Source organism: Grammomys surdaster, unplaced genomic scaffold (genome assembly GCF_004785775.1).
Source record: "Grammomys surdaster isolate TR1022 unplaced genomic scaffold, NIH_TR_1.0 126185, whole genome shotgun sequence".
Classification (NCBI taxonomy): Eukaryota; Metazoa; Chordata; class Mammalia; order Rodentia; family Muridae; genus Grammomys; species Grammomys surdaster.
This window is the reverse complement of record NW_021620991.1, coordinates 139,994-282,057: the sequence shown is the minus strand read 5'-3', so window position 1 is coordinate 282,057 and position 142,064 is coordinate 139,994. Positions and strand designations below refer to the sequence as shown.

Sequence of the window (142,064 nt, the reverse complement as noted above, 5' to 3'; positions counted from 1 at the left end):
CTCCACATATTTAGGATAGTCCTAAAAATAAACCACGGTGTCCAAACACACTGGGGCAGGGGGATGCCGAGCTGTCTCTGGATCTGAACTGAATAAGTGGCAGACTGAGACAGCCCACTTTTGAAAAGGCTTTTCTGAACCTTCTCAACACACAAAGCAATGCACACTGAGCCTGCTCCCTGCTTGACCCCTTAGCTGAGAGCTGGGCTCCTGGGGTGCCTGGACCATCTTAGGAAGTATATTTGTGGGAACTATGGCCATAGCACCATTTACCCTGCCAATGAGGGAGGACACAGTATAAGCAAAGGCCCTGTGGCCACAGATAGCAGGAGGAAGTGAACAGGATGATGTAGAACCGTCAGGGTCTAGGAGCACCAAGGGACAAGTTCAAAAATGAAATACTCTGGGTTCTTCAGGTGTCCCCTCAGAAAACAGCCCACTCAGAGGTGTGCCCCTCACCCAGACGGTCTTTGCCCAGTACAACCTCACAACTGATCCAGATCAGCAAAGGAAACAGCCATTCTGTGTTAAGACTCTCAGCAGTTTGAAGCACAACCCCCTGGACAGTTCTCCTGATGGTCAGACCTTGGCTCATTTACGGTGACCAGAACACGATATAGACAGTATCAGAGATCAGACAACATATATGGGAAAACTTCCAAGAACATTCATTGGCCCCACAGCCAACTCTAATGGTTCCTGCATCCTAGCTGGAGGTGTGGACCACTGGGGAACCTACCTGAAGCTCCTGGCATGAACTGTTAGGGGCTCTAGGGAACCTGGATGCTCGGACCTACATGATCTGACAGAGCGAGGAATGACAGGCAGGCAAGCCCAGCAAAGTACTGCAAGGCAGCAGCCTGAGGCTAGGAGCAAAGTCTGGGAGGCAAGAACAGAGCTCACAGCTAACTCCTTACATAATTACTGGTGCCTCTGAACTTTACAAAGACGCGGGAGAAGGAGCCCACTGGAAGCTGATTCAGCTTAGACAAGAAGGAGGTCTCTATGTAGACTTGGCCAAGACACAAAAACAGGTAACATGCAGCAGCCAAGACCCATTCTGTGTTCTGCCAGCAGCTACAAGGGATGGCTGCTTCGTGGGGAGGGCCTGTTGGCTCCTGCAAGCTGTCCACTGACCCTGGGTTTGTCCCACCGGGAAGATCTCAAGACCCAGTACCAGTTCAGGAGACCCTGACTGCACGTCCACTTTCTAAGGGTTCAAGTTAGCTGTGCATTGTAAGCAAGCAGTCTCTCACAAATGGAAAGAGGCCACGACACCTATACATCCCAGAGAAACTATGACACAGCTCATTTCTCCTCCCTAGCAGGCGCTCATGCAAGCAAACACCCCTGCTAGCTGATCCTGCACCCATCCACAGGCCACTTGTCATAATTCAAGGACCCAAAGCAAACAACCCACCCTTGAGACCCATTCTGGCTGCAAACAGCACCCCGTTCCTGGGGGAAGGACACTCTATACCGCACCCCCTTCCCGGGAGGGGGTGTCTTTACCAGCACCTGCACCTTCCAAATAAGGGAGAGCTACCTTTGGGCAACCTGGTTCTCCAGGCTCCAAGGCCCCCCAACAGCTTGGAAGAGGAAGCTGGTAGTTGTTTTTGTTGTTAAAAAAAAAAAAAAAAAAGCCTTGCAAGATGGTCGTCAGAAAAGCATCTCCCGTCCCCATGCATGCCCCTCACCCTCAATCCTGTACAGCCCTCAGACCCTTCTAGATCTACCTCCAACCATGTCAGGACAGAGAACTGGGCGCCAAGGCCGCACTGCCTGCCGACATCCAAGGACCCTGGCGGAGCACGCCGTGCACGTCAGAGCTTTTCGTGCCACCCAGACTCCAACACGAGGCTGTTGCCAGTGCAAAGGCAAGGCTCGGAAAGGCAGGGTAGGCTCGCCCTTGTCAGACTACAAGCCGGAGATGTGCTTGTTTATGGAAACAGGTGCTGGCTGTTTGGAGTGCTGGGCGGGAGCCCTGCCGGACCTCATCGCTGTTCCATTGATCCATCCACTTGCGGCAACGCAGAGTAAAAGAGACAAGCATGTTTGCTCTGACCGAGACACAGACTCACGACTGTAAAAGCCCAGTCACCCGGGTTGCCGAGGCTCCCCGGGGCTAGGCTAAATGAGGAAAGAGACTCACCGGCCTCTGCAGCAGCTCCCCACCCCAGGCCTCCAGCACATCCCCTTCCCTCACATTCGAGTCAGCTGCACAGGCAGCTCAGCATGCTGTGCTATGGCTTATTTTTCTTGAAATCTGTCACCGGGGAAAACAACAGCCTCTCGGTGTGCTCTCCTCCGACATCAATGCGAGATGCTGCGGCAGCATCCCCTGCCCTAGTCGGGTCCGGGCTGGAACATCTGTGTAACACGCAGCCTGTGACAGAGCCAAGATGAGACCCAAAGCACTGACTTGTGCTCTGCACCCTGGGCCGCTGCATTCGAGAGGCCTGCAACACCACCACCTCAGGCCTGGTGGAAAACCCACAGGAGAGTCCTGCCTTACTCACCGGCTTTCTCTGCTGCCTCCTCAGCACAGGATTCTTTATGCTCTACCGAAGGTGGGCGTGCAAGGAGGCATCTTCCGTCCCTTTAAGGAGCCGATGCTGCGTCCCCTGGCCTCCAGACCGACAATGGGCAGGGTGGGTCTCCAGATCGACAATAGGCAGGGTGGGCTACGGGCTGGAGGAGCAGACATCTAATAGAAGGCTGGCTGTCCTGCTCCCCGCCTCTCACATCTCTGCCTCCTCATGTCTCCAGGCCCGGGTGGTACCCGGCTCCCCTGGGAAGCTACAGCCGGCAGCTGAGGCACACGCTAAAACACGGCATGGATACGGAGGAGCTGACGTCACACGAAAACAAGCGTCTCTGTGCTGAGACTGCTGGACAGGATGAGGGCTGGCCAGGGCCCAGCCACGGAGGGCTCATACTCAGCAGTCTTTAAAATACCTCATCTGGGAAACACCCCAGGTGGCTAGGGTCCTTCCCATCAGCCCCAGGCTGGGATTCTGGGTGCAGCAACTCCAGGCATGGCAATAGTCTACGATATGAGCTCCACACAAAAGCACCAAGAGACTGTGAACACTCCAGGGCTAGCCTGTGCCCAGAATGAGAGGATATGGCCCACTCGATGCAGATCAAACCCTGGGTCAAATGGCCTTTGCAAATTTTAAGTGCATCCACTACACAGCCCTCACCTCGTGAAGGGTGACATCGGGTAACGGACAAAGTAAAACCAGGAGGATTTAAGTCCCCAGAGAACTGAGTAACTCTTGCCAGCTTGGTACCACGCATATGCAAGCCAAGGTAGGAGGTGGGCCTTAATATACAATGCTGTGTCTTGCCAGGATGCAGCCCACCTGGTGTCCTAGACAAACTGGGAGATAGTGACTGCTTGATCCTCACACCTCCTCTCACTGGTACATGGTGTGGAGTCCACTGAGGACCTGCTGGCCAAGCCACACTTGCACCACAGTGACATCGACTCAGATCTGTGCTTGTTTGCCTAAGCTCTGGGTTCAAATCACGGCCCCTTCAGTCCAGCGATGAACAGAGGGAAGCCATTTCTCCCAGGACAAAACTTCCCTCTTTTGGTGGCTGATCAGCTCTGTGCACGGCACTTCAGAAAATGGGGAATTTAGACATGGCACTTGGAAAACCCCTCTTTTGCCACCCAGTACTCTAGCCAAGCAAGACTCAAGAATGACTCTTGAGAAGGCGGCAGTGTGGACATGCCTTCAATCAATCCAAGCACTTGGGAGGCAGAGGCAGGAAGATTGCCAGAGGTACAAAGTGAGACCTTGTCTCTAAAAACCAAGGGCCATGGGTATAGTTCAATAGTAGAACACTTGCCTAGTATGTACAAAGCAGTGGATACAATTTCTGGCATTCAAAAAAAATCTTAACACTTTTAACTGCTGAAATGAGATAAAATAATATTTTGAAAAGCATAAACATATCTGAAACACAAATTTCAGTGTATGCAAAAGTTTTATTGGCATCTTCACTGATGTACAGTGCAGTAATAGGAACTGTTGTTTAAGATATACTGTAGTATAGCCCACAAAGCCCAAAAATATTTAGTTCCTGGTCCTATACTAGGAAGTTTGCAAGCCCTTGACTGAGATTATAAAATAATACAATAACTGAACCATGATCTCTGTGACGAACTTCAACAAGAAAATGTGCCCGATGTAAAAATTAGCAGCACACCACAAACACTGTCTGGCCAATTTCTTTCTTCCAGTCCAGCCCAAAATATCCAGTTTTGCAAAACCTCTAGAAAATGTGGACTGAACTGGCTGATTGCTAATTTTGTTAGGAGCCTATTTTAGGTGCAAAAGTAGCTTTCCCAATTTGTTGCAAACAATCTGAGACAAGTCTGAATGAAAGTAGATCTTTAACAAAACAATGGGCCTACCTAGAAATACTAGAGTCTCTCAGGAAGTGGGAAAAGATTCTTCAGTTTGCTCACAGATAATCCACCAAACTCTACCTCAGTCTCCCTGCCAACCACCTGGTGATCCACAACTCCTATTCACCCAAAGCCTGGCTCACTTCCTCCCAATCTCCAGGACAAGGATAGTGTAGCTGGATTTAGCTACTTTGTGGCAGGCCTAGCTACTTCGTGGATTCTTCTTTTCCCCCAACCTTGAACCACCCACCTTTGCCCTGTTTCACCTCCCATCACTGGATAGGAGAGAAAAGAGGAGAGAAGGGAGAGAGATCCTTTAATTTCTTCTTGTTTCTTCTTGAGCACAACTACTAACAAACACAAACAACCCTGCCTCTCGGGGCTCTAGCGTTTATATACCCTCTGAAAAGCTCCCAGAATTCTGAATGTCATGCAACTGCAGAAACTATCTGCAGCTGGCAAAACCATGCTTCTGCTAGAGCATGAGGCAAATAATAGTCGGCTGCTCCCAGTCAGAAGCAACCCCATATTCCCACACCTGGGGTTAAAATGAAAACATGTTCTTACAATATTTCTGGTGGATTTGTTTGTTTGTTTTTTAGAAACCAGAATTCCAGAATTCCAGAGTTACAGGAGAAGATGACCCAAAGCTTTAGAGGCACTTGGTAGGGAAACTCCCATTTGTACCTGATCACCAGCTGGTAAGTACAGGGACTATCAGAGAGTTGGCTTCCCTGCCCAAGTTCCAGTGACCCCTTCTTTGTCTTTATGGCTATTTGTTTTGTTTTTCTGAGTCTCAAGGTGACTAGTCACTGCAGGCCTAACTCATTATGTCATCAAAGATAATACTGAACTTCTGATTCTCCTGTCCTCTACCTCCCAAGTGCTGGAATTTTAGGCATGTACCCTTCTAAACGCCATTAGCCTCATAGTCCTGATTTACAGAGGGAGAAACAGGCATCACACACTTCACCTACCTGCCCAAAGTCATGCTGCAGATATGGTGGCCTATAAGACAGTAGCCACATGGATATTACACTCCATTTTTCCCCCTCTCTCCAAACACTAGGAACAGAAACCAAGCCTTTTGAAGACCAGGCCTCTGCCCTCCTATGAGACACTCCTTCGGCCTTTTCCCAGCACCTTTGGGTTACACACATCCGGTCCCAAGGTACTTCAGACTATTTTCTGAATAGATGATCACCTCAGCTTCCTCTGGTGACCACACCCCTGACAAGGCCTCTTCTGCCCACATCTGGGACACTGTCTGACAGCTCCAGGAAGCTCACAACATCTTTAACAAGAACAACTTGGGTAGCAAGCACATTGGCTTGGCAGGTTGGTAGGGCAGTGGGTGTAAGAAACGAACAGGCCCCCTGAACTGAAACAAGAGACAGACCTGGAAGTCTTTCCTGGCTTGCGTGAATGTGACATATGCTTCAGAATCCCCAGGGACCCAACCCCCACCTGGTGCCCCGCAGCCACCCCAGTCCCACACAGGCCCCAGCACAACAGTATAAGGCTACCCACAAAGTGGTTAGAGGAAGAAGTCAAACCAGATCTACCAATCTACAAGGGACAGAGGGCAAATGAAAGTCAGGGCAGCCACCAACTGAGGGCATCTAAACAGTGATGTCTGTCCACTGAGATGTGCCCACATCTTTTCCCTAAAACCTGCTAGCACGGTGGTGGCACAGATGCCTTTAATTCCTGCACTGGGGAGGCAGAGGCAGGTGGATCTCTATGGTGGTTCAAGGCCAGCCTGGTCTACAAGGGTGAGTTCCAGGACAGCCCTTAAGGCTACACAGAGAGACTCTGTCTTGGAAAAAACAACTAACAACAACACAAAAACAAACAAAACAAAACATCTAATTTGTAGATGTGGCTAAGTCCGGAAGTCCACGATGGATGTCCTTGTATTATCTAAGTGGGCCTTGAATCTCATAACCAGGATCAATGTTCATTAAAAAATTAAAGAGAGAGAGAGAAAAAACAATAAAACACTAGCAAACCAATTTATCAACCTATTAAAAGACATTATACATCATGATCAAGTGGAATTTAATCACAGGATCCAAGGAAAATTCAAAGTAGAAAATTGGTTAGTTTATCCCTGGAGACATGGCTCGGTGGTTAAGAGAACTTTCTGCTCTTCCAGAGGACCCAGGTTTAGTTCCAAGTCACCCACTCATATAAGATGGCTGACAACTTCACTTAACTACAGCTCCAGGGGATCTGATGCCTTCTCTGGCCTCCACAGGTATCAATACTCCTGTCCCCATACTCCCATGTGAATAAAAATAAAGAAAATTGGTCGGTGTAATATACACATTAACAGGAGTTTAAAAAAAAAACAAAACAAAACATGATCATCTCAATAGGCACAGAACAACTCATTGACAAAATCCAATATCTTTCATGATAGGAATGGTCAACCATCTAGGAAGAGAGAGAAGCTGGATCAACATTCTAAAGCCAAAAGTTAAAAAAAAAAAAACAGTTAACACACTTAACAATAAAACAACAACAACAACAACACCATGTTCTTTCCCTTTAAGACCAGGGCAAAGACAGACAGACGCTTGTTACCACCACAATTAAACAGTGAAGTTGTAGCCAGAACAATCAAACGAGACAGCCTCAAGGTCCCCACACTGGAAAGGAACAAGAGTCATTGCTACCTGCAGATGATATGACCTTATGTATATGAACTGCCACCGAAGTTGTCAGAACTGATAACTTCACTATTACTACAATATTACTGAACTAATTTCAGTAAAGTCGAAAGCTATAAAGTGAGCACGCACAAATCACTTGTCTTGGTTTGCTCTCCACTGCTGCCAAAGAGCACCTTGGGAAGGAAAGGGTTTATTTCATTGATAAGTCACAACCTATAAACTAGGGAAACTACGGCAGGAACCTGGAAGCAGAACCACAGAGCACTGCTATGTGTTGGCTTGCTCTCTACTTAGCCCTCCTTATACAACCCAGGACCACCCATCCGTCCAGGGACGGAACTGTCCACAGTGGGCTGGGCCCTGCCACATTGATCACTGGTCAAGAAACAGTTAGTTCACAGACTTGCCTATGGGCCAGTGTGGTGGAGGCATTTTCTCGGTTGAGGTTCCCTCTTCCCAGACGACTATGGCTCTTGAATTGACAGAAACGGACCAGACAAGAATAGACCTGCTGTCCATGACATACTCTGTACTAGCCTCTCACTCTGAATAAAGTTTGCTACTTTGAAACAAAACAAAACACTGTACAATGAACAATCCTAAAAGGAAATGGAAAAAAAAGTTCCATTTATAACATTATCAAAAAGAAGAAACAAAGGTTTAAGAATTAAACAAGGAGGTGAACGGCTTGTATGAAGACACTGCTTGGTAGTTCAAGGGGTTGACCTTCCCCTAGCAAGTTGTCAAGTTTCTGAGTATCATCAGCAAGCAAAGTCTTTTAGTTCTCTGCCAGTTCTGATTGTGGTATCATACACAGGCTGTTTGCCACCAAGAGTTTACTGTGGAAGGCCCTTCGTTCAAATCCCAGCACCATAAAACAAACAAACAAACAAACAAACTGTAACAATCCAAACCAATCCTGTAAAAGGAAAACTGAGAAAAAAAACACTTCTAAAGGAAGTTTTAAAAATACATAAATAGCCAGGTGGTGGTGGCACACGCCTTTAATCCCAGCACTTGGGAGGCACAGGCATGCGGATTTCTGAGTTCGAGGCCAGCCTCGTCTACAGAGTGAGTTCCAGGACAGCCAGGGCTACACAGAGAAACCCTGTCTCAAAAAACCAAAAAAAAAAAAAAAAAAAAAACATAAATAAGTGGAAACCCAGGACTGAGAGACGTGAAGCTCTGTGGTAGGGTACGTGCCTAGAATTCTTTGGAACCTACATTTGTTCCCTAGCACAGAAAAATAGTACATATTTTTTTAAGTTTTTTTTTTTTAAATAGAAATCCCATTCTAAAATTTAAAAAAAAAATAGAATATTAAAGTTCTCAGAATTCAAAACAATTCTGACTAAGCAGAGAGCCTGGGGACTTACTCTGTGTGTGTGTGTGTGTGTGTGTGTGTGTGTGTGTGTGTGTGTCTGTCTGTCTGTCTGTCTGTCTGTCTTGTCTGTTTTACCTGGTGACTGAATTTAGGCCATTATACATCCCAGAGAAGTATTCTACCACCAAACTATATACCCAGCACCCTACACTTCTTGCCTTTAAAACTTACTGAAAATCTAGGCACATACCTATAATCCCAGAGGCAGAAAGATCAGGTTTCAAGGTTATCCTTAGCTACATGGCAAGTTTGAGGCCAGATTGGGGTATATGAGACTTTGTCTCAAAAGAACAAAAAAAACAGCAAAGTTACAATAACTTTGTCAGTCACTTTACGCTCAAACCAATGGAATAATATGGCCATCACTTTCCTGATAAAAAGCCACTAAAGGGAGATGTGCCTTGCCTCACGGTTTGACAAAGCAGAGACCAGTGTGGTAGCGGGGGCGTTTGACAACTTCCTCACATCTTGGAGCAGAGAGCTCACACTAACACTTGTGAGCTATAACCTCTAGCTCCACCATTTAAGCCTTTGAAGTCCAGTGTCCAAAAGTTTCAAACCTCTGAACAGCACCACCAGCTCTGGACCAAATCTACGAACATGTGAGCCTATGGTTGGCATTCATATGCAAACCATGACAAACAGAGAACCTGGAAACAAATCCTTGTATATACATGAACATGGTTAACATGGGTGCCAAGACCCTCATCAGGAAAAGGAGAATCTTTTCAACAAATAGTACAAGAAAAAGTTAGAATTCTTACCAGACATAAAATACAAGAGCTAAACTGGGCAAGTTGGTATAAGCCTTTAATCCCAGCACTCAAGAGGCAGAAGCAGGTGGATCTCTGAGTTCAAGGCCAGCCTAGTCTACAGATCAAGTTCCAGGACAGTCAGGGCTCTGTTACACAGGGAAACCTGTCTCAAGTAAAAAGAGAGAGAGAGAGAGAGAGAAAGAGAGAAAGAGAGAGAGAGAGAGAGAGAGAGAGAGAGAGAGAGGGAGGGAGGGAGGGAGGGAGGGAGGGAGGGAGAGAGGGAGGGAGGGAGGGAGAAAGAAAAGAAAAAAAAAAGAAAAAAAAAAAAGAACAAGACCTAACCTAAAATGGATCAATGACCCAAATATGAAATAGAATCCACAAAACTCTAAGGCTGAGTGTGGCTTGGCAGTAAAGTTCTTACCTATCATGTTATAGGTCCATGATTCCATTGCCGCACAAGACACATGCATACAAAAACACAATTAAGGTTCAAACTATAAAACTGTAGAAGAAAATTCAAGCAAATTCATGGTACTTGGCAACAACCCTTCAGATGTGACATCAAAGACAGAGGCAACAAAAGAGAAAAACAAACAACTTAAACACTTTAACACTATGAATGTCAAAAGGGTCTTTCAACAACAACAACAACAAATCAACACACAGGAAAAGAAAGTATTTGTAACCCATCACTGAGCAGAGACTAAGATGTAGAGTATACAAACAGTCCCTAACTCTCAACAAAAAAAAAACAGCACAATTCAGGGGCTGGAGAGATGGATCAACAGTTAAAACCATTGGCTGTTCTTCGAGAGGACCTGGGTTCTATTCCCACTACCCACATGGCAGCTCCCTAGTGACTGTCCCTAACTCCAGTTCTAGGGGCTCTGACTCCCTCTGACAGAAACAAAACATGCAAAACACCAATGCACATAAAATAAAAATAAATAAAGCCTTAAAACAAAACCAGCTTAATTCAAACACAGGCAGGCAAAGGATGCTGAAGTCCTAGCTATTCCAGGTGCTGGGACAGGAGCACTGCTTGGATCTAAGAGTTCAAGGGCAGCCTGGGTAACACTGAAATCCCCATCTCAAGGGGGAAAAGAAAGGGAAAAAAGAAAATAAGAAAAAGAAAAAATAATTAAAAACTTAATTATGGGGCTGGAGAGATGGCTCAGTGGTTAAGAGCACTAACTGCTCTTCCAAAGGTCCTGAGCTCAGTCTCCAGCAACCACATGGTGGCTCACAAACAGCTGTAATAAGTGCCCTCTTCTGGTGTGTCTGGACACAGCTACAATGTACTTGCATAAATAAAAACTTAATTGTGTATATTCTCCCAGAAATTTAAAAATTAAAAAAAACAAAAGGAGCCAGGCAGTGGTGGTACACGCTTTTAATCCCAGCACTTGAGAGGCAGAGGCAGGCAGATCTCTGAGCTTGAGGTCAGCCTGGTGTACAGAGTGAGTTCCAAGACAGCCAGGGCCACACAGAGAAACCCAAAACAAAACAGAAAAGGAGTGAAGTGCTGATGAGTTATAACACTGAAGAACCTCAGGGTGACACTAAGAAAAACAAGCTGAGCTTAAGGACAGGAAACATATTTCTTCACAAGGGATAGCCAGAACAGACAAACCCCTATATGAAGGTTTGTATATGCTTAGGCCAGGGAGTGGCATTGTTAGGAGGTGTGGCCTTGTTGGAGTAGGTGTGTTACTGTGGGTGTGGGCTTTAATACCCTAGTCCTAGCTACCTGGAAGTGAATATTCTGCTAGCAGCTTTCAGATGTAGAACTCTCAGCTCCTACTGCACCACGCCTGCCTGGAGGGTGCCATGCTCCCACCTTGATGATAATGGACTGAACCTCTGAACCTGTAAACCAGCCCCAATTAAATGTTGTCCTTCATAAGACTTGCATTGGTCATGGTGTCTGTTCACCGCAGTAAAACCCTAACTAAGTAAGACACACCCAGACAGAATGAAGGCAGAAGGGAAGGCCTGGGGGGGTTGGAGGGGGGGTGGGGGACTGCCAAGCTAGGGCACTGGGTGGCTGCTGAAGTATGGGATGGGGTAGAGGTGGTGGCAGCTGAGCAGTGGGTACTGCTCTAATGCTGTATGCTTCCAAGTGGTAAAATTTAACTAAGCACTTTACAATTAAGATAGTTAGCTTAGAAGCAGGTTAGAGTTTTAATAGCACCAGGAGCTCAGAGGGTTGAAAGGTGATGAGCTGAGATACAATGTGACACTCTCAGACACTCCCTTGCTCCATGTCAGCCAGGTCTGGCAAAGTTTGCAAAATTGTATCCACCTTTGTCTATGGTCTACTCATGTGTCCATTGTCTATCTTACCTTGTCCTAGTAAAGCTCAAAGATGTTCACCCTTGTCATTTACATCCCACCAGGCTGACCCTCCTCGCTGACCCTTAGCAAAACTATAAACACAAATATCTTTCAGGCAACAAAGTCACACAGTTCCCCTGGACAACTAGAACAGGGGTTTCCTGCGCCAGAGATGGGTACAAGGATCAAGTGGGAAGTGCAACAGAATGCCAACACGCAAATCCTATGGGACCTTTTGCTAGGGTCACACATTCCAGGCCCCAAAGGAATAGAAGCCTTTCTATACCCTAGTGCAACATCCAGCCAGGGCAGGGTGGTCCATAAGCAAGATCCTGGCCTGTCGATCATCCACTGATCTTCTGTGGTGCTCAGTTTCTGATCTCAGCAAAGGTTCTATGGCACGTTTGGACAAAACTGAGTGTCTATCAGAGACTGATCCCTCCCTCCCCCTAGCAATCTTCCCAAGGGCCTATTCATGTCACCAGCTTAGCCCTTAAGGCTCAGATACAGTCTTGGCATGCCCATGGGGCAGTAGGGACCCACCCTGTCACACCCGACTTCTACTCTTCAACAGAGATCCAAGGCTCTTATACATTTAGTGACAACACTGTATGGCATCAGCTCCACCAACTCAAGGTACCCTCCCTACAGCATGCACACACAAACAGGATGCCAGCAGGCCTATACCCCTGGGGCAGGGCTGAGACACAGCACAAACACCTTGAGCTACCCTTTTGCCCTTCGATCACAGGAGCTTCCTGGAGACTCTCCCAATACGAGGTAGACGAACCCAATCTTGTCACCACAGCCAAAAAAGGCCATCCAGGTGGCAGGCAGACACCAACCGACAAACCCCATCCCGAGACCGGAAGCAGGCCAGGGGCTACCAAGCTAGGGTACTGAACATCGGCGTGAAAGAACCACCTCATCTTCCCTCTTCAACAACTATGTTGTTCTTTTTTTAAACTTTATGATTATTGTGTGAGCATGTATATGTATATATGGTGTGTGTGAGTTCAGGTACATGTGCATATAACCATAGAGCTGGCTGTCTCCCGCTTTTACATGGGTCCCAGGGATTGAACTCACATCATCAGGCAAGAGCTGAGCCATCTTGCCAGCCTCTGCCTTATTTTATTGTTTCACATACTCATAAAAGATGACAGATGCCTGTCCCTCCACAGGACATGGGCACCCCAGAGGAAACATCAGCTTCCACACCACACAGTCTGTCACAGGCCTCTTTGAGGTACACTCCCATATGGGCACAAACACACTGTATTGATATTCTCCCTTGGCCTTCCTACCCTATGACCCTGGGCTGTTCCCCATCCCACTGGAGTCAAAACACATATGCCAACCACCTGCCTTCTTTAGTCACACTAAGTTGTACAACTTCAGGTACTTCTCCTTCACTAATCAGGTAAGCCAAAAGTTGACACCCCCAGGAGCCTTACTACCCCCTAACACCTAAGCATGGCCTCCAGGACACAATCAGAGGCAAAGGCATAGCTCCCCTCAGAACCTATCACTCCTGAGACCTGATTTCCTCCTCTCCTACCAACTGACCCAGAGGGACATTGAATGGATCAACACAAGTCAGGAGGAAAGGCCGGGCCTGGAGTGGCCTACACTGGGGCAGACATAGTACTACAGATGCATAGCTTTTTCCTCCTGGGATAAATAGGACACTCTGTGGATCTTCTACTCTGCCACCTAAGAACCGAGCCAACCACACCTCCTATCCTCACCCCCCCCCCCCCCCGCACCCAAAAGGCCCAGTCAGCCACATCATAGCCACAGAACAATGCAAAAGCTAGGCAGAGTGAAAAGGACTCTTGAGGTTACAGCACTGTTCACGTCAAGGTTAGGAGTCTTCACCGGGTGTAAATGACTCTGGGTCCCAAGGCCCCCTCCTCACACACAGAACCCACTCACTGCCCTGGCATAGTGAACAGCAGTTCTACCTGTAGCACATGGCACATGTTAAGAGGAAATTTAAAACTGGAGCACCCAGGCTAGAAGGACAGCTCAGTGGTTAAGAGCACTGGCTGTTCATGCAGAGTACCTGAGTTTGAATCCCAGTACCCACTTGGCGGCTGATAACGGTAATTCCAGTTTCAGGGGATATGATGCCATCTTCTGGCCTCTGCAGGCACTCATGTGCTCATGGGATACATAGACATACATACAGGCAAAACACCCATATACAAATGGTAAAACAAGTAAGTTTTTAATTGAACACTCACTGTCTTCTCCAGGACAAGGCATGCCCGGCTGTTCTGGGATGCTTGGGAAAACTGGATAAAAAGAAGGGAAATGATAAAATTAGTGGTTGATGTGTCATTAATACCATGTCTCAGGGAAAGTCTGCACTGAGTCAGATCAAATTGTTCCCCCCAGTCAGTCCCTAGGAGGTTCTGTTCTTCTCCTTCTCCCTCTCCTTCTCTCTCTCCCACTCCCTCCCCTTCCTCCTCTTCCTCCTCCTCTTCCTCTTCCTCCTTTTTTCTTTGAGACAGGCTTTCTCTGTGTAACAGCCTTGGTTGGCCTCAAACTCAGAGATTCACCTGCCTCTGACTCCAGAGTTCTGGGATTTTAAAGGCGTGTGGTACCACCACCCAGTTGAGGACCCTGGAAGACATTCCTCAGCAGAAACTCAAAAGCCCAATCATATCTCCGTGTCAAACCCCATGTAGGGATCCAGGGAAAAAGGCTTTTGAAAGCAGAGCTGTGTGTCTATGTGTGTGTGTATGTGTGTGTCTGAGTGTGTGTGTGTGTGTGTGTATGTGTAGAACTCAGGGAGTGGGGGCCCGAAATGGGGGGCAACTTTTAGAATGTAAATAAATACTTTAATAAAGAAAAAAAAGCAGACCTATCAAGGGAAGCTAGCAGTTCTCATTAGTAACATAACTCAGAAATAAGAAAGGACAGCCATTATCTTGAAAATTAAATTTTAAAAAGCAGCACTAAGAATTAAACCCAGGGCCTTAAGAATGCTAGGTAGGCTTTCTTTGGCTGAGCTATAGGACCCATAGCACCCTACTCTTTTTACTCTTTACTTTGAAACAAAGTCTGGACTGGCTTTCACTGATTCTACAGCACGAGTTCTTCTTGAATTTTTCTCAGTCTTCCTATCACCACTTCTCAAGGAACAGGATTTCAGGCCTGTGCCACAAAGCCAGTATGTAAAGGCATCTACCATCAAAGCCTGATGGATGGTGGCATGCGTGCACACATATACACACATACACACATGTGCTTGCATGTGCATGCATACAATAAATAAATAGAACAACACATTTCTAATTAAGTAAATTTACTCTTAAAAATTTTATTTTTACATGTTATGTGTGTGTGTCTCTGATTCAACGTACGTATGTATACCACATGAATGCAGGGGTCTGCAGAGGTCAGAAGAGGCATTGGATCCCCCTGGGACTATAGTTACAGACAGCTGTTAGCCAACTCATGGGTGCTCAGAGCAGATCTCAGGTCCTGTGCAAAAGCAAGTGTTCTTAGCCACTGAGCCATCTCTTCGTTCCCATAAACTTACTTTTACAAGCACATAAGAGCATTATAGGATTTTATACTGCCAGGCTCCATATGGCTTCCAATCATTAGATGTCGGAAGAAGATCCCTGTAGTTGAGGAGAGTCCCTCAGGCTATGTTCTTGTTTGGTGTACACTGGACACAAGCCAGGGTTATCTGAGAAAGGGGAACTTCAATTGAGAAGATGCCTCCATCAGACTGGCCCTTACACAAGTCTATGGGACACTGTCTTCATCAATGACTGCTGTGGAAAGGCCCAGTCCACCCAGGGTGGTGCCACCCCTGGGAAGTGCCACCCCTGGGCAGGTATCTGCTTCAGCTCTTGCCTCCAGATTCCTGCCCTGCTTGAGTTCCTTCCGTGGCTTCCCTCAGTGATGGACTGTGATCAGGATGTATAAGCCAAATAAGACAAGCCTTTTATCTCCACAGACCAAGTGGACAGATGAGGAACCTGCCCCAGATTGCTCACTTACCGTGGATGATGAGCACTTCATCCTTGCCCTGACAGGCCAGGCGGAAGGCCTCCTCCAGCTCCATCTGTGAGGACACAGTACAAGGGTCACCTGGGGGCGGAGGCAAGAGGTACCAATGAGGCCACAGAAGGTGAAGAGGTCTGAGCTACTCAGTACCAGTGCTCAATCAGCAGTACAGACAGAAGTTTGGGTGGGCAAAGTCTCATCGCTCATGATCAGCAGAGATTCCAGAACAGCCATCCAAAGCAATGAGCTGATTTTCCCTCTTGTAAGAACCTGTTGAACCTGGAAAGAAGTCATATCCAATCACAGCCTTGGGAGCTCTGAGAACTTGAGGGGTAGCAATAGGACCTAGAACCTCCTCCAAAGTGGAGGTCTCCCTAGCTTTGATGGACATAGAGCTGCACAAAACCAGCCCCATATGCCAACAGTCCTGCTGAAACAGGAGAAGCCATGTGCTACACGCTCTGCCTGCTACAGTGTTTCTGACTGACAGTTGCAGTCAGTGGTGCAAAAGGAGTCTCTCCCAACTATCCCTCAACCTATCCCAGTTTCTGATGGTTCTAGATGTGGTAAAGAAAGAGGAAGGAGGGAGGGAGGGAGGGAGAAAGAGAAAGTAAGCAAGAGAGATGGGACAGAAAGGAGGGGGAGAAGAGAAAAGAAGGAAGGGAGGAGGGAAAAACAAAGACAGGAGGGAGAAAAGGAAATACAAAGGAGAGAGATAAGAAAGGAGAGAGGAGATAAACCAAAAGGCAGGGAGCAGATGCCTCAGGACTAGACTTAGCTTCCCGGTTCTTCTAGGCAGCTAGTCCTTCTTCTTCTTTTTTTTTTTTGGGGGGGGGGGGGTTTTTTTTTTGAGACAGGGTTTCTCTGTGTAGCTCTGGCTGTCCTGGAACTCATTCTGTAGACCAGGCTGGCATCGAACTCAGAAATCCACCTGCCTCTGCCTCCCAAGTGCTGGGATTAAAGGCGTGCACCACCACTGCCCAGCCAGCTAGTCCTTCCTAAACCCCAGGACACAGGAAAGTCAGGTAAGGAGTCAGGTGGGAGCCAGGAGATACACCAATCTTCTTCCCCCTCAGCTGAGATCATAGGTCCCCATGAAGCAGGAACAACCCCCTTTGCCCAGCTTTTAGTGCTGCCCTGTCTGTACCCTATTTGCCCATTTGCAGCAGCCCCTACTGAGGAACTGTTGGTTCTAACAAGTTCAGCTGTTCAACTCATGGGAGAGGCTGCCTAGCCAAAGCCCAGGAGAGCCAAAGCCCAGCAGAGCTCAGACTGACCGTCCCAAGACTGAGGCTACCTTCACTGTCCACCCACTTGAGGGTAAGTGGGTGCTGCTGGTGCAGGCCACACATGTCTCGCACTTCCTCACAGAGGTCCTTGAATGTTGTCATGGCATCCACGCTGGTAATCAGGATGTCCCTGGGACAAAGAGGACAGGGATATCTGTCACCAGGATAGTATCTGAATGTGACCAAACGTTGCTTGGCCAAGTTGACGATTAGATAAACGAGCTAAAATATATCCCCCACAAAAGACAATGAAAGCCCCCCCAACACAAAATAGAACCATTTACCAGTTTTTAAAATGACCCCGTGACATCAGAGAACTTAGTCAAAGTGACAGAAGGCGCCCCCTAGTGGAGGTCAAACAACTGCACCTACTATGCAGCAAAGGAGAACCTCAGAAAGCAGACACAAACCCATTCATTACCTTCATTTAAGGTAAAACACCAAAGTCTTTTCCCAAAAGGTGAAAACCAGGGTATGTTATCCAGAGAAACCAACAACTAATTAATCAAAGCAGTTCTTGGGCATCCTGATAGAACCTGACCCACCTCTACCCCAGAGTAGCAGTAATAATTCCAAAAGGCCTATTTCTTGGGAAATCAAATCTCAGAATACCACTGCCTCCTATCCTTTCATTCCAGATGTATGTAGTAGGAGATGGTTCACAGACATGCCCTAGAGGAGGAAAATGAGAAGTGGGGGTGTTGCTCCCCTGTATTCCTTATAGGGAAGGGCAGTGGCAACACTTTTCCACAGAAACTAAGCAGGAACCACACCCTCACTGAAGCTGCAGTGAAAAATCAACTCACATCTGACATTCATGGAAATAAAGGCTTAGGAAAAGAAATCTGAAAAAACTCTGAAACAGAAATACAGACTGGGGTTGCTGTTGATCCCCTGGCTTCCCCACTGGGATATCTAAACTGGGTCACGCAAGTGTCTATAAACAAAGACACTGTCTACTGACAAAATTCAGAGCAAAAGGATCCAGAACCTACCCAACCCTCAACGTGCCAGCCAGGACTTCTGGGATCTACTAGCCCATGGATGTCACCTACTCTGTAGAGCCAGGGATAGATGTCCTCAGCTGGCCCCATTCTCTACCAAGCCCAGCCAGCCAGCATCTGCCCAGGCCCCCAACTTGTGACAGAAACAACAGACCCTACTCCTACTCCCATAGAATCATGGCAGTTAACAACTGAGGAAAAGAGATGTCCAAAGGAGGCGCCCATCCCCAAGCCCGTCAACTGGGGTCACCTTGACATAGTGCCCAGGCTGCCCAACATACTCAGCATTGGCTAGCCTTACACCTGGGAACTCTGGAAATCAGGTCTGACATCCTTTTCATGGATCTCTTTTTGAACCCTTAGATACCATCCTCCACTCATGGCCTCCAGTGCCCAGAAGACAGGTGAACCTCAGGAGGTGCCACACAATGCTGCACCCTGGTCACATGTCCCCTCAGTCAAGCAGTCTTTGGAGAGCTCTTCTCCGGCCACAGCTCTAAGGAACGGAGTCTCACAGAAGCCAGACCTGCCTGGATGGACCACTCATCTCTGACTGACTCTTGCATCTTTAAGGGCCAACAGCAGGTCTTCCGTTGTGAAAGTTTGTAACAAGAGCCTCAGCAGGAGGGAAGACCCACCCTCTGTGCTGTCTGAAGAAGTCTCAGAAAAGCAGGCACCTCAGCTTTGAATGTCAAGCTCTCCTGTAATCCCCTGAGAACACAGTGCTGCCTGACACTCCTCAAATATAGGTGACCACTGGTGGCAGCACTCCTCGCTCAAGCCTCAAAGGATCTGAGAAACAACTGGAGGGCAAATGGCCACCACTGTCTAAGGACAGGGCTGTATCTTTGACTCTCAGCTGTGGCTGTCACCTTTCTTAGGGCATGTCTAACCCTGAGGCCCCAAGACACTGCCTTCCTAGACAGAACATCTCCAATCCACAACTTCCACAGGTGAGAGAGTACCCCTACATTTCTCATATCACTAGCTCGGGGCTCAAGCTCTGAAGAGGCACCCAGTTGGCAGATTTCAGAGTAAGTGGGGAGGAAGGCTGTGGAGGAGATTCTTCCAGGGGGAGATGAAAGGAGAGGGGGTACAGAAGGGGTACGGGGGTGTGGAGAAGTGGGGAGAAAGGGAAGAAGGCAGGAAGGGTTGGAGAAAGGGAGAGGGGAGGTAGGGAAGGAAGGGGAAGGGGAAGGGGAAGGGGAAGGGGGCGCCGCTTTTGTCAGTTGAGGAAACTGGAGTCAACAGGTTGAATTACACTGCCAGTAACCAAAGTGCTCCCCGGGGGCAAAAGGGAGGGAGGGGTGGGTAAGATTGACAAGTTCAGGACAGGGGGAACTGTCCAAGGTGAGCCACGGCCCTAAGGTGTTGGCTGAACACGCCCTAAGGGCAGGGTGGATCCTGCAGGGTGGATCAGTTTAAGCTTGGGGGTTCCAGGCAGATGAGCCAGCTTTAACAGGCTCACTACAGAATCTGCAAGCTGGAGGACACAGCATTCCCGTTTGGCAGGGGCCCTTCAGGAAGGAGGCAAGGCTGCAGACCTGAGATCTTTGGGTGGGGCTGGCTGCTACCATAACCCCCACCCCCTAAAATCTTTCTTTCTCTGGTTCTACTAGAAACCTGCCTCCAAATCCAGCACCACCAGAAGTTGGCTATAGTGAGAGGGTTCCCCCGAGGCTGAAAAGAGAGACCTCTACTCAGGCAAGGAACTACCTTCAAAGGACCACAGCCACAGTCTCTGTGGCTGGGACGGGCCACTCTGTAAAACTCCTAGGAATGCCGAGAGCCCAGTTCAGCCACAGGACCAGCATTCCACTCCACTCCCTTTCTCCTTCCCAAGAGCAGCGACCCTCGACCCTTGACCTGGGAGTACCCAGGTTGGTTCTAGGACACACAGCACCTAAGGAAGAAGCCATCAGAGCCTTAGGCTCTACCCTCTTTCTGTCTACACAATCAGAGGCAAGATTATGGGATTCTCCAGCCCAGTCTGGGTGAACCAGCCACCAGAAAACCGACACCACCACTCCGCTGTCATCACTCAATGCTCCTGGGAAACCATACTGACCACTGTTAAGTGCTCAAGCCACTATTCGCCACCCCCCCTCCCCGTCACACACTCCACCCTCTCCCTCCTGGAAAATAAGGTGGAATCCAGGGCTAAGGGCCGAGGCCAGCCCCCAAAATCATCTCCAGGAATGTGACGGAAAAGTCCATCATTCCTGTCCTATAAAACAGGGCAAGACTGTATGTATGTATTCTTTCTGGAGCTCTCCAAAAAGTTCTGTTCCCCAAACCAAAGCTGCGAAAATGTACTCTTAATGTTCCCACAACTTCAAGCATTCTTGTGTGTGCCTTTACCTGGGTCAAAGGTTTTCCTTACATTTAAACCGCGGCCAATTCAAATAACCTTGGGTGTTGTTTTTTTTTTTTTAATGCACTAGAAGTTTTCACAATCTGATGAAAACTTTTAAACCATGCAAGTTTGTCCTTAATGTCCCTGACTGAGACCACGGCTAAGAGCGCAACAACACCCGCCTGCTGTGTGCGCCCAGGGAGAAATAGCTACGCGGAGCGCGCCCCGCCCTCGAGGTTTCCCTCGGGCCACACTGAAGGGCGCCACCGCAGCTCCCGGGGCGCCTCGCCGTCGCCTCCCTGCCTCCCTCGCGCGCAGCACCGACAGCCTCGAAGCTCCGCCGCCGCGCAACCCGCTTTGCCCGCTGTCGGGCGCTGCGCGCTCACCCGCCGTAGTGCACCTTCAGACGGACGCGGCCGCCGCTCCGGTCCATCTTGGGGTCCGTCCTGCTGGGCATGGCGCACTCCGCCAGCCGCCGTCAGCGCTGCTTCCAGGGCGCTCCGGCCATGGCTAGCGGCCCCGGAGAAGGGCCAGGTTGCCAGGCGGGGCAGACGGCGGAACGCGGAAGGGAGCGCGCAGCGCGGGACCGACGGCACCCGCCTCGCCAACTCCGCGGAACTTGGGCGGTGCGCGGGGCGGGGGGCACACTGGGCAGGGGCGGAACCTGGCCGTCGAGAGGGCCAATCCACGGGGCGAGAGGCACCTGTGGCCAATGAGGGCTCCCCGGGGCCGCCACCTGGGCCAATCCTCGGGGGGCCGCGCGGCCGCGGCCCAATAACCAGAGTGCAGGACGAACTACCTGTCGGGCGGGGCACGGCCACCTGCGGCCAATGGGAGCGTGCACGGTGTGGCTTTGCCCGGCAACGGGCGGCGACCTGAATAGCCTAGCGACAGCCAGGCCACTCCGCCCCGCGTTTCTGAGTCTACTGGGGCTGTTGTGCCGAAGAGCCGGGCAAACTTGTTGGAGGCGCGGGTTGTCCGGTGTTTTCAGACCTTCGGCGTACGAACTCCAGCTGTCCTCGGGATCCCCGAGTGTGGGGCTGTAGCCCGTGAGCGCGCCACAGACCCACAACTGGCCACCGCCCTACACCCGAGGCTGCGAGAAGCTGAGCAACTCCTCAAAGTGCGAGCTGGCCTGGTCCCAGCTCTCCCAGCTGCAGGGGCATCCCACATCCCCGGCCAGGAAGACCTGTCTACACTCGCTGCCTCTGCTCCAGTTAGCTTCTTGGCCGGACAGATCTGGAAAATTGTAAGGCCTTCTTAGCCCTTCGCTTTACATTCCACACGCGTGCCTGGTTCTTCTTGGTGCCAGGCACTGAGGTGACGCTGGAGGGCTGAAAAGATGCAGCGGCCCTGATCTTGAATCTCGTGTTCTCCCTAAAAGACACCTGTTGGCAGCCCGCTGGTCATCTCCATATGCCTTTTTATTTATTTGTTTTGTTTTTTTGAGACAGGCTTTCTCTGTGTAGTTCAGGTTGCCCTGGAGCTCACTCTGTAGACCAGGCTGGCCTTGAACTCAGAGATCCACCTTCCTCACGCTCCCAAGTGCTGGGATTAAAGGCGTACGCCACTTCAAGTGGCTTTTAAACACTTTCATCTTAAAAATAATTTTTAAAAATGGTGGCATGCCTATAATCCCAATATTAAAGAAGCTGAGTCAGGAGGGCCTGGAGCCATAGGCCAGCCCGGTAATTCTCAGTAATGTCTTAGATAATAATTTTGTTTTGTTTTGTTTTGTTTTTGTTTTTCGGGACAGAGTTTCTCTGTATAGCCCTGGCTGTCCTGGAACTCGCTCTGTAGACCAGGCTGGCTTCGAACTCAGAAATCTGCCTGCCTCTGCCTCCCAAGAGCTGGGATTACAGATGTGTGTCACACTGAGTTCACAGAGACATATTTTTGTTTATTTTAGTACTGGGAATTGGACAAAAGGTTTATTTTTATTTAGGTGTATGAGTGTTGTCTTGCCAGCATGTGTGTTCATTTGCACACCTCTTGGTGCACGTGCAGTGCCCTGAAGAGGTTAGAAGAGCATCAGGCTCACACTGGAACTGGAGTTAGAGCCAGTCATGAGATGCCATGTGGGCGTGGCAGGTCCTCTGAAAGGACAGCCTGTGCACTTAACCACTGAGACATTGATACAGCTCCTCAGTATTTATTTTTGAGATGTCATCTCACTATATTGCCTGGGCCAGCCTTGAACCCTCAATTCTCCTGCCTCGGTCTCTTCCAAGTTGTTAAAATGACAGCCTGAGTTTAGACTGTGCTGCTTGGACTTTTACTTACTTTTCTGTCTGTCTGTTTGTCTCCTGTGTGGTTATGTAACTATGTAGCCTATACTGTCCTGGAACTCACTCTGTAGTCAAGGCTAGCCTCAGACTCAAACTGTTTGCCTTTTCCTCCCAGTGCTGGGATTAAAGGCATGCTGTGCCATGTCCAGCTGAACCTTTAACAGCAACAGACTCACCCGGAGTGTCGCTCTCCATAGCTACGCCCACCTTCTTCTGGTCTCATCCTTTACATTTTACTTTTTATTTATTTTTATTTTATTTATTTATTTATTTTTTTGACAAGGGCTCCTGCCAGACAGTGGTGGCGCAAGCCTGTAATCCCAGCACTTGGGAGACAGAGGCAGGCAGATTTCTGAGTTCGAAGCCAGCCTGGTCTACAGAGCGAGTTCCAGGACAGCCAGGACTACACAGAGAAACCCTGTCTCGAAAATCCTAAAAAAAAAAAAAAAAAAAGACAAGGGCTCCCTATGTGGCCCCAGTCGGTCTAGAACTTGTGACCCTCCTTAGTCATCAAGCACTGGGTTCCCTAATCACATGGCCTGTCAATCTGGGTACCGAGACACTCAGACATTGGTGGCTTCTCAAGAAGATGTTCTCCAAGCCCTGATCAAGCCTCATGCTCCCCCATGTCTTCCCAGCCCTTCTACTAGCATGCTCCTGAAAGCTACCTCAGCATCACTGTTTCCAAGGCAACCGCTGCCATCCCTACCCTCTACTGAGTGCCCCCAAGACCTCACATTACCCCTGCACATTCTCACAGTTGTGATATATTCTCACAGTCTACCACGCACCTCTGTTTATGTTCACTAAGACCCGTTTGGCTAGCCTCTTTCTCTGTGCTGGGACCATGACACAGTGTCCAAGCTCTTAAGAAAACAAGTCAGTCCTTGATGGAGTTGTAGTCTAGTATTTAAAAGCCTCTGGTAGAAACAGGAGAGATGGTCCAACGGTAAAGAGTAGGGGTTGCCCTTCCAGAAGGATTCTGTATTTCTAGGACCCACACTTAACTCGGATTCCAGTTCCTGGTGATCCAAGGCCCTCTTCTGGTCTCTGTGGTCACCAACACATGTATGATACACATACGGACATGCAAGCCAAACATTCACACACATAAATTAAAAATGTATATATTAAAAAGCCTTTGGGGCCGGGCGGTGGTGGCGCACGCCTTTAATCCCAGCACTTGGGAGGCAGAGGCAGGCGGATTTCTGAGTTCGAGGCCAGCCTGGTCTACAGAGTGAGTTCCAGGACAGCCAGGGCTACACAGAGAAACCCTGTCTCGAAAAACAAAAAAAAAAAAAACAAAAAAACAACAACAAAAAAAAAGCCTTTGGTTGTTCCCCTTGCCCTTGGGTGAAAGCCAGTTTTTCACCATGGCAGATAGACTCATAGGACCTGGGACCGCCTTCCTTTCTGCTGTCACCTTCCTCCACATTTCACCTACCCCCTGGCTGACCTTGTATCCCCTGGCCATGGAACCTTTGCCTGTGCTCTCAGGAGCACCTTGATGCCTGCCCAACACACTCGATGTCCATGTGAGCAGTCTGTTCCCACCCCAGTCACTAAAAGGCAACTGGACAGACATGATGGTGAACTTGATCTTGCACCCAAGTAAGAGTACACTGCATCCCGCCCAGCAATTGTGATCTAGGGAAGTCGGGCTGGCCACCTGTCCAGCTCTGCATGGGGCTAGCCCTATAGCCATCTAGAACCCACTTCAGTGTATAGCTTTCAGTACTTCCTGATATATTGGGAAGAATAAGGCATGCCTTGGATGAGCTAGGGAATCTGGTGGGAAGGGATGTTGATGTGGGTCTGTGTTCCACCCCGCCACAGGGCATGGTCTGGGGAGGTAAAATGGTGACTGCGCTCATCCCACACACCCGCTGGGCAGGTGCTGGGCTTCAGGGAAGCACCAAGACATCTTTCTGTGGGTACGCAGTCTGAGATATAGGAAAGCTGAACCTGTGGTTCCCAGACCCTGGGGCACCCAGTCGCCCATGGGGTGACACCACACAGAGGAGTCGGGAGCAAAGTATCAGGGGTCCACGGCCTGTGACAAATCTAGGACCAGGCACTCCCAAACTCCAAACATTCAGACTCCACTGAGTCTCAAGGAGTTGAGAGCAGAGTCAGATGCTCATCTCTGTGAAGGTCCTTAGCTTGGCTGTGGTTGTGGCTGGAAGCACAGAGAGGCCTTCTGCAGGAGGCTTAGGCTGCAGCTCTGTAGGTGAAGGCCTGCTCCATGCTCCCCACAGCAGTTCTCGATGAAAGAGACAGTCCTTGGTTCCAAACTGTTTATTGGTTGTTCAGCATAGAGAATGGATACGTTCCATACCAACTTCCCAGGGTAGACCCAAGATTAAATACCTTTTGTGGAAGGGGGGAAGGATGTCTGGGAAGAGAAGGTTATTGGCTAAACCCTCAGGGCCTCTAGGTACCTCATTAGCATGGAGAACTCTGTTATGGGTCTACATGACCACAGGTCACATTTCTTTATGTGAAATGTGTCATAAGTTCCAGGCCAGGAATTTGACAGGGAGCAGGGAGGCACCTACTATCTCAGGTGTGTCCTGGGGGGTCTCAGAGTTGCTCTACCCACCAAGATTTCTGGCGTCGTTCACCATTCCACATGCTGGCACCTCTAGAATTTCCTCCCTGGCCAACCGGAAGAAACAACATATCCCTGTCCCAGCAGGCAGGATAGGCTATTAGGTGTGTCTCCAACTAGGTCCCACTGGACACACAAGTCTTTCTAGCCTTGGTGGCCCTGGCCAGGGAAGTCCCTGTGGGATCCTCAGTTCTGAGAGAGGAGTCTGGGGTCCTCTAGACCTCTGACAACTTCTAGTCCTGGTGAAGCAAAGCTGGGCTTGTTGGCTGTTAGACAGGCTCTATTTTCCACAAAGGTAGGGAAGGACAATGAGTCCAGGTCCCAGTCCTGGACCATTTACATCCAGAGGAGCCCTAGGAGAGGTCATGCAGTGTTCTAAAGCCTCTCAGTAGAACAGAGAACTGAGCTCTAGGGTTAACTGAAGTGGAAACTTCTAGTTTCTTTGGAAAGTTAGCTATGTCAAATGTTTGCTGGGGCACAGAGGTGAAAAGATGTCTTGATATAGCAGACACGTGAAAGGATGCTTGATGAGGAAGTGTAAGTGTGACCCCTATAGACAGTGGGAGAGGAGCACTGAGCCTTGGTTTGGTTTGGTTTGCTCCGCCCCGTTGTTCTTGGCTAAGGACATGCATGTGTTGGTTGACCTTACATAGCATTGTTGAGCTCAACTTGTGATAACGCTGCCATTGAGAGAAACTCGCCCAAGAACTGTTCATGAGGTTCCTGCAGCAGCTTGTGCTGCCTCTGCAGCCTCACCTCAGGCTGGTTGGCTAGCCTGGTAGTTTCTTCAGGATTGAACTACAGCTCCCTGGTGTCTGCTTGCTGAAAGGACTGGTCTGTAGCTGCTGGTTCATGTCTGGAATCTGCTTTCCTAGAGAACTGGTCTGCAGTGGCTAAGTCATGTTTAGTGTTTGCTATGGGACTGAACTGCTACCCAAGAAGATCAAGCCCACCCCCAAAGAGCTATTGCTGAACAGGCCCAATCCCCCCCTCATCCTAATAACTTTTCTCTTCCACTACCGCTGCTGGGTGGTGGGCTAGAGGAGAGGTCAAACCCTTATTAAAAGTTGGTTGCAAAAAAATGTATGCCTACAATTAAAACTCAATGTCCTCACAACTTCCCAAGCATGTACCTATCCTTCCTTCTGGCCTTTCTCTCCCGAGGCTAGTATTTTCAAAGCAAAGCAACCCCCAGACTTATGGGAGCTGGTCACAGCGGTAACTCCCAAATCAAAACCCCAACCTGTGAGGCTCCAAGGTAAAGGACCTGCAGGTTTCCCCCGGGAATGGAGTTGGGGTGTTGCCTGGCAGTAGATTCCCCAATTCACCAATGAACACCTGGCTGTGTGTTCTCATGGTCTCTTCTGGCACCTGGCACTCAGTGTAATGAATGAGATTTCTGGGGCCACATGGCCTCCAGGGCCTCAGGCTCTGTCCACCAAGGGGAGGGCAGATCAGACCAGTCACGGTGCAGTAGAATGGCAGGCTTCAAGAACTTCCCGGTGGGTAGGGTTTGGAGGTGACCTTTGGAACCTGTGAGGTAAAGCAGACCCCGGTGAGAGGCAGTTGGGGCAGCAGACAGGAACATCGGCTGGGCCACTGAAGGCAGATCTTTTCTGCCTCCTACAGTTTCTGTGGTTCCCCAGTTTTCCACAGACACTGGATACTCCCAAACACGAACTGTTTTCCAAATGAAGATAAAATTAAAAATGGGATTGATACAGATTCAGTTTCCGAGAAGACAAGGTTGTCCATGAAGCCCCTTCCCCAAAGCCCAGCTGGGTGGGGAGGACCCACATGCCTGGCTTCACTCAGATCTCTCGGGACCAGCTGGTGGACGGTGTCTTACTTTGGTTTCTATTGCTGTAATAAAACACGACCAAAAGGGAAGAGAAGGTTTATTTCTTTTACACTTCCATATAACAGTTAATCATTGAAAGCAGTCAGGGCAGGGACTCAAACAGAGAAGGAACCTAGAAGCAGGAGTGATGGGCCATGGCAGAAGGCTGTGTACTGGCTTGTTCAGACTGCTTATAGTACACCCAGAACCACCTGTCCAGGGGTGATGCCACCCACAACAGGTTGGGCCCTTCCACACGACCAGTTAAGAAAATGTCCTTCAGGCCTGCCTACAGCTCAATCATATAGAGGCATTTCTCAATTGACTCTCAGATGACTATAGCGGTGTCAAGCTGACGAAAACAAGCCAGCACAGAGGGACAGGGTAGAAACTTCCAGGTTCCGGGGAAGGGTAAGGAGTGGCCAGTGGCTCACAGAGGGTTAAGTGAGGGTTCCTCCCACCTCCCCAGGAGGCTCTACCAAGTCCAGGCTTCCCTGTGGATCTCTGTTATCTGGTTTTCTCAGAGCCCATGGGGGAGAGGAAACATTGTTCACCTTTCCAGATGTGAGGCTGACCTGGGTGGGGTCTGGCAGGAACCCACCTGCTACAGGAAGGGCCCAGAGCATTTGCTGACTGGTGCTTGGCGTCCAAAGCAGAGGGAGGCACCCTACAGCAGATGTTTCCTTTCTTTGTCAGGGCTCATAGGACTTAGAAAAACCAACTGAAGTGACAACATCAACTGCATTCATTCATTCAGTCAGTCAGTCATCAGACATTGCTTGATGTCCTATTAAATGCCAAACATTGTGCAGCCATAAGCCAGGGTTTTCCCCTCATGCAGCCTGATGCCAGTCAAGACAGGCCGCTATCCTACAGACCTATAGAGATGACAGTTCTGTGGGGCTGGAGATGTGGCTCAGCGGCACCCACGTAACAAGCTGTCCATCCAGCACGTACCTGTAAACCAGCTCTGAATGGAAGGTAGAGGCAGGAGGATCACTGGGGCTTGCAGGCTTTCGTAGGTTCAGGAAAAAAACCCTGCCTCAGTGACATGTAAGTACACAGGGTCTTGGTTCCCTGCCTATTGTGGTAAATAACATGACCAAAAGCAACCTGGGGGGGGGGGGGAAGAGTTTATTTCTTAGATATCACCCAGAGTCACAGCCTGTCGTGGTAAGCCAAGGCAGGAACGTAGGAAAGGAACTGAAACAGAAGCAGCCTGCTCAGTTTGCTTTCCCATACACCTCAAGGCCACCTACCCAGGAAGGGCACCTAGGACAACCACCAATCAGGAAAATGCCCCACAGGCTTGCCTACAGGCCAATTGGATGGGGGCATTTTCTCAATTGAGGTTCCTACCAGACTCAGACTGGCTCTAGCTTCCTCAAACTGACAGAAAACTAACCAGCACACCACACGTACAAATACGCTCACACATAAATAGATGCCAGGGCCGGATTGGGTTATGAAGCTTTTAATCCCAGCACTTGTGAGGCAGAGGCAGGTGGATCTCTGTGAGTTAGAGGCCAGCCAGGGATATACAGAGAAACTCTGGTGGGTAGGGGGAACAGGAGCGATACAACATCAATCCCCCCCCCCAAAAAAAAAACCCTAAATAAACAAACAAGTAGATTACGACTCTGTTGGATGTGGAAGACCAGGTTCTGGAAGAGGCTGGTTTGGGAAGCTAACAACATATTACAGGGGAAGGAAACAACGGGCTCTCAAAGAGGCCTATGACCCCGGGAAGCAGGGAATTCTGGGAAAGCCAAAGCTGTGGAAACAATGGAAAGGAGGATACAGGGTTGGTGAAAGAGTTGGGGGACACACCAGAAGTCCTAGGTGCCCATGGCCAGTTTTGCCTCGACCTTGCATTTCGCCTACACTGCTTGTGATTCGAGATGAAATTCCAGTCCACCTGGTCCTTCCTGTCCTCCATAGGCAAGCGCAGTACCGAGCATTCCCAGAAGGGGGCACAGGAGAGACGCAGCTGAGGGAGGATTTGGCTCTTTGTTCCTTACCTTGATCCCGGTGCTAGCCTAGAAGGTGCGGATGCTCTGCCCTACTCCCTGGTGATCCCAGCTCTGGCCAGCTATCCCACCACCACCCCACCACCACCCCACCACCACCCCCACACCGAGACCATCGTGTGCTCTGGCTCTCCATCCCCACACAATCCTGCTTCTCACCTTCCAGGCCCATAGGATGTTTTCTGTGTCTTCAGTTCTGCCTCTCCAGTCATCCGCTCCTTCCTCCACTGCACAATCACTTGTGCTAATGTTTTTTGTTTTCTGTTTTTTTTTTTTTATCTATGAGCTGCTGAAACAGACCTTTTGGTGAAAGCCTGTAATTCTCACCTGTTTAGGAGACTGAGAAAGGAATTATTGAAGGTTCAAGGTAGCCCAGGCAACTTAATAAGACTCTCACTCAGAGTAAAAACCAGAAATGTGGGGCTAGAAATGTAGCTCTGTAGCACACGATGAGGTCCTAAGTTCAACTTTCAATAATATTACAAGAAGAAGTAATTTTGTTCTTTTGATTTAAATATTATTTTGTCTTTTATTTGCTACGTCACCTGGAAATTTTCTCTATTGAAACCCTTCCAGAGCCGGGCGGTGGTGGCGCACGCCTTTAATCCCAGCACTTGGGAGGCAGAGGCAGGTGGATTTCTGAGTTCGAGGCCAGCCTGGTCTACAGAGTGAGTTCTAGGACAGCCAGAGCTACACAGAGAAACCCTGTCTTGAAAAACAAAACAAAACAAAAAGAAACCCTCCCAGAAATTATTTCGAATAATTATACCATGGCCTTATGCTTAATATTGAAACCAAAAATAAATACTGTCCTTCTGGGGATGCAGCTCTGTCTGTGGGGTACCTAGAATGTAGAAAGCCAGGCTTCAACCCCCAGCACTGCAGAAACCAGGCATGGTTGTACATACCTGAAATCCCAGCTCTCAGGATGCAGTGTGATATGCCTAAGAGGTCAAGTACAGAGTGTATCTCACCTAGAAAAGGACTAGCAATACATATTGAAAAAAATAGGTCAGAGGAGTTGGAGAGATGGCTCAGTGCTTAAGAGCACTGACTGCTCTTCCAGAGGTCCTGAGTAATCACATGGTGGCTCACATCCATCTGTAATGGGATCTGATGCCCTCTTCTGGTATGTCTGGAGGCAGCTATAGTGTACTCATATTCCTAAAATAAATAAATAATGCTTTTAAAAAGTTTTTAAAAAATAGGTCAGAGCTGGATGTGATGGCATACACCTTTAATCCTAGCACTTGGGATACAGAGAGGGGCAACCCTATCTCTGTGACTTCCAGGTCAGCCTGGTTTACAAAGTTGTTCTAGGACAGTTAAGGCTGTTACAGAGAAACTCTGTCTCTGAGAGAGGAACAGGGAAGAAAAAAAAACAGGCCAATGCAATATGGAATCTGAAACAGAAAAATATTGTTCAAAACTTGAGAAACCCAGATAAAATGTATCCTTAATAGTATGGAAATTTGGCCAGGCGATGGTGGCACATGTCTTTAATCCCAGTACTTGAGAGGCAGAGGCAGGTGGATTTCTGAGTTCGGGGCCAGCCTGGTCTACAGAGTGAGTTCCAGGACAGCAAGGGCTATACAGAGAAACCCTGTCTCAAAAAAGCAAAAAAAAAAAAAAGTATGGAAATTAAGTGTTTTATTCTAATAAACATACCATGGCTATGTGCTGTCTTAACTTCCAGTTAAAGGATGAGCGAGAACCCTGTGTATCTTCCAACCCTCCAAATTAAATTGTCATCCTTTAATATTATCTATTTATTATTTAGTGTGTGTGTGTGTGTGTGTGTGTGTGTGTGTGTGTAGAAGAATGTGCACCTGTAACAGTGCACATGTGGTCAGAGGACAACCTGTAGGAACCCATTCTCTTACTGTGTGAGACCTAGGGATGCAGACGAGGTGGATGGCAAGCGTCTTTGCTTCTGAATCCAGCCCTATTTTTATGTAAAAATAAAACATTTCTCAGAAAATAAAAACCTGTGGACACTAAAACTTACGACACTGAGTGTACACATGTCCCTGGATGTGTAGACATAATCTTCCTCTATGCATGTGTATCTGTGTGTGTGTGTATGTATGTGTGTATCTCAGTGTGTGTGTGTGTGTGTGTGTGTGTGTGTTGTGTCTGGATATTTTGAATGTGGGTAATGCTAAGTCAGCAAAGGCAGAAAAGCTAAGAAAAATTGTGAGTTGTTGGATCAAGAGGCTAGAAAGAAGGGGAGCTAGATAAAAGCATAGAAGAGTTGTAAAGTAATGAACAACCATCTAGGCTGTTCCCACACAATCACCAGCCAAACTGCGCAGAGGGCCCAGGCCATGCTCTAGGGCTGTATCCTGCACAGAGTACAATTGTGACTCCCTTTGCACCAGGTATCACCACCCAAGCCTCAGTATCTCCCAAAGATGTGGAGTCAAGACTTTATTTAACATGCCTGAGAGACTCCATACTTGTTTCTTGGTCATGTGCTCCCGAGGTACAGGCCTAAGGCCTGAGAAACACTGGACCTGTTCCAGGATCACATGGCTGCAAAAGCAGGATGAAGGCTCAAGGTCCCTGCAGATATTCTAGGCCACAGCAATACAACACACATATACTCACTCCTTTCTCTGTACCTTGGCTGAACACAGAGTGATGCTCCTCTCTGGGGGCCTGCTTGGGATCAGGACCCAAGCCTGAGTTACAGGTTAGGGGAATTGTCAAATCATGTGACACAAAGGCGGCTGGGCTACTGTGCTGCACCAATCTGGAGGCCTCTGCAAACAAACTGGGCTCCACTGCACCTTCCTGAGGACTGGAGTTGCTTAAGACCCAGTGAAGGATGAGGGGACTCTGCCAGAACCGTGTTGCCATGGCAATGACTACGGCAACAGCTCCAGGACTACAGGCACTATTTTAGCCCCATGAATATAGAGTCACTTTAACTCAAACAATCAGACAGTAAAAAGTTTCCCATCCCCCCAGTCTGAGCCCCTACTGGCTTTATTCAATCTGAGCTCTGTGGTCTTGGGCTTTGAGCTGCCTGCAGTCTGTGGGGTAGCCATCAACTAAGCTGAGCTCAGGCCCAGAAAATGTGTGAATCATTTTTGGGTGAGATGCACAGAGAGGCAAAACATTGTCCAGTAGGTCCACTGACCTGGTAAGCCTTCGGAATGGGAGAGACCCACTCTCCAACTGCCTACTAGGGACTCGTTTTTAGAAAGCAAGTTAACAAAGACAGCAGATCCTCAACAGCACCCATGACATCTTTCTGATCATTTCTCCTCAGGGACCGAACCCAAGGAAAGACCTGGAAGTACATTGTAATACATGTCATCAGCAAGTTACTGTGATGGCCAGGTGGCAGGTGGTTATGGCCAGCAGTAAAGAGTAGCCCAAAGCTACCACAGACTTCACTTGACCCGGGGCACATGGCCTTTGAGATGAAAGGTTGCACATTTGGACAAGTAGATACACCCCCACACATGACCCTGGCACTCACACGGGCCATGCAGGAGCTATTCTGCCAGGACATAAGGATGCATGCCCCTGCTGGGTGGCACTGGCTTCAGCAATATAGCAGATGGAGGAGAAGTTGCTGCTCTGCAGGGAGGCTCCAGACTGAGGCCTTCCGGCTTGGCTATGTCCAGGTACCTTTCTCTTTGGAAGCATCTGAGCTTTCTTGCTGAGAGCAGCTCATCAAGATCTCAGAAAGATCAGGAGCCTCCTAAGAGCATGGGCCCTGCTGGATCCCCTGACCTTTCCTGGGACAGGGTGGCTTTGTGGACACTCTGGACGTTTCCTAGGATTCCTTTGTACCCTAGGACATGGCAGCTGTGCGGCCATCCTAGGCATATGAGCTCAGAGTCTCCCCCCCCCACCGCCATCCCATTCTCCAGCCAAGATGGCTGCACAGAACTTGTGTCTTTGGGATGCTGAGGATAAGGATGCTGAGGAAGTCCCAGAACAAAGGGTTAATAGACTTCTTGGACATGAAGGGCCCACACAGCCACAACACTCATCTGACAGAGACAGGAAGGTCTGGAGTCTGGAGCCAGATGGACTGGAGTCTGCTTGCCACATGGCCAGGAGTTACCTCAACCTTTCCAGGCCTTGAGTTCCCCACATGTGGTATGGGGGCTATCCCACCTCATCCAGGGTAGTAGGTAGCTCTGCCAGGTGCCAGCTCCACGTCAGAAGCCCATCTTTCTGCATGTCTTCCCAAAGGCTATTAACACTTAAAAAGGAGACTTGAGCCAATTAATAAAAATGAACTGTATCCACTGAGTGGAACAAGAGATAGACCATGTTCTAGATGCTCTGCAGAAGAAGCAATATTGCCTGGTTTTTATGGGAAATGCTAACTTCCTGTTGTTGTCACAAAATACCTGGAAAAAAACTTGATTTTTTTTTTCACACAGGATCTCCTTATGTAGTCCAGGGTAGCCTGAGCCTCACCATGGAACTGATATGAGCCCACTATGTCAGACACATAGATGGACAGATACATTGATATCTTTCCTCAATGTCTGAATTTATTGGATAGTTAATAAATTCACAAGTTATGTTGATTTTATTGGCTATAATTTGTCAAATAGTCCTGATTTCCCTTGATAGCTGGCTGTTAGCAAACAGATTCTCTATCCAACTTAATTGCTAATATTAACTCCAAGATACAAAATACACACCATAAATATGTAAATCTTCTCTCTCTCAAACACACACATACACACACACACACACACACACACACACACGCATGCGCACTCATATGCACACAAGCTACAAGAGGGTTAAAGAAGCTGTGACAATTTAAGGAGTTTTGGTCAGAGACATGTAGACTTGTCTCTGGGAGTTAGATAACGACCCTGTTAGAGAGCTACTGGAGGCTCTGCAGGAGACAAACCACAGGGTCACAGGTTTGACTCTAGCCTCACAACTGAGCACAGTTATGGAAGGGAGGGACAGGACAATGCAAGACAAACATAAAAACAAAGCAGAATTAGATTCAGGCAGCTGATTGGGTAGTTGGACAGATTTGAGAAGGTCGTACAAACAGCAAGAGCAGAGCCAAGCTAAAGCCCCTGGACAGCTGGGAGATCTCTGGCTGATGGTCCCTTGAATCATATACTAGATGACCAAGTGAAAGGTGTGTGGGGGGCAGGGGTCATTGCCATTACAGCATGAGGTGATCCCCTCTTCACAGGATGATAGTGCACCCTCCCTCTGGAGGTATATTTGATAGGTCCTCAGGTTTGGTTTTCCTGATACCATTTTAATGTGCTCATATGTCTAAGTTTACTTTGGTGAGAGTTTAGGGTGGCACCATGTTGACTCTCGGGAATAAGTTACTTACCAGATTTTGACTCATAGGCAGTGATAGATGGGTGGCGTTTAAATGCATAACAAGAAGCAGAGTCCCTCTGCCTCAGAAGCTACACACAAACTGAAATCAGATGCTGCTCGTAAAACATGTCTCTTGGGGCAAGGCACAATCCGAAAAGAAACAAAAGAAAACAAAACCAGTGTTTTATACAATATGGAGTAACAGCCTGATCCTCACCAAAACAAAGGCTGGCCTCCAGCTCTTAGCAGGTCTCCTGCTTCTGACTCCTGAAAGCTTGGATTACAAATCCCATCAGGTCTCCCTTCCAAATGTTTTTTACCATCTCCCAGTAGTGCCAATACTTCAATACAGGGTCTACAGGGGGTTAAATTTCAAACCATTAGCTGGGCAGTGGTGGCTTACACCTTTAATCCCAGCACTTGGGAGGTGGAGACAGGCAAATCTCTATTCACAGCCTGGTTTACAGAACTAGTTCCAGGACAGCCAAAGCTACACAGAGATATCTTTGTCTTCAAAAAACAAAGAGAAAAAAATTAAACATTTAAATAGACGAAGATGTTGAGGTCCTGGGAGACTTGCTCAGTGTTGTAGAGATAGTGAGTGGTAGACTAGTTCTGAGGACAGAAGTCTGAATCTTCTCTCACTGCAACCAAAACCAGTAGATGGGACCAGTCCTCAGCACAGCCTGAAAACACATCAGGTTTCCGCTGGTGACAACAGCCTATTGTTACTGTGTCCTGGACCATCTGATCTGGCAGAGTCCAGGGGTCAGCTGTGCAAGTGGTCCAGAGAATGATTGGTGAAAGAGGGCTTATCAGTAGGATATCTTGATCTGACTCAAGATTAAACTTCCCATAAAGGTAGAACAGTCCAAATACACCTTAGTGGGCTTTTGAAACTAGGTCACGATGGTTGCCATCTGTAATGGTTATTCCTGGTTGTCAACTTGACTATATCTGGAATGAAATACAATCCAGAATTGGAGGGCACACCTGAGATCCAGATATTGAGGCTGGAAGACACAAATTTCTGACCTGGATCTTAGCATGGAGATCTTGAGGCATAGTGGCCATGAAAACCTTAGACCCAGGTACAATGGTACATGCCTTTAATCCCAGGAGACTGAGGCAAGGAGATCTCTGAGTTCAAGGTCAGCCTAGGACAAAGCAAGTCCCAGATCCAGGCGTAGTGGTACACACCTTTAATCTGGGCCACACCTCCTGCTGGAGGCCTACATAAGGACATTGAAAGAAGGAAGATTCACTTTTCTTTGACTATTTCTGCTCACTGTAGGGTCATATCCAGGTTCCTAGTATACTTTGAATGGCAAAGGCATGTTTGTAAGCCCTGGCACACAAGTGGCCAGGCTGCTCCCTCCCTCAGAACATTTTAACTTCCTTACAGAGTAAAAAAGCCCAGGCTCAGGACTTAAAATCCCACCATTCCCTATCCTGAAATCTCCACCCTCCAAGAAATCTTATACAAACTCCTTTTAAGTGTTGTAGCACTGAGGGAAAGGCTTCCCCTGTTACCAATGTTACAGCTCTGCTCTGACGCTGGCTTCTTCATTGCAAGTATAACAATTCTGTGTAACAATGTTACAGCTCAGCTTCTGGCAGTTAAGGAGCCTCGGATTACCACAAAGTTGCACCTTACACAAGAGATTTACTGGGAAGGAAAAACTCAGGAGAGTGTCTGCCTCTGCTTGAGTGAAAAGCAGCAAGCAATTAAGGGAAGACAGGGTGAGGTTGGAGAGATGGCTCAATGGTTAAGAGCACTGGCTGCTCTTCCAGAGGTCGTGAGCTCAATTCCCAGCAATCACTTGGTGGCTCACAAACATCTATAATGGAATTTTACACCCTCTTCTGGTGTGTCTTAAGTGACAGTGTACTTACATAAAACAAACAAATCTTTAAAAGGGGTGGCGTTGAAGAGACTAGCCTTATATGGGATTTCTGGGGGGGGGTGTGGAGCTTTCCAGGTTGAGAATTCCAAGGTGAGGATTGGTATGATTTCTCAAGTCTCAAGCTTTTAGGCAAACTCAGGGATTGGTGGGGTTTCCTGTTCAGGGATTGGTGAGTTTCTGTGGCATGATTAGGGGTTGGTCTTGATCATTGGGCTTGGGGTGAAGTCAGGGTCAGGGTGTTCTTTCCTTTGCCCCCTTTACCCTACACTCTGTCTTCTGTGGTATGTGACTTTATCTCTTGACAGCCAGAATATCTTTCTTCTCAGAGCTGTAACACTTGCATTGATGACTCAGATAAGCTCTCCTGGAGTTTGCACTCCCCCTCGGGGGTCTAAGATGACTGGGATCTTATCCCTCATCTCTGGTCCACCAGCAATGCTCTCACCTAACATCTCACTGATAGCTCAGTGCCCCATCCACCAATGGCGATTATGTAAGTTTCCCCTTTGGTTCATGTAAATGCTTCCCTGAGTTCGAGGAAGTGACCATGGAGCGCCCAGAATACCTCTGGTACTCTTGGAGGTAGAGATACCCCAGCCACGATCTTTAAAGCCTTCTTCACCTGACCCAATCCTCCCACCCTTGGACCTGCAAGGTTTTCTTAGGCCCAACTGGGCTATCATGCCCCTTCCTGCCTGCTTCACCCACCTTCCCTTCAGAGCAGCCCATTTTCTCACAGCTCCTGTGGAACCTTTTGGCTTCTGTGATTCCAACCCTTTCATGTGAATGAGGATATTCCTCCAGCTCAGTTTCTGAGCTTACCTTACCTTCCGGCCTCCACAAGAGCCCTGGTACCAGGCACCAAGTCTCTCCTTTGGCTTATCCAGGCCAAGTCCCCGAACCCCCACTGAGTGTGGTGACCCACTGAATGGCTTGGGTCTCCCTTTGGTCCTCTCTGAGACCTGAGGATACCCTGGACTACAGGTTGCAGTGACATTTCTCCTCCCTCTCTCATCCATGGAAACAGTTTCTTCCATCCCCTCAGTCCTCACTAGGATGACTTTTAGAAAACCTCTAGCCTCTCCACCTGATGCCCAATCGGAAGGGCCCTAAATTTATTCACTTTTTCCAATCAAATTTGGCTTTAGTATCCCTTAGACAATCAATCCAAAGGGCCACCCAAGGGCATCCTAGATCTTAATATTATTTGGGACCTTTACAAATACTATAAGCTATCAGGAAAATACAAAGACATTCCCTATTTCTCTTTTCTCAGCTCCAAGCCCTGTCTGTTTTTGTCTGGTCTCCCCAGCACACACACACAAATGATGTACGTGTCCTGTCTTTTAAGTCACCATTGATGGATTTGCAAGCTTGTTGTGAATGGGAGCCCAGAGCTTGGCCTAGCCGGAGGGGGAGAAAGCAAAGGAGTAGGCCGGCTACAATGTATCCTATCCACACACTCCCTGCACACACTCTGATGGCTGGTAGTCTCTCAGCTATCTCCTACAGAGTCCTCTGTTTATACGCAGGACTCACACATTTCCTATCTCTAAGCCTTCTTTGTTCTTAGCTTACTGGATTCAATTTTACAGGGATTCAGGTGTCTTTAGGAATGAGTGGCATTAGACTGCTGTTTTGTGCTGCCCCAGGACAATTAAAAGCTAGCTCTGGAGTTGGAGTATGGATTCCCCCTCCTTTAGAGCCAAACATGCTTGTTTAAAGGTTTCCTCTAAAATCTTTGTCCCATATCAAATGAGGAGAGCAAAACAAAATAAAGAGACAGACTATTCCCAATGGGAACTATTACATCTCATCTCATACTCTCTTGGTTTTGGTTTAACTCTCTAAAACCTTTGCTAAGGTATAAATCTCACCTCAAGATTTGTAAGACTATTATGTAAACTCTTCATACATCAAGATTCGTAAGCATATTGAGTATGATTAAAACTCTGAAAAATCTGTAACTTAACACTTGTAGCACTGGGTTTGATAGTTAAAAATCCATACATAGGTAATCTTAAAGGAAACATCAGGCTTGCTGCTGCCTTAGCTGCAGTCTCCCTATCAGGATGGAGGCAGCCACCTGGCCCACAGACATCTTTGCTAGGGTTTTTGTCATGTAACTTCACTCACATCTTGTTTAGAAATTACCACATGCCATAAGCCAACCAAAGCCAAAAGAGAGAGAGAGAGAGAGAGAGAGAGAGAGAGAGAGAGAGAGAGAGGAAACCCAAACCCAGTGATTTCTCCAGTAGCCTGCCCTTATTAGCCTCAACCCACAGTCTATTCTTTCCCTCTCTGGCCTCTTCAGTCTCTCTTTCTCCCTCCTCAGTGATTGACCTTCCGCATCAACCCTCCCAGGCGCCCACTTTCAGCTTACTGCCAGCCCTTATTCCTCCCACCTCTTGCTCCACTACACCATGAGACACCCCCCTTACCACTCCTACCCTGTCTAAACTGGCCACGGCTCTCCCTTTGCAGGAAGTTGCCCAGGTAGATGGTTTGGTCAAGGTACATATCCCTTCTCATTAAGCAAACTCTCAAATAGAAAAAAAAATTGGGGTCCCACACTGCTAATTCTCCCACCTTTATTAAGAATTCCAGTATGTTACCCAATCTTACAACCTCACCTTCCATGATGTTTATACGATTCTCACCAACAAGCCCCATGCCCCAGGAGTGCAGGCAAGTCTGGGACCAGGCACATGCAGACAAAATCCACCCAACTAATGCCACCCACCCAGCTGGGGCTGAGGCAGTCCCTGACCAGAACCCTGAGTGGAATTACAATACCCCAGGGGACATCCTTGCTAGGGATAATTTAATTACTTGCTTCCAGGCTGGTCTCTGCAAGGCCAGCTGCAGTGTGTACCATTTCACCCTACCACTCCCTGCAAGTAGTAAATTATGAAAAAAAAATCCAAGAGGCCATCCAGGATGAACAGGAAAGCCTGTCTCAATTCCTAGACCTCTTTACAAAGGCCCTCTTGCAGTATACCAATCTGGATCCTGAGTCTTCAGATGGAAAACAACTCTTTATGACATACTTCTTCTTCTTCCATAATTCTATTTTCCAGAATATTCTCTCCTAATATCAGGGTACTTTCCCTGATATTAGGGCCAGACTTAAACATCTAGAGAAAGGGCCCCTGACTCCACAGGCAGAAGTCTTAGCAGTGGCCTTCAATGTGTACCATGGAAGAGATAAAAAATAAACAAACAAACAAAAATACCTGATGCTGGCTAAGGCCTTTCAGCTGCTCATAGCAGCTGTCCAGGCTCTCAAAGCCTGAGAACCTCTGGGTCATTGGCCAGGGAGGGGTCTATCCAAACCCTTGCAAACCATTCTGGCCATGCCCACAGTGCCATCAAGAGGAACACTGGGCTGTTGTTTGTCCTCATGTCCTTCAAGGCATAAGGACACTAAGCCCAAATCACCCTTCATCCAACCTCCTAGGTCTGGCCATGGATAACTGAGGGGGCCCAGGCTCCCTTGGTTTGATCACTGCCATCTTCAACATGGAACCTCTGGTAGTCATCACAGTATAAGGGGGATCCATCTCCTACCTTCTGGACATTTGGGCCATTTTTTGGGGGGACCCACCTCTCCTTCTCATTCCTCTATTGTCAGAGTAGGGGGATAGCCTTACCAGCTTCATCAAATGCTACACCTTAGCTCTATTTTAGGGATATTCCCCTTGCCCATCCTTTCCTACTGGTACCTGTCCCATTCCCTTGCTGAGAAGAGACCCCCTAGCTAAAGCAGAAAACTCTATTTCTTTTACTTCCCACATCTCCTTGACTCCTCTACCCACCCTCTTCTCTTCCAAATGACACAATCTAATATGCTTTTTATTTCCTGGATTCCCAGGTGGATCCCCATGTATGGGGCACCCCAAACCCTTCTATAGCCAAACACCACTTCCCTCTCATCCCACTTATCCAATCACAAAGCCCTTCTACTCCCACTCAGAGCAAAGGGCAAGACATAGACCTCTTGCGTGGTTCTGGTTGTTTGGAAAGCATGTCTATCTGTCTGCATGTGCAGATGGGTCTATGTTTTCTGGTGTGTCCATAAGTTTCATTGTAAACCTGGGAGCAAAGACAGAAATCGGTTGGGCACAGATGAGTGTGCAAATGATGGTGGCCACCTCATGCTTTGTGTCTGACTGGTCTTTGAGTATGTGAGCTTTCTGTGTTCTGTGTTTATTGGTTTTGTTTTTGCTTTCTGTGCTGACGCTAGCCACCAGCCACCACTGCTAATACTGCTTACTATGGCTGCTTTGATGGCCAGAGATCAAAATTTATCACTGGGCTTTCTGGTCACTGGATTCAGTTGATGTGGGACCGTGAAAGGTATCTTGGTCCGTTGTTGAGCTAAGGCTAGAAGCCTCAGAGACCCTGAAGGGAAAGTAGGAGCTTCGCCTGCCCCCGGGCAGGCCCCTGTCACTAGCTGCAGCCCACCATAGATTTGTGGCCATCAGTCACATAAGGGTAACGCCTCAAGCCCTCCACATATAGATGAGGAAAAGGTCATGTAGGCTCAAGACAGCTCTCCATGCTAATGAGGTACATAGAGGCCTGGAGGGCTTAGCCAATAAGATTTCCTTCCCAGACATTCCTCCCTGCAAAAGGTATTTAGTCTCAGGCCCACCCGAGAAGTGGGGTATTGTTGTGGGAGATATTTAAAACAGCAGCACCTGATCTGTCTTGTGATATGGGCCCCCATGTTTTTGACTAGGCAAGGCCTGTGGCCACAGCCGCAGCTTGGCTCAGACCACTGGCTCAGGCAGTCAGAGACACCGGCCCTGCCACCCACAAGAAGCCAACATGGGAGATGGCTCTGTCAATCTTCCACACTGTCTCTACAAAGCTGGGTTGTGCCCAGACCATCCCACCATCTACGTGGGCCCAGTAGGAAATGAGACTTTAATGTTTAAATATTAAGCAAAGGCTTTATAGGTTTGGTTATGTTCAATAACAATACATCCATACAATTAGAGGTGTTTTCTAATTAGCTAACTTAAATATACGTTGTTACCCAGGACTGCTCACCATACCTGCGTGGCTCTCTATCCTCTTACATCTCTGTTCTCTCTCCCTCGCCTCGCTCCTCCTCTTCCTTTTCTTCTTCCTCTACTTACTCTTCTCACCTTAGCTCTTCCTACAGGGTATGGTTTTACACATCCACTTTCCACCATGACAGTGAATGCCTTAAAACCATGGACTGTCTCTTTTCACTGAGCTCCACCATGGGGAGCCACGGAGAAGGCCTTTGCCTACAGAACCACTGTCTAATCTCCCAGCCATGATTGCCACCAAGCCTGCCGCCAGCTGTCAAGCCAAGGACTCTCCCCATGGGACCAGCCTGAGTTCCTCCCTTCTTCCCCCCGCCCCCCAATCATTGACCAGATCCAGTCTGTGGGCCCAGATTCCACCCTCAGCTCCTTTGCGACTTCCACCGGCACCTGGGTGTCCAAGGGCCTCTGAACTCCATGGCCCCAACCTCTTCGAAAGCCTGGGGACCACTGAACCAGCTCTGGCTGTCCCATGAGTCCCACCCCTTGAGCAAAGTTGGGGTGTGGTGTGGCTTCCCTATGGCCCAACACCCACCCTGCAATGTTGTGGGTAAGCACAGTCAAACTTCCTGTGTCCCGCCTCGCCAAGCGGCTGTTACCTGTGGTGGATAGTACACAAGACTTACTACCCTACAAGTTGACAAAAGATATGCTTATTTAATAAGGTATTAAAAACTACACCTCCAAGAGACCTCTTCTCTGGGGCTTACCCCATACCTGTTTACTCTATGACCAAAAAAGTTTACTGTATAAAGTGGACAAAACTTTAAAGAGTTACTACCCACATTGATACTGTAAATTCCACGGATCGAATTTGAGCCATCCTAATTGCACATGAGCTACTGAATAACACTATGTCCGGCCACTTTGGATAGTGCTGCTTGTGTGTCCCTCCCAGGTCAACTCATGGACCACTGGTTCTTAGCCTCACCCACTGGACTGGGGGAACTCTCACCTTGCCTCTCAATAACTGCTCTGGTTCAAGTGCCACTATCACCCTTATGTCTCCAATATCTCTCTTCAGTATTGCAGACTGTTTCAACTGCTCAGGGGCATACTTTATGGGCACTCTGGATCCCTCAGACTGTAATAACACCTTGACTCTGAGCACTTCCACCTGGCCCCTATGTCTGAACGCTCACAATACCTCCATTCTCTGTGGCACTCAGGTTTATGGGTGCCTACCTGGTAAATGGTCTGGGACTTTGCCCTGATGTTCCTTTTTCCAAGATCAGGAGTGGTACCAGTTAAAGAACCCTTGCCAATTCCCATCAGAGAGTTCCTAGTGGCACCACATGACAACAAAGTGGCTCAGAGCCTACCTTTTCTCGAGGTCCTGGCTATAGCTGTTGGTGTCCCACTGGAGCAGCAGGACCGACTACTTCACTAGCTGTTTTCCTCAGTTTTTATCTAAGATCATTTAGGATCTCCAACAGGCTCAGAGCATCCTTAACCTCCAGGGCCAAACAGACTCACTGGCCACTGTAGTGCTACAAAATCAGCATGGACTGTATTTACTAACAATAGAGAGAGGTGGTCTTTGCCTCTTCCTCAGGGAAGAATGTTTGCTTCTATGTCAACTAATCAGGTATCGAAAAGGCAAGATCTGACAGCTCCAGATGGATTCCCCCCAAAATGCAAGAAATACCTGGATGCTTCTAGCTTCTAGCCAGTGGCTCATTGGATATTACCCTTAAACCCCCTTCTCCTCCTTTCCTTAGTCCTACAAGTCATACCCTGACCTATAAACATGTTGTCTGGATTTCTTCAACAATAAACCCAAAAGATTTCTTTTTCTTTTTTTTTTCCCCTTAAGACTTAATTTGTTTTATGTATGTGAGTACATTGTCATTGTCTTCAGACACACCAGAAGAGGGCATCGGATCCCATTACAGATGGTTGTGAGCCACCGTGTAGTTACTGGGAATTGAACTCAGGACCCATGGAAGAGCAGTCAGTGCTCTCAACTGCTGAGCCATCTCTCCAGCCCCAATCCAAAAGATTTCTAACTAGACTTTTAATCAATTGCTATTACAGGATTATTGGTCCCTAGCTACTGAGCCAGAGACCTAGGACTCCTAATTATCCCCTGATGCTCAAGGTAAAGTTTGCTCCAAGGATTTTAATGCTCTTGTTTGGCTGGAAGTAGTCTAATGATAGCATCATCCTCCCTTTTCTAACCCCTGATTGTTTATTGATAATAAACAAAATAAGGTGGAAGCCTTTCAGTCATGCAAGTGGCCAGGCCCCCTTCTGAGGACCATCAGGTTCCACCCAGAAAACACTCCAAATGCCCTAACAGCTGGACCCAGCCCCTGTCCCACAGAGTAAAAAGTCCAAGCTCAGGACTTGAAATCCCACCAATCCCCACCCTGGAAAGCTCCAGCCCACAAGAAATCCTACTTAATATTCTGATTAGCTCTCTGCTGCTTCTCACCCGATCAGAGGCAGCCACCCTCCTGGGTTTTTCCCTTCCAATAAATATCTTGTGGGTTTATCGTGTGCTGTGACTTTATGGTATTCCTTGGCTGTCAACCGCCAGGATGGATACCTTTTCCATTGGAGCTTAACACATCATTGTTTTCTCCACCTGTGAAACAAAGTCTACAGTAGAAGCCAGGACAGAATCTCTGGGAAGGACCGAGGCTGGGAAGAGATCTAGATGTCAGAGGACTTACTACTGGAGCTTCCCATAGACATACAGTTGTCTAGTGACTGCTGTACAGTCAAGATGACCAAGGCCAGCACCTGGAAGGGCATGTGTCACTGCATCAGAGGCACCTAAGCCTTGAAGTTGGTGGGGAGGGAACGGATTCATGCAGGCATGGCCTCATTCCTTGAGGCTATTACAACTGAAGGGATAGCTAAGCTCATCTCACTCACCTCCCATTGTCTTTTTTGGTGGCTGTGGCTACAATGTTGCTACAATGACAGTTGCTACAATAACAGCTACAAAGACACTACAAATGGACTTAATGTGGTGCCTAAGTGTATGCAAGCAATATTAAGGGGTGGGTTGCAGGTGATCCTGCTTAGCCTTGGTTTAAGCAGCAGTCAAAGGACACAGGTGCCTTCTGGTAATACTATGGCACTGAGGATATTCACTCAGCTTGAAAGCATTAGGGACCTGGGGGCAGTCATTCACTAGGAGTGTTTAGAGATGATAGATAGATGTCCAGTGGGATGCCTGCTCCTTGCTTTGGGTTATGAAGCACATTCTCTGCTTTTCTCCTTTCCCGTTTTCTCCCTGCATCATACTCTCCTGCTTCTAGGGTTGCCATCTGTACTGAGCTGAACAACTTCCCCCTAGGACACTTCACACCCAGAACCTCAGAATATGGCTTATTTGGAAATAGGGTTCTTGTAGATATAATTGGCTAAGATGAGCCATGCTTCAGTTTGCAGGTGTTTGTGTAAGAAGAGAAGGGGCAGAAGCCAAGTGTGTGATGGACACAGAGGTCAGGACAATAAATCTTAAATCCAAGGAGTGCAGGCAACCCGGGAAGCAGAGGGATGTCGAGGTAAATTCTTCCCTAGAGCCAGCCTGCCTACTCCTAGGCTTATTATGACTTCTGGCCTCCACAGCTCTGATAGAACAGTTTGTAGCCCTAGAAAATAGAAACCCTGACCCTAGACCTGTCTCAGCTCTTTTGATACCCTGCATGTCTTCTCACCTTGAGTCTGGGAGACTATCCTGTCCTTGATACCAGAGAAAAGCAGGGCTGTCTCCTGACATCCAGGCCCCCTTAGCTACATCAGCCTCCAGCCTCAGGAAGGAACAGTGCACATTCAAAGCATGCACTCTCCAGCCCAGGACAAAGAGGAAGGCACTGTGGGTTCCAAGAGCTGTCCGTACTAGGCTGAAAAGCCCCCTGCCTGTCACCCTTTGTCCCTGGTGCCATTGTAGGCAGGAGGCACTGACATCCTTTTTCTAAGCTGACTCTTCTCTGCTGCAGCCCTTGATCCACCCCTAGCCTTCAGTCAGCTCCTGTCCTCACCACTGGAACAGAAGCTGGTGTTTGAAAAGCATCAGTCCTTCCTGTCCTTCCTCCTGCCCTGTAAACATGTGGGCAGAAATAGAAGCCTGCAGGCTGAGGGAGTGATTGCTGGTTGCAGAATCAGGCGAAGGCTGCTGCCCGGGTGGGCCTGGCTGCGTGGGAGCCCAAGGCAATCGCAAAGGCCGCTTTAAATAGCTCCCCGTGGGTACATGCAGCAGAAAGAGGGCAGACTGCAGGCGGCAAGAGGCAGGGCATAGGCGGGTGCTGAAGCTGGCATGTTGTGTAGTTGGAGGGGTGTTAGGCTGCTGGCCTCTGGGTCCAGGTGAACTCAGCAGCTCTGAAAACTTGAACCCACCAGCCCCTCCCCAAAGGACCAGTGAGCTGGAACTGATCCTGCCTGCTCGCTCTCCTGGGAGTTGTTTGTTCTCCTAGGAGTAGGACCTAGATTGCACCAAAGGTCAGACATAACAATAGGGTGTCTTGGACTATCTACAGTGTGTCCCATCTAGGACTTGTGTCCCCATCCCCAGGCAACTCTCTAAACTGCAGAGGTGGGAACAGTAACCATGTAGGAAGCCTATAGGACCGACATATAGAGATGAAGAAAACTCCCCAGCCCCTGGGCCCAAGTAGGGACATTCCTGTCCTGTGGCTGTCCCAAGGTGGTTAGGTTTCTTCTGCCTCTCCTGCTGTCAGGAACTGGAGTCCCAGCTGACCCAGATCTAGCTTTGCTTGGCCACCTGCTCTTTGCTGGCTCCTAGACCCATTCTATCATTGTAGTTCCTGATCACACCAGGGCCCAGTGCTCCCAGCCACTGGATAGCCTGTAAAGCTATACAACCTCATCCTTTAGTACAAAGTAGCCAAGGCACCAGGAGGAAGGCATCCTTAGGCCATGGATCTTTGAGATAGAAAGAAAGAATGTGCACTGGTGTGTGGTCGGAGCAGAGGGGCTGGTGTCTTCCTCTACACTTTGAGAACAACACGGTCCTGTGTCTCTCACGAGCCCTGCAGTAGCATTATGGTACTGCTGCCTATGATGATTTGGGGCTGTGGAGGGTCAAGCATCTTGGCAAGAGGGGGGCCACCAGGAGCGTGCTATAGGACTAATGGAGCACCGTCTGGTCTCACCCTGACTAAAGCAGAGTGGTGAGTCTGGCTAACTCTGTCACCTCTTGAGCTGCTAGCTGCTGACTTTGAACAGACCCAGGATGAAAAGCTGTTCTGCTAATTGTACCCTTTGATTCTTCTACATGGAAGACTCTGTGTATGGAAAAACTGGACCCCTTTATTAGGAGCTGCCTGTCACATGCTCTGATGGTGTCAGGGTTCCCAGGCTGCTGTGGGAAGTAGCTAAGGGGTGTCTCTAGGGCCTGAGATAGACTCTGAGTTCCCATTACCTCATCCAAGACGGCACCATAGTGGCACCTTGGGCCTGAGCCTCCACCAGGTGATCAAGGGCTCAATCAATGACTTCTTAAGCCATTATCAGGTTTCTACACCTCTGCCTTTCCTGGCCCTTCAAATACAGCCACACAGCTTATCCTCTGGGATACAACCCCCGAACTTCCCTGGCTACAGATCTGTTCCCAGTTCTGAGATTTTTGGGAAGAATTATGTGATTTTGGAATCTAGGGTTCTCAGCTCATGCTCTCAGATCTGCTTCTGCCTTAGTGAAGATGGCTCCAATGTACTCCAGTGACAGGGAGGGACAGATACCAATGCATCATGCTGGTTTCACCAATGATCATGTCATCAATGCTGATGTCATCAATGCTGATGTCACCAATGATGATGTCATCAATGCTGATGTCACTCAATGCTAGTGTCACCAATGCTGATTATTCTTCTTTCCAAGCACCCTCTCCCAGTGTCATCCTTGTTAGTCAGCCTCCCTGTTGGGATTCTGACCCCATTGCTTCCCCTGCACACAGTGCATGCTTACCCTAGACTTTCTGGGTTTCTGTAGGCTGCCCCTCTCCACATCCTTCCTATGTCGCCTGTGGCAGACAGAGAAGACCACAGTGCAACTGCCATGTGCAACAAAGACAGAAACCAGCTGCCAGGTCAAGGCTTTATTTCATGCTGGGACCAAAGAGGCCTCATAATGCCCTTCTCCTCCAGTTCACCATGAGAGTGGTCATCCAGCTCCACTCTCTTTCTTTCTGATCCTGATCCCACAGAGCAAAGGCCTAGAAATCAGGACCATTCTGATGTGAGTCTAAAACTTCACTGCTCCCAAGGGCCCAGCAGCGCTAGGCTCAGCTTCAGGGTCAGGCCAGCTATGGCCTCTATGCAAAGCCCATCTGCTCCATCTACAAGAAATGCAGGCTGGTCTTAAGAGCAAAATTGAGGTAAAGCCCAAGAAGCGGAGCCTCCTCTCTGTCCCACTTTGGGACCCACGGAGAGGGCTGTTCCTCCAGGAGTTTGTGGCAACCACCGCATGTGGTACATGTGCAGCCATCACGTGGTGTACGCACTGCCGTCACATGGTGTACGCCGCCCAGTAGATGATGTTGACCGCTGCAAAAGCTGCCGGGAACACGGCACGGGCATAGATGTCAATGGTGTCTGCATCAATGGGTTTAAGTCTGGAACGAATACCTCCTGGGCCCCCTGGGCGGGACCCCGCCTCCTTCTTTGCCTCCACTTCCACAGACCTATAGGAACCCATGAGGTTCCCAGGGACCCGGCCTTGACGGCGGGAGATAGCCAACTCCTGACTGACCCCAGCAGCTGAGAGGGAGAAAAGGACGATAGCGTTCCTCACATCCATCTGCAGAGGGTGGGGCAGGAGACAGGAGGACAGTGCTGAGGATGCGCTGGTTGACTAGGGTTCCTGTTCCTGTCTGTACTTATTAAGCACTGCTGAGACCCTGCAGAGGACTGTGCTAAGGAGCTGGCCCCAGGGACAGGGGCTCAGGGCCAACAGTGACCTCAGAGCTGGCCAACAGAAAAATAATATTTCTTTCTGCTCCCTTGTGCCAGTCATGAATCCATACTTGATTCTGAACCCCAAGATAAGCCCACCCACTCTCTCACCTCTGCCCTTGGCTTCGTGACTTTGACCTTGGCTTTCCGTTTCTTCCTGTAGTCAGCGTTGAAGTGGGCAAACGCATACTCCACCAGAGCAGCAAACACAAAGACGTAGCAGATCCAGAAATAGACATCCAGAGCCTTGATAGCAGAAGCCCGTGGCAGGGAGGAGCGGGCGCTGACCATGAGCGTGGTCATTGTCAGCACAGTGGTGATGCCTGGTGAGAGTGGATGGTCAGCGACGAAGCCCTACCCTTTCCTCCTTACCCTAGCCAACAAGGCCTGGGTCCCAGGAAAAGAGGAGTTCTTCAGCCTTCCACTCCCACCCAAGGCTCATGAGGCCAACCCTATTCTGACCAGCCATTGCATAGGGCAGACAGAATGAGGTCTAGAGTCCAAAGAATTGGCTCATGGCTAACAGGGTCCTTATACATCTCTCCAACAGCTCATGGGAAGGCAAGACAAAACTCATACCTAAAGATACTCTGGCAGGCACCGCTGCCTGGCTAATCCAGAAGGAGACCCAGGACATGGCAACCAGGAGGACAGAGGGCATGTAAGACTGGATGATGTAGACACCCCGGTTCCTCCGAAGCTGGAAGTGCAAGCTGAGCCGTGGGAACTGGCCAGCTGTGGGGAAAACCTACTGTCAGATGAGCTCTTCCCAACAACTCCATCTGCCCCGTTTGCCTCAGGGAGGGCACCTGGTCAGCTGTTGGGTCCACTGTGAGGCTCAGATGGAAGACCCTAGAAAACCTACCTTCTACACATTACTCAAGGTCCACTCACAAGGATGTTGGGTTACCCGGACTAAGAAGAGAAGGGTCGAGTTTGCTGACTTGATTCTGAGCAACCTGCCCAGCTAATGTCAGGGTACCTGCTGCCTGTCTTTGTGCCTTCTGCCCTACTCTATGCATATCCACACTCTGAGAGAAGAGGTGGCCAGGGAAGGGGCTAAGGGCCTACAGTATTCACTTTCATGTTCTCTCTAAGCCTAAAGTACTGGGAAGAAATAACCCAAGAGTAAGAAGGTAGAACCTGGCTGTGTGGCATGTCATCATGTTCCCATTCCATCTGAGCACAGCCAGCAGCTAATGCCCAACTCGGCGGTTTTCCAGGTTCATCCTCCACCCTCAGAACTGGTTGGGAGCTCAGTTATAAAACACAAGAAACCTGCGGATAGCTCACGGGAGAGACCACATTACCTGATTTGAAGTTCATCAGCTCCGTGGTGAAGCGGTAACTGGTGATAGTGAACTGGGCCAGTTGCAGCCTGTCCAGCCCATGGATCTGCTCCTGGTTTTCTGACCAATAATAGACAATGTCCTCAGAAGAGTAGCCATCTGTAAGAGAGCCCACCGGTGGGCAGCAGGGCCTAGCTCAGTCCTTAGCAGCCTCAGAGGGAATGCCTCATTTACATGGAGAATCTGAGTGGTGGAGATGACCAGTTGACAGCAACAGAGACCTCATTCAGTCATGTTCAGTCAGGGGTGGGGATGGGAGGTACAGGAGAGCATCCTCAGCTCCAGCACAACATCCTACATCTCTGAGGAGGATGACAGTGCCAGAGGTGCTGACAGAATTGGAGCCATCCTTGATGAGATATACAAAGGGACCCAGGTTATCTGAGCTCTGTTCCGTTGGTACAGTCTGGTTGCCACAGCCAGATCTTTTGGGCTCTTTTCCACTTGTGCTGGCTAAGTTCCTTTAGGTCTCCCAGCCCTATACAGACCACTGGCTCTTAGGGAAGCCCTGTCCTGATTACTTTCCTGTCCTCTGATCCAGGCCAGCCTGGCCCTGGCCTGCCCCTGGGTCTGAGCTTCACAGACTTCCAATCCTTACTGCCCTGCCCCACTGGAGGAGCCAGAGCTGCCCCAAAGAAGAAGGAGCCTACCCCAGCCTTGGAGAGGACACTCACAGCTTTCCAGGTCCAGCATGCACTCTTGTTCATCCATGGGGTACTTGGCGAGGTCCATGTCACAGGCTACTGTGGAGGTAATGCTGTACAGGCAAAGTGGATTAGTGAGGTCATGGTGTCCCTTAGAAGCTAGCAGGTCCCCTGCCTCTAGACAGCAGATATACCCCCCTGTACCAACACAGAGGAACCACATGCAGCTCCAGCTGCCTACTGTAACATCTGAAGCAGCCCCCAAAAGCTAGAGGGGACAACGTGTACCACCATCTACCACCATGTTTCTGTGTCATGGAAGAATGAAGGTCTGTGCCTGAGCTTATGGGATGCTCTTCCAGAAGGCATGGGGAGGAAGGCCTAGCTCACCGGATGCTGTATAAAATCACTCCATCAGGCTGTAGACGGATAAGCTTGTTTTCCACAGTCACATCATGGAACCAGGCAGACTTGGCATTCACAATGAAGGTGTCGGGGAGCCACAGTTTGTCCACAAAGCGGCTGTCCAGTCCTAGGGTCTCATTGGTATGGTTGTAGGACAGCCTGCTGTCTCGCCAGCTCTGGTGCAGGAACACTGTCATGGTGTATTCCTGTAGAGAAGGAGGATAAGCACTGGCACCATTGCCCTCCTCCTGATGTCATACAACCCAGGGAGCAATGTTGGCTGGCACCTACCATGTTTGCCTCTGAGATGTGGTCAATGCTGGCCACCTCTAGGGCAAGTGCCACATTCACAGGAGGACCTGTAAGAAGGAGGGGCCTGCTAACGTTGTCATAGTAGAAACCCCAGCCCAGCACCCAGCTCCCCTTCTAGGCCAGCCCAAACAGGTGGGACAGAGGAATGCCCACGGCCTTTTCAGGGACCTTGGAATCATTACACATTTGCCTCAGTGCCTGGGGAGATACCTCTTCCAACTGGGATGCCTGGGGCTTGAAATCCAGTGAACCCCTGGAGTTGCCAAACCAGAGCCCAACAGAGCCCACACCCACAGCACATCGGGGGTTGGAACTGTTTCTGTCTCCTATGCCATCATCTTCCTGTACCTCCAATGCCTGGTCGGAAGTTTCGGGCATAGCCCTCCATCAGGCCATCCAGATTGGGGAGCCAGGATATCTCCAGGTTGGAGCCCACGTAGTCCCCAATGTCATTCATTGCTCTGGGAACACAAGGTTAACTGGTCACAGTGGGCAGAGCACCAGGGCCTGGGGAGTGGGACATTGCCCTCAGTATAGGCGTCAAGGAAGAGCAGATGCCAGCTGCTCTGGGCCCTTCAGGCAAGACACAGGAAAATGAAGAGGTCCTCTATACTTCTGCACCTTTCTGCCCAGTATCAGGCACCTTCTTGTCTGCTCTTGAGGACTGATACCCTGTGTCCATCCTACAATATAGACAGAGCTCCCAGACTCCCTAGTCCCCTTCTTCCATGTGTCTATGGAGGGAAATCAAAGGTTTGGCAACTGGAGGCCCAATCCCCAGGGCTTTTCACCAAAGCAGAGAACCCTAACAAGACCACATAGCCTTCCGATCAGCAGAGATCCCCTGGATACAGCTGAAAAGAAAGAAGTGAGAGATACCCATTAACTCCAGCTCTATCTTCTCAGGAGGGTCCAGGCTGCCCCACTCTCTCATCCCAGCTTCTTAAGCAGACATGCACATCTGGGACTTAGCCTGACCTTGGAGCAGCTGGGGACAGCACTACAAAAACCTGTGCTGGTCCTGCTGTTCCCAGCAGGGCTACCATGTAGAATAGAAAAATGGGAAATCTTGGGGACATGAGAAGGGAGAGGAACCCACTCACTTGGGAATCCAGTTGAAGCTTCTGGCCAGTAGAGAAGTAAGAATTCCACTCAATCAACAACTCTTAAGTCCACCCCCTCTTTTTCCCGCTGAGTTGTAAACTTATAGTTTTCGAGGATTTTCACCAGAAACCCCATTTACAGGAAAAGGACATGTCCTAAACCCCTTGTGTGTAATTTACTGGCTTCTGGTTCTCCTCACTTATCAGGAGAGAAAAGAAGAAAAAGGCTTCTTAGTAACACTTTGAGATGCAACTAGAAAAAGCACAAAAAAAAAGGTATTTATGGCTAAAGCTAATACAATTAATCAGGACTCTCCCTTGAGAAGCCTTTATGTTTTACTTCCCACTGCTTGCTTTTGGGAAGCATGTATATGCTATATGGCTGTCCGTCTGACTGATTTCTCTTCTCTTAACCCTCATGCTTAAGCCTATATTAAAATATCGCTAATAAAATATGGCCCTGTAACTCCAACACTCAGGAGACGGAGGCAGGCAGTGCTTGTGAATTCAGAAAGTCTGATCTGGCTTATATAGTGAGTTCCAAGCCAGTCAGAGCTACATAATGAGATCTTGCCTATAAATAAATAAATGAATACATAAATACATACCATCTCTATCTCTACTCAATAAACTACCTAGTACCAAAAATTTTCTGCACTGAAGCCACAAATCCCAATATAGCCTGAGTTGAGGTCCTTAAAAGTCTGGGGGATCTCCCCAGGCTACTGAGGGTAGCAGTGTAGACACCCCTTCAACGGATCCAAAACTACACATGAGGCAGACATTGGGACTCTACCCTACCACCAAAGCAGGTACTGTCAGAGCAGGGAGCCCTTGGCAGTCTCTCGATACTTTCCTCTGCTTGCTGAAACTGTGTCCCCACCCTTCCTCACCCTCCCAGCCTTCATTTCCACTGGGAACCCAGGTATGGGACCTTATCTGAGCATGAAGTCTTTGCGGATGTAGTTAGGGAAAGACCACATTGCAGTGGGGCAGGCCTCTTAGTAGAAAACAGATGGCAGAGATTGGGAAGGCAGATAAAGTCAAGGGAGAGGCTGGGTGGTACCTCTACAAGGTGAGGAGTGCTTAGTACTGCTGGCCACAGCTAGAAGCAGGAGTGAAGCCTAGGGCAACTGTCCTCAGACATTCCAGAGGGTTTGGGGTTTCTGCCTCAGAAGTATAAAAGAATCAGTTCCTGTTGTTTGAAGGCACCCAGTTTGTGTAATTTGTTGTGGCAGCCTGGGACACTAATGCATTCTATGCTCCTGCCTACGGGGGAAATGGTCCACCAGGAAGGAGGGGACTCTACTAAAAGCATGGGAACTGATGTGGGGTAGGAAGGACTTAGACATGGCAAAGAAGGAAAATAAGGTTGTGTTCTGGTAACAGTGTCTGCTGTTGGTCAGAATGCCCCTTTCTTCCATACCAGGAACAAAGGCATCAGGACCTTCTCTCACACATGTTCACTAACCAAGGGTCTGTATCCTCAAGAGACATGTTATTTCAGTATGTCCTAGACTGTGACATTGACACACTGTGACATTGACACAACTTTTTTAGAAAGTCATGAGAAGAAACATCCTAAAAGAAAGAGCCACCAGGCAGTGGTAGCACACGCCTTTAATCCTGGCACTTGGGAGGCAGAGGCTGGAAGATTTCTGAGTTTAAGACCAGCCTGGTCTACAGAATGAGTTCCAGGACAGCCAAGGCTACACAGAGAAACCCTGTCTCGAAAAGCCAGAGAGAGAGAGAGAGAGAGAGAGAGAGAGAGAGAGAGAGAGAGAGAGAGAGAGAGAGAGAGAGAGAGGAGAGAGAGAGCCGCCTGAGCCTGTCTACCCTGATTTGGGGGGGGGAGTATTATTCTACCCCATAAATATACCACCCACTTCATACACATTCATAAAAGTGTCTTTTAAAATGCACAATCCAGAACCACTGAGCTGCTCCCTGACTTTGTGCAGCCCACTCCAGTCTCTTTTTGAGTACTTGCTTAGCTAAATAAACGTCTACTTAAATTGTCTTGACAGAGTTCCTTCCTTCAAGAAGGCAAAAACCTAGTGGATCTCCTTATCAGGAACAGAGACCACTCAGTCAGTGAATTCCAGGGACAGGAGAGTAACTTTGGACATGGTCTCCAGGTCCTTGGTCTGGGACAGTGGAAAAGAGTCCTACCTGGTACTACCAGAAATGCCATCTCTTGCCAGGTCACCTTGTCAGACCACTACAACAGCCTCCTCAGCCCTCCTTGGTGCTGAATATACCTGGGTTTACTCTGTGCATTGCCTGATTCTATTTTTTTATTTTTTGGGCTTGTTTTGTGTGTGTGTGTGTGTGTGCGTGTATGGGGGGGGGGGTTCTTTGGTTCTTTCTTTCTTTCTTTCTTTCTTTTTTCTTTCTTTCTTTCTTTCTTTCTTTCTTTCTTTCTTTCTTTCTTTTGACTAGGTCTCTCTACACAGCTCTGGTTGTTTTAGAACTCACTTAAACTCACAGAGATCCATCTGCTTCTGCCTCCTGAGTAGTGTGATTAAAGGCAGGCACCAGGAAGCCTGGCTGCTTGCTTCTTAGTGCAGGGTCACTCAGTCAGGCTCATCTTCAGTCCTGTTTCTTGGTGGCAACTGAAAATCACAGCATCCCCTCCTGCTATGTGAGGACCACCACCCCACCCTGGCATGCCATGGAGGCCAATAGCAGGCTGGCTTCTCTCTCCACCTCACACCCCTTGTATCCCTCTGCTTTTCTGAAGACAGTGCTCTTCCTCCCACTCTACCTCTCCCTATATCTTCCCTGCCCCCTCCCCTGACTCTTCAGCTCTCACTAGGTCTGCTGCACTTGCCCCCCCATTCTATCTCCAACTTCACCCACCCAGCCTTCCTATCCTCCAGTCCTTCTTGCTCCTCTCCCTCCTCCCCAAATGCCAACAGCCTGTTTTCTAGTGCCTTTCTGTTTTGCCTTGAGACATAACCCCTAGCACCCCTCAGGAATTATTCCTAACTATCCATCTCTCCACTCCAAGTATCAAGAGATTCCCTGTACATGCTATGTGTTCATGTATGTATGTATGTATGTATGTATGTATGTGTTTATGCATGTTCATGTATGTGTGTGTGCATATGAGTGCAAATACATAGGCAAGCCAAAGGATGAATGTCATTCCTCAGGTGCTGTCCATCCTGTTTTTTGAGACAGGGTCTCTCAGTAGCCTGAACACACCTAGTAAAGTATATAGGTGTGGTGGTTTGAGTGGGAATGACCCCCATAGACTTATGTGTCTGAAAGCTTGGCCCATAGAGAGTGGCATTATTAGGAGGTGTGGCCTTATGGGAGTAGGTGTGGCCATGTTGGAGGAAGTGTGTCACTGTGAAGATGGGCTCCTGTTTGTACTTTTACATTGCTGTTCACCCAGTATTTTCACATGTTAGGGTTCAAAGTCAAGACCTTATCCTTGTGTGGCAAACACTTTGAGTCATCTGTCCAGATCATCAAATAACCTCTAAGGTTGAGACACAGACAGATGTCACAGCCCAGGTTAGCTAGCAGTCCAGGAATTGTGGGAAAAATCAGTGTGAGTGGTGTTAAGAGAAATGCATTCTACAGGTGAGACTTCAAAATCTCTTCTGCCTAGGCTGGAGGTTATACAGGGAGACAGCTTCCCGGAGAAGGTGGCAATGAGACAGAGAGGGTTCTGGGTTGTGAAAAGGCCATGATCAGAGGCTGTGACAAAGAGGAAGTAGACATAAAGGGCTTTGAAGGCAGGAAAAGCCTCAGTTTGGAGTCAGGGCCAGGGTTCTAAACAGCAGGTCTCACAGTTAAGCTCACAGTTTAAACACACAGTTCTGTCCAGTATGATAGCATGTGCTTATAATCTCAGAAGTGAAAGCAGGAGGATCAGAAATTTAAGGCCAGCTGAAAATATATAGTGAGTTCAAGGCCAGACTGGGCTACATGAGATCTTGTTTCAAAGAATCAAAATGGGGAGGGGAGCAAACAATCCCCGCCCCAAGTTCTGCTATAACAAAAGTTGCTAGGGGAACCATACTTAGCCCTTCCTTCCTCTGCACATGGTAAGGCCATGCTCCTATGACTTTACTCTCAGGCATGTCTCAGAAACACCATTGAGTTCATCTGCTCATATACTGAACTTTGAAGAATCAGCTGTCTCTCAAGATTTCCTTAGCTAACAAAATTTTCCAGACCTCTGACCTACCAAGCACTGATGCTTTAGCCCATCACCAGGGGCAAGACGAGGTATCTGGGTCTGTTGTTTATTCTAAACAGAGAACCACTACCCCGCCTCCACCCCCAGCAGGCAGAGGCAGAGCTGAAGGTGAGACAATGTGGTTATAGGGCATGAAATGGTTAAATTAAGTCCGTGTCTTCACAAAGTACAATTAGGAATGCAAATGAAAGTCATCCTGAAGGCCAGATGTGAAGGGACTTGAAATGGGCTTTATTTTTGGACTACCCAGCTGTCATGTAGCCTGCTCGGAATGAGGCCATCAGGAGACACTGTCCTTCCCGGCCTTGTCTCAGGACAGTGGCACATGTATGCACATGTGTACACATTTCTCCTCTATCTTCATACAAGGTCTGCTCAGAACATGAAACTAAGGTCATGGAAGTAAGATCCTCAGGGACAACACCTTGAGTTGGCAGATACAAGTTCTTACTACATTCTAGAAGCAAGAAAGGGGGAGACCTTACTCACTCTGGAGTCTCTTCTTTGCTGGGAGAGCGACTGCCATTTTCCAGCTCTGAACAAGTACAGAGGACTGGGGTGTGAGAAGACCTAGCTACATGCCAGATTCTGGGATCTGAAGCCCACAGTTCCTACAGCTCTGCTCTTATCCAATGGTTTGTGACAGGTTTTACAGAGTGAGTAGGCTAATGGGCAGGGAGTACACACGCAGTGCACTCAAGGAACACAGCATGGAGTAGAAAGTTATAGTGATCTTGGTAGAAGGCTGCTGGTGCTCCCAGCTTTCTTGGAAATCATTGATAACCTGGGGTTGGGCATCATTTGGATAGATGGAGAGAGAGGCTTAGAGACACATGTCAGGCTTTGGTTTTGGGGATTCAGAGTCTCGGAGCAGAGTAGATGCAGTGCAAACACATTAGCTGTCCCCCCTGAACTACTTCTGGTGTGTTATGGGAACTTCTTCCCTCCTCTCCCACTGAGAAATGAGCCCACCCTTATGCCTCTGGAGACAGAAAAGGAAGGTGGGTGCAGCTGAGCCAGGCAGCGGATGCTCCTCACTGCAGCATGCATCCACTGTGCACACATAAGCCCACGGATCCCACAGCTCTGCTTTTAGATCAGAATGCTCCTTGCTAGCATCCCAGTTACCAAGGCAAAGAAGAGCACTGCGACCATCGCACCGAGTGAGTGCCAGGGAGATAGAGGTGCCAATAGCCTGGGAGGGACACCCACACGGGTGTGCAGTTGACAAGCTCAGTGCCCACTATAGATGCAGGTCTTCATACTCTACATCCAGCTCACAAATATGACATGTACGCTATCCTCCTATCTCAGAGCCTTTCCCACAAGAAACCATTAAGGCCAAGACTGAAGAGGAACTGGAGACTAAGAAAGGAGGGGAAGCTGTCCAAAGTAGAGGGGCTGGAAAAGGTGAGAGGGCACAGATAGCACCTGGTTAAATCTGAAGGTCACCACAAGGGCTGAGCTGGCAGCTATGCCTTTGGCTCCTTTCCTCTCTGGAAAGATCCTTTAGCCCTGCCCCACTGACAACTCCACATTGTGTAATTGTCAGGCCAGGCCAAGAGATGGAGGTCTGGACAGAGACATCTAAGGACAGACTTTTAAGATATGACAAGACAGTAACTATTTTCGGTTCGAGGATGAGATGGAAGCTCAGCAGAGCAGTGCTTCCTCCACTTTTTGCACCGTGCTGATCCACATAAGATTAGGATAAGTCCCAGGCTTGGATCCCGCTCCCCTGCCCAAGAAATCAGGTGCACAATCCCTTGTCCAATGTCTCAGAGGCCTCACACAAGCCAGGATTTAGAATTTCTTTCTTTCTTTCTTTCTTTCTTTTTTTTTTTACTTTGGGGAAGGGGATAGGCTACGCATGCAGAGTTGAGGGAGGGGTCTGGAGAATTTCCCAGCAAGCAACCTATAAATAGGTCCTGTAAATAGAATAAATAGGAAACGAGCTTCATGTCAGCACAGGACAGGATTTGCCAACAAATGAATTTTGGTGTCATGCTCAGACTAAAAAAAATGTTGAGGTGTCAGAGCCTCTCAGTTTTCAAATTCTTGGCTACGTGGCCAAGGACAGGGCCGACATCTGACCTCAGAGCTTCAAACATGACAACTGCAGCCATGTCACTATGTTTCACCCTTCTGAGAAGAAAGGAAGTAAAGCCCACAGGAACTAAATAAGGAACAAAACCCTTCCCTGGGCATTGACTGATCAGAGGCTCTCGGTCAATGGCCATTCTCTGATCTCCAACCTAGTTAAAACATTTGTAGCCAGATCTAGGCCTTCTGGACCTGTTCCCCAGCCAGCAGAGAAGCTCAGATACCTGCATGATGCGCTTCCCGGGTATCTATGGCCAAAATACAACTGGCATGCAGCCATATCTGTTGTGCCACTCCCTCCTATGTCCGTGCCAGTTGGCCCTCAAGTCCAGAGCTCAAGGGACCTGTCTCCACTGTTTGTCTTCTGCCTTTTCCTCCAAAGGATTTTCACAAAGGCCCTTCACTTGCTTCTCATGACTCTCATGGCAGGTTGCTCTGCCCAAGATGACCAAGGTTGGGTTTTAAGTCCCAGCGAAAAAAGAAAGAAGTCAGGGACTGTGGAGTGTTGGAGGCTCCTGAGAGGGCACCCCAGCCTAAGGCCTCCCTTCTTAGATTCTTCTTGCTCTGGGGAAATAGCTCTTTTTTTTTAATCCCCAAGAGTGTAGTCTTCTTCCACGAGGGCATTCGACAGGACTACTTGACTGCCGTTCACCTGCAATCAGGATTCAGTCCGAAAACTCAGAAGCAACTCCTGAGAGAAGACCCACAGTCACCTTCGCCCTACTGACAGGGTTCGGACAAACCTTCCTGCGGTGTCCATACAAGTCAGAGACAAAAAGGATGGTCGTTTCTCCCAAACGCAAGGGCAGACCTACTCTCCCCCCCCCCAGTTCTTAAGTCTTTCCTTCTTCTTGCCTTCAGCTCATCCTGCCGAGCTTTAGCTCTGCACCTGGGAGCAGGAACCAGCTCAGTGGGATGCAACCAAGGACAAGGATGAAGAGAGGTGTCTACATTAACCTGGCCTGGTGACTCCAATCCCGCCCCCAGAGCGCAGCGTTCAGCACCGAAGACGGCGGACAGCACCCGGGCAGCGGGAGAGAGGTCAGCGGGGTCCTCAGAACTAGAAGAGCAGCATGCGCAAAGCAGAACAAGGTGGACCTAGGGATGAAGACTCAGGGTCCTGGCAACTCAGAACTCTACCCCACCGAGGGTGCCCGCCAAAGGATGAGTCCCTCCCTCCCCACATCATCCCTGGCCCAGGAGCTGCTCACCTGGCGCCATGGTGCGGCTGCGTGCAAAGCAGCAGGAGCGGCAGCAGCAGCCAGCCCAGAACGTCCATGGCCTTGCGGGCTGTGCGCGGGACAGGTCCGGCTAGCCCCAGCGCAAGCAAAGTTGCTTTGCCTGCGGCCGCGCGGCGGCACCAGAAGGGCGGGAGCGCGAAGGAGAGTGGAACGGGCACTGGGGGAGGACTAAACGTCGAGCCTGCCCCGCCCCGCCCCGCCCCGCGCTCCAGTCCCACCCCCGCTCGCACGCCCCGCCGCACGCGGGAGCCTTCTGCGCACCGCATAGCACCCGGTGGTAGCTCCGCTGCGCTCCTGGAGACTTGCACACAGCGTCCTCTCTATTGCTGTCAGAAGTCAAGCGGTCCAGACCCTCCTCCAGCTGTGGCCTTTGCTGTCTGCAAACAGGTAGATTCCACCTACCAGTGGTGAGCACTGGAGTTTCAGGGGCTTCAGAGACTGGAGCAGAAGATCAGGAGTTTAGATACTGCCTAATCAGCATAGCAAGAATGTCCTATGTTCAGGTGACATAAGTCCCCTGGGGATGCCTGGCCACTGGCCAGCTGAGTGTAACTAAAAAGAGCTTCTAGCACAAAGGACTCCTTAGATATTTTTATTGTTTTGTTTTCATTTTTCAGACAGGGTCTGATATAGTCCAGGTTGGCTTTGAACTTGCTATATAGCCAAGGATGACTCTGAACTCTTGGCCATCCATCTGTTTTCCCCTCAAGTTCTGGTATTACAAGTTTTCAAAATCTTGTCCCTAGCAAGATTCTGAGTAGTTTCTGAGCTTTGGTTCCTTCCAAACACATATACATATATAGGTTGTATGTATACATTTTGAATATTAGTTATGGGTCTGTCTTTACCTCTCACCTGGGTTCTACTCAGGGAATCAGGAAAGACAACTATGGAGCTGACTCACCCAAAGCCAGGAAACAGAACCTTGGTCCTGCATGGCTGTTAGGGATTTAGGCTCACACTTTCTTTCTTTCTTTCTTTCTTTCTTTCTTTCTTTCTTTCTTTCTTCCTTTCTTTCTTTCTTTCTCTCTCTCTCTCTCTCTCTCTCTCTCTCTCTCTCTCTCTCTTTCTCTTTCTTTCTTTCTAGGTTTATTTAATTATTACGTACAGTGTTCTGTCTGCATGCCAGAAGAGGGTGCCAAGATCACATTACAGATGGTTGTGAGTCACCATGTGGTTGCTGGGAGTTGAACTCAGGACCTCTGGAAGCCCAGTCAGTGCATTAAACCTCTGAGCCGTCTCTCCAGCCATCTTAGGCTGTTTCTAAAATGCCTGGCCTGCTTCTTCCTCTGCAGACACTACAGAATGTTCTTGTACTCTCTCCACCTACTCCCATTCTTGCTCTGAGGGAGAGCCCCCATCACTGACGACCACCACAAGGCATTTATCACAGAAAGGCCATCCTTCTCAGAGGTGTGTACTCTTCCAAATACCTAAAGAAGTCCCCTTTCTAGTCTTGGTTCACCTAGAGTATGGATTAGGGGACCTGCTAACCCTGATAGAACAGTAGTAGGGCTGAGGAGATGGCTCAGTGGTTCATAGCAGTTGGTACTTTTTTTTTTTTTTTTGAGACAAAGTTTCTGGTTTTAGAGACAGAGTTTCTGTGTGTGGCACTGACTGTTCTGAAATGTGCTCTGTAGACCAGACTGGCCTGGAATTCACAGAGATTTGCCTGCCTCTACCTCTCATGTGCTGGAATTAAAGGCGTGCAACACCACCACTGCGCTGCAACAGTTGCTACAGTTGCAGAGGAGCTGGGTTTGAGTCCTAGCATCCACATGACATCTCCCAAACTAGTTCCAGGGGATAAACAGCCCTCTTCTGATCTTCTCGGGCACTAGACGTGCACAATACACTTGCATACATGCATGTAACTATTCATGCACAATAAAATTAAAATAAAACTTTAAACAATAATAATAGGGAAAATGAATGCAGGACTTCAAGCCTACTCATATATCCACAGAGCTATGCATTCTTCAGTGGCCTGTATCCATGGCTCATTTTCACTGTCAACTTGACTAGATTAGGAATGGCCTATGAGATGTACCTTTGAGAGAGTCTATGCTTCTTCCTGACTGCAGATACAATGTGACCAGCTGCCTTGCTCAGTCCCGCTGTTCTCCTTCCCATGCTTCCTCCACAGTGGTGGACTACACCTTTAAACTGTGAGCTAAAATAAACTCTTTCTTCCTTAAATTGTCCTGTGAGGGTATTTCATCAGAGAAATGAGACTAATACACATCCACTACTACTTATTTGACATGCAAAACTCTGGCTTTTCCATCGGGTAGAATCTACTGTTGGATGATCGAGGCAATGGCTGCTATCTCTTCATTCCGGGGGGAGAGAGGCATGTTGTTTTCCTGCTGTGGTACTGAACAGAAGAGCTAGAGGGTTGAAAAGTCTTTCTCCATGGGCAGCTCCAGGAGCCATCCGCTCAGTTTATGCATGGACAGCAAAGCCCCATGTGCCGCTGAAAAAGCCACAGAGGTATGGTCTTATCATACAAATCATGTGACTGGCCTGTAGTTTTCTTTGTCTTAGATTTGGACGGTCACTTTATCTGCACATGGGAAGGGGTGGTACAAATGTGAGGTCTGGGCAGGAGAGCTGGCCTAAGCCCATTACTGCAGCAGGTTGGCCCCAGGAGGTGGAGGTGAGTCACACAGCCTGCAAGAGGAAACAACAATTGGCTAAATTTAAAATCCTTGCCTGATGTATTTATAAAGTCGCTTTGCTATTTTCCTGGGAAAAAAATGCACCAAATACAGAAAAATGACAGTGATCTAAATAGAGTTTCATTGGGTCTAGAGCATAATTATTAATCTTGTGGTTTTCAGATAGAGTTGTTCATCTGGATAAGCAAGGGAAACTTGGCAGAAAGGATCAAATGCAAAATATTTGGAGCGGACCAAACTTCACAGGCTGCTCAAAGGAAGCATGCAGTCCATTCAGAAAAGGGTTTGGTTATCGCTTCTTCGGTAATCTCAATCCCATGCCCCACTGAAGAGTTACCCGGGACACTTAGAACATTTGTTTTTGCCTGGATCAAGATAGACAATCAAAGTACCATTATTTGAATTTAGTGTAGGGAAGTCCGAATTCTACTCTCAGATTCTGTTTTGAAAGTGACATATTGAAGTATTTCACATGATAGAAAATGTTGGACACAAATTAACATTTCTAACCAATGAGCTGTCAACCAATGAGAAAAACTTTACACTAGATGTTAGCATGAGTGGATCTGTGTCACGAAACTCCTAAAAACAGCTGCTAAGGAAATCCTATAACTAGACTCAATATACGAGGGGTCAGACCGGAACTTCTGAGGCCGCCCTTGTAAGAAAGGCTTACTATTGACCTGTCTCCTGGACCTGGATTCTTCGATTATGTGTGCTAATGTCTAACAAGTCAATGAAGGTTTGCTAGCTATGTGTGGTTGTGAATACCTGTAATCCTAGCACTCAGCAGACTGAGGCAGGAGAACTTCAAGACCCAAGTGGGCTACCTTAGCATGTTACAGGCCTTCTAGTTTAGACAACAAGATGCTGCCTAAAAAAAAAAAAAAGAGTGAAGTAGGATTTCTGTCATTTTTTCATACTTTATAAATGGAGTCACACAATATGAACCTGGTGAAGGTAGCCTTTCAAAGTTTGATCCTGCCTCTGGTTCCTAGAACCTGCTTCCCTTTATAGGATCTGAATCCAGTGATATTCCTGGGGTGTAAAGGAATCACCTTGGTCACAAAAACCATGGGCTTAAGTCTTGCAGGCACATCTGGTATTTCCATTCTTTGATGAAGAATACCTCATACTCATCGTGAGAGCTGACAGATGGCAGACCAGAAAATGAGGGCAGCTTTGACATACGCACAGCCAGGAGTAACATCGGGCCCGGTCCCCAGATAGAGGAACTAAATCCTGTCCCCCTCTTTCATAGAGCTTCAGAGTAGGTAATGCCTGAATTATCTTGAGCTCCCTGAATCTCAGGTGACATGTGACTGCAGAACTGGGAACAGATAAACATTTGTGGCTGCCATGCATCAGCATTTTGGATGGGTGCTGGATGGGAGGGGATGGGGGGGGGGGATAGATTCTTAGTCTTACTCACAGAAAGCTGCCTGCCTTTGCTTCCTGAGAGCTGGGATTTAAGGTGTATACCACCATGCCTGGCCATCAGCAGTATTTTAATTGCTGAGCTGAATTGCCCTGAATGTACGTTAATTTGTTCAACTTCCCACCTGTTGGCAGTTGTTAGGCTATTATGTGTAAAAGTGCTTTGAACATTCAAGTACAAGTCTTCGAATGGACATATGTTTTCATTTCTTTTGGATAAATATGTAGGTGTAGGATTGTTGGGTTTTAGGGGAACAGGTGCTTAATTTATAAGAGGCTTCCAATCTGCTCTCCAAAGTGGCTGTACCATTTAGAGCTCCCACCTAGAGATGTGTGAGGCCCCATGTTGCCTCGCCTCCTCACCGACACTTAACATTGCAAATCTGTAATGCGGACCAATCTAAAGCTATGTAGAGGTATCTCCTTACAGATATAATGAGAAATTTTGCAATGACTAAGGTGCTGTGTACCTTTTCGGTATCTACTTTTAATTTCTTACCAAGTAAAATAATGAGGTCATCTGCCGTCTATTTTTTGAACTGAGTAGTTATGTTTGTTTCAGATAGATGTTTTACATAAATTTTTAACCAGTCTGGGGCTTCTCTATTTAGTTTCCATTTCAGTCAAACTTTTGCAGGCCCAGAGTTTGTTTGTGTTTGTTCGTTTGTTTTCCAGATACGGTTTCTCTGCATAGCCCTAACTATTCTGAAACTCATTCTGTAGGCCAGGCTGGTCTAGAACTCAGAGATTCTCCTACCTCTGTCTCCCGAGTGCTGGGATTAAAAGCTCATGTCACCACTGCCCTGCTGTCCCAGCGATTTTTAATCTTTATTAAATAATCCGCATTATCTATTTTCCTTTATTGCTGCTCTCTTGCCTTCAAACATGGCCTGGGCACTTTCCTTGGTAGAAGTTGGCATCATCTGAGGGTTCTGTGGTGTTCTGAATGAGAATTGCTCCCACAGGGACCTATATTTGAATGCTTGGTTCCCATTGGGTGGAACTGTTTGGGAAGGATGAGGAGGAGGTGTGGCCTTTTTAGAGGAGGAGTGTCCCTGACTCAGGTTATCTGCAGAGCTCCTTTTCTCTGCCTCATTGTTGGTCAGATATTAGTTCCCAGCTACTTCTCCAGCCCCTGGTCTGCCTGCTGCCACGCTCCCACCATTTTTGGTCATGGATTCTAGCCCTCTCGAACTGTGAGGCACAAACTAAAAGTTTTCTTTTTATAAGTTGCCTTCATCATGGTGTTCTGTCATGGCAACATAAAAATATTTAAGACAGGCTCCCTCGCCCACTTGCCATCTCCAAGGTCATGACCTGATGCCCAGTAACGAGAACTGTTATTGTCTCGTGTATCTTGTTCAGTTTTTTAAAAGTTGTTCTAGATAGGAGGAAAGTAACAGAAATTTTCCTTTATTCTTTTCATGTACTTATTTGTATGTTTTGCAGCATAGGGGATTGAACCTAGGTCCCTACACGTGCTATATATGATTGCTGCACACTGAGTTAAACTGCCTATCCATCTTCTTTTTTTATTTATTTATTTATTTTAGGAACTAGAGATATCTATGGTTTGGCACTTAAGAGCATTTGTTACTCTCTCTTTTTTGGTGGGGGGAGGATTTTCAAGACAGGGTTTCTCTGTGTGGCCCTGGCTGTCCTGGAACTACTCTGTAAACCAGGCTGGCCTTGAACTCAAGAAATCCACCTGCCTCTGCCTACTAATATTTGTTGCTCTTATAAAAAAAAAAAAAAAACTGGATTCAGATCTCAGGGCCCACATGGTGGCTTACAGACATTTGTGACTCCAGTTTTAGGCAATCTGATACCATCTTCTCACCTCTGAAGGCACCAGGCATGCATGTAGCTCGCATGTATACATACATACATACATACATACATACATACATACATACAGGCAAAACACTCACACACACAAAATAAAAATAATGAATCTAAAAATAAATTTATTTTTTCTTAACATTTTATTTTAAAAAGTGTGTGTGTGTGTGTGTGTGTGTGTGTGTGTGTGTGAGTTTAGGTCCCTTCGGAGCCCGGAAGAAGACATCAGATCTCCTGGAGCTGAAATTACAGACTGTTTTGAGCTACTGACTTGGATTTTGGGAACTTAACTGTGGTCTTCAGGTGGAGCAGCAATTGCTCTTGACCTCTGAGTCATCTCTGTAACCTCCTTTTAAAAAAAAAGATTTACTTATCTATTTATGTATATGAATACATTGTAGCTGTCTTCAGACACACCAGGAGAGGACATCAGATCCCATTACAGATGGTTGAGAGTCATCATGTGGTTTCTGGGAATTGAACTCAGGACCTCTGGAAGAGCAACCAGTGGGCTTGACCTCTGAGCCATCTCTATAGGCTCTAATTTATTTTTTAATTTGTAATTTTTATTTATACATACGTGTGTATGTCTGTGTGTGCATAGGCCATGTCTGTGTGAGTGCCCTCAGAGATCAGAGGGTATGTCCAAACCTGGTGCTAAAGTTATAGGCAGCTGTAAGCTGCCGGCAGGGGACCAAACTTAGGTTCTCTAAGAAAATATTCATAACCTCTGAGTGCACGCACACACACATATACACACACTTTTTAGATTTATGCTTTTTTTTTTTTTTTTGGTTTTTCGAGACAGGGTTTCTCTGTGTAGGCCGGACTGTCCTGGAACTCACTCTGTAGACCAGGCTGGCCTCGAACTCAGAAATCCGCCTGCCTCTGCCTCCCAAGTGCTGGGATTAAAGGCGTGCGCCACCACTGCCTGGCAGATTTATGTTTTTTGAGACAAGGTCTCATGTAGCCTAATCTGTCCTTAAACTCACTGTGTAATTAAGGATAATGCAGAACTTCTGATCCTCCTGTCTGTCTCCTACGTGCTGGGATTAACAGTAAGTGCCATTCCTGGTTTATGCAGTGTTGGAGACTAAACAGAGGGTCTTGTGCATGCTAGGCAAGCACTCTGTCAACTAAGCTACACCGTCTGCCCAACCATTATTTTTAAAAAAAACAAAAACAAAAACAAAAACAAAAACAGCTTTACTGCCAATGATTTGCATGCCATAACATTGTGTTCATTTTCAACAACCAGCTAGGACATAGGTAGCTAGGTTATTGGTGTGCCTTCAGTCTGTCTAAGGACAGAGTGCCTGTCTAAGGATTGGAGTGCCTGTCAATCTGTCCTTAGGCTATTGGTGTGCCTGTCAATCTGTCCTTTGCTTATTCTTCTCAGTGTTTCCAGGATGTCCCTCCCTTGGACTGTGGCTTGGTTTCTCTTGGTGCACTCTGTAAAACTGGGCCTTTCCTTCGGGTATTTTAAGGAGTTTTAATTTATATTTTATCTCTATCTGTTTGTTTATTATATGTCTTGGTGCAACATTTCCTGGTTTATGTGCCTTGATGCTTGTGAAATTCCTTGGTTATCGCATTGCTCTCCCAGTTTCTCAGGTCAAATAAACACCCTGTTCTTTGTGGTGATATGTGAATGGCTCCAGTTTGATCTGGTTGGATGGGCCGTGGGAGTTCAGTACAAGTCAGCAGCCCCATGGATTTCACTTATTAGTTGGCTAGAAAGTATCTTGCCCCTTGTTGCCCTTGTGACAACCAAGAGAAGGGATAAAATAAGGCACAAAAGGGAACTTTGTTGTCCCTTCAGGGAAACCTCTATTGTGCCTTCATGAACATTTTGGGGTGCTATCTCTTCCTAGTAAGGCAGGGGCTACCTTGGAATGCTCTGAAGCCATTTCAGAAGAGTCTGGACAGACGTGCACTCAAGGACATAAGGACATCAGTTAGTGCCCACCCCACAGACCCAGGCACCGGTCCACAGGTTAGGACTATGGCCTTTGGTAAGCCTGTTCAACAGAGACTTCGTCATTCCTGGGCTTCCTCCTGTTCTGGCATTGCTTGTCTTTTGCTCTCGCTGTGAGAGATCAGGCTCCCACCAACTACCAAGGCAACACCAGATTTCACAATGGTGTTAGCATTCTATTGATGACCTCCAGCTTCTCACGATCCCTCTGTAGGGTATTAATACAACTGAACTTCAGGTGGAGCATTCTCCTATACTCCATGACATACTGAGTTAAAAATGGAAGGGAGACAAACCTGACAGGTTCGGCCAGCCCAACAGAGGAGCACAGATTCCACTATAGAACACTGTGCACGTGTTAAAATAGTTGAGGCAACATGAAAGAGAAGACCAATTTTTTTTTCACTCATTTCACTGTAGTGGGAATTACACTTCATAACAAAAATATTATTAGCATTGGATATGGTTGCCTTACAACCCTCTCTGCTCAGCCATATATCAGGGACAACCCAGAGAAAGGAAGCTCAGTTCACACTCTCCCACAGCTAGAGGTAATATATCAACAGGCTTATCTTTTCCAAATTTCTTTGGGTCAGTGTTTTACCATAGCAATTGAGGATCAAACTAGGACATTCAGCTTCCACACACAATGCTCTAAACTTACAGAACACCTGGGTTCAGTCCCTACCCCAACCCCCACCGCCTCTACACACACACACACACACACACACACACACACACACACACACACACCAATACAGTATTGCAGTGGTATTTCTCAGGCTTACAATTCTGAGAGGCAAAGTATCTGAAGGGAGTGCAGAGGTACCCCCTCACCAATCTCCACTGACATTTCCACAGCCTCTGTATTTTTTGAGGACTTCTTGACGCTGAAGGTTCTCCATCTTCAAAACAAAACTAAAGGAGTTGTCAGTCATCCCTGCGACCCCGAGGAAAGGGAACATGTCCTGTCCACTGTTGAGCCCACCTCCTGCCCGGACTAGTAACAACGCCAACCTAAACGACCAAACAGAATTCAAAGAATCCTGTGGGTTATACAGAGGAGTCAAATGTCACCACCTAGAGGTCACAACACAGGCTGCACAGGACCTTGGAGAGCCAGAATTCAGATCCAAGATATGGAGGAGATTCCAACTTTTGCGTAAATGATCTTTTAAGTTAGAAGTTGACCCAAGTTTCAACTGGCTTTAGCTAAGTGATCAAGCACCTGCCCCAGTCTCCAGGAGAATCGTCTGGGCAACAGTCAGCTCCGACTCTGGCCTCCGTGAAGCTCCCCCCAACTTCACCCCCGCTGCTGCACTCTACGCCTGCGCGCAGGCTCTCCCTCCGCAGCCACGGCCCTGCCTGCTACTCCAACGCAGCCTTCCGTTGCCATGGAGCTGCGCGCCCAAACTACGCAGCCTCAGACCCACTGTGGCTGGGGGGCAGTCGGGCCGTTAAGAAGCCATCGTCAAGGGGCTAAAGAACTGATCCTGCGGGCCTAGTGCTGAGGAACCATCGCCGAGGATCTGTTTCTGGGGGGCGATCTTGTTGCGGGACTACTGTCTAGGAGTCATTTGTGAGGGGCTGTTGCTAAGGGACCACCACCGAGGAGCCGTTCCTGAGGGGGTTTGACAACAGTCCAGTCCATTCCTGGGGGACCTTTGCTGAAGTCTCATCGCTGAGGGACATCACTGGACTGGCCAGAGAGGTGGGTACTGGTGACGTTCTGCCGTGGGGCTGCACTGAGGATGCGCTGAACGCGGGTGGCTTCTCTGTGTGAACGTATGGCCGTGAGTCACGTGGTTACCACAGCCTAGGAAGCGGCAGAATCAATCCTGCCGGGAAGAGCCAGGCATCAGTCTGGTGCAAGTAAGAGTCACATCCCGCTGTTCCAGCCTGGCTTTAAATACAGAACCCTTCCTTGCAAGTGGATAGGCCTCCTTGGCTTGATTTTCCATAAAATGATTCCTTTATCTGGGTCAAGATACTTAGCAAAATACTCCCTGAATGGATGTCTGCTGTGGGCCAAGTACCAAGCTAAGTAATGAGTGGACCAGACACATGATGCCTAGCTAATTGTGTACAATTTAAGGACTGATTATCAAGCAATTATCAAGAGCCCATCCAAGCCAATAAATAGAATCTTGTCTTCACCCCATAACACAGTACCCTCCTTTCCTGGTTAACTATGAACAAACCCGTGATTCTCACTTCTACTCCTGTGTAACCACACACCTTTGCTTATCTTAGATTAGAAGTTTATTCCTGAACAGCAGTTTTTGTTAATAGGTTGACTGGTTTTTGAGACAGGGTTTCTGTGTGGCCCTAACTATCCTGAAACTTGCTCTGCAGATCAGGCTGGCCAGAAACTTAGAGATCCACCTACCTCTGCCTCTCAAGTGCTGGCATTAAAAGGCCCTTGCCACCACACCCAGCTTGAAGCCCTCCTCCCTGTCTTTAAAACAAATAAGACAAACTTCAAGACTGACAGAATACATTTCTGTTGTGTAATGGATACAAGTTGGGGCACTTTGTTATGACAACCTGAAAAACTACTGTGTCAAGTGAGAATTTCTACAGCCCTCTCTAAAAAAAGGGTCGTCCTCTCAGAGGAAAAGTTAGAGCAGGCAGTACAGTGGCCCCAGAGACACCCAACATGCCAGTCCTTCTAACCAGTAAAAACATGACGTTCCATGGCTAAGAGGCACTGAGGTGGCTCATCAGCTTCCTTTAAGATGGAAGAACTATCTTGGGTCTTCTCAGTGGAAGAGGGAGTCTGGAAAGAGATAGATCATCAAAGGCTATGGCAGGACTGGCTCAGCTGACACTGCAGCTTTGAACATGCTAGATGAAGGCAGGTGCCAGGGGGCAAAGGCAGCTCTAGATAGAAAGTGAAAAGCCAAGAAAGTAGACACTCACTCCCTGGCTTCCAGTAAGGTGCATACAGCCCTGCTCTTACAGAACAACCTAGTCCTGATTTATAAGGATGAGCCTCAAGGTGCTGTGAGACTGAAAAGAAGAGAAAGACAAATCTAGGGTTATACCAAGTGTGGCTTACTGCCAGGCATTGGGGGACAGGAGCTTAAAAGTGTGGGTTTGAATGGCAGCAGACCAGATGAACCCAAGTGTGGGTCAAAAACTTTGGGTCAAATGAAGATTGTATTTGTGGAGTAGAGCAAAGAGTCAAACTTGCTGGGTGGTGGTGGCACATGCCTTCAATCCTAGCACTCAGGAGGCAGAGGCAGGTCATCTCTGTGAGTTCAAGGCCAGCCTGGTCTACAGAGTGAGTGCCAGGGTTACACAGAGAAACCTTGTCTCAAAACCAAAACAAACTCATTCTTTCTGTAATGTGACTGTTTATCTTAAAATAATATCCATAGTGACAATTTTGGGAGTTTTTGTTTCTTTAAAAAACACACAGAACTATTTAAGAATATATTTTTGTCTTAATACCAGGTGTGGGGTACAGGGCTGCTTCAGAATATCCACCGCAGCTGACTATGATTTGCCTCATGCTCTAGCAGGAGTGTGATTTTGCTAGCTGCAGATGGTTTCTGTGAGTGTTTGGAATTCTGGAGACATTTTAGAGGTATATATAAATGCTAGAGTCATGATAGGTGGTTTATTGCTTTGGTTTATTGGTTGGTTATTTGCTGCTGTTGGTTGCGGTTTGTTAAGCAGGCCTACACAAAGAAGAAACAACAAGAAGTTAGATATCCTGACATGAAGATCAAACTTGCCCCAAGGAACTCTGCGCCCCTAATTAGCAGAAAGTATTCTAATGGTAGCACCATCCCCTTTCCAACCCCTGACTATATTCAGGGATCTCTTTCCTTTCTTCTCTATCCTTCTTTCTCTCCTATCTAGTGTTAGGGGGTGGAGAAGGGTGGAGAAAAGAACCTACAAAGTAGCCAAAGACTGACTACAAATATCAAAGCTGGACACAGTAGCATACTATTGTAATCTCCAGCTTTCAGGAGGTTGAGACAGGAGGATTATGGATTCAGGGCTATATTGAGATGCTGTCAAAAAAGGAAAGGCTCAACTGGGAAGTTAGGGACTTCCGTCTCTGAGGCAGAATCTGGCTATAAAGTTTCACATAAGATGCCAATGATCTCATCGATTTATGCTTTGCTGAGAAAAAAAAATCAGCCAGGGCTATTTGGAGAACATCATAAGTATGGCTCAAGATGGGAGTGCTTGTGTCCAGCTGATTCCACACATACCTGCGGACACCATGGCTCTACATTCCCGAGACTCAGATGCCTGGCGTATGGAGTAGGGTTCTCAACCTTCCTAACTCGGTGACCTTTTAATACAGTGCCTCATGCTGTGATGACCCACAACCACAAAATTATTTTCGTTGCTACTTCATACTCATAGCCGCAATCTTGCTACCATCATAAACCGTAATGTAAATATCCGATGTGCAACCACACAAAGGGCCAAGATCCGTGGGGTTGAGAACTACTGTTCTAGAACAAGATAAATTTGTGCTGTTTTAAGCCACCAAATATGTGGTAATTTATTTAAAAAATAATAGGGAAAGCAAACAGGTTTTTTTTTTTTCCTGTAGAATGCTTAGCTCCTAATGTCTAACTCTGAAGCTCCTGCTCTTCAGTTCTCATTCTGCTGTGGAGCCTTTTACTGTTCCGTGTCCTTGCCAGCACTTGCTAGATCTTCATGCCCTTGTGCTCCAAAGTCTGGAGACCATGTAATGACAGGTCACTGTAGCTTTGGTTTGCAGTTCCCTTATTCCAGATCATGTTGAACAACTTCTCTCTCTCTCTCTCTCTCTCTCTCTCTCTCTCTCTCTCTCTCTCTCTCTCTCTCTCCCCCACCTCTCTCTCTCTCTCTCTTTTTCCCTTTGGTTTTTTGACACAGGGTTTATTTACTCTGTGTAGCCCTGGCTGTCCTGGAACTCGATCTATCTGTAGACCAGGCTGCCCTCAAACTCAGAGATTCCCCTGTCCCTGCTTCCCTAGGGCTGGGATTAAAGGCATGCACCATCATCACCCTGCTCAACTTTTCTTAAGTTATAATCATGAGATAGTTTTTCATTCAATTGAGGGCTCCATTAAATAACACTTGGAGAACAGCTGTACAGCCAGGGATGCCGGTGGACTGAATATTGGCTCCTGCGTGTGTTGACTGAATGCCCCTTATTATAAAGCTCCTGATAGGGCGGTCGTGGCGCACGCCTTTAATCCCAGCACTTGGGAGGCAGAGGCAGGCGGATTTCTGAGTTCGAGGCCAGCCTGGTCTACAGAGTGAGTTCCAGGACAGCCAGGGCTACACAGAGAAACCCTGTTTCGAAACAAAACAAAACAAAACAAACGCTCCTGGTAATGAAACTTCTGCCTGATGGTAACCCCTTTAAGCCATGGGTTGTAGTTATCCTCTGCCCTATAGATTTGCTCCATGTCTCTCTAGCATATCACCTGTCTGAAATTTTAAATTCGAATATAGGTGAATCTACCAGCATTTTCTCTGATACCTAATAGGTTTGGTCTTATTTAGGAACCCTGATGTCATAACCTCTCTTGGCCACTACCACTGTGGTTGGTGGTTTCACTTTTCATAAATGAGCTCTTAATCTGCATGGAGCTGATTTTCCAGGAAAGGGTCCAGCTTCTTAACATGCCCACTGAAATATACCCAGCACTGCTGGTGAGCAATCAGATTTTGTACTAAGTGGCCTCAGTCTTTAGCAACCAGTTTCTAGGCCTGTTCTCTGTGCCTGGTAGTATTGTAATTTTGTAATTTTGTAACTTTAGAATAAATACCAGCAGGACACTCCCCTCCCCCTCATTCTTCTTCAGTACTATTGTTCTTTGTTCTTCCACATATATTTTTAATTTCATTGGGCAAGCTTCTGATTTATTTTCCTCAAGCGGATGCACATAGGCACCTACACATGTTCAGACTCCTGCTGAGACTTGGATGCAGTTTAGAGAATATAAAATTGACTTACTGACTGTAGGACAGCTCCAGTGCCTGAACCTGAGTCTGTTCCTTTGCTTGCTTGCATTTTCTTCCTTTTGCAATTTTTTTCTTATAGAAAAGTCCAGAATCACAAAAATAAGAAGAGGCCAGAGATATGGTCGAACTATTAAGAGCAGTCATGGCTCTTGCAAAAAACTGAAGTTTAGTTCCTGGTGCCAATTTGAGGCCATTTACAACCACCTGGAACTCTAGTTGCAGGGAAACCCTCTTTGGCCTTTTCAAGTAAACACACACACACACACACACACACACACACACCACTAATAAGGAGAAGGATAATATGAAGCCTAGATTCCAACCACCTTTCATCAGCAAGATCAGTGCTGTCTTATTCTTCTTCCAGCTGTTCCAACTGGGCTGACACATTGTGAAGATAACCAGCCATACCTTCATCTCTCTCTGAAAACGTCAGTACGTACCTCTGTACTTTTAGCCAACTCCCAAAGCCATTTAAACTCGGACAAAATCAACAGTAATTTCTTCATAAAATCCAACACCTGTTGCCAATTTTCAGTAACCATCCCAAGAATCTTACTTAGGGTTGTCTGCTTGAATCAAGAGCCAAACACAATCTTCACAGGACATGCGGCTGGTTTGCCTTTAAGAGGCATCCCCACCTCTCCTCTCACTCTGCAACAATTATTCATTAAAGAAATTGGGTAATTTGATCCTTTTAGCACTTGTTAAATTTTTGTGTATGTGTGTATGTGACAGCACATGTGTGGTTAGAGAACAACTTGTGGGGGTCAGTTGTCTCCTACCAAGTGGGTTGTGGGGACTGAACTCAAGATTGTCAGGATTGGTATCGAGCACCCTCACCTTCTGAACCATCTCAGCAGCCCAGATCATGAATATTAGGTGAGAGTGAACAGACAGGTTTACTCCCCACTTCTGCATCTTGTTTGCAACATGTATTAAACAGCCTTGACCTTTTGCAAGTTTGTAGTTTTACCTTGTTCATATTTAGGGCCTCTGTCTTCTGGATGCAAAGTTTTGCCAATGTCTCCTCTGTAAGTATTTTTTCTTAGTCTCTAGCTTATCTGCTTTCTTAATGGATATTAATATAAGAGAAATCATTATTTTTTTGTACTTTTGAGTTTTATTGTGTGGCCCATGGTACTCTCAAATGTCTCTCTTATTCTGCTTTCTGATCACTGGTACATGTCTCTGCACCCTTAGGTTATTAGAAACTTTAAAGTTTTTAAAAATAGAACCTCGTTGATGTATATTTTATAATACTGTGTTACAGCTAATTTCTGTCTCCCAGTATGGAAGAACCTCCTGTCCAGTTTTCTGATGAGGACCTTGTGGACAACTTCCCTAACATGGATGACGGTAATAGAGGCCTTTTCCCAGCACAGACTGTTTCAGAACAGGGAAGACAGTGTGTTTCCTGGCTGCCCTTTATTCCAGGGAAAGTACATCTTCTAAATTAATTTCTCAAACAGGGAATTCTGCTATTGTTTTTAGTTGAAAAATAATAAATAGTGGCTGAGACTTTGAATGTGGCAGTCTGTATTTTTCTAGTTTCCAACACCACCATTAGTAAACTGATGCCAGTCTAAATCTTAATCCTTTGAATTGTGGCCTATTTTTCCTTTTCTGGAATGTTTTAGAATTTCTTTTAAAATTTTCTGATGATCCAAACTTTTATGAGATGTCCTTGATTTGGCATCCCTTCCAGACTACAGACTTGACCCCCTGACCATGTTTTCTGGGTCTATGAAAACCTCTGTCCCTGCTCCTCCTTGACCCTATCTTTTTTCTCCTGGGTTTGTATGTCTCTCTCACCCAGTTGCCTCTTGTTCATCCTCCTTGTGGTGTAGGCTCTGGACTTTTGCATTTTCTTTTCAGTAATTTTCACAGCCATACAATATGGATATGGAGGTAAACCCATAATTCTCCATGTTTTTTTTAAGTCTACAGGGATGTTTTCAAGACAATGTTATTTTAAAAAAAAAGGGTTTTTTGTTTTTGTTTTTGTTTTTGTTTTAATAGTGGTTACAAAGATGTCTCAGAGGCTCACTGTACTTACTGCTGTTGCAGAGAACCCAGGTTGAGTTCTCAGTACCTACATGGCAGCTCACAACTGTCTATAACTCCAGCTCCTGGGAATTTGCCACCATCTTCCGGTTACTGCAGGCACTCACAAGGTGTACATACATATATGAGGCAAACACTTATACAAAAAAATAAAAATTATGGTTTTTATTTGTGTTTGTGTGTGCATGTGTGTGCATGTGTGTGTGTGTGTGCACGTGTGTGTGTGTGTGTGTGTGTGTAGGCCATGGGTGTGTGGAGATCAGAGAACAACATGCTTGAATTGGTCCTCTCCTTTCAATATCTAGGTTCTGGAGTTTGAACTCAGCTCATCAGATTTGGCACACAGGTTCTTTTACCCACGAAGCCATTTAGCTGGTCTTCAGGTTTTTTGAGAACCCTTCTACATTTATACTTACTAGAGATTCAGAGAACCTTTATCACTTCTTTCTACCCACATTTACTCTCTCTCTCTCTCTCTCTCTCTCTCTCTCTCTCCCTCTCCCTCTCCCTCTCCCTCTCCCTCTCCCTCTCCCTCTCTCTCTCTCTCTCTCTCTCTCTCTCTCTGTGTGTGTGTGTGTGTGTGTGTGTGTGTGTGTGTGTGTGTGTGTATTACATTACTTGGGACAGGCATGGTGGCACACAACTTTAATCCCATCCCAGAGACAGAAACCTGTGGATCTCTGAGTTTAAGTGAAGCCAGCCTGACCTCCATAGCAAGCTCTAGGGAAGCCAAGGCTACACAGTGAGACCATCTCTCTCTACTTGGGAGGCCAAATCAAGAGGAACTGATGTGAGTTTAAGACCAAGCTAGGATACAAAGTGAAACCCTGTCTGAAACGAAAAGAAGTCATAAATAATGTAAAAACTGAGTCAGGCTTGGTGGAAACGTCTTTCAAACTCCAGCTGAGACAGGAGGACAATGGTCAAGGCTAACAGCGTAAGTTACAAATACTTTATCTAAAAGAAAAAAGGAAAATTGAAACACTTCTAAAAAGCAATGATGTCTGAAGGGGAGACCTGGAAAGAGGAAAACAATTGAAATGTAATAAGAAAATATCCAATAAAAAATAACAACAACAAAAAAGCAATGATGAACTACTGTACTTGAAATAGTATCCAGTTCAACAGAGACCAGGTACTGCATGGTACATGTCCGTGGCCACCACAAACACCCCCAAATAGTCAAAAGAAAAAGGAAAGGGAAGTGTTGGTATCACCATGGAAACTGTCTAAGGGCGACTGAGGATGCCCAGAGTTCCCTGGGTACATGTGTGTATGCTCTTACTTGTTTTTCTTTTTAAAAATTATCTTTATCTTCTGGTAATATGTTTTGTTTTGTATTTTGGTGCAGGGCCTCACATAGCCCAGGATGGCCTCAAACTTCCTAGGCCTGACCTGGAATTCCTGCTTCTGCTTTTATCCTTCCTGCACTGGAAACATAGGCCCGAGCCATCACACTGTATGATTTGGCTGTTTGCTGTTTCTGTTTTGTTTTGACTGTTTCCTTGATTTCTAGAAAGAATCCAGCTAGAGGATCTGGAGTTTGATGTAGAACGGTCTCCTGAGGGACTAGAGGATGACGGCGGCCACAGGTAATTCACCGAGACGCATCGAGACTCCTCCTTTGAAGGAAGGCTGCATCTCTAGTGGGCTGTGGAGCTGCGGGGTGGAGAGCAGTCTAGGGTCAAGCTGAGCATTAGGGTTTGTGTGTGAAGCAAGTGCTCTTTTTATGTCAAGTTCAGCGAAAAAGGAGAGCGCAGGTGCCGAGAAAATGAGGAAGGCAACCACTAAAGACAGAGTCCAGGCGTTTCATCTTCGGAAGAGCTTGAACCTTCTAGACAAGATGCATGAGGAAAAGGACGTTTTCATCCAGAAGACCAAGTGAGCCCAGCCACACCTTCTGCTGTACAGCATCCATGTGGGAGGTCCTGCCTTTTCTTTTCTTGAGTGCTCTGTGCAGGAGAGTCTTGCCAGAGTATTTACAGGGAGCAACCTCACAAGCCTGAACAGTTGGGGAGCACAGGCTCCACCACCTTTCCCTCTCCCTCAGTCCAGACAAGTTCTCGGAGAGCTAAGGTGCTCCTGGGTCCTGCTGGGGCCTCCATGATCCGTCTAGTTTCAGCACGTTTCAGCTGTGATGGAGGCCTTAGTGGATATAGCCTGCTACTTCTCGGGTCCTGCTGGCCTTGGCTCACTGACACTTAGCCTGCCATCATAGTCAGTTGAATACTGAGTGTGTCCCCAACACACAGGAAAGCTGGAAACCAGTAGGAGGCAGCTGTCCCCTTACACCACCCCTAGATCGTTGTGGTTGACTTTTCCCGCTATGTGTCAGAATATGTGTCGTAGCTGTGATTCTTGTGCTGAATCTGATGCTTTACTCCTATTTCAGCATCTCTGAAAAACAAAAGCATCTTTCTTCATGACATCACCTGTGGGTATAGGATTTACCCTACAGCGACGATGTGTTGCATTGTCCTGACATCCTTTGGGTGTCCTTAGAACTCATGGTTTAGGTTGTGTTCTGTTGCTTCCCACTGAAGTAAATGTCACATAGCAGGAGTGAGCCTTTCATCCAGGCCTACACAGGGAACTAACTGCTCTGGTCTGTGTTGCTGCATGCTGGCGAAGAGCTGCAGCCATGTGTAGCCATGTGCTCCTCAGGGGCCTGTGCTTACACAGATTCACGTTAACCATGTTTCCCTTGGCTTCCCAGGCATATCACCTTTTGGAGAAGTTTACATGACTAGCCCCTTTGGCAGGGTTTTTAGAAAACACCCCGGCCATGTGACTTGATAGGGTCTGAGACGCCTAGGAAAACAAAGTATTGTTAGTCCTTGGCCTGGACCTTAGGCTTTCTCCTTCCCCTGCCCCACTGGCCCCTTCTAAGGCTAGAACCTTGGGAAAACATTATGCCAATTCTTATTTCAATGTCCTAGGGGGGAGCTGCGTATCTGTCGTCAGAGGATGGACCTCCTCGCCAAACAGCAGGAGAGCTTGGCAGCCGAGATCGCCTCAGAGAAAGAAGCCAACAACATGTAGGTCATCCTGTGACCTACAAGGAGGTTGTACAGCCAAGCGTGACCATGATGGCCAAGACAGTGTCATACCACAGAGGTTCATTCACTCATTCAGCAAAGAATAGTGTTAAGTTCCAGCTGTGTTCAGATGGTCAAGAGGAAAATAGCATCTCTCCAGGTGGCAGACAGACATTACGACACAAAGAGGAAATGTCAGTCTAGGATCTGGTTCAGTTGGTGCAATACTTGCTACCCGAGAGTGAGGACCTCCATCTGATCCCAGCCCCCATGTGCAGAGCAGTACAGAGTGTACCAATAATCCCAACACAGGAGAAGCAGAGAGAGGAGGATCCAGAGGTCTAACTGGCTGGCGAGACTAGCAGAATCTGTGAGTCTCTGAGAGAATCTGTGACAGAGGCTGTCTCCAAAGAGTAAGGCAGAGAATGATCGAGGAACACACATGACCATGCACACATGTGTATGCACACACACGAGTGCACACACACCCATGTGCAAAAGAAAGAACAGAAATGCTAGTATAGGATGCTGCGGTCAGGGAAGAGACAGGGCTGTGTCCATGCAGCTCCTGAAGTAGAAGTTGTAGCATTGGTCACTGGTGGAAATGGCTTCCTGATAGAGTGTTTCTATCTGTTTACTTATTTATTTATTTTTTAAAACATTTATTTATTTATTTTTATTTATTTATTATATGTAAGTACACTGTAGCTGTCTTCAGACACCCCACAAGAGGGCATCAGATATCATTGCAGATGGTTGTGAGCCACCATGTGGTTGCTGGGATTTGAACTCATGACCTCTGGAAGAGCAGTCAGTGCTCTTAATCACTGAGCCATCTCACCAGCCCTGTTTACTTATTTATTTAGAGATGGAGTCTAACTTTGCAGTCCATCCTGTCCCCAAATCCACAGTCTTCTGCCTCACAAACCCCAAGCACTAGAACTACAAGATTGAGCCACCACACCTGGCTCTTTGTGGGATTAAAAACCCCATCTGATTCTGTGGATCAGCAGCTCGGTGTCCACAAATAATCAGTTGATCAGTTATGGGAAATGTGCTCACCAGCACCACACAAGTGTGGAGCATTCTTCATCCGTGTCCCATGTCCTCAGGCACTTCTCAAAGACAAGGCCTTTTGGCTTTCCCTCCAAACATGTCACTGCTGAGAGGCGATACCTGCTCACCCCTCATAAAGGGCTGGCATCTGGTAGTATGAATGGGCCTCAACAACAGTAGACGCCACACTGAGAGCTGTACACTAGGAAGAGGAACAGTGAAGACTCAGAGTAGCTCTGAGGGAGTGTACCAGGCCTTGGGAGTGTTTCAGGGAGTGTGCTAGTCCTACCTGAACTTAAGGCCTGGGCCTTATATTCTGAGGGGCCTGACAAGTAGGACTTTGGCTTCTAGCTTCCTAAGAGAAAGTGAGAGGCCAATATCAGACAGTGCATGAATAGAGATGAAAACAAAACCTCAACCCCGCCAACCTCCGACCTCCACAGACCCTGTGTAAGGCCCTACCCTAGTCCTTCTTGCCCAGCTGGAAATGGGTGTAGGAAGCACCTTACTTGACACCATAGGATCCCACCTCTGGTCATCTGCTTCCAATGTATTTCCTCCTGAGTGAGGGATGGCCAAGGGAAAGCACCAGGCTGTCCTCAGCTCTCTCTTTGTCAGTTAGGCCACTGTGCTGACCTGTGGTCCATCCTCTGCTCTCCAGGGCTGCTATTGGCCGTCTCCAGGCTGCTTCCAGACGCCTGCAAACAGAGCTAGAAAATGAGAAAGATCTGCAGTCTAAAATCACAGCCATGCTGAAGGACAGCGAGTAAGTTCTTCAGTTTCCTTTTGTTTATAATCTCAGTAACTATATAATCAGCTTCTTCCCCTCTTTTTCTTATTTCCTGTATTCTTGGGCAGGGGCTCAGTAATACATTTAGGGGCAGATCATTTGAATAGCATGTATACAGCCCTAATTCGATCCCTAGCATTGAGGGAAAAAAAAAGTACTATCAACTTTTATAGAATAATCCTTGGGGGGCTGGGGGAGACGGCTGCATGATTTTAAGTATTTTACTAGTCAGAGTTTAGGTTGCGAATTAGAAATGCCTCTAGCAAGTCCACAAAGAAAGAGTTTCTTTGGGGAGTATAGACAGCTCACTGATAAAACCAGCAAGGGCTCCCACTACATACAGTCCAGTGAGCCACAAGGCTGCTGCCCAGCTCTGGATCCAGATCACAGATATTGTGTTAATGACAGCAGATCAGGTTGGAAAGCACCCTAGTCTGAGGACAGGGTACACACAGATGACCAGAGCACTGTCAGAAACACTGACTGTGAGCATAACAGCTGGCTAGCCCTTGCTGCACACCACAATCAGACCAAACTTGTCGCTTTCTCCCTCAGTGGACTCTTGAGCCTTACCACTCTGTGACTTGCACACAGTATGATTGGTCACAATCCAAGCCAAAATCCAAGCCACACCCACATAAAAGACAAGTCCATCTATGGCTGATAAGTGAATATTTCTACTGTCCTTGATTGACACCTAGCTGGCACTGGCACTTTCTCTCTGTGTGATTCAGAAACCAGGGCAGGTGAGACCTCTGGAGACCCTGCCTGTGTTGAGTTGCTGTAAGAATCTGCTTACTTTAAAAAAATTTTTTTTTTTACTTTGAAACAATATCAAACTTACAGAGGTAATTTATAAACGGCTATGGCACCTCCTATCTCCAATGCCAGTAGGATCCTTTTCCTTTAACCTTTCTCTTGCTGTGATCTCCTTGTGACCATAGAATGAAGGTCTCCAGAGGTATACCTATTTGTGTAGGATCTGATATCAGTTTGCCACTTTCCCAAAGCCCTTTGTCCTATCTAGACCGAGACACACTGGGCGAACCTCTGCCCTTGGCCAAGCATGTCCCCCTGGCCTCTCTCTGCCTCTTGGGATTCCATCAATACACAGCCCATCTCTAAAGGTGGTGTTTCCCACCTGTATGCCTAATACATGTCACAGGACCACGATGGCTTTGAGTGTTATTGGAGCTGCAATGAAGGGAGTGTTCCCTGCCCAAGATAGGAAGTTCTATAGCATGTTCTCTCCGGATATGCGGCTCCTTTTTCTTTCTTCCACCCAGGATAGAGGGATTTCTAGAATTTCATCTCAGTCCAGATTTCCCCCCACTGCCATGGAACTGATTGAACAGAAAGACTGGATTCAACTCCACAGTCATGATTTAAAAAAAAAAAATTAACAAGATAAGGATGGAAGGACATGGTTGTGATAACCATGTGGTTGCTGGGAATTGAACTCAGGACCTCCGGAGGAGCAGTCAGTGCTCTTAACCACTGAGCCATCTCTCCAGCCCAGAAGAACATTTTCTTAATGCAAGCTAGCACATTTATTTAAAAACCTACAACTCTCAGCTCACCAGGACAACTTGAGGCATTTGCTTTACTGTCAGATATGCAAAGTTGGAATACATCTTCCCAACGTTGTGTGGTGACCCATGCATTTCTGTCATTAGCTCTGGTCTGCCAGAGTCTTCTGGGCAGAGCTTCTAGCAAGGCCATCCTTCGGGCAGAGCAAAGTCCCAGGAGATGATGCTGTGTGGCTGTGGTCAGTATTCGGTAGCACATCTAGCCATGTCAGCCAGGATGGCTAGAAACCACACTTGACTCATTAAAGAGGCACACAGATGCATGGATTCCCACATCCTAGGAAAGACAGTTCTTTCTTGCTTTTCATCCCAAATGAAGATGATCTGCAGAGCTCCTGGACTTGTGCTGGGAACCTGAAGCGTGCTGTGCACACCACAGTCACCAAAGATGCAGGACTCACTGACAGTTGATGACAGAGTCACCCAAGACCAGAGTCAGGCAGATCCCTTGTTATCCAGATACGCCCTGGGCAGAGCTGGCTGCTACCATTTTCTGAGCCTCTTCCTAAGCATGTCTGAAGACTTGGGGTGTTTTGTGGTAGCTCCAAGGAACCCTTCAGAAGACATTTTCTAGGCCTTTCTTCAGGCCAGGTGTAACTTTAATTTTTTTCAAAGCCCATTTTTAATGATGGTTCTTAAACACTTTAACTTCCCTCATAGCCCACCACCCACCAGAGGTAGTGGGAAAGAAAGGATATGGGGGAAGTGGACCTGTTTAGAAAGGTTCTTTGGAGCAACTCCTGTCTGTGTTGTCTGGAAATCGTCAGTTCAGTTCACAAGTCAGCAACAGCAGCTCAGTCCACTCACAAACACTTCACAGATACACCAGCAGTCCAGTTAAGTACAGTCAGATAGCAAACAGGAATCAGCAGCAGTGGCACTACCTAGCAAAGGCAACCAGGCCTCAGCCTTGGCACAAGTCAGCAGGAGGGACCCAGAGGGGGATGTTCTCAGCTGTGCCTCTCTCAGGGAAGTGAAGATCAGTGAAGACACAAGATGAGCAAGTGTTGCACAGCTAGCTGTATCAGCAAGACAAGCTCTGTCTCTGTCACTCTGTGGAGTACTATTTATACTCTCCAAACATCACGTGTCCTCCATGTGCCTTGCCTCAGCACATGCATCCAATAAGCCTGAGTCCATGGAAGTGTCAAGAAACTGCAGCACACCACCAGAGTTTTTTTGGTGTGTTTCTTTCTATGGTGTCCTAACAAATGCAGCTCAACTATGCAGTGTAAGACCAATACATGTGTGTTGCTAGCAAAGAAGCCATCGTGTGTCCTTTCACTTGTTTGCTTTACCAGATCATCCTCTCTCCTGTGTCTGCTTCAGGTAAATGTTCCTCCATGAGTCGGCCTTAGCCTTTCACACCTGTGTCCACTTTAATGAAACATCCCTTCATGTGTTTGTCCCAGCAAAACACCATCCAAACGACTTTCCAAAGAACCCTTAAGTTTCCACTTCAGTCAGGCAAAAGGGTCAGTGCCAAGCTGACTCAGTCTGTAGGTCAGGTGAGTGTCTGAGGCCAGACTTTTAGCTCTGGTTAGATTTAATGTAATGGTGATTTTTCTCCTTTAGAAACCAAGTAGTGAGACCTCATTCTCTGGTAATATTGACCCAAGCCTAAGCCTTAGAGGAGAGTGCTGACTCCTCATTAGTGGTGTCTAATATCTGCCTAGAGTGTTTATCAAAAGAAAGATCTTCTCAAATCCCCATATGGATGCTTCACAGAGGGGTGGACACAAGTCTTCAAATCCTTAGCTACTATAAAAAGCAAATGGTCTATTTTCGCCAGGAATGCCATGTGGCACATTGAGATGGAGAAGGGGCAATTTGAGGATGTCCGGAAGCATCATGAAGAGGAGGCAGAAGCTAGACAGAGGGGCCTTGAGGTACACTCAGCTCAGCAGCTTCAAAAGGAGAAAGAAGCCATGGAGAAGTCAGAGAGGAACCGCCTGCTGAGGGCCCGGTAAGCGCCACCCAGACCTGGCCCCGGCCAGTTCCTTCATGTTCTACACTGAGTCTCTCTAGAACCAGCACACAGTTCCCTCTCTTTGCATCTGTGCCATGGGTCCTGCAATGGCTCCATGTTAAGTGCCCACAGTCACCACTGACCTGATCCTTCCTTCTGCATATTCCTTTATCCCTTCCAGCTGTTCTGTTCTCTGGCTCCATCACACATCTGGATACCCCTTTGCCTACACAAGCCTCAGAGTGCTCAGTTTCACTGAGGTGTCTTCTATCTCTGCTTAACCACTGACCCCCAGGGACTTCGGGGCTACTGGACTCTGCTCTTTCAAGATGATATCTCTTTCTTCCACCATCTTTGCTGGTCTCTTCTCCTGTCAGATTCCTGCCCAGCCTGGGTCAAACCCTGTTTTTGGTGACTTCCTCACACCAGAGCCCCCAGCAGCACTTAAATATCTGTGACAGGCAAGTATATGTGACACCTATTCCGGTTTCTGCCTGTGTCACTGCAGGAAATCTTTGCATACACAAAAGGAGCTGGGGCTGAAACATCAGAAGTTAGTGGAAGATGCCCAGAGAAACCACAGAATCGCAGTGAAGTTCCTGAAGGCCTCTCTGGGAAGGTAGGTTTTCACCTTAAAGCTTTCTTCTGTCAATGCCCTTGAGGAATACAGGAATGTAGGTTCCTAGATTGCACTTTGAAATCCTCTAGTTAAGTCATTACCTAATCATCAGAAACTAATATATCTGTAGTTTTATTTTGAGAAGCTATTTGTACTTGCAAGAGGAACATGAGACACAATGAAGCCCTAGAGTGTAGAGAATATCCCCAGCCACGGGTCCCACAGGCACAGCCCTGACAGAGCCTATCCATGTACCTTCACATTGCCAGCTTTTAATGTTTCCCTGGTAGAGGTAACCAGTACCTAAGGCTCCTATAGCTCTGTAATTGCCAGCATTGCCTGTACACATCCCTACTGAAAGTGCACATTTCATAGGCATAGCAGCACACACTTTCAGTGCCAGCACTCAGGAGGCAGAGGCAGGCTGATCTCTGAGGCCAGCCTGGTGTATACAGCGAGTTCCAGAACAGCCAGGGTTGCATAGAGAGACCCTGTCACAAAAGAGACAAACAAAAATAAAAAGTAAATAAAATGCACATTACTGCAGAGTTCGTGAGCAAGAGCAGAAGGAAGAGATGGAGTCCCGTAAGCACATGCAACGGCGCATGGATGCTGTGCTGGCCCTGAAGAACAACATCACTGCCAGTCGGGTAGGTGGAGGCTCACCTCTAGGCTACTTGGGCCCCAACACCAACCTCTCTGGCACATCTAACCAACTGGCTACCCCCTGGGTCCTGCTCTTCTTAGAGCTAGAATTCTTCTATCCTTGGGCTCCTTCCATGAGCCAACCAGCCTGTTCAGTCTAAAAGTTCGCCATGCCTCTACCACAGGCTTCCTACCTGGACTACAAACAGGAACCATTGTCCAGCAGAAAGAGAACAACTCAGCACTGTTCTGAGAGGGCCTCATCTCAGTGGAACAGTAGTCATAGGGCCCAGGGCAGTGTGAGGGCCAGCACTAGGGCTCAGATCTGGGTTAGGAAAGAGTGGGGTACATCATGAAGACTCACAGGCAAGGGAACCAATAGGAGAGGGCCAACATGCACCCCGCTGCACAGTTAACATGCACCCCGCTTCACAGAGTCAACATGCACACCACAGCACAGAGTCAAATGGGCACAGCTGCAGAGTCAACCTGCACACCACTGCACAGAGTCAACCTGCACACCGCTGCACAAAGTCAACATGCACACCGCTGCAGAAAATCAACATGCACACCACTGCATAGAATTCTAGGCCCAGGGGTCCCAGGGCTATGAGTTTGTCTGTGTGTGTGTGTGTGTGTGTGTGTGTGTGTGTGTGTGTGTGTGTGTGTGTATGTATGGCATATGCTGATACTGTGACTTTAGAGTTTCCTATTTCCAGGAAACACTAAAGAAGTTCCAAGCATGGGGCCAAAACAAGGCAGAGCTGGCTAAGCAGAAGGCCCTTACAGAGAAAGAAGTCATCCTGTCCCAAGGTGGAGATGCTTTCAAGTACCTTTACCATCAACGCAGGCACCAGGAACTGGAAGCCCAGAAGCGGTAAGAGTTGAGAGGCATCTGTCAGGGAAGTGGGCACAGAGAGAGCCGAAAGGATCAACACTCATCACCTGAAAGTAACAAAGCTCATTCCTGCCCAGACTTTTCTCAGAAAGCGGATGTGAGCTGTGGGAGAGGACCACGGCACCCTGTCCCCAACCCCCGACCCCCAACTCCAAGAAGAGTCTCCAGGGATTTCTGCCACTTTGAGGGCTTTATGTAGAGGCTCTGTGGAGATAAGACACATCTTTGCTCATTTCTTCTCTTGGCTTCCTGAACTCCTGTGGCCACCTCCTCCCTGGGGGTTTCCTGGGGCTCATTCCTCACAAATCACCCTACTGCTTCATTCTTTGGTCTCCCCCAGGCTTGGTCCAACAGAGTTTCCAGAGGGACCTGCCTCATACCTGGAATTTTCCACCTTGCACACACTAGCTTCTCGGTGTCTCTGCCTAAAGCTGTCTCATTCTGAAGGACCAAGCCCTTTCTCCCAAGTCCCTGTTCCCTACAAGGTTGTGTCACTGCATAGTATCTGCTTGGATATTGCCTGCAAGTTTTCTTGCTACAGGGCATCTTCCTCTTCACAGTGTCTCACAAATACGCAACACACACACACACACACACAACCTACAATTGCCACCAGAGTTTTGATGTGTCCTGTCAGTCTGCCCATGTACGTTTGGTATAGATCATCGGTGGCCTGGGTGGTACCTCCCAGGGATGACTATAAAGAATCAGAGACTGAGTGAGAGGTCACCAAACCCTCATGTTGCCCCTGTTTTTTGTATCACCAAGAATTCCTCAGCAGCCAGTCTAGAGGGCCAGGGTTTGCTGTAGAGACTTGTAGACTGGGCCGAGTGAGGCACTTCAAAACTAGACAGGTCAAATACAGAGCTTAGACAGGGCAGAGAGGGTTAAGGTGAGGTGAGAGTTCAAGTCTCACCTCCAGCCTCCTTGCCCTTATGAGGTTTGTCTGTTCTACTGTCCACGGAGCTTGGAGCTTGCCCAAGACGGTATCTTCACACCAGAGCCCTCCTAGGCTAGACCTGAGCTCTTGGGAAGGACCAGAGGCTAAGAGGAATACCATGCTTAACCCTAGTAGCCACTGGGTATCCAGCTTGCAGGTGCTGCGCTGGCTCTTTTCTGAGAAGCACCTCCCACAGGGCTTTTGAAGAGGAGCAGAAACTCCGGAGGCAGGAGATTGTAAGTAAGATTTTGAAAGAGGAAGCTGAAGAAGAACAAAGGAAAAGGAGACAGCATCCACCCTCTAAATCCATAGACCGATGGACTCTGAGAGACAAGACCTGGAAGTACATCTCCGACTTCTGTGAAGGGAAGACTGCTTTGACCAGCACTAAACAGCAGGTGAGTAGGAAGCTGCCTTTTCAAGCTGAGGTCAGGCACTTGACTGTGCAGGTGGGAGGGCTGAGGGCTCAGCCTGGAAGAGAAGGCTGGCTCAGGTCTCCAGAGCCATGGCCTTGTGAGGCCCACCAGGGTCCTCTTCTCCCTCATGTAAGCTCCTCATATTAGCCAATGGTACTACTGCAGCCCTACAGAGCTACCTGTCTGTGAGACAGGGGAAAGTCCCTCCTCCATCCCTACACACAATGTGGAGACAGCTTCATGTGAAGAGATGTGTGTAGCCAGTCCATACACATGGTATCACACCACTGCCAGGTGTTTCTAGTGTCTCCCTGAAAGCAGAGTGTTACGCTCACTCACACTAAGGCCTGTGTAGTCAACATCCAGAGCTGGGGAGATTTGTTTCCACCTTTCCTCTCCTTGAGGATATAGTGTAAGAACATTGGATGTCCCTTAACCCAGCACTCTGCACTCTACATGAGCCCCTCTCTCGAGCTGCCTGGTCTTTGGTCTCTGGAGCATTTTCCTGTGTGTTTCAGTGATGCACCACAGGCTGTGTTCTGTTTATCATCTCTCTCAGCCACTTGCACCATGGGGCCCCTTCAGGGTCCTCCCTTCAGGGGCACATTCTACATACTTCTTGCAACCTCTGTTTGAGCGGCCTGAGTTTTCACAGGTCTTTCCCTGGGGTTGGTGTGCCATCCATCATGAAAATTCAGCACATAGAGCATGGCTGCCAGAACAGCAGAGAAAATCACAACTGTCCACGACTCACACTATTTTCCCATGAACAAGACTTTATCGTGGCCTCTGCTGAACATTTGGTAATCCAGAGACATGTTTGTTGTATTTTAAATGGAAAAGTTACAAGGATTTATGAGTCTCTGTAAAGAACAAAAGAACTGGAAGAACCGAGTGAGGCTGCCAGGCTGAGTCCCCAGAAGGCATCCATGGGGATTGTTTCTACTATCAGGCTGCACATTCTCCAGTCTGTGATGAGCGTGTGCTGTCCTACTCAGCTGCACACATCCTTTCTGTAATGCGTGTGTCTTACTGCACTTCTCTTCTGCTGGCAGGACATTGAGCTGGTATTACACCCCAAGCCTTTGCATGTACTGAAAGCCATCTCCAGTGAGTCTGTGCAGGTGGATCTGGGAACCCTCAATACAGAGGACGAGGTACTGGCTGAACCAGATATCCCAGGGCTTTGGAGCAAAGAGTCATACCAGTCACACCAGGTAACAGCTTTCCTCTGTCACCCTGAGCCACACTGAGATTCCAGATTCCCTGATGTAATTGCCCACTATCATGCCCCATTCTAAACCTGCCACTGCCTCCTCCAAATTCTAGGTCCTTCTCCCCTTTCCATAATCTCTAAGAGAAATGGTCTGTGTTAGGAGGTGGTGGCACATGCCTCTGATAGAGGTAGCAGCAGGCAAAACTCTTGAGTTCAAGGCCAACCTGGTCTACAGATCAAGTTCTAGTACACAGAGAAACCCCATCTCATAAAACCAAGACAGACAGACAGACAGACAGACAGACAGACACAGAGAGAACTGGGATGTGCATGATGATTCCACAGTCCAAGCCCCTTCTCACAGGGGTGCAGGGCTCAGCCACATACTGCTGCACATAGCCTAGAGCAACAGAGGTGCTGGAAGGCTCCCAAAACAGGTTTGTATCGCTTTGCTTACTACTGAGAAATCACTCCTTTCTAAAAAAAAAAAAAAAAAAAAAGGCATTTTATTTTTAATGTGTATGTGTGTACTCACAGGCACTCATGGAGACCAGAGGTGTCAGATGTCTTGTAGCTAGATCACAGGTAGTTGTAAGCTGCCAGATATAGATGCTGGGAATCAAACTAGGGTTTTCTGGAAGAGCATTTATGCAGTCTTAACTGCTGAGCCATCTCTCTGGTCCAAAAAAACTTATTTCTATAAAAATCCATGAGTTCAAACTTCCTTTAATGGCCCTTTTCAAGAAACACGCCTCACACAGAATGCTGCTTCTCTGGATTACAGTTTACAAGAGGCACGGGTTATATACAGCTCCATCCAAGCGCTTCTGTAAACATTAGTTAACAGCACTATCAGAACAAAGAGATTTGATTCTCCTCCTTCTAGGAAAGAAGTTAAGAAGGCAGACTGGGCTAGCCATTCCATTTAAATTCAGCAGAAAGGTGGTGGGCCTAGGCAGGCACCAGGCACTCTCCATTCTGGAGAATCAGGGAGAAATCTAACCAGTGGCCTGGATGCCCAGAGTCTCAGGCAGATTTCACATAGATGTCAAAAGGAAAATTTTAGGCCTATCTTGGATTACACTCTTTCCAATTGCTAACATTAGTTAGTGGGGTTGCCTGATTTGCACTAACATTGCCATTCAAGAAAACTGTGTCCTGCAGAATTCCCCAGAAGTCTTCCTTTGCCCTGACTCAACAATCTAGAACAGTCGTTTCTGCTGTTACTTCCCAAAGAGTCTTACATGTTTCTACTTTTCTCCCTTTGGCCCTTCTCTCTTTCTGTCTCTTCTCTGTGTGTCTCTCTCTATCTCTCCCACTCTGTGTATGTCTCTCTGTCTTTGTCACTGTGTCTCAGTCTATCTCTGTCTCTGCCACTCTCTGCTTCTCTGTGTCTCTCTCTATCTCTATGTATCTCTGACTCTATGTGTGTCTCTCTCTGTCTCTCTGTGTGTCTCTGTGTCTCTCTCTGTCTCTCTGTTTCTCCCAAGCTGGGGCCCTTCAGAGCAGTCTGCTGGGTACAAGCCATCCTTCCTTGCCAGGTTAGGTCCTGCACTTTGTTCATTATGAGGCTTTTGTTTTGTTTTGTTTTGTTTTGTTTTGTTCTGTTTTTTGTTTTTCCGAGACAGGGTTTCTCTGTATAGCCCTGGCTGTCCTGGAACTCACTCTGGGCTGACCTCGAACTCAGAAATCCGCCTGCCTTTGCCTCCCAAGTGCTGGGATTAAAGGGGTGCACCACCACCGCCCGGCTCACTATGAGGCTTTGAATAAGCATGGACCTCTGTCTGTTTGAACCCAAGGTGCCCAAGGAGGACATGGAACGAAAACCTGTGGGCGGAAGTAAGATGGAAAAGGATATCCTGGCTCGGACTATGGAGCAGCTTCGCAGTGGGGTGGTCCAAAAGCAGGTGGTATCTGGGCGGGAGTTCAAGGGCCGCCCATTCAACAGCAAGCCTGAGGTCATCCACTTCAAGGTGAGCCTTGAGGGGTGGACAGGAAAGCAAGCCTGTTGTCACTCTCCTGCCTCTGATACTTTCTGTTTTGACCATGGGAAACCCAGAAAAGTATTCAGCTTTGGGGTTGGTGTGCAGGGCTGAGTTGACAGTCTAAGGAACAAGAAGCACCTGGGCACCCCTTAATAGAGGTCTGGACTTCTGAGAAGGAAAATAAGATAACTACCTGATAGACCCCTTTTGCTTGGCAATTCCACCTTCTCATGAGGTGGCCCTAAGGACCCAGCACCAGCTGGCTAGTATTAGCATTTACAGAAGAACAGACTAAGGATATGCAGCCTGTGCTTCCGTCCTCTCTCCTACCCAGCCAGTCCCCCCACAGAACTCATATCCCAGTGAGGAGCAAGTTCTCATGAGGTAGGCCCTTCCCTGTCCTTCTCAGACCTCAACGTGGGCATTATGACCCAAGGGAGACCTTTTCTACCTCAGGATCTTTAACCTTTCCTGAGCCAGCACCAGAGAAGATCCCTCTTCCTGTGACCGTTTCTTGAATCCTTCTGGAGGGCTCAGAGTCATCATGGCCCCTCTGTCTCTACAGGACTTTGATATTGGCAAAGTGTACAAGAAGAAAATCACATTGATAAATGCTACTTACACAATCAACTACTGCAAGCTGGTGGGTGTGGAAGAGAAACTGAAGGACTTCATCCACATTGAGTAAGTCTTTCAGAGTCTGGGCGTGAGACCGTGGGCCGGCTTGCCTTAAAGAACTGGAGAGGTCACAAAGACCAGCCCGGTTTCTCTGAACACACGACCAGGCTTTCAGACAGGCTGCCCAAGTCTTCCAACACCTTCACTGTGTGCTGTGTTTGGACCTGTAGGCATCCCCGTTGGCGTCTGGCATGCTTCCTCACTATGAAGATTTCATAACTGCTTTTCTGAACCATAATTTACTTTTTCTCTTTGTGCTAGTGTTTCAATTTTCTTCTTCTTGGACTCTTCTGGTGGACATACTGTCACTTCTTTGCTGGCTTTTTAGGTATGTGTTTTGTGGTTCCCTTCGATGCTTGCTGCTCCTCTATCCCACGCTGCCCCTCCTGTCAATGTTTTCAGCACGCCCTTCTGCTGCTCAGCATCTAACCTTCATCTTCCTTTTATATTTTTTTCTTGTTTCTTTTTGTTGTTTTTGAAACGGAGTCTTGCTTTGTAGCTGACCTGTACTCATCATGTAATCCAGGCTCTCAAACCTGCAATCCTCCTGCCTCAGTTCCCAAATACCTGATACTACAGTTGTGTTTCACTGTATCCAGATTACAGGCAGGTCAGTTGATAGCTCAGTCCACCTACATCTGTCACTGTGTGTGATATGCAGTTTCTAAAATGAGGACTCCTCTGCTCAGGGTGGAAAATTATCTTATTTGCCTGAGGTGTTTGTCATCTCAGAGGTTTACTGCCTCCATCTGCTAACCTTGGCCTAGTCCTGGAATTTTCTCACCTCCACACAGTCTTATCTAGGCCTAGAACATTCTTAGCCTGAGACTTGCTGCTGAATAAGCTCATCCTTTGTAGCTCTTTCTGAACTCTGGCTGGCTGGTCAACTCTGCTGTTCTGGCTCAAACTCCTCTCCCCGCTGACTGATTCAAATTGGCTTCTTTAAGCTTCTGACTGAATTGCCCTGCTTGGCCTCATACTAACTTTGGCAATATGTCCTTATCTTCTGGCTCCTTCTGTCTTCACTTGTGTCTGTCTATGTGTCTGTCTGACTCCTCTCTCTCCCTCCCTCCCTCCCTCCCTCCCTCCCCCCCCCCCTCCCTCTCTCTCTCTCTCTCTCTCTTTGTGTGTGTGTGTGTGTGTAACCTGTCTCCATACAAATATCCTGGTAAAACTTTCATCTCCCCTCCTCCTTCTGTACTACTGTCTCTTAAGTAGTCTATCTTTCTCTCTGTTCTGGTGAGAGTTGGGCATATTCTATTCTGTCAAAACTTTCTCTGATTCATTACTTTGCCTGCCTCTCAATTAAACATCACTTTCAAACATGGGTACTTCCTTCTACAAACTAACTTTACCTTCATTGTTTGGGATTAAAGGTGTGCACTAAGGGTGAGTCTGTATTCCAGCCTGAGTAGCCATGTCACTGGATTAAAATCCCTCTACACCAGAGGTCCCTTTCTTCTCCCCTGCAGGATGTCTTCATGGCACTTCTCCTGGGGGAGTACATTGCTGTGTCATTCTCCATGGGCAGCACTGGCTGACAGAACTCTGATAGGTACACCCACCTGAGAGTAGCTGTCCTCCTGGGAACTGAGCGGAAGGAGCCAGTAGGATCTTTGGTTCTCTGCTCCCTCTTTCTGGCAATTTGTAGGATCTCCTAGCTATCTGCAAAGTGCTTGCGTGGAGGGAATATTGCTTTAAAAATGTTTATTTTACCCACTGTGTTCATTTGAGACCTGAGAGCTTCTCTGTTTTTTAGCACAAGTCACTTGCCTTCTGTTAGCCTGTATGGTTTCTGAAGAGTGTATGGAAGACCCAGGTTAGGTGGTCACCATTACCTCAGCTACCACCAAGCCCTCCTTCCCAGGCCTGGATTAAAGATTCTCTCCATTTCTTTCTTCTGGTTTCTTTTGCCGTTGTAGCTGTTGTCTGTCTAAAATGTTCCTCAGTTTCCCCTGGCTACATTGAGATCCCTGGCCCTGTGTCCTGGAGCCCCTACTGCAGCATGCCTTAATAGCTTGATTCTCTTTAGACTCGTTGCACGTCTTGTATCTGAGGTTCAGATCTCTGAGCAACTCTAGAAAAGTCTTATCCGTAGCCCTCAAATATCATCTCTTCCTGTCCGTCACCTCTCCCCGTGACCCCCTCTGTCCTGAGCCCCCCATGCAAAGCCTTCCCATTCCAGCTTCCCTGTCCTGACAGCACCTGCTTCTCACACTCTCTGCCTATTCAGGGAGTGTGTGTGATGTCCCCAGCTTACTGGTCTTTTCAGCTGTGCCTAGCTGGCTGCAGAAACTGCTGACTGTGTGTCTTGTTTCAGTACTTTTCATTTCTAAAAATTCCTAGTTCTTTTTCAGATGAGCTGGCATTTCTTAACAGTGTCGTTTTCTCTCCTCCTGCCCATAGCCCTCTGTCTTACGACTTTACTATTTTACCACATGCCTTTTAGACACTCCACTTAATCATGCAATAGTGTCAATAGTTTAGTGTGTGTGTTCTTAAGAGTTTGGCCCTGCTTCTCACTGCATTGGTTCATGAACACCCCACATGTACATAGCCTTGGATTCTTACCACTTAGTCTTTAGGATGAGAGCCCCAGGGATCTTGCTGTCTCTGTCTCCCCTGTGCTGTGATTACAGCACATATCACCACACCTGTCTTTTTTCTAGAATTCTGGGAATTGAATTTTGGTTCTCATGCTTGCATAGCAAGCAGCTTACTGACTGAGGTTTTTCTCCAGTACTCAGAGACACATTTTTATATTAAGGTTTTGTATATTCCAAGCCAAGCAAATTATGTAAAATCCAACATTGTAAACATATGCCTGATATTAGAAATTTTATAGGAAGACCCTTTCACTCACGCAGGCTTTGGATCAACAGACTGGTTCCCATCTCATTTTCCAGCAGTTGGGGCTGTTTTACTGCATGGCTTGACTTACAGTTCTTCACCTCATGTTGCTGTTAGAATTCAACATCCTTGATTCAAGGCTTGGTGTGTGTCCCCAGGGTAGCCATAACTCACAGCTCCATTCTTTTGAAGTTGACTTTTGTACCTCATTCCATGTGCTGTCTCCCTCACTGGACAGATATCTGAAGATTGCCCAAGTCTCTGTTCTTCAGAAGATGTAGTCAGAAGGGAGCACAGCAGACCTGGGACTACTAAGTTGCCAATGCATCCAGGCAGAGGCATTGTCTAAGCTCAAGTTTCTACTGCTGGGGTAAAACATTGTGACCAAGAGCAAGTTGGGGAGGAAAAGGTTTATTTGTCTTACACTTCCACATCATAGTCCATTATCAAAGGGAATCAGGACAAGGACTCAAACGGAGGAGGAACCTGAAGGCACAAGCTGATGCAGAGGACCTGGAGGGGTGCTGCTTACTGGCTTTGTTCGTTATGGTTTGCTCAGCCTGCTTTCTTATAGAACCTAGGACCATCAGCCCAGGAATGGAACCACCCACAATAGGCTAGGGCCCTCCCACATCAATCACTAATTAATAAGATGATATACATCTTGCTTGTAGCCGGATCTTATGGAGGCGTTTTCTCATTTGAGGTTTCTATCTCTCAAATAACTCTACCCTGTGTTAATTTGACATAAAACTAGCCAGTGCAGGTGTGGTACCTGGAACAGAAAGAGAAGAGAGACTCCAAAAGGCCCAGCTGAGTGTGTAGTGAGCATCCACTCTCCACAGTGACCTAACTGCCCATGTGCTGTGAATCCCTGTTTCTGCAGCTTTGACCCCCCTGGTCCCATGTCAGCTGGCATGTCCTGTGAAGTCCTTGTCACCTTCAAACCTATGGTAAGTCAAAGGTCACACAGAGGTGCTGGTTTTTTCTAGCTTAATAACAGCAACAGCAACAACAACAACAAAATTCAGCACCATTCTGCAATGCTAGTTTAATACAGCTTGCCTGAAGGTTTGATCTGACCCAAGGGACTCCAGTGGGCTGTGACATGTGGTTTCTTCAGGACTTGCTTATGTGGAGCACTTTAGGACTCTTCCCCTGGGGGTCCACTAGACAAGTAGCAGGCAGGTCCAGGCATAGTTATACAGATGCTGCCTGGGTAACTGTGACATTATAGATATCATAGACATGGGATTGCTTTGTTTTTTAGATAAATAAAGATCTGGAAGGAAATGTCTCATTTTTGGCTCAGACGGGCGCCTTTTCTGTTCCACTGAAATGTTCAACGAAAAAATGTTCTGTAAGTTTCAATTCCCTGAATCTCTCTCCAGGGTGAGGGCCTTGGAGTTCTAAGGACATGAGGCCAGAGCGCCACCACACAAGTGTATCTACTTCTACCTCTGCCTATAGGCAGGGTCTCACCATGCACCTCTGGCTGTCCTTGAACTCACTGTGTAGACCAGGTTAGCCTCAAACTCAGAGAAATCCACCTGCCTCTGCCCCCTGAGTGCTAGCATTAAAGATGTACACCACCACTACCGGCTTCCAGATATTTTTATTGTGAGTAAATTTTCAAACCTGATGAAGAACAGAATCATGCAGCGAATTTCCATATGCTCATTACCTACGTCGGAGTTTTCAACACTGCCTCGTTGGCTTCATCTATACACAACTTGGTGTTGTAGGACTACTTCACAGGAAACTACCAACATCAGACTCAACATCCTTAATAAACAGAGCCCACCATGCCATCATGTCTTCCCAGAGACACTGCACAGCACACAGACTCGGTGTTTGCGACAGATTGCAGCATGGCTTTAGTCCCACACAGGCTGATAAGCTTGTCACAGGTTTACTGTGATCTGACTAACATGGGCTAAGGAGGGTCAGGGGGCTCTGTCCCAGCATCTCACCATGGCCCCTGACCGTAGCTTCCAGCCTCTATCTAGCAAGAAGTTCTCATGGAAAATGACTGGTCAGGTAGAAATCAAAGCCAGCAGTACCAGCAAATGTCTTGCTTCATTTATTACACATCTCCCAGTGATTGATTGGCCAAACCAAGGCACACGTACAAGTTCAAAACCAATGGGGTAGAGAGAGGGCTTCTCCGGTGTAATAGGTGGAACAATGAAAGGAGGGGGAGCTGAGGTACGAGTCTACGTCACACCAACAGTACTATCGCAGCTCCTGATTGTCACCAGCCATAGCCAAAGCGGCCACAGTCCCCACACTGCTCTTTATAGAGCAGTTGCTTCTGATGCACTGAGATTACATTTCATGGCTTTTGACCTAGAATATCGGCCCCCTTTCTGGTGCTGGGTCATAAAACCTTACTCAGACAACTCTCTAGAACATTATGTGCTTGTGTCCCCTGCCTTCCTTTAAATTAGATATTAGGTCAAATTAGATTTTAAAATGATATTATTTTTAAGAAAAGAAGGATTTATTCTGGCTCATGGTCTGAGGATATGGTCCCTAAAGTTGGGGAAACCATGACTACAAGAGATGGAGGCAGTTGGTCACATAGTATCCTGGGTCAGGAAGCAGAGAGTGAGGAATTCTAGTTAAGGTCAATGTATCCTTTTCAAAAAGATAGCTTTGGTTTAAACTGTTTGCCTGTTGCTCTCCCAGACGTTCCTAGCACCCACATGGTAGTTCACAACCATCTGTAACTCCAGTTCCAGGAGATCCTACTACTTCCTCCGAACTACTCAGGCAAGCGTGTGCATGCACACATGCAGGAAAAACATTCATACATAAAATAAAACAGAAGTAGTTATAAAAGATGGCTTTTATTGAGTTTTGGTTTTTAGGACTTTCCAACATGTCTGGAGTACATTGTGATTACTTTAAGTCCCGCCCCCTCTACCACCCCTCCCACCTTTAATCCTCTCTCCTCCCTGTAAGTAGGAACCATTTTGAGGAAGTTGTCGCTGTGTGCATCATGTGTCCCACACTCCTTCCAGCTGTGTGCCACGTTCCTGTCACAGACACCAAGACCCACCCATACAAGAGGAGCTCCCAGGGCAGACCTAGGGCGGGCTGCAAAAATAGAGCTGTCTCAAGTGGGGAAAATGACAATCCTTGCCAGTCACCTGTGGCGGGCAGAGGTGGCCTTGCCTTTCTGGCCTAAATCTGTACTACTCTGTTTTATACTTTGGTCTGTCTGTTTTAGTGGCCCATTGTCACATCTCTGGAGAAGGACACTGCAGGTGGAGCCCTGGCTTTAGATTTGGTGTCCCAAAACAGCCTTGTGAGAGATGGCCGTTTGTGGAACCATGGTGATGATCAGACATGGAACTCTTAGCTTGAGCACAGAGAGTCTGCGGCCTATAGCCCATGGAGAGCATGAATGCCACAATCCCACTCTGAAAAATATTACCTTCTAGGCCCCGCATCTGCTGCAGAGCTTACATCATCCAGGAGTGACAGCTGTTAGCTTGTCCACCACTCTCAGACTCCCCTCTTTGAATTACTGTCGTCTCTCAATAAGGGAGCTGCTGGTTTGAGTTTCTTAAAAAGACACAGGATCCCCAAGCTGCCCTGGTTACTATATGAGTCTGTGATTTCTTAAGTGGGCTTTGTCCCTGATGTACAGTGCACAGAGGCCCATGAAACACAGGTATCCCTGTGAAGGAGAAGAGTCAGGTTTCCCCTACCTTCTTAGGACTGCACCTGATATTCAGGAGAGGAAACCTTCTCCTAGTGAGACATTGGGTCCTCTGGTCCACGATTCCTGCAAGGACCTATCCTCCCTTTGTGACTGAGGATCCAGCCAGGCTAGAGGCCACCACGGCTTACGCTTGTGTTCTTCGGCAGCTGTCCCTTGACAAGGAGCTCATTGAGTTTGGGAGCTATGTAGTGGGTGAGACCACATCCCGGATCATCACATTGACCAACGTCGGGGGCCTGGGCACCAAATTCAAGTTTCTCCTCGATTCTGAGTTCTATGAGATGGATGACTCCCAGCCTGCCGTGAAAATAGTGAGTGTTCTGTCAGCTTCTGACCAGCAGCCATGGTTACCATGGATGTCTGTGGTTCTGCTTATCCAAGGACAGGGTGGGAAGCCTCCCAGCCATGCATACGACCTCACATGTATCCCAGCACAACCTCAAAACATACAAAAACAGGGTGTGTACAACCTCGCATGTATAAAGATGGATGAGAAAATAAGGCTGTCAGCAAACGGGTGGTGGGGGATAGGGAGAGGGAAATGTCAAGATAGCCTCAAGTCAGTGAGAGCAAAATGTCTGGCTAGACACACATGCAGCCTGGTTTCAGGGGCTACAGCAGCAGAATGGAGGTACACCCTGATCAGGAGCACTGGGAGTCCCACCAGGATCTAATCAGACAGCTCCGTGAGAGACACCATGGCCATTTTCCCAAGACATGAAAAGAACCTTTTGCCTTTTCCCAAGATGGCTATGCAGGGGCCATAGTGAATGGCAGCAGCCTGGGGGTGGGGGTGGGGCAGAGGGGAATCGTACTCAAGAAATGAGCTCACCTTGTTCATGGATTGTGGAGATCATTCGGGGTAGGTGAACAAAAGGAGATGTACCTTTCCCTAGTTGCTTCTAAAGTATTTGAGCATTCTTCTGAGAAGCATGGAGCAATCCTATCGGCTCTGTGTAGGTGCCCCAACAAAGACCTCAGAGTCTCACTCAAGAGATGTCAGGGCAAATAGGGCAGCTGTGGCCAAGGCAGGATGAGCAGCAAGCTGCTGTGGGGGAAGGAACCAGGGAGCAAGGCAGGTGGATTGGGGAGACTGGGAACCAGGCTTGCTTTGGGCAGGAAGATGGATTGCTCATGAGGCTCCAGGGCATCTAGAAGCTTTGCCTCCAACCACCTGTGGAGAAAGGATAGTCAGCTCAACCCAGGCGAGAGCAGAGCCAGCCTCCGGACAAGTGACCAAGTAGAGCAGACTCAGTTGCTCACAGATAGGTGAGGTCCATGATAGAGCATAGATGCTGATAACAGAGAGGGGCCTGGCTGGCTAAAATAAAATAGTCATTCTTAGCCTAGGCAAGTTGATGCTGTGGTCTAATGACCCAGGGTAGACGGAATGAGAGCCATAGACACATGGAGCCAGGAGCCCTGGGAACAGATACATTGTATCTTCTCCTGCGACAAGGTTATCTGCAAAGTTGAATGGGCACTGAAGATACTAACCTTCCTTTCAGAGCAGCCTCTTCACCTGTGAGGACAAAAGTTTGTATGAGAAGATCATTAACAGTCTCTCTGAGCAACAGCTTGAAGTCAATGACTCCCCACCCCCAGTGGACCTCCTGAGCCAAAAAGAATCCGAGAAGCAGCTGGATGGTAAGTGCATTCCTTACCTTGTAAGTAAGAGTCACATCAGACTTCCCACATTGACTCCTGAGCCAGCCAGGACACTTGGCCTCAGATGCATACTGAATAGGCAATAAAGAGGGCTGACGTGGACACAAGGGCCTCCCAAAATTAAGCCGTCCAGGAGCCACGCTCAGCACAGGTCAACCAGAAGGGCCAGAGAGCCAGAGTCTCAACTAAAGACTGACAGGCCTGTGAGCCAAGGAGCGCTGGAGGTCAAAGTGCAGAGTTTTCTCAAGGCTTCAGTTATGAGACAGTAAATATAAAAAGTACTCAGACGTGAAAAACATGCACTGGGTGCGGTGTACATTGAAATTCTATTTGTGTTGAAACTAACAGCATCAACAGAAGCCCCAGCTTTGAACAGCCAGGATGGTCACAGGGTGTGCAGATTTGAAGGCTTTGAAGGCACCACCTACGGTCCCTACTGGTGCTTATCAGGTGTTTATCAGGGCAACCAGGCTATGAGGAGGGTTCTTGGTTCACACCACACATAAGTATTGAGAAGGAACAGTTTTTTTCAAACTGAACAATCCCAATGCTGAGTGTAAAAACAAGTACCTTGTCAAGGCACTTGTCCTTACTGTAATGCAGCTTCTGGCCACTCTGTGACCCTGTGACCCTGTGACCCTGTGACCCTGTGACCCTGTGACCCTGACTGGACTTGTCTCCTCATTTACCCATTTACTTACTTACCTTCATTCTTTCCTTCTTTCTTTCTTTTCTTCCATCCTCCCCCCTTGTTTCTTGTTTTGTTGTGGGTTCTTTCTTTTTCAAAACATGTTTTTGTAGCCCTAGCTATCCTGGAGTTCACACTGGCTAGACCAGGCTAGCCTTGAACTCAGACATCCACCTGCTGATGCCTCCCAAGTGCTAGGACTAAAGGTATGTAGCTGCAGTTTTTATTTTAAGATTTCCAAACTTACCATTTGCTTTGTCTGTGTATGTGTGTCCTCCTCATGCCAACGTTGCACAACTGTGACACATACACCTTACTGTTAAGTCAGTAGTCTATTTCAAAGTTTTAAAAAGTTGTACTGAAGAGTTCCTCTTGGTTCACTGTAGTCCAAACTCCGCTCATTTCGAGGGATTGTCCCTTAAGCCTCAGACCCACAAGCACTTAAAACCCACAAGTCTCCAGCAGATCAATCACCCTCAGCATATCCCGTCTCTACCTGGTGCTGGCATGCTTTCTCCCACCGTGAGGCTGAAGCCGAGTTACTTCTCCGTGTTTGGTGTGTGCAACGACCCCACGGCCGCACACTTTCTTCTTACATGCCTTCACTGGTTTCTTTTTATCATTCTCATTAACAGAAAACGATGTGTGCAGGTCTCCCTCTCTGTCCAGTTCATAGGCGGATACAATTCTCATTCCCAGGAGGAAGCAGATCCTCAAGCTTACCCGGATCAGCAAGAGAGTCAAAAGAGTAGAGGACTGGATAGGGAATGTACTTCCTTTATGGGAACTGGCTGCAGGCAGGTTGGAACACAGGGTGGGACATCTATGGAGAGGCAGCTGAACCCCTCAGCACTGGCTCATTCAAATTAGCTCTTGTTTGTGGCACTAAACAGGGACTGAGTCTCAGTTTCTGTGAGGATAGCCTCTTGTTCTTGAAATTTTCTCTGAAATATATGTTTGGACTGGGCAGAGGTGGCAAACAACTTTAATCCTAGCATTCAGGAGGCAGAGGCACATGGATCTCTGAGTTCGAGGCCAGTCTGGTCAACAAAGCAAGTTCCAGGACAGAGTGGGTTACACAGAGAGACTGTGTCTAAAAACAACAATAAAAGAAATATATGAGCCGGGCGGTGGTGGCGCACGCCTTTAATCCCAGCACTTGGGAGGCAGAGGCAGGCGGATTTCTGAGTTCGAGGCCAGCCTGGTCTACAGAGTGAGTTCCAGGACAGCCAGGGCTATACAGAGAAACTCTGCCTCGAAAAACCAAAAAAAAAAAAAAAAAAAACCAAAAGAAATATATGTTTGGATGGATATGTTACTTATGCTAGTAATCTACTGACTATCTAAGCAGGAATGTGCTTTAAGCTGTTTTTAACCAGTTGGTCAATTTATCTTATACTAATATACTTTTTGGTTATCATGAACTTAGATTAGGTCTTGAAGCCAGGAAGTACCTGTTACCCAACTTTGTTCTTTCAAAGTAGTTGCTTTGCATTGCATCGGTTCCTTGCATTATTGGATACATTTTAGAATCTGTTTCTTGAGTAACACACACACACAAACACACACACACACAAAGCCAGACATGTTAGTACATTGATACATATCTATAATCCCAGCACCTTGGAAATAGAGGCAAAATGATCAGGAGTTTGAAGGTCATTGAGTTCAAGGTCATCCCTGGCTAAACCAGACCTTATCTTTAAAAGAAAAAAAAAAAAGATGAAGGCTGGGCATGGTGGCTCATGCCCTTAATCCCAGTCCTCAGGAAACAGAGGCAGGCAGATCTCAGTAAGTTTGAGGCCTGCCTGGTTCTCAAACAAATCAAGTCAAGTCCAGGACAGCCAAAGATACACAAAGACACCATCTTGAAAAAACAAAAACAAAAATAAAGAAAAGAAAAACAAAGAAAAAAGCCTGGAATGAATATAATTACTATAGCTTTGAATGTCATCAGTTTGGAAATAATATCTTGGCATATTGAGTCTTGAACTCATAAGGATGGTGACCCAGTGTGTCCCATGATCTTTATTTTCCCTTAGCAGTGCCTCAGAGTTTGCAGCAAGAAAGCCTTATGCATTTTTAGCTTATTCACTCTGTTGATCTTTGACTGATTACTGATATAGGCTTATATGTCTTCCAGAAACAGAGGTTACTACAGCTGCAGTCAGTGCCATGACCGTGATTCCCAGTGAGGAGCAGGCAGAGATCACACTGGGGGAGGTCAGTCCACCTGCCCTGCCAGGTAGCAGCTCATCTTTCTCCATCCCTAGCCACACGGTCTTTGATCGATGAAACTCCCTACTCTCAGGAGACCCTTTCATCTGTCCAGAGCCAGACTAAACCCACAGTCTCCAGGCATCTCTTGTCTGGTACCAAGGCATCCCCTCCCCATGTCCAGTGTAGGTAGGACCAGAGCAGGGGAGCCAGTTTTCTGTGTGTAGTCCTTAGAGAAGACACCAACAATGAGCCCTCCCTAGCTAAAATGTGGAGGAAGATGCATAGAAAAGTTCAGGCTGCCTTTCTTGTCCCAGTCCAAGTGGATTATGAACCTTAGTATCAGGAATGGGATCTCTGAAAGTCCCATTGGAGCTTAGAGATAGGATAGGGTGGTAGGGAATTGTGTATCCTGTACACAAGATTTAAAAATGCAGCCAGCTTCTACAAAGCTCTTCCCACTACTAACACTGGTGATAAGGGCCTGGCCTCTGGTGGGGGAGGGGGCTGAGGGTGTGTGAAAAGCACACAGGTGACTCACTGCTGCGTGGCATGGGCCCTAACTCCCAGTCTGCTGGGACTCCACAGCAGTAAGCATTCAGGAGAAGAGACAACCTTAAAACTAATAATACCTGTATGTGACCAAATGGACAACCTAAGGACATGGTCCTGCTCCCAACCATCCATGCAGTGGTAGGAAGCATCAGGGTTAGAAAGAAACACCCTAATAAAAACCACGAAGCATACGTTCTGACCTCATGGCACTCCTGTCCTTACACAGGTGACAGAGGGAGAAATTGGTCCCTTCAGTTCTGTCAAAGTGCCCATTACCTTCACCCCAGTTATCCCAGGAGAGGTCCATACTAAGTTCAAGGTCATGTTTAAGAATCCACAGAGTCCAACGGTGAGTACCCCTGATGCTACCTGATGTGACTGATCCCCACAGCTACATCAGACAGCTGCTTTTGGTGACATGAGGTTTTTCACTTGCTCTTGCTTAAATCTTTAGTGGGTGGCACAGACGGCTGACACCTCAGCTAATAACATGCATGTGCACACACGTGTTCAGATGCTCACCTGCATACGCTAACCCATACTCTTGCTTGTAAGTTTTGCATGTATTTGATGTACATGCCTGTGAATGAGAGTTCATGCATATGGTCACACATGTGTGTACAAATGTATGCACATGTGTGTTTACAGAGGCCAGAGGCTGATACTGGGCCTCTTCCTTGATCGCTATCCACGTCACATTCCAAGGCAAGGTTTCTCACTTGAACCAGAGCACACTGATGCAGCTAGCCTAGCTCGTCAGCTTGCTCAAGAGATCCCTTATCTTCTGCATCCTGGGATTACAGGAGGGCCACCATGCCCACTGGGCTTTTCTGTGAGTGCTGGCAACCCAAACTCTGGCCTGATGCTCACACAGCCAGACTTTCACCTGTTGAGCTGTTTTTCCAGCTCCCCTAAACCCCTGCTCTTAATTATTAGAAACGTCTTTCTTAATTTATAATCTTATAGATTTACTAAATTATGATGAGAGAAGATGATCGCTTGGTTAATGTGAACTCCCCAAGGATGGGTAAGGAAGCAATCTCAGGGGCTGGAGAGGTGGCTTACTGACTGTTCTTGTAGAAGACTCAGGTTGGATTCCCAGCCACCACCCCACATGTTGGTTCACAACCATCTGTAACTCCAGTTCCAGAGTATCTGACGCCCTCTTCTGGCCTCCACGGGCACTACATGCACATTGGTGCACAGACATACATGGAGGAAAAACACCCATACACATAAAATAAAGACGACTAATTAAGCCAGGGAGTGGTAGCTCACACCTTTAATCTCAGAATTTTGGATGCAGATGCAGATGCAAACTCTGTGAGTTTGAGGCCAGCCTGACTTATAGAGTGAGTCCAGGACAGCCAGGACTACACAGAGAAACCCTGTCTGGAGGGAAAAAAATCATGGAAACTGACCAACTCTCTACAGAATGACCACTGGGTCAAGTCAGAGAGAGAGAGAGACAGAGACAGAGACAGACAGAGAGAGACAGAGAGAGACAGAGACAGAGAGAGACAGAGAGACAGAGACAGAGAGAGACAGAGATAGACAGAGACAGAGACAGAGACTAAAGAATGCACAACATATGCAAACTTATGGGACACAATGAAAGCAGTGCTAGGAGGAAAGCTCACAGCACTGAGTGCCTTCATAATGAACCTGGAGAGATCGTACACTAGCAACTTAACAGCACACCTGAAAGAAGCAAACACACCCAGAGGAGTAGACGGCAGGAAACAATCCCGCTGAGGGCTGAATTCAAAGATAGCAATACAAAAACTCAATGAAACAAAGAGCTGGTTCTTTGTAAGACAGAGGGACAATATCCAAATTAACAAAAACCAAAAATGAAAAGGGAGACATAACAGACCAAGGAAATCCAGAGAATCATTAGGTCTTACTTCAAAAATCTGTGCTACACAAAATTGGAAAACCTGAAAGAAATGGATGATTTTCTCTATAAATACCATTTACCAAAGTTAAATCAAATAAACAATTAAATAGACTGATGACCCCTAAGGTAGTAAAAGCAGTCATTGAAACTCTCCCATTCAAAAAGAACCCAGGGCCAGACTTTCAAAGATCTAATGCCAATACTCCTCAAATTATTCCACAAAACAGAAACAAGAGGATCATTGCCAAATTTATTTTATGAGGCCACAGTCACTCTACTACCTAAATCACACAAAGATACAACAAAGAAAAAGAATTACAGACCAATTTCCTTCATAAACATAGATGCAAAAGTACTCAATAAAATACTCACAAACTGAATCCAGAACACATCAAAAGAATCATCCACCATGATCCAGTGGGCTTCACCCCAGAGATTCAGAGATGGTTCAACATATGAAAATCTGTAAATGTAATCCACCATATAAGCAAACAAACAAACAAACAAAAGACCATACAATCATCTTATTAGATGCAGAAAAGGCCATTGACATAATCCAATACCCCTTTACGATAAAAGTCCTGGAGAGATCAGGGATACAGAGATTAGGGATCATGCCTAAACATAATAAAGGCAGTTTACAGCAGACTGATAGCCGACATCAAATTAAATGGAGAGAAACTCAAAGAAAAACAAATTCCACTAAAATCAGGAACAAGACAAGGCTGTCCGTCCTCTCCAAATCTATTCAATATGGTACTTGAAGTTCTTGATCAAGCAGGAAAAAAAAAAAAACTAAAGTTGATCAAGGGCATACAAATTAGATAGGAAGAAGTCAAAGTATTCACAGATGGTACGATACTATACATCAGTGACCCCAAAAATTCTACCAGAGAACTCCTACAGCTGATAAACACTTTCAACAAAGTGGCTAGATACACAATTAATTTAAAAAAATCAGTAGCCCTCCTATATACAAATGACAAACAGGCTGAGAAAGAAATCAGGGAAGCAACACCCTTCACAATAGCCACGAATAATCTAAAATATCTTGGGGTAACAAAACAAATGAAGGACCTATAGGACAAAAACTTCAAATCTTCTTTTTTAAATATTTATTTATTTTATGTATGTGAGTACACTGTCACTCTCTTCAGACACACCAGAAGAGGGCATTTAATCCCATTACAGATGGTTGTGAGCCACCATGTGGTTGCTGGCAATTGAACTCGGGATCTCTGGAAGAGCAGTCAGTGCTCTTAACTGCTGAACCATCTCTCCAGTCCCTCAAATCTTTGTAGAAAGAAATTAAAGAAGATACCAGAAAATGGAAAGATCTCTCATGCTCATGGATCTATAAGATTAACATAGTAAAAATGGCCATCCTATCAAAAGCAAATTCAGCGCAATCCCCATCAAAATTCCAACACAATTCTCTAAAGACTTTGAACGTAATGTCATATGGAGTTTTTTTTTTTAATGACATCATGAAATTTGCAGGCAAATACTCAACTAGGAAAAAAAGAATATGTCCTGAGTGAGGTAACCCAGACCCAGAAAGACAAACATGGTATGCACTCGTAGGTGGATATCGGCCATAAAGGATAATCACGCTACAATCCACAGACCGAGAGGGAATACATAACAAGAGAGCTCACGGGGAGATGCATAGATCTTCCTGGGATGGGGAAATAAAATAATAGATTTCAAGGGTGGACTGGGGGGCGGGTGGAAACGGGAACAGGAGGGATCCAGTCAGGAGGTGGAGGGAGAGAGATGACTGGAGTCGGAGGACATTTCAGGCCAGGCAGAAACCTAGTGCAATGGAAACTCCTGGAATCTACGTGGGTGACCCTAGTGAAGACTCCTAGTAATGGGGGATACAGAGCCTGAACCGGGCAAATTCTGTAACCAGACAAGGCTTCCAGTGAAGGGATTGGGACACCAACCCAGCCACAAAACCTTCAACCTACAACTTGCTCTACCTGCAAGATGTGCTGGGGGTAAAGCTGGTGCAGAACTCATCATGCGAGTGGCCAGCAATGCCTGGTCCAACTGGAGGCTCACACCACAAGAGGGAGCCCATGCCTGACATTGCCTGGAGAGCAAGGAACCGGAGGCTGGATAGCCCAGAGACCTAGGATAGAACCAAGCACTGGCTATTGTAGGAGGCAGAGGGGGGTCAGGGACACCACAAGAATATGGCCCACAGAATCAACTAACCAGAGCTCATAGGGCCTTACGGAGACAGAACCGACAAACAGGGAGCCCATATGGATCTGACCTAGGTCCTCTGCATATATGTTGTTGTTGCATAGCTTGTTGTTCTTATGGGACTCCTAACAGTGAGGGCAGGGGGGAGCTGACTCTGACTCCTTTGCCTGTTCTGGGACCCTTTCCTCCTACTGGGTTCCCTCATCCAGCCTTGGTATGAGGATATGTGTGCCTAGTCTTATTGTAACTTGTTATGCCACATTTGGTTGATATCCCTGGGAAGTCTGCTGAATTCTGAAGAGAAACTAAAGAGGAGTCGATCAGGGGGAGGGGTGGGGAGGGGAAACTGCAGTCAGGAAGTAGTATATGAGAGAAGAAGAAATTTTTAAAAAGAAACAGAAGAACTGTTCTCTGAAATGGAACAACAGGAGAGCTCAAAGAATGGTTTGGACAATCCATCTTGCTGAGCGTAGATGATTTGTTACTATGGGTTACCTACAGAGAGGCGGAGATGATGGCAGAGGCTCTACCAAGTCCTACTGCCTTACCTCTGAGTTACACCCGTCTTCATCTGTATGCAGCAGGCAGTGGAGAATGGTCTTAGTGAGCCTGCCCCTAAGCCAGGAACACGTGCTAACAGTATCAATGCCCATCATGCCTCTAGCTTGATGTATAACTTGCGTATGTTCTTACCTCGACTTCCGGCCAGGGTCTCCTGCCCAAAAGAACGAGTTGTGTCAGGGTGTCAGGTCCCCAAAACGGTGACCTGTCTCTTTTTAATATTAAAAGTGTTTAAAGTTTTCTTTGTTAACCAGAGGCAAGGCTTATCCAGAAACTATGAGCAGCTGCAAGAAAGGTGTCTCTGCTGTGAAGCTGTAAACAAACGTGGTAACAGGGTCACTTCCCTCCTGTCCATCCTATGACATCTCTCTCCCTTTCTGTTTATGTTTTACATGTCCAGGTGTCACACATCATAGAGCAGCTTTACTGGTTGGTACATGAGGGACTACACACTTCTTCAGTTTGAGTTACCCTTTTTGCCCAAAACAAACTCCCCTTGTCACTCCATTTTGCAGTCATTTTGTTTTGTCCTCTCTCCCTATCTGGCTCTTTTTGTTTGTTTGTGGAGGGAGTAGCCTGTATACAGGGAAAAGGACCCAGGTATTAGCTCCTGTCCCTAGCTTCCTTCATTCTTTTAACTCTCCCTTGACAGAGTCCACACTGCCAGACTCACACCCTACCCGCTGTCCCATGGATGTACCGTGATCCACTCCTATACTCCCTGCCCCCCGGGGGTTGAGGACCAATCCCTCCCAGTGACAAAGTAGGTAATAGGTTTATCTGAGGACTCTGGTTGCTCAAAATGAACATGCAGTGTTTACTGGGTGTACCTCAACAATGCCACTAAGAACAATTAAAAAAAAAACTGTCTTGAAGATCCAAAAATGTAAACTATCAAAATAGTAGAAATAAATTAGATAGCTTGCAAGGAGGAGAGGAGGGTGAGAACAAGGAGGATGAGGACGAAGAGGAGGAGGAAAAGGACAAGAGGAGGATCCATCCTAGCTGGACCACCCATGAATTGTGACTTTGCTTCTTGAGACTCCTAGAACTTCTCCTTTTTCGTCATTTGTGTCTGTCCTCCAGATCTAAGACCCCCACATGCTCCATAGGACCTAGTCTCTGCTGTAATAGGCTTGCACTGACCCCTTAGCATCTCAGCCAGCCTGTGCGGGCTCAGAGACAATGTCATGTTGACCCCACGACTCCTGCTCCCCTGCGGAACTGTGTCCCTGGAATGTTTTCTGATTTTGTCTCCGATCCAGAAATAGATTGCACTTTTTGGCAACCCTGTGCCCTCAGACTTGATAATTGGAACATTTTGAATGGCACAAGCTCTTTAGCCTATGCAAAAGAAAACCTCTTACCCACTAACTCCCACATCAACTTAACCCTATTGACAGTCTAGAAGGCGACTGTCTCTCATCCGGCGGCCATCCACTGCCATGTTCATGTGGTCTAACCACCTTCTAAATATTTATATTTACGCAATGTATAAATCTGTGCTGCTCCCCAACCTCGGTCAGAAAAGCTTCTGACTGCAGCGGGTAGTTAATGAAGAGCCATGGTGCTGTTTAAAGTGCTGTCAGCGAGGGACTGACTGCTCAGCTGTGGACGGATCACCACCATCAGGGACAGATCGCTGCCATCAGTTCCCAGTCTGTTTTCTCTGGACTTGATGATGTTACCATCTGCTGTTATTTGTTCTTTTGCTTGGAAGATTCATCTAGAGAGTCAGTGTCTCTCTCTCTCTCTCTCTCTCTCTCTCTCTCTCTCTCTCTCTCTCTCTTTCTCCAAGACTTTCTCTGTGGGAACTCCAGTTGACTCCCTCAACAGGGTACCCCAGTTGATTTCTGATGGATTGTGGTGGTGGTGGCAGGGCTTCTCTCTGTAGCCTTGGCTTGTTTGGAACTCTCAACTTAGACTGAAAAAGGCCTCAGATTCACGGAGATCTGCTTGCCTTCTGACTCCCAAATAACGGGACTAAAGTTGTGTGCCACCACACCCTAAATCCGCTGAATATTTTGAGCACCAAACTCGATAATGTTTTACCACCACCTATCTATAGACCAATCTGTCTTTCACCTTGGCTTGCTATACACTTAATAAAACTCATTCAAATGCAGAAGTATCACTATTATAGATTATTCTCTGTCAGTGTTTTGGGTTGCTCAGATGATTGAACGAAGAAAGACAGGATGAATTTCAGGCAGCATGGGAGGATGGTCAGCCTCTGCAGGACTGAACGAACCCCAAACCCACTTTGCAGGGCCTCTTTATCATTACACAAAGACACTTCCAGCAAGCCAGTGTCTGCACATCAAAACCTTTTATCTGGTCTAGGAGTTGTGTGAAGGAACCATTACCTAAAAAACTCTTAGCCACAGAAGACTTCCTGATCTCCTCTGGGGACTAAGTTATTCAAAGACTGTGAATCCTTCCAAAAGAACCCCCATAAAACCTCAGATACAACCACTGACTATTTACAAAAGGCTACCTCAAAGCCTGGGAGCCATTGCTCCGGGATTCATGCCGCACACAATGGCTCTGCAAAAGGTCTGCAACAATTCTCTGGTTCCCACAGAAAAGGATAATCACATTTAAAAAAAAAAATCACAAAACCCTTTAACGCACGCCATGTTTAATCATTAGCCTCAGACCTGTAATACAGTAAGTTGCAAAAATCCAACCATGAGACTTTTTGCTAAGTATTGTGTTAACATTCATTGCGGTCTCCTACACTGCGATTTAAACCTATGTTGGGTTTTACATGTTCTGCCTCAGCTATATTTCAGAGCCACCGGTACTGGCATAGATGTGCCAGTCTGGGTGCCAAAGTCCACGGTGGACCTGAAGATCTGCATGTATGACCGACTCTACCAGGACTCCATCACCGTCCACACAAGGTAAGCCCCCGCGGTGACCAGAAGGAGTATCATGCCTGGAGCTGGCTACATGCTGGCTCTGAACGGTCACCTTAGATGGCAGAGGGCTCAGCAGCTGATTAGGCTATGGACCTTGAAGAAAGTAATCCTAACTATCCTGGAGATCCTGGTGTTGTCAAGTCATTGTAGAGGAACACAGGAGAGTCAGTGACAGAGACAGATCTCTGACAGAGGAAGAGACCATGAGCTATGGAATGCCAGAACCTAAAAGGGTGAAAAAAAGGGGGAGGGGAGTGTCAAACCATCACACTCTGCAATCTCCCAAGGAACCAGTCCTACCTCATCTTGACCTTTAGTCTAGCTAGTCCCCCTCTGGCCTCTGCCCTCTGAGATGCTAAGAAAATTACTCGTAATGTGTTAGGTCTGGGTTTGTGGAAACCATTTCAGCAGCCATAGCACACTTGCTGCATGCCCTGGGTACTAGGCAAGGGTCTCAAGTGCCCCAAGGATATAGGACATAGTAGCAACAGAGAGAGCAGAAGAGGCCCAACGAAAGACATCAGACGTTAGATTGACAGTATTTTCCTTGAAGTACAAACTGAGATAGAAGCATCCAAGGTTTCACGACTTCAGCAGCTTTGAACCACTGGTCCCCAGACCAAAGGGCAGATGCTGCCACACCAAGCCCCTGTCACCACCCCTCACCCATGGCAGCTATCACATATGACCTGGAAGAACCGTACTACCCCGGCATGGTTCCTGTCAGGCCTTTTCTCCATCTGTGAAGGTGAAGCTTGTGATGTTCCGCAAACTCCTCTTTGGGAACCAGAGAGCCACAGGATGGGAGTGTGCTGTCAGTCTTGGGGAACCTGTTTAATGAAGGAGTCTGGGGGAACCCAGTTAATAGAGGAGTCTGAGCCTTGGAAGAAGGGTTTTCCCTGGGGTCACAACAGCAGCAATAATTTTGATTTTAAAAAACTTACAGACGGGCAGTGGTGGCCCACGCCTCTAATCCCAGCACTTGGGAGGCAGAGGCAGGCAGATTTCTGAGTTCCAGACCAGTCTGGTCTACAGAGTGAGTTCCAGGACAGCCCGGGCTATACAGAGAAACCCTGTCTTGAAAACTAACAAATTTATTATAGGCAGAGGCAGGAGGATCTCTGTGAGTTCAAGGACAGTGTGGTCTGTATAACAAGTTCCAGGACTATATAAAGAGAGTGTCTCATATATATATATACATATATATATATATATATATTCATTTTATTTTATGTCTGGCTTTTTGCCTGTTTGTGTGTATGTGTACCACTCGGTGCATGCTTGGTGTCCACGGAGGTCAGAAGAGGGTATCAGTTCCCCTAGAGCTACAGAGTTATAGATGGCTATGAAACACCATGTTGGTGCTCGATCCTCTGCAAAAGCAGCAAGTATTCTTAACACTGCGCTATTCTCTGGCCCAACAATAATTTTTTTTTTAAGTTAATCAAATTTCATTTCAAACAACACATCCCTTAAGAAACAGTGTTGAAGCTGCTTTCTAACCATCGGTGTGCTGCTATGAGTAACAGGTACACTGCATACGCATGCCGGTTCTATCATTACAAATACCTTAATGAGTCAAAGGATTAAGCATGCACAGTCATCCGTGACCTCTTGCAGATCAAAAGCAGCTCTGCGCCTAAAGTTTGAAGTCTGTAAGGAGCTGAGAGGCCACATAGAGCTTCTGCCAGAAACGGGCTACATCCAGGCCCAGTCCACCTACTCAGTACAGCTCAAGTTCCTGCCTCGGTGAGAACTGGGAAAGCCCTGGAGCATGATGGGAAGGGGTGGGACCGAAGTATGATGAGAGGGGGATGGGCATGCTGGTCACAGCATCCGGAACCTACGTCTGCCAAAAACAAGAACCAACCCCCGACCTTCCACACGTTGGTCCTACCCTGACTGCTGCTCAGACTCAGCGAGCACCCTGCTCTTCCTCCTGGTCCCCGAGGCTCTGCGTCTGGCTGGAGCGAACGCTTGAAGCTTGTTTCCTTACCTCTGTCACTAAGCTCTATGAAGTGTTCCTGTCTCCCAGTTCTCCCTGCATCCTACTGTTCCAGAGTCCTTCTTGGTTCTTGCCCTTGAGATGCCTGTACAGCCAGTGTCCAGGCCGTTTTGCTATGTGGTGTGTCCTTTCTTTGGCTTCTGCCTTTCCTCAGATGGACTTAAACTTTTTTGGTGCTTTGGAAACCAAGAGTCCTGCTTTTTCACTTTGGCCGCTCTATTACCCTAAAGTGACCCTTGCTTGGATCCTGCCACTGAACCAATTTCTCAGGGCTAAGATATAGAACCTAGGCTGTCAACAGAGTTTGGACCAGAGAAGTAGGTGTAGCTGCGGAGCTGGGTGGCCAAGGGGGATCTGCCACCAGGCCGCACACTCACAGGGTACTGAAGAGGAGCTGACGCTGATTTTAAAAATCTGAGCTGCTTCTTGGACATTCTTGCAGATTTCCCATCATGGTAAACGGGGACTTTTTTTTTCTCTGTATTTTTTTTTTATTTCTATAATGACACATTCTTTTTATAATAAAAAAAAATAAACTTTTCAAGACAAGAGTCATAACAAAGTATCTCAGGCTGCCTAGCTTACATTATGGTCTTCTGGCCTATTACAGGTGTATACCACCCAACACTGTGTGTTTCTGTATTGGGGATCGAACCCCAGGCCATGCACTCTACCTACCACTGAGTCATATACCAGTCCCATGAGCAACCTGCTTTTAAAGTGATTTTTGTGAGGGAAGGACTTTTAGGATTCCTTCAAATAATAGACGCTTTATCAGTTTATTATTTTTTGTCATTAAAATTCTTATTATGGGCTGGAGAGATGGTTCAGAGGTTAAGAGCACTAGCTACTCTTCCAGAGGACCTGGGTTGAATTCCCAGCAACCACACGGTGGCTCACACCCATCTGTCATAGGATCCGATGCCCTCTACTGGTGTGTCTGAAGAGAGTGCCAGTGTACTCACATATATAAAATAAATAAATAAATCTTTAAAAGTAAATAAATAAATCTTAAAAAAAAAAAAAACACTTGCAGGGCGGTGGTGGCACACGCCTTTTTAATCCCAGCACTTGGGAGGCAGAGGCAGGGGGATTTCTGAGTTTGAGAGTTCGAGGCCAGCCTGGTCTACAGAGTGAGTTCCAGGACAGCCAGGGCTACACAGAGAAACCCTGTCTCGAAAAACCAAACAAAAAAAGAAAAAACAAAAAAAAAGAGAGAGAGATGATTTGCCTGACAGCCTGAGTTCATGTACCAGAATCTACAAGGGAAGAGAGATCAAGCTTCTTCCAGTTACCCCTGACATTGACACATGAGCAGTGATACACGAGTTCCCCTTCAAAATTAAACCATAAAACTTTAATTTTATTGTAGAATTATGATTGCACATATTTATGGGATAAAATATGATGTCTTGATACACATAGCGAATAGGTGGGAAACAGGAAAATGTGGGATAATTAAACCAAGCCCCCCTCGCCCCACTTTCGGTACTTTTTTGAGACAGGATCTCACTATGGCAACCAGGTTGGTCTCAGACACAAAGAGAATAACCTGCCTCTGCCACTAAAGTGCTGGAATTAGAGGCATATGCCACCACATCTGGCTAAGCCAAGCTAATTAATTTTTAATTTTTTAAAATTGAAAATAGATTCTTCTCTTATACTATATATTCCAACCACAGTTTCCGCTCCCTCCCCTCCTCTTTAATCCCCCCTCCTCCAGATCTTCCTCCATTTCCTTTCAGAAAAGATGGAGCCTCCAGCCAGGCGGTGGTAGTGCACGCCTTTAATCCCAGCACTTGAGAGGCAGAGGCAGGCGAATTTCTGAGTTTGAGGCTAGCCTGGTCTACAGAGTGAGTTCCAGGACAGCCAGGGCTACACAGAGAAATCCTGTCTTGATAAAACAAAACAAAAAAAAAGATGGAGCCTCCAAAAAATGGCAGCCAAATAGGACAACACAAGATACAATAAGACAAGGCAAAAAAAAAAAATTCAGGCTGGACAAAGCAACCCAACAAGAGGGAAGGAGTCTCAAGAACATATAAAGGGCCGGGCGGTGGTGGTGCACGCCTCTAATCCCAGCACTTGGGAGGCAGAGGCAGGCAGATTTCTGAGTTGGAGGCCAGCCTGGTCTACAGAGTGAGTTCCAGGACAGCCAGGGCTACACAGAGGAACCCTGTCTTGAAAAACAGAACAAAACAAAACAAAAAAAACAAAAAACAAAAAAAGTTAGTATATGAAGGAATGGGTTTCCTTATGTCAATTCATACATACATCATGATACATATGTTACATGAATTGTTATATGAATTGTTCTTATTTGCCCTCGCCCTTAGATTTTAGAACAGTTTTATTGTAAAAAGTATAAAGAGGAAAAGTCTATTCAAGTGGATCCTACCTCTTGCAGACAAACCCTCCCAGAAGATGCAAGGAAGTATTTTGACCCCGCCAGTCGAGTCCTGGAGGCTCCAATGACCATCCGGGTAGCTGACCAGGTCTGTACAGGATGATTTCTGAAACTGTCCCCAGGGACCAGGTGGCTGCCGTGGGAGACCAAACCCTGTACCCCCAATGAGTCTACCCACACACATAGAACCCCGATTTCAGAACCCATCCTCATTTCCCAGCTGATGATGCCCAGCAGCCTGACAGGCAACTTTGCCATCTATCCACACAACCCCTACATAGTACGAAATGAAGGGGGCACGTGTGGGCCGTTAAGAGGCCCCTCTTATTCTAGTCCAAGCATGCTGATTCAGATACTTCGCTCACATATGCACACAAGAAACATGCCTGCAAAATTGAACAGGGTTGCCACATGAATGCACTACACACGCACACATAGATACACATGCTCTCGTCGACAGGGCTTCACACACGCGTGTGCTTATAAACAACTCACGCACACATAGCCCCATGCACTGATTACCACAGCTCATCCTTTACACTGCTGCCTGCCCCTCCTCTAATGTTCACCATGGACCTCTGCCCCAGATGCTCACTCCTTCACCAGGATACACTGAGGAGTGGGTCGCCTGAGGAAGTCATGTCCCAGAAATAGAATACTGTTGGCCACAAAGCAACAGGGGCAGCCTTTATTACCTGGGGGCTTTTGCATAAAGCTTCAGTGGCCGGGAACGTCCTTTGCCTTCCGAACCTCAGATCAAACCAGTGAGATTCACTGTCCAAGCCATCGTTACCACCTCAGACTTGGAAATCAACCCCTCAGAGATAAACTTTGGCTACTGCACCATCTATGAGGCTATCAGGACAGAAGTCCGCCTCAGCAACCTCTCACTGTTGCCCCAGGAGTTTGGGTTCGTTGGACTTCCCAAGGTATCTGCTGCGGTCAGCCCTGGGGATATGGGGTAGGACATTAACAGCTGCTCGCCAGGCCCAGCCATCAGCAACTCTGCTGCCCTTGTACCTCCCAGCTGACCCTCCCTCTCCTTGTCCAGGAGGGAAAGGCTTCCTATCAAGGTCTTTTGTTTTTTGGCTGTAAGGTACACCCAAAAATTATTTTGCTCGATCCCCCCCCCCCCCCCCCCCCCCCCGCTTTCCAAGACTAAACCTGACCAAGCCTCACAGGACAGTCTTAAATGAATGCCCAGGCCTGGCTGCCATCAGCCTAAGTAGCTAGCTTGTCCCTTACCCATTCCCACACACTCAGCTCACTTTGCCCCCACCCTCAGTAAGGTCGAGCACTCACTCACTCACTCACTCACGCTCACACGGGCACACACGCATCTTTCATACCCTCCCTGTGTGCTCCAAAACTAGCATGTTCACATCTCACTTCCCCGCACAGGGTACATCATTTCTGACTCTACAGAGCGCGGCTTTCATTTTTTCACTCTAATGTGTTCCCATCTTCCAGTATATGGACATCCAGCCCAATGACGGGTTTGGGACAATTTTGCCACTGGAAACGTTGCGACTCAATCTGATCTTCCAGCCCATCAAGGCCAGGGAATACAAATTTGATCTAGTCTGCAAATCTGAGATAAACCGGTAAGCCTGCTAGACAAGAGAGGGGGCACGTGGCCCGTGCCTTCCTTTCCGCCCCTCCTCTCCTCAGCTCTCACTAGGCTGACCTCGGGGCTGGAATGGACAGCCCTGCTGGCCAATAGGAGCCCAGGATCCAGGAAGAGATAGGTTTTGGGTTCCCATGACCTTTGACCTTGTACCCGTTTTACCCTTGTACGTGGGGAGATAAGAAAACAATGATCTGCTAAACATGAGTGTCGTGAACATGAGCTTGTGTGCGCGCGTCAGTACACTGTGAAAAGCATCCTGGTGTAAGTATTCACTCTTACCCCTTGTCAAGGCTTTCCCGGGTTTCTGCTGGGAGGTCTGATGTTATTACAGTGTGCCGGCCTTTCTAAGTTGAGAGCTTGGTAGAGTTCTTGCTTCACGTGCTTGAGGCCCACGTGAAGCAGTTAATAAATGACGATAATCCCAGTACGTGGGAGGCAGAGGCAGGAGAGTAAAAGTGAAGGTCATCTTTGGCCAGATAATGTGATTGAGGCCAGCGTGGGCTACCAAACAAACAAACAAACAAAAAAACAAAACAAAAAACTTTTTTAAGATTTAAGAGGAGTCAGAGAGCCGGGCGGTGGTGGCGCACGCCTTTAATCCCAGCACTTGGGAGGCAGAGGCAGGTGGATTTCTGAGTTCGAGGCCAGCCTGGTCTACAGAGTGAGTTCCAGGACAGCCAGGGCTACACAGAGAAACCCTGTCTCGAAAAACCGGAAAAAAAAAAAAAAAAAAAAAAAAAAAGAGTCAGAGAGGTGGCTCATCAGTTAAAAACGCTCACTGTTTTTTGGAGAGGACTCCAGTTCAGTTCCCAGCACACATATGGTGGTTCACAATCATCTGTAACTCAAGTTCTAGGCAATAATGCCTTCTCTGGCTTCCTTCGGACTCCTGCACACACATGGTACACATGAACTCATACAGTTGAACATGGACACACACATACACACATAATTTTTTTTTTTGAGACAGGGTTTCTCTGTGTAGCCCTAGATGTCCTGGAACTCACTCTGTAGACCAGGCTAGCCTTGAACTCAGAGATCCACCTGCCACTGCTAGGATTAAAGGTGTGTGCCACCACTGCCCTGCCACACACAAAGTTTTTACGACAAAATTTTAATTTAAAGATTTGAACGTGTCTCGAAAAACCAAAAAAAAAAAAAAAAAAAAAAAGATATGAGCCAGGTGCAATGAAGCATGCCTTTAATTCCAGCCCTCAGCAAACAGATCTCTGTGAGTTTGAGAACATCCCAGTCTAAATACTGAATTCCTGGCCAACCAAGGAGATCCTGTTTCAAAAACAAAACAAAAAAGGTTTAAGGGCTGTAAGGATGTCAAACTGGGAGACAGAGACAGTAAAATCCTCACAAAATCCAAGGACCACCTAGCCTGACATGTGTAGCAGTAAAAACAGCAAAAAGACAGAGCCTTGGGCCAGTGAGAGAAGGCATTCGCCTGGCAATCTGGTAGGAGAGAATTGGCCTCCACACATATGGCATCACAGATGTACCACACAATACACACACACACACACACACACACGAATACACTAAGTAAATACAAAGAAAATGTTTAAATAAGAGAGAGAGAGACAAAGAGAGACAGAGAGACAGAGACCTTGGCTAGGCATGGTGACATATATATACCATTAATCCCAGCATTTGGGAGGCAGAGGCAGGCAGATCTCTGTGAGTTCAAAGCCAGCCTAGCCTACAAAGTGAGTTCCAGGACAGCCAGAGCTGCACAGAGAAACCCTGTCTCAAACAAACAAACAAACAAACAAATAAATAAACAAAAAGAGACCCTACCTCAAACCAAGGCAGAAGGCAAGAAGCAACTTTCAAAGTTGTCCTCTGACCTCCACCCTTGCACTATAGCATGTACAAGCACATACTTACACACACACACACACATATCATATCATATACATACATACAAACTGAAGAAATATTTAGAATTTTTAACTCAGTTAGATTCCAGTACATTTTTATATTTTATATTTAGTTATTATCATACTTTATGCATTTATTCAGTTAAGTAGTAGTAATGACCTCTCTTTCCCAGAAGACACAAACTTATAAATTTGAGTATTTGACCATCTGAACATATTTTATACATGGATGGTATGCACAATTGGGTACCTGTGCGGGCATGCATGTGTGCGTGCCTATGGAAGTCAGACAGCCTTGGGTGTGGCACCTTCCACTATTTCTTTGTGACAAAATTTCTCCCTGGCCTGGAACTTTATGAAGTAGGCCAGGCTAGCTAGCTAGCTATCACACTTCCAAAGAGCAGTCCGGTTTTCCCTCCCATCTCACAGTTGCTGGGATTATAAGTATGTGCCATTGTGCTCAAATTGTTTTGTAGGTTCTAAGGGTTAAGAGCTCCAAGGGTCTATTTACTTACCAGACAAGTGATCTACCAATGGAGCCATCTCCCCAGGCTCACAACACACTTTTGTTATGGATGAGAGTCTGTTGGGTCATCCATGTCCTGGTTCGAAGCATTAAAAATACATGTAATAGAACTGGAAAAATGGCTCAGCAGTTAAAAGTCCTGGTTGCTTTTATAGGGGACCAGGGTTCAATTTCCACCACCCATATGGTGGCACACAATGGTCTATAACCCCAGTCCCAGGGAACCTTATGTCCTCTTTGACCATGGCAAGCACATAGTGCACAGACATGCGGCAAAATGGCCACTCACGTAAATTTAAAACAAATGGTTAAAACAACACATGAAATGAGTGCCATGTGCAACTGGACAGACAAGCTCCATCTTAGCTGGCACAAGGTCTTAGGTTCAACCCTCAGCACAGAAAACAAGCATAATTAAGATAGAAGTTGACAAGGAGCTAGGCCACGGTGGCTCACGCTTTTAATCCCAGCACTTGGGAGGCAGAGGCAGGCAGATCTATGAGTTCCAGGCCACGTAGGCGCTTGGAACTGAACCTGAGTCATCAGCAAGTACAGCCAGTGCTCCTAACTTATAAGTCAGCATTTCTCAACCAGTGGATTTCAACTGCTTTGGAGGTCGCATATCAGATATCCTGCGAATCAGATATTTACATCATGATTTATGACAGTAGCCAAATTACAGTTATAAATAGTAGCAAGGAAATAACTTTGTAGCTGGGATCACCACAACGTGCAGAGCTGTAGTAAATGGTCACAGCATTGGGAAAGTTGAGAGCCACTGGTTTACCCATCTCTCCATCTCTGAAGCCACTTATTTTTAAAGCAACTTACAGATTTCTACTTTGCTTATATAATTCTGCTTATGATTTTTTTTTTTTCGAGACAGGGTTTCTCTGTGTAGTCCTGGCTGTCCTGGAACTCACACTGTAGACCAGGCTGGCCTCGAACTCAGAAATCCGCCTGCCTCTGCCTCCTGCTTATGCTTTTTTTTTTTAAACCACCTACCAAAAATATATATCGGCCAACAGATTTTTTCCAAACTGGTTAGTCAGGTAGTAAATAACCGTAATAATTAACTGCAGGAATAAGTCCTGGGTGCCTGGGATGTCACCAGCACAACAGACCTGTCCATCATAGTTAGCATATGAGGAACTATGTGTCTCCTCGCCCAGGGTTGCAGAGGGACCACAGATGCCATGACACAGATGAACAATGCCCGCATTGGTTGCTTCCAGGTGCTTCAAGGTGTCTTGCCAAGCAGTAGGTGTCCACCCACCCCTGGAGCTGTCCCACTACCAGATCAAGTTCTCAGCCACATCCCTGTATGACACCTCTGTGTCCACACTGTATGTGATCAACTCCCACTTGAGCATGAACAAGCTAACCCACTCCTTGCCTCGGATTGGCTCAGAGGAAGCCAGCCCAGTGGGGCCAACATCCTTCGAGTTCCTGCTGCCCCCTAACTCACCCATCACCATCTCCCCTTCTGTGGGGACTGTGTTACCCGGAAAGGTGAGCATAGGCCCCTGCCAGGAGGTGGAGCTTCCCGGTCTTTCTCCCAAGGTTCCTGGCTTGGCCTTCCCTAAGTACAGGTATTTAACCACAGCAGGGCCAAGGAACATGATCCAGGGACCAAATAGGAGTAGTGGAAAGTAGACATGGTTTCCCTCTCCTCTCCTCTCCCTTCCCTCTTCACTCTTTCCCTCTTCTGTCTTCTCTTCTTCCCCTTATCCATCATTTTATCCCCTACACTCTCCCTATCCTGAACATCAAGGAGACACGGTCCACATGTCACCATGGAATCTTTCCAGAGATCTGTCCCATGGAGACTTGCTACAGATGGGGAAGGACTCCCTGTTCCCTGGTTCACTTCTTACTCTAGTCTGGTGCGGTTCTGATCCATTCAGGACTCTGCTCTCAACACCTCCAGTTAAACAGACCTCAAGTCAACTAAAGCCTACTGTCATCAGGGAGAACCTTCCTGGAAGGGCAGATCAGGTTAAAATCTCAAAAACAAATGATCTTGAGATAAATACATCCAGGCTCAGTGCCACATGCTCTCTAAGGGACAGAAGCAGACAGATCTCCGAGTCTGAGGCTAGCCTGGTCTATAGAGAGAGTCTGTCTTGGGGGAAAAAATGGAGAGAGGGGGTGAGGGAGAGACACACCACCATGAGAAAAGAGAGGTATACCCTCTGGGCTTCTGGGGGAGAGTTGGCAAGCCAGGTGTCTCTTTGCAGAGGTGTTTGGTCCAGGTGGCCTTCCAGCCTGTACTGCCACAGGAGAGAATCTTTGAGGAAGCCATTCAGATCATGAACAAGGAATTAGAGAGCAAGACTGTGCGTGAGGTATTTTAGGGGAAGTGCATAGTGGTCAAAGGGGAGGGGCCTGAGAAAAAAGAGATGCACCAGCAGAGGGAAGGGGGTACAGATGTGTGGGCCTCTGGCACTTGGGACTGCAGCCTGTCCTAAGCTAGCCCATGTGACAGAAGTACAAGGCAGGCTTTCCCCGGCACTGTGCTTTAAACTGTTTCCACGAGGGGTAAAAGGTTGTCTTGCAAGACCTCTTCTCCTGGAAGCACCACCAGGCATTGGGAGACAAGGCTGGCCCTAAGGGCAGCTAGGGTTTTAACCAAAGCAGGACTGGGATAAAAACACAGCATTGCCTCTCACCAAGGGTCACACGGGAACCACCTTCGGAAGGCAGCCTTGAAACAGAAGGCAAGCCTCACCCAGTGTCACGCATAGGCTTTGCATGCTGCACCCAGCCTAGGGAGTTGTGAAGTCAGCGGCTGTGGGCTTAGCCCTGTACCATACCACGGCCTCGTGTCTTTATAGTGCACACACAAGCAAAGAGCCCTGACATTACGACTTCCATGAAGCAGTGAGGTACAAGAGAGTCATGGACTGGAGGACAACAAGGACCCTAGCTATACAGACTTCCTGTCTGTGGCTTGGTCTCTTTACTTGTCCCTATGCTGGGCCTCCCCGGGTGTCCCCGAGTGCTTCCTTGACACCACTGCTGATCATATCAATCATGTTGCACCTGTTGTCAGACTCCCTTGGAAACCTATTGATCTGAGGACACCATTACTCTAAACCTGAACTTGTGGCTCCTGCCACTCAGCCAAGCAGTCATACCAAGCCGGCTAGGCCAGGCCTCAGAGGAGCCTGTAGTGGGGGAGCAGTTACAAAGCCTGCTAAGCAGAGGGATGAGCCCCTGGGGTAGCCCTACAGCATCTGCTCCTGCTTACAGTTCCAGAAGGAAACAGTGCAAAGGAAAGAACTGTGGAAACAGTCCTTGTCCGTGTTCCGGGTTCACAACCGGGAGCGACCAACCCGGGTCTCCACCACCCAAGCTACAGAGATGCAGAGGCCAGTGGTCAGTGCCAGGTAGGATGAATGGGTCTTTCCAATCCACACACACACACACACCATCTCCACACACACATACCCCTACCTCCCAAGCCCCACCCCTGCTCGGATGAAACCTACAAAGGATTTCCCACACATTGCATGGAGCAATGCTTCACTGGCTTACGTGTCTGCAGGACTAGCTGGCTTCAGAAGTAGCTGGACCCAGGGCTCTTCTTGCTAGGCATCTGCTCCTTGGCTATCCTTGTGGACCTTCTGTCCCCCTGAACAGACTATTCCATGGTCTGGCTGTAGTAACCTTCCTAATAAACAAATGAGCCCAAGCAAGCTGTGATGGGTTGAGCCCCTAGCCCAGCCCAGAAATTGTTCCTATGGACCCAGAAATATGGCTCTGTTGTGACAAAACCATTTACTCACTCTCTCTGGATGACAAGAATCTGCTGTGGGGAAGAAGTTCCCTGCAGAAGCCAAAGAAGAGCAGGAAAGCTAGCCTACCAGATAAAACTGATATGGCCACCATCTGGGACCAATGTTGCCTCCAAGTTATGCCTCATAATACTTTGGCCTTCCCCAGAGAGTTCACCTGAGCCCAAGCCCTAGAGAGTAGGCATGCACATTACAGATGAAGAAGGCCTGTATCCCACACTGTATCCCAGGGGCAGACCCCGAGAGGTCACGGGAACATGCACGGACGTGCTTTGTTTCTTCCTTCCAGTTCCACTGAGTACCAAGCTGCACAAGCCACCTTGTCCAAATCCTTCCAGGGGAAGTTTGAGAGGTTTGTGATCCCCTGTGTTGTTGCCAGTGGTGACATCAAAGACAGGAAGACATCGGAATCTCTGAGCTTCAGGTGTGGGGTTCTTGAGCCAGGTTAGGGTGTGGTTGGCCATAAACCCACTGTCCCCCCTCTACTGCTAGTCAGACCTGAGGCCCGAGGGATACCAGGTCACTCTAATCTGTCCTTGTTTGTCCTTGTCCTGGCTTTAGCCCCCACAATACTCTGTATCTGGAACTGTGGTGTCCAGCGGTGGCTCCGTTTATTGTGGTGACATCCCACAAAGGCAAGACTGTCTTTAACTTCGGAGATATTGCTGTGGGTGAGTCCTGATATATACTAACAGCCCTCACTCCTTAGAGCATAGCTTCCACCCCGGGTACCAAGGCCACTCCAGCTAACATCTGCTTCCCCACCTTGCTGTTGAGAGAGGTGGTCCCCCGGGGCCTAGGAGCCATTACTTGACTCTTTGCCACATTTCAGGGCATCGAAGCATAAAGAAGATCACCCTCCAGAACATTTGCAATGAGGACCTTACTGTATCCTTACCCATATCCAGTGAGCCAGCTTCCAGAACTAGGGATGGGAGCGAGGTGTCCGGCAGAGCCTGCAAAAGATTATCTTCATCCTTGACTTCATCCTCAGTTGGAGTACTCAGTGTTGAACCCCAACGGCCCCTTCGTTCGGCTAAACCCTTTCAACAAGCTATGCTCCGGCGAGACACAGACCCTGGTGCTGTCCTTCTCACCCCACGAGAACATGCTGGTGAGTGCAGCCCCCAGGCAATGCTGCTGCCCTGGGATCCCCACACTTCAGGACCATGGTGCAACCATGGGGGTGGGGGGTGGGGGGCAGATACCACTGTGCTCTCAGGCCCAGATGATCAACTGGAGCCTGAAAGCAGCCTGTGCTCCTGACCCCAACTCCTGCCAACAAATCTGTGGAGGCAAAGTTCTCCAGGCTATCTCAGCAGTACAGTGCTGCCAGCCGGCCACTCCTGAATAGAGCTCCCTCGTACAATGCTGCCAGCCAGCCGGTCCTGAGAAGAGCTCCCTCGTTGGTTCTTTGCTAAAGGACATGATCTCCTTAGGCTCAGGAAACTCTGGAGATCATCACCAAGAGAGGCACTCTCAGTCTCACCCTCCTGGGCATGGGCGTGGCATCCATGATTACATGCTCCATTGACGGCAACGTCCTCAACATGGGCTATGTGCTCGCCAGAGAATCTGTCTCAACAAACTTTAAGGTGAATTAAGCCTTTGCCTTGGCCCAGCTTCCTAGAAAAAGGATTTTTTTTTTTTTTTTTTTTTAGAGGCAGTGAACTCTGTACTTGGAAGCACCCAGCTGGTTGGGGGAATCACTGGAGACACAGACTGTCTCCCCCAAAATGCTCTGTTCCCAAGAGGCTGTCATCTCTAACGCATTCCTAGCAGGGACCCCCAGAGCCTGCCCTTATGGGGAAACTGAGAGAACCTCTCCCTTGACCCTCAGCCAAAGCCTTGGCCTGCAGGATATTTCATGTCCTTCTGCATCAGGCCTTCATTCAGCTTTGCTACTAATTTACTTCCCTCAAGCTCTATGCCAGTGCCCTGCGGTGGGTAGACCTCTAAAGGAGACCCATGCCATCACCTGGGCTCTCTCATCTCCACATGAGCATGGACCTGCCTCATCCCAATGTCTACCCTAGGCTTGGGCTCAAGCAACTTTCCCACTGGCCCTGGTAGGGTCCTGAAGCGGAGCACCAGACACAGTGCATTTCAAAGAGGGGGTCAAGGGAGGAGAAGAGACTAGATGAGGATATGGTTCAGCCAAGAGGAGCTCTGAACAACAGCTGACAGGCTTAAGGCTGGCCACACAGCTGGGCAGGGAAGCAGGCTGCCAGCCAGCCTTAGAAAAGGCCAGGGTAAGGGGAGCGACTGAATACTAAGAGTACCAAACACTGCTACTGTGGTTACTGTTAGCAGTGCCACCCGGTCCTGATCAGCGATCCGGCAGCTGGCAACCTAGTCACAGGCACTAGGGCAGCCCACAATATGCCAGTCAGGTGACAGCTTGCTCTTACAGCTACAGAACGAATCCTCGCTTCCCATTAAGTTCTGGGTGCGCCTGGAGAGCCTCTCCAAAAAAAAGGTTGAGGCCTACCAGCAGCTGCCAAAGTTCCTTACCTCCCAGGAGCAGAGGACAGAAATAGTCGGTGAGCTAACTGACGCACTGCCAGGAACCACAGGGGTAACAGCTCCACGGGGAGATGCGTGCTAGGACATGAGGGTGGTGTTTGGGGTGGAGTGGGGTAAGACAGATCATGAAGAGGCTGGGCAAGAAGGGAAGTAGAGGGGTCTGAGCTCAGTGGAGGAGAATGGTAGTGTTGACCGTAACCCCTGTCCCGCCCACAGGCACACAGAACTATAACGGCCAGAGCGTATTCAGTATTGTCCCAGTTGAGGGCCTCATGTTCCCTGGGAAGGCTCAAGAGTTTACCGTCACCTTCAGTCCGGACCATGAGAGCCTCTACTTCTCTGACCTGCTCCAAGTGGTGCTCTTTGAAAAGGTGGAACTCATAGCTGGGCTCACTGAGATTCCACCCCATCCTGGGAGGGATCCACAAGGGTCCCTTATCTGCCCCTTCTCGGCAGCTTTTATTATCTGGCCCTTAGAGACCAGTTAGAGATCGGGCATCCCCGATTCTCCAGGCCCCACGCCTGAACCAGCCTCAGTTTTCAACTGTCAAGCTTCAGGGCAGGCTGCTATGCTTCTTGTCCCCAGAAAGTCTCCCACCAGATCCTCCTGAAGGGCGCTGCCCGCGAGCACATGATGTTTGTGGAGGGAGGAGACCCACTGGATGTACCTGTAGAGTCCCTCGCAGTGATCACTGCCTTTGACCCAGAGCATAAAGAAGGTGAGCCCCCACTGTGTGCTTTCTGGCTCTGAGAAAGGGGAGGCAGGGATAACTTACCTTAGAGAATCAATGACAAGGCCCTCCAGAACCCCGAGCCAACTAGCGGGCATAATGAGACCCAGTGGAGAAGGGCAGATAGAATTCTGGACCATCTATCCCAGAGCCAGGAGGATTACTCAGGAGGGTGCCAGCTCTCCAGGTTCACCCTCTACCTCCGTTGTGCCACCCTGGACAAATTCCCCTCACTTGTAGGCCACACCCTTTCTCTAGACACTTTTCAGCTGGTTTCTCCCTTTCCAGAAGCTGAGGAGATAAAGCCCATCTTGGTGACCTTCAACTATGTCCAGTTTGACACAGACACAACCACCTCACCTGCCACCCGAGAGCTGCAAGTGGGCTGTATCCGGACCACTCAGCCATCACCGAGGAAGGTGATCACAGCCGTAGCTCGAGTTAAACCCCAGAAGGAGGCCGGGGACTCCCTGACTTCTGCCTGGCCTTGTACCTCACTGGCCTTGTATAGGATTTTTTGCAGCAGTTGCGGGGTGGCGACTTCCCCCACCCCTAGTCCTAGTTGAGGGGTAGGTAAAGCCGGGCATCCTCACCCCTCTCGTCCTACTACCTCCTGGGAGTCCCTGACCCTCTAACCTCCTGTAGTATCAATGCCTCACAGACCGTGGAGTTCATCCTGGACGGTGTATCATGGCTTCAGCACAAGGGCTTCTCCATCGAGCCCTCCAGGGGTTCCGTGGAGCGCGGCCAGACTAAGACCATCAACATCTCGTGGGTACCAGCTGCTGACTTTGATGTAGGTGTTGGGACCCCAGGCAGGGCAGGGAGGGATGTGAGCTGAAGTAGGCATGACACTGGGAAAGAACAGATTTGTCTGGAAAGTCTAAGGATTCTTCTTCTTCCAGCCAGACCACCCACTCATGGTGTCAACCCTGCTGCAGCTCCGGGGAGACGTAAAGGAAACCTACAAAGTCATCTTTGTAGCCCACGTGGTCACAGGGTTTTGAGGACACAGGAAACCCGAAGAGCCTCCTGGACTCTCCCATCCACTCTTGGACCCCTTCCCAGGCTATGGGCCAAGGCAACCCATTCCCCTAGGCCTGGGATGTGCTCGTCCCCTGCTGGGCAGGTTCAAGTGAACAGTCCCAGAGTCAGAGCTTCCAGCCCTATAGACATAGCTAATTCCTTCTGCCCTGGGAGCAGTCTAAGACTCCCCCCAACACACATCAAGAAATAAATACTAATCCATCCAACCTAACACACACACACACACACACACACACACACACAACCTGCTCCTAGATGCACCATCCCCACTCCCGGATCCCAAACCCACCAGCACCTCCCCATGCTTCAGAGATCCCAGGAGATCTCAACATAGTCCTATCAATAAACTCTGAGAACCAACACTTGGGTATGCAGCGTGGGGCCTAAGCACAGAGTGAGGTGGGTGGAGAACCTGAAGGAAGTCTAACCCATACCCACCCTCACATGACCCAACCCATAAAACAGTGTTCTGGCTAGTAAGAACCTCTAGGGTGAGATCTTGCCAGATAACCAGAGGGAGTTCACCCTGCCCCAAACCCTGGAAACCCCTCCAGATCCATATCACTGAGGGTGACACCAAGCAGCACAGGATGCTGGAGGGTGCAGGATGCTGCCAGGGTTGAGCCTGGTTCAGACCTAGAAAGGTACAGGGTGGAGTAAGAGGGGGACAAGAGGCTCCAAAGTCCAGGGAAGGTCCCTTAAGCCTCTCAACTCCTCCCAAGTCCCAGGAACCCAGATGAGCCCAAGCAAGAGGTGAGCCGGGTCTGAAGTGGGGCCCAGCCTGTGAGCTGCAGGGCCCGGCCTGTGAGCTTGAGCTCATATTTGTTGGAAAGGGATAGATTTTGCTTTCTACACCCCTACTCCAACACTGCACCAGCTTTTTCCTCTGAAGTACGGCTTGTCAAAAGCTTTCTCTTGAAGTGCATCCAGCCTGCCCTCCTATCAGTGAGCATACCTACTTTGCCACCCAATGGGGACAAGCTACAGAGAGAGCCTTCCCAGCCTTCCTAGGCCCGGCAGGGTGATGGGGGTAATGACATCTATCTGGGTGATCTGCTGAACACTGTTCTCACAAAAGCCCTTAGTGCCCCTGGCACCTTGAAGGCTGACATGGACCCTAACTGAGCCAGCCACATTGATCTCAAAAACAGCATTTTGCAGGAATCCTGCTCAGCGACTTTGGAGGTAGCAGCCCCAGGCCTTTGGCTTCCCTGACGATAGCTGACCAGATGACCCTCGACATGATTCTAGGCCACATGGGTGGACAAAGCAGGACCAATAGACCAGTCTGGGATTCATGAGGACAAGAGCAGAGCCTTCAAATAAATTAATTAATTAATTAATTAAAGAGCAGAGCCTTCTGTTTTCTGGACTCCAGGCTCTGGTCCCAGCCTCACCCTGTACTTTTGACATCTACTCTTCCTAGTCTGGTGTTGGTCCTACGGTACCAAGTACAGCCAAGACAGAGCAAAGGACATAAGCAGCATAGGAACTACCCTCATTGGCCTGGCAGAAAGGGCCCTTGAGAGGTGAGGCACAGGTCCCAAGTGCATAGGACAGCTGTAAAACTCCTACCCACTGAGGGAGAAACCCAAGACACATGCAGGCATGTGCACAGTGAAGAAATGAAAGCAGAAGAGAGGGCGAGTATACCCTCTATGCTCCTTTAACCAGCCTGGTTGTGCTGACCACCTCCTGCAATTTGATCACTAGTGTTCTAATAGTGCCCTAGTAGCGGAGGGCAGACCAGCTGGCACAGCTCTTAGCCTGGAGGATGATAAAGAAGATCCTCCAGGAAGCAGCAGCCACTTCAGCAGCAGAAGTAGGCATTTTGGGTTGAGCCAGGAGTGGTGGTTCCCAACGAATGCGACCTTTAAAGCCAAATGTTTTCTGGAAAGTGGTCTGTTTGCAGTGGTTCAGTAGCCCAGAGCCAGGTGCTGGCTCCAGACCAAATGGGCCATTCCCCAGAGGTATCCACACGGAGGATCCATAGTAAATGTCCTTGAGGTGGTTTGGAAGACTCGGCATATTAATGGTGTAAATCCTCACTCCTTTTAACCTAGCCGATTGTGGGGTGTGAAGGTGGATTCTTCTTATCCTGAAAGGCCACAACCCAGCGCAGCGCAGACTGCAAGTTTCAAGAGACCTGGTTTGTGGGTGGAGATGGGGAAAATAGGGGATACAGGTGGCTGGGTAAGGCATCAGATTGATACAAGACAGACAGACCAATGTCCTATGCCCAGAGAGAGTACTGCTCTATCCCCTCCTAGGGCTCCCACCGAAAGATCTTGATCCTTGATGACACGGAGGGAGAGACACACACATACTCACTCGCTCTCTCAAACTTCTATTGGAAAAAAACAAAACAACAACCAAAAACGGAGAGCAGGGAGGAAGGAGGGAAGCATACCAAGGTGGGCGTGACCCTGGACCTTCAGCCGACAAGGCCCAGGGGCGGGGCCTCATAAAGCTGAGCCGGGTGTTGGACTGAGTTCCGCCAGGTCTACCGAACATGGCCCCGGGGCCGTCAGCCACACAGGGGATCCTGCTGCTGCTGCCTCTCCTGCCTCTGTCGCAGGTGGGTTGGGCCGCACTCAGGACGTGTTTATGGCAAGTGGGGCGGCCCTGAGTTCGGTCTTGCCCTGCTCTGGCTCACCCTTGTCCCCACAGGTGACGCTGGGTTCCGCGGACGGCAACTGTGACCCCTCGGATCAGTAAGTAGCTGGGGGCCAAGGGAAGAGGCAGAACTTGGAAAGGCTGGGAGCGGTGGAGTGAGCTAGCAGATACCCCACCCGCTCCAGGTGCCGCTGTCCCCGCAGGTGCCCTCCCCAGGCCCGCTGGAGCAGCCTATGGCATGTGGGGTAAGTGGAAACCGACGTGCCAAGCCTCTGGTCCGACAGTCCCTCTGAAGGTAGACGTAGGCTAGGACCACCAGAACCCCTTCTGCCTCACCTGCTGCATCTACTGCCCCCAACTCCCTCCATGCTGTTTAAAGAGCACTTGAGCCCTAGGCAGCCTTGGAAACCAGACCCGATTATCCTCAGCAGAAGGCGCAAGGACTGTGCAGTTGCCTGGGGACAGTGTGTCCTGGGAGTGAACCCAAAGCCACCCCTGGCCAGCACTAGGGAGCCAAGCCAGGATTGGCCCCAGCTGGAAGAGACCAATGCAGGCAGCTCCTCGGGCCTGAATCCAGCTGAGGAAGTGTCTGGCATGGAAAGACTTCTCTTACTTTCTTCTCACCTGTCTGTTATCCTGTTTTGGGTGGTTAGGCATGACTGGCTCCCGGGTGCAGGTGCCCAGTGACAGAAGGCCAGTCCAGTGGTAGATCCTTGCTTTTCCTTGCCAGGCTTATCCTGCTTGCCATTCTCCTGATGCTTCTGTGTGGGGTCACAGCCAGTTGTGTACGATTCTGCTGCCTCAGGAAGCAGGCGCACACCCAGACACACACGCCAGCAGCATGGCAGCCCTGTGATGGGACAGTCATCCCTATGGACAGCGACAGCCCGGCACACAGCACTGTGACCTGTGAGTGTCTAGAACTCTCTAGCCAGCGGTGGAGGTGTGGGGGGGATTAGAGGGAGGCTCGGAGGCAGAGGACACCATGGGGTGAATGCCAAGCCATCTTGATAAAACCCCACTCTCGTTCCCTGCAGCCTACAGTTCCGTGCAGTACCCACTGGGCATGCGGTTGCCCCTGTACTTTGGGGAGCCAGACCCTGACTCCATGGTCCCCCCCACCTACAGCCTGTACGCATCCGAGCTGCCACCACCCTATGATGAGGCTGTGAAGATGATAAAAGCCCGGGAGGAAGCACCAGCTCCCTCTGAGAAAACCAACTCTCTGCCTGAGGCCTTGGAGCTAGAGACCACTGGAGAACCCCAGCAGTCAGGCTCCGATGCCCAGCGGCCCTAGTCGTGCCCGTTTGAAAAGGGTGGGAGTTCTTTCTTCTGGAGCCATTAAACCATAGCCTGGATTCCTGGCATTTAGGACTAAGGAACCCCACCTGTGTCATCCTTCCCCTGGGAAGGCCAGCCATCCAGCACATTGCTGCAGACTCGGCCTCATTGCTATGCAATGCCCGGCCAGCCAGCCTGCCCCGTATTGGCCCCTCTTCTTCACCCCTCCCACCCATCTGGGGCCCAGCAGACCCTCAGCCTGGAGGAGCCTGGATCTTGGGAGCTCAAGCCCCACTGGCATGTCAGCCTTTTGAGGGGGAAATAAAGTTTATGTAAACATGGTCTCCACTTTTGAGGAAAGGGCTCTAGCGCCCCACCCCAGTGTAAACAGACAGGGCTAGTGGAGAGGGGGGGTCCATCTGCTCTTCCTGCTGGTGTTTAAAGCCCATATCTGGACAGTGGGAAGGGCCAGGGGTCAGAGAAAAATGATCTGAATTTCAGAGTGTGCCCACATTCCCTTACCAGGCCCACCTCTTCCCTCCAGGTTGGGACCATGAAAAACAGAGTCTGGCTGAAACATTTACTTGATACAGACCTAGTGGCAGGGAGGGTGGTGGACAGCAGACTCCCTGGGCAGGCCCCCCACAGCCACAGCAGCTATACCACTGGGCCAATTTGAAGGACTTTCCCATCATCTAGCTACAAATCCTAGGGGTAGAAGGGCAGGTTAGTAGCCTTCCCTGGTCCACCCAGAGGTTTTAGTTCCCAGGCTCACCCACTGCTCACCTTCATAGGCATGGAACCTTCATGGTTCCATCCCCATCCCCGTCAGTCTCCTTGGGTCAGCCTCCATTTTACCGAAGGTCTCACACACATTAACGAGCACACGCCTGCCAAGGCCTCTCGCTCAGCTACCATCTGCTGGTACCTTTATGAACTCCCCATTTACTCAGGCACCACCAACCTCCAGGCCCAAGGTCCTCCTTGAATATGTCTCAGTCTATCCAGTCTCTTGCTGTCCTCATCAAAGCTGCCCTCAGTTAGCACTCCTGGACCTGGGCTTTCTCATAGTAAAGCCCATTAGCACCAGGAAGCCGCTGCAGTTAAATAACCCTTTGTCTATCTGCAAAGAGTTTTACTGATCCAGGAATCAAGTTAGGGCCAGCTCCCAGGTCTACCCTTTCTCCTCTCACTGCATCTCACCCCACTCACACACACACGGGTGACCACAGCCCAAGACTGCACCCACACCCCACACACTGCCAGCCCTGACTTACCAGCCCTGACTTACCAGCCTGTCCACACCCTTGTCCACGTAGGCCAGCTCGCTCTTGGTGAAGTCAATCCCCAGCAGGCTCATTAGCTGCCCCCACTCCCCAGTCCTCACTTTCCCCTTGCTCTCCTTATCCAACATCTCAAAGACATCCCCCGTATCCCTCAATCTATTCAGCTGCCAAGGACTCAGTCTGTATGGACACCCAGCTTCTCCAGGAGCTCCCCATTGCCCTGCTATCCAGGAGAGGGTAGGACGTACCCTATCATCTACTTGGCTATCCTTCAGGGCATACAGTTAAAAAGGAGGCCCTAGCGGAGAGAAGATGTTTAAGAACAAGCAGGTATGTGGTTAGCTTCATAGTGAGTGTAATCCTGACAGAGGCAAGAATATCTCAAGCACAGAGGGTGGCACAGTTGTGAAGGCCAGATGATGAAGGCCATCAGGCAGACACACAACAGCCAGGCCACAGACCAGCCTTGAGAGGTAGCATCGGGGACTAAAAAAAAAAAAACAATCTATGTAACAAACCCTAGGGGCAAAGCAGTAGATACCAGACGAGACCAGGTGAAGGACACAGGAAACTCGAATAGGGGTGGGGAGATGTCCAAGGAGGCCATGGTAAAAGTTTCCAGGCAAAGGCCTCCCTCCCAGCAGGTCTTGGGACATCCTATAGAGGAACATTCCAAGGGACAGCATTCAACCATCTTTGCACAGCCTTGTGGCAGCAGGCCCCTACGAAAGCCTTCCGCAAGGGGTGCTTTACCCTGGACCTGGAGGAAAAAAGTGTTGGCAGTGAAAGTGTTCTTCCCTAGGCTTTCGAAGCTCCTCCTTAGGCTCTTCACACCTTGGGTGCATTCTCTGCTTACAGGTCGTGCATGCATTCCCTCCCCAACCCGTCCAGCCAGTCCAGCAGAGGTTCCATTGGGTGCTGAAGCCACCTAACAATGTGTCTTAGATGACCAAAAAGAAAATGAAGTGACTCCAGGCTGCTTTAGGCAGAGCATGCTGGACTGCAGCGCTTGCCTGGTCTTAACTAGGCTCAACTACCTAGGGTTTCCAGGATACAGATTCCAAAATCCTTTTAGGGGTAGAAAAATCCCACCAGCCCTATTTCAGGACAGGCTCAGTCCATCCCTACAGGACCACTTCCTGAACCTTCTCAGCTTGGGCATTCGCTCACCCTGAAGATGAGGGCTAAGGGCCAGTGACAGAGGGACAGAAAAGGGCCAGCCAATGCTACATCCTTGCATGGGCTGTTGTTCCCTTTTCTATGTCCCCACATACGTGAACACGCACACACACAACCACATACACACACACATACATACACACACAAATAATAAACAAATAAATATAAATGTGATAATTTTAAACTTCAGGGCTGGGGTGATGGCTCAGCAGATTAAAACACCTAAGTTCTACTGCAGAGACCCTCATTAAAGGTTGTGATCGCTTATTTGGGGAACTTCTTGCAAAAGGCCCAGCCCAACTGGCTAGTTTCCCATTTGCTTCTTCATCTGGCTGGACCCACATACAGACTCAGTGCCAATCCCACTGCCAAGACTTGGCAAACACTCTATAAAGGTAGAAGGACTGAGCAAGTGCCTTAGGGATCCCAGCTATCATGCACAGATGGGACTGAAGGTCCCCAGCTTAGAGCAGAAACATGGGCACAGCCTGTGGCCGGGCAAGTGAACCTAGGGCAAGCCAGCACTGTGAGACTGGCAGGTTGCCTCCAGGCAGTTGGGGGCTATTCTGGGGTTTCTTGGGAAACCTGACCTCCTATCCACTCAGAACAGCAAAGCCAACTCCCTAGGAAGTAGTAAGAAACACTCAAATACTCTGTGCCTACTTACACATTTGTGTTTTTTTCAGACGAGTACCAGGGCCTCTTATCTGAGGGAAGCAAACCACCCTCAGATAAGTGGTGCTGATCCCCCAACACCATAGTTGGGGGTCCTCCCTGATCCCATCCAGGCAGAAGCAGAAGACCTGCTGGGGAGAGAACTCAGCACTCCGAGGTTTATACTCACAGATCTCAGATGCTGTGTATTGAGTGGTTCCTCTCATCCCTAGCCGGCTGGCTGCCAAGATTACTCATGACCTTGGCCCACCTGTCCCATGCCTGTCTGATGACTCTAAGCATGTGTGGCACTCAGTGTCCTCCAACAGCCCAGCCCTCTGCCTGCCAGAATACCCAGGCTTACAGGATGCTCCCTGTTCAAAGCAAGCCAACTGCTGAGGCTAAATGTTTGTGCCTTAAATGGGGTCCCCTGCAGCAGAACCTAGGTGCTCTTAATCCACTGAACTATCTCTCAGCCCTGAACTTGAAACATAAAGAAAAAAATTATCATGTGTGCGTGTGTGTTTGCTATGTCTCCCAGGTGAGGTCAGGACATGAATGGTGGGAGGGGCCAACTCTGGATTTAATGTGGTGAGAGGGTCAACCTATTCCTTCATCCTGGCTGTAATCTATCCTTGTTTTTCCCCAAGGTTGGGGGGTTGTGATGGTTTGTATGCGCTTGGCCCAGGGAGTGACACTATTAGGAGGTGTGGCCTTGTTGGAGTAGGTGTGTCACTATGAGTGTGAGCTTAAGACCCTCACCCTAGCTGCCTGGAAGTCAGTATTCCACTATCAGCCTTCAGATGAAGATGTAGAACTCTCAGCTCCTCCTGCACCATGCCTGCCTAGATGCTTCCCTGCTCCCACCTTGATAATGATGGACTGAACCTCTGAACCTGTAAGCCAGCCCAATTAGATATTGTCGTTTATAAGACTTGCTTTAGTCATGGTGTCAGTTCACAGCAGTAAAACCCTAAGACGTGGACTATCTGTGTACTTAATGCCTTCTTTCAAGGGTACAGAGTAAGGGAAATCACTGTGTCTGGTCACTGAAGAAGAACAAAAGACCTAGAACAGCATCTGACTCATCTTCTCCGTGTGTGTGTGTGTGTGTGTGTGTGTGTGTGTGTGTGTGTGTGTATGTTCACATGTGTGCTACAGTGCACATGTAGAGATCAAAGGACAACTTGCAGAGGGTCAGTTCTCTCCTTCCACTCTGTGGGTTCCAGAGATCAAACTCAGGTTGTAAGAATTGGTAGTGAGTTACCCACTGGACCACCTTGCTGCCCATAATAGCATACTGTCCTCAAAATAGAATTTCTTTCTATAGGTTAACAGCATCCACTATATGCAGAGACCGTGTTTGGTTCTTCATATATCAGCAGACCTTCAGAATGTTTCTACCTCTTGGCTTTTGTGAATAAATTCTGAAAGGAACACGCAAAGATACTTTTTAGATACGATTAACATTTAAATGGGTAGGATTTGAGAAAAGCAGAAAACCGACAACACAGATGGGCCTGGTCCAGTCCACTGAAGGCCTTGAGAGGAAAGACCAAGGCAGGAGGGGGTGAGGGGGGACAATTCTATCTGCCTGCAGATGAAGGCCAAGAATGCAACATCAGATCTTCCCTGGCCCTCCAGCCTCCATAATCATGTGATCCACCTCTTTAAATTCAATCATTGTCCTTACCAAACATTTATGTATGAGACAGGTGTGTGTGTGTGTGTGTGCGTGCGTGCATGTACATGTGTGTAAAATGTCTTTCTAATCCAGAAGGTCAGACAAAGGAAGAGACCAAACTCCTAAGAGCCAGAAAGGCTCAGGAACAGTGTGTTCCAGGAACCTTGAGACATTCTCTACTGTAGAGCATGCTGTGCATTTTCTGAATACAGCAACATGGATCCCAGAAGTTTAGGAGAATATGTATACAATAGGAAGAGCCCAGTACTCCCTGGCCCTGGTGCTTTCAAAGACAGAGACCCAGTATCCTAGCTTCATCTGTTGTTAAGATGTAATATCCTGACCAAAAAAAAAAATTAAAGAAGAAAAGGGTTTATTTAGCACACGGTTCCAGGTTTCAGTCCATCACTGTGGGGAGGTCAACAGCAGAGGCTTGAGATAGCTCGTATCTCACCAACAGTCAAGAGCAAGAGGCTTGAGATAGCCCATCTCTCACCAACAGTCAATATCAGAAGAGGAACACACACATGCTTACTTGCTCATTTGCACTGAACTCAGTTTCTTCACTCTTACCCCCTGACTACTGAATGGTGCCACCCACAGTGTGCTGGGTCCTCTTACATCAATTAATTAAGGGGATCCCCACAGACATGCTACTGGCCAACAAAATGCAGACAGTCACTCACTGGGACTCTTCTCAGGTGACTGTAGATTTTCACATTGATAACTTGAACAGTTGCAAACTCCCCCCCGCCCCTGACTCTGCTCAGCCCATCTTCCACAGATTCCCCCAGACAAACTGAGTCCTTACCTCAACATCCTCCTGGAACATTAGACCACGGCATGTAGAAAGAGGTGTTAAAAATGAAAGCCAAGGGCTGGTGAGATGGCTCAGTGGTTAAGTGTACTGACTTGTCTTCCGGAGGTCATGAGTTCAAATCCCAGCAACCACATGGTGGCTCACAACCATCTGTAATGAGATCTGATGCCCTCTTACGGGGTGTCTGAAGACAGCTACAGTGTATTTACATGCAATAAATAAATTTTAAAAAAAATGAAAGCCAAACATTGACCCCCAAAAAGCATACAATAAGTTGAAGAGCCTAGTACTATTTAGGAGATGACTAGAGGTCAGGTAACGTGTGTTAAGTCCTGAAGAAGACAAAGATGACTCAGTCCCTGTGGCTTCTCCCAGCACCCTGCTCCCTATCTGTGATGGTTTGTATATGCTTGTCCCAGGGAGTGGCACTATTAGAAGGTGTGGCCTTGTTGGAAGAATTGTGTCACTGTAGGGGTGAGCTTGGAGATCTTCCTCCTAGCTGCCTGAGAATGCCCAGTCTGTTCCTGGCTTCCTTTGGGTGAAGGCATAGAACTCTCAGCTCCTCCTGCACCATGCCTGCATGTATGCTGCCATGCTCCCACCTCGATGATAATGGACTGAACCTCTGAACCTGTAAGCCAGCCCCAATGTAATGTTGTCATTTGTAAGACTTGCCTTGGTCATGGTGTCTGTTCACAGAAGTAAAACCCTAACTAAGACAGGGCCTTAACCCTCTCCAGACTAGAGGCTGGGCTTCTGTTCCCCCCACCCAGTCTCTCTTTTCTATATAAACCTGCGTTTTGGCCATGTGCTCTCTTGGTTCCTCTCTACGTCTGTTTGCCCTCTCTCCTCTCTCTTTTCTTCCCTCTCACTCTTTCCCCACCCCTCATGGCCTCTGTTCAGTCTGGACCCCTAGATGCCTCTGGCTCTCCCTCACATGTACAATAGGAGTGATTATGTTTTCATTTTCATTCGCCTGGTGCTCAGAACCCTGGAGGGGCATATAGGAGCCTCCTTCCCAGGGGACTGGCCTCTCCTAATCGAACCAAGCCGCTGATTTGACTTTTTTTTGTTTTGTTTTGTTTGTTTTTTCGAGACAGGGTTTCTCTGTGTAGCCCGGGCTGTCCTGGAACTCACTATAGACCAGGCCGGCCTCGAACTCAGAAATACGCCTGCCTCTGCCTCCAAAGTGCTGGGATTAAAGGCGTGCGCTATCACCACCCAGCTTGACCCTACTAAGATATGCATGGATCATTTGTTTCTGCTGGCTTCTGCCACCCACCATATTCAATTCCAAATTCTAGGATGTGAACCTTCAGAAGCTTCTGTCTTTCCTTGCCTACTCAATAAGTGCCCTCTCTTTCTGGATCCTGAAGCTGACTACACCCTCCGGGGATGCCTACCTTGTGGGCCTCTCTCTACTAAGACACTTATTCCTCCTCTGCCTCTGTTGGAATCCTCCCTTTTCCCAGAAGCCTGTCAGGGTCCTCTTCAGCTATAAAAGTCTACTCAAATTAATACAAGCTGACTTAGGGATTTATCTCTAGCTACTTACTGTCTTTGCCAACTGTTCAACACCAGGCTTCTAGAAAAACCTAAGTAAAGAGCAGCATACTTTTGATAAATAATATTCATGATTCCTAAGGTCTACTCAGCTTAATGGTAACTGATGTCTGGTCCCTGTCTTTCCTAACTTTAATACGTTTTAGCTATTTGGATGTACTGAGCCATACAAGAAACTGTGATGTTCTCTAACCCCATCTCTCTGTGGACTGCATTTATGGTTTAAAGTTTTATATTGATGCTAAAGAATCTTTAAGAAAAAAAGGATTCTTTTTTTTTTTTTTTTTTTTTTGTTTTTTGAGACAGGGTTTTTCTGTGTAGCCCTGGCTGTCCCGGAACTCACTCTGTAGACCAGGCTGGCCTCGAACTCAGAAATCCGCCTGCCTCTGCCTCCCAAGTGCTGGGATTAAAGGCGTGCACCACCACTGCCCGGCTAAGGATTCAAATTTTTAAGACAGACTTAACAGGGATGAACAGTAAAGTCCTAATGTTATGAAAGCTACTAACTTGTTGTAAACTATTAAAAATAAGTGAGATATGCAAGTTAATGTTCAATAACCTAATAAATGATCAAATTCTTTAATGTATTCAGAGCTACGCTTATAGTCAAGCTAAGTACAAACATAATTTACAGTGACAAGCTTTATTTAACCTCTTATATATGTTTTTAATGCTAACTCTAAAGCAAGTAATTAAAGTTTGTTTAAATTAAACTTAATAGACAATAGTCCTCACACTCTTCAAAGATCTGCTGAATATGCCATTTAAAACGTTTAATGAGAGGCTGGAGAAGATGGCTCAGAGGTTAAGAGCACTAACTGCTCTTCCAGAGGTCCTGAGTTCAATTCCCAGCAACCACATGGTGGCTCACAACTCTTTGCCTCATCAAGGTATGTTTTCTCAAGTTCCTCCTCTACAGGAAAATCTCTCAGACCTTCTGGATCTAGCAGCTGAAGGTCTATGCTGTCCTGTGCAGCAGCTGAAGATGTAATGCTGTCTTGTGTGACTACAACCTTTGCCCCCACAAGCAAAGCCTAGGATGGAGCCTAGGGGAACCACACAGGTAGCCAGTAAGTCTCAGTCAGATACAGAGGCCATTTGGATTATAATTTATCACTGATGGTGTGGATGGCTAACTGTAGCTTTATTAGTTTAACAAGGAAACTAGCTCCTCCCAGCAAAGTTGCAGTGGCTGGTCAGTACGTTTCTTTTTCTTTTTCTTTTTTTTTTTCTTTTTTGGTTTTTCGAGACAGGGTTTCTCTGTGTAGCCCTGGCTGTCCTGGAACTCATTCTGTAGACCAGGCTAGCCTCAAACTCAGAGATCCGCCTGCCTCTGCCTCCCAAGTGCTGAGATTAAAGGCGTGCGCCACCACTGCCCAGCAGTCAGTACATTTCATATGTAAAATTAGCCATCACTTATTTCTAGAACTACTAGGTCTCCAGCTTAGAAAGGTAGACAGTTTCACTCTTGTCCCGCAGATTTCATGCTAAAAGACATACCCTTCCTTTATTTACAGGAACTTGCTTTTCAATGGCTGTTCTCAATAATCAACCACTTAGGTCCCACGGTAAATGACTGGATTAAATAAAAGGATTTTTGTTTGTTTGTTTGTTTTTTGTTTTTTTTCCAGACAGGGTTTCACTGTGTAGCCCTGGCTGTCCTGGAACTTACTCAGTAGATCAGGCTGGCCTCAAACTCAGAAATCTGCCTGCCTCTGCCTCCCAAGTGCTGGGATTAAAGGTAAAGAAAAGGTTTAAAGTTTAAGCTGTGAGGGTCTACAAGAAAGTGTTTTAAAGCAAAAATGTAGATGCAAGTTGTAAGAAAGGGATTTAAGATATGTAAAAAAAAAATTGTCTCATATTTCTTTTCTTCTTGCTACTTCAGAAGTTCAGTTTTGACATTAATCAGTGAAGTTCTGATAACCTAGTAATCCAGCTCAGGTAAAGCACTGACTACTATTATCATACTCAAATGATCAAAATTTTAAATTTCCTTGGTTGTCTTGTAAGTATAGACTTAAAAGTGCTTATTGATTGCGCTAAAAACATTTCTGCCCACACCTTTAATCCCAGCACTTAGGAGGCAGAGGCAGGCAGATTTCTGAGTTTGAGGCCAGCCTGGTCTACAGAGTGAGTTCCAGGACAGCCAGGGCTACACAGAGAAACCCTGTCTCGAAAAAAAAAAAAAAAATTTCTGCCCATTGGATACATCCAGCCCTCTGGAAAGAGTGTTCATACTTTTAACCCAGAATCATGTTTTGGATCCTCAGGCTTTTGTCATGAATCAAAGGCATGAACCTACTGCTCTTCTACAATGTGAATTTCAGTACAGATTACATTCAGTAGTAATGCTAATATGTCTAAAAAAAAATTTAGATTTACTTATTTTATGCATGAGTGCTCTATCTGCATGTACACCTGCCCGCCAGAAGAGGGCATCATAACTCATCATAGATGGTTGTGAACTACCATGTGTTGTTAGGAATGGAACTCAGGACCTCTGGAAGAATAGCAGGGGTTCTTAACCACTGAGCAATCTCTCCAGCCGTGTCTGAAACGTTTATCTCTTTTTGTAAACTTTTTTTTTTTTTTGGTTTTTCGAGACAGGGTTTCTCTGTGTAGCCCTGGCTGTCCTGAAACTCACTTTGTAGACCAGGCTAGCCTCGAACTCTCGAACTCAGAAATCCACCTGCCTCTGCCTCCCAAGTGCTGGGATTAAAGGCGTGTGCCACCACCGCCCGGCTGTAAACTTTTTTAAAAAAAAAATCATGTAAGCTTAAGGGAGTTGTGAGACTTAAATCTACCTGTCACAGATCAAAAGAACTCCAGGTAAGTACTGCTGTCAAACCAACAGCCTACAATTTCCACCCTACTGCCTTGTAGGGTTATGGGTCCCTTGGGGAGGCAGGATGTGGGAAGTGACCTCACTTACCCCACCCGGTGGGTGTTAGGACATAGGGAAGCCCCAGGACACCTCACTGGGGGTGGGAAAGTACAGTCTGAGGTGTGGGACAACTAGAGCTGGCTCAGGGGTCCCCAGGCCTGCAAGGAGGCCAGATAGTCTGGCTCTTAGGCTCTTGGACATCCAGGTGCTGCTGGAAGCCGTGAAAGAGCTCAGAAGAGAGTGGGGATCTGTGGCTGGATCTAGCCCAGGGCCAGAGGTTGTGTGGTAGGGGTGGGGTGGAGGGGAGCTCTGGCTTGTTCCACGTTGGGAATCCTTGGCTTGACAGTGGCAACAGGCTTGGGCTTGGTGGCAGCCATGGCTGGTAGCACAGAGAGGTCTTCTACAGGAGATTAGACTGTGGCTCTATAGACAAAGGCCTTCTCTGTGGCTCTCCACAGCCGATCCCCAATGAAAAGAGGCAGTCCATGGTTTTAAGACATTTATTGTCATGGCAGAAACTGGATGAGTAAAACCATACCCCACTTCTCAAGGTGGGCCTGAAGTTAAATACATTTTGCAGGGAGGAGTATCTGGGAAGGAAAGTTTATTGGCTAAGCCCTCCAAGCTTTTAGGTATCTCATTAAAATGAAGATCTGTCTTGAGCCTACATGACCACAGGTCACTTTCTTTTCCTCATCTACATGTGGAGGGCTTGGGGCATTGCCCTTATGTGACTGATGGCCACA

The 142,064-nt window shown here is 47.8% G+C and overlaps 5 protein-coding genes across 7 annotated transcripts in view; 3 read left to right on the top strand and 2 right to left on the bottom strand.

The window, feature by feature from the left end:
- Prkcz (protein kinase C zeta) overlaps positions 1-20,932 on the bottom strand; it is a 105,971-nt gene extending 85,039 nt beyond the window's left edge. The window contains exons 1-4 of the mRNA XM_028757821.1: positions 20,645-20,932; positions 16,907-17,028; positions 15,604-15,693; positions 13,830-13,880 (exon numbers count right to left, since the gene is read on the bottom strand). Of these exons, the coding sequence (XP_028613654.1) occupies positions 13,830-13,880; positions 15,604-15,693; positions 16,907-17,028; positions 20,645-20,715 (334 nt within the window). The 5' untranslated portion in view covers positions 20,716-20,932. The remainder of the gene's footprint in view (positions 1-13,829; positions 13,881-15,603; positions 15,694-16,906; positions 17,029-20,644) is intronic.
- A 26,476-nt stretch (positions 20,933-47,408) lies between these two features.
- Positions 47,409-59,790, bottom strand: Gabrd (gamma-aminobutyric acid type A receptor delta subunit). The gene is made up of 9 exons (XM_028757993.1): positions 59,622-59,790; positions 51,337-51,449; positions 50,968-51,035; positions 50,662-50,882; positions 50,302-50,384; positions 49,589-49,726; positions 48,858-49,013; positions 48,390-48,601; positions 47,409-48,123 (listed from the first exon to the last, which is right to left on the bottom strand). The coding sequence occupies exons 1-9, from the start codon at positions 59,687-59,689 to the stop codon at positions 47,833-47,835; spliced, it is 1,350 nt and encodes a 449-aa protein (XP_028613826.1). The 5' UTR covers positions 59,690-59,790; the 3' UTR covers positions 47,409-47,832.
- A 15,076-nt stretch (positions 59,791-74,866) lies between these two features.
- On the top strand, positions 74,867-78,683 carry LOC114612899 (cilia- and flagella-associated protein 74-like). Its single transcript, XM_028757991.1, has 4 exons — positions 74,867-74,933; positions 77,158-77,233; positions 77,379-77,522; positions 78,581-78,683. The coding sequence occupies exons 1-4, from the start codon at positions 74,867-74,869 to the stop codon at positions 78,681-78,683; spliced, it is 390 nt and encodes a 129-aa protein (XP_028613824.1).
- A 5,230-nt stretch (positions 78,684-83,913) lies between these two features.
- Cfap74 (cilia and flagella associated protein 74) lies at positions 83,914-127,311 on the top strand. The gene is made up of 32 exons (XM_028757793.1): positions 83,914-84,080; positions 84,592-84,702; positions 85,250-85,352; positions 86,067-86,224; positions 87,382-87,583; positions 88,657-88,818; positions 90,617-90,790; positions 91,368-91,486; positions 95,217-95,283; positions 98,210-98,374; positions 99,572-99,710; positions 102,563-102,642; positions 103,418-103,540; positions 110,651-110,772; positions 112,411-112,539; positions 115,203-115,290; positions 115,958-116,131; positions 116,673-116,806; positions 120,483-120,759; positions 121,488-121,595; positions 122,503-122,639; positions 123,337-123,471; positions 123,609-123,718; positions 123,880-123,935; positions 124,042-124,161; positions 124,487-124,642; positions 125,461-125,590; positions 125,790-125,944; positions 126,160-126,292; positions 126,593-126,809; positions 126,950-127,100; positions 127,210-127,311. Exons 1-32 carry the CDS (start codon positions 83,914-83,916, stop codon positions 127,309-127,311), a joined length of 4,404 nt encoding a protein of 1,467 aa, XP_028613626.1.
- A 2,521-nt stretch (positions 127,312-129,832) lies between these two features.
- On the top strand, positions 129,833-131,585 carry Tmem52 (transmembrane protein 52). Of its 3 annotated transcripts, none has more exons than XM_028757980.1 (5): positions 129,833-129,929; positions 130,022-130,065; positions 130,171-130,212; positions 130,698-130,876; positions 131,005-131,585. In XM_028757980.1, the coding sequence occupies exons 1-5, from the start codon at positions 129,864-129,866 to the stop codon at positions 131,262-131,264; spliced, it is 591 nt and encodes a 196-aa protein (XP_028613813.1). In that variant the 5' UTR covers positions 129,833-129,863; the 3' UTR covers positions 131,265-131,585. The 3 variants fall into 3 exon arrangements, with proteins under 3 accessions (XP_028613813.1, XP_028613812.1, XP_028613814.1); XM_028757979.1 differs by having other exon boundaries at positions 130,153-130,212; XM_028757981.1 differs by lacking the exon at positions 130,171-130,212.
- The last annotated feature ends 10,479 nt before the right edge of the window (positions 131,586-142,064 follow it).

What these genes read in the sequence shown, in the direction of transcription:
- Gabrd (XM_028757993.1), bottom strand. Translation starts at nt 59,689, where the DNA reads ATGGACGTTCTGGGCTGGCTGCTGCTGCCGCTCCTGCTGCTTTGCACG. An exon ending in GCTGATGAACTTCAAATCAG is followed by an intron (nt 49,014 to 49,588) that starts GTAATGTGGTCT and finishes TTTTCCCCACAG; the next exon opens with CTGGCCAGTTCCCACGGCTC. An exon ending in TCACGAAGCCAAGGGCAGAG is followed by an intron (nt 48,124 to 48,389) that starts GTGAGAGAGTGG and finishes CACCCTCTGCAG; the next exon opens with ATGGATGTGAGGAACGCTAT.
- LOC114612899 (XM_028757991.1), top strand. Translation starts at nt 74,867, where the DNA reads ATGGAAGAACCTCCTGTCCAGTTTTCTGATGAGGACCTTGTGGACAAC. An exon ending in GAGGATGACGGCGGCCACAG is followed by an intron (nt 77,234 to 77,378) that starts GTAATTCACCGA and finishes TTTTATGTCAAG; the next exon opens with TTCAGCGAAAAAGGAGAGCG. An exon ending in GTTTTCATCCAGAAGACCAA is followed by an intron (nt 77,523 to 78,580) that starts GTGAGCCCAGCC and finishes TCAATGTCCTAG; the next exon opens with GGGGGAGCTGCGTATCTGTC.
- Cfap74 (XM_028757793.1), top strand. Translation starts at nt 83,914, where the DNA reads ATGTGGCACATTGAGATGGAGAAGGGGCAATTTGAGGATGTCCGGAAG. An exon ending in GAACTGGAAGCCCAGAAGCG is followed by an intron (nt 86,225 to 87,381) that starts GTAAGAGTTGAG and finishes CACCTCCCACAG; the next exon opens with GGCTTTTGAAGAGGAGCAGA. An exon ending in TTTGCAATGAGGACCTTACT is followed by an intron (nt 123,936 to 124,041) that starts GTATCCTTACCC and finishes CTTCATCCTCAG; the next exon opens with TTGGAGTACTCAGTGTTGAA.
- Tmem52 (XM_028757979.1), top strand. Translation starts at nt 129,864, where the DNA reads ATGGCCCCGGGGCCGTCAGCCACACAGGGGATCCTGCTGCTGCTGCCT. An exon ending in AACTGTGACCCCTCGGATCA is followed by an intron (nt 130,066 to 130,152) that starts GTAAGTAGCTGG and finishes CACCCGCTCCAG; the next exon opens with GTGCCGCTGTCCCCGCAGGT. An exon ending in AGCAGCCTATGGCATGTGGG is followed by an intron (nt 130,213 to 130,697) that starts GTAAGTGGAAAC and finishes TTTCCTTGCCAG; the next exon opens with GCTTATCCTGCTTGCCATTC.